General features: G+C 38.9%; 1 protein-coding gene and 1 non-coding gene across 2 annotated transcripts; both read right to left on the bottom strand.

Moving 5' to 3' along the window:
• Positions 1-86,324: 86,324 nt before the first annotated feature.
• LOC137237404 (uncharacterized) lies at positions 86,325-142,929 on the bottom strand. Its single transcript, XM_067760997.1, has 9 exons — positions 142,814-142,929; positions 117,943-118,067; positions 103,766-103,875; positions 103,471-103,551; positions 103,266-103,407; positions 103,054-103,208; positions 94,579-94,701; positions 86,663-86,908; positions 86,325-86,598 (listed from the first exon to the last, which is right to left on the bottom strand). The coding sequence occupies exons 1-9, from the start codon at positions 142,927-142,929 to the stop codon at positions 86,392-86,394; spliced, it is 1,305 nt and encodes a 434-aa protein (XP_067617098.1). The 3' UTR covers positions 86,325-86,391.
• TRNAT-AGU (transfer RNA threonine (anticodon AGU)) lies at positions 87,014-87,087 on the bottom strand. The gene has a single exon. It is a non-coding gene; the product is annotated as a tRNA-Thr (tRNA).
• Positions 142,930-144,179: the final 1,250 nt, after the last annotated feature.

Genomic DNA, 144,179 nt, shown 5'->3' with positions numbered 1-144,179 from the left:
GTCCAACTTCCACTATATTTTTCTAAAAGCGATGGTTAAGGTGTAATATTCCTAAGTGGTTTTGTAAGTTCTCCGAATGGGACTTAAGTACTAAAATGTGTGGGAATACATGAAAAGCATGAAATGTGTCCATTAGAATATATCATAGTAAAGTGGCGGATCCACGTAAACATTTTACGTTAATTGGGAAGCTACTAGAAACTAAAGATTACGATTTCTCGAATTTGTTCGAAAAGAAATTTTTCGTGAGTCTCCGCTTCTTGCAAGATTCTCTAATCTCGACGAGTATCGTAAGGATCGAGAGCTTCTCGAAAATCAATTTATACGTTTCAATGGCAGTATTGTTAGAGCTAACACAAGCGAATGCGACTAAATTGAGAGTCAAGAAATTCGCGAGGAGCCGAGTTCTCGAGTTTCGAACTTTTAATTTTATTTGTCTTTTTTTTTCAAAATCGCTACAAATGTAGGCTGCCGTGGATATAAAGGTTAAACCATGCAATATCCTCTATTGATATATCACGTTCCGAGCTCAATGTAATATCAAAAACATTGGTGGATGGTGGACCAATATATGTATGAAGGGACACATCCCCTGTTGGCTATCTGCATATTGGTTATCAGGATGTAAAAAAAAAGAGATTCGGCTCTCTCATTCGTAACTCCTCCTCCCCACGCATTGTGGTGCGCATTCCGCGCCCTTTGCGCCCTCCTTAGCAGGATGCCAGGATAAATGCATGCTTATTCTTCTGCTCAACGGCCACCACTGCATCCTCGGTAGTGTAATTAGGCAGCTTATATGAATGCAGCTGTTTCCTTACCATGACTGCAGCCCTTCCTTCCGTTCGCGTACGAACCCTCCGCAAGGTTTAAGAGGAGTTCGCTCGACGCGACTGTACTGTGTTGGAGGTTTATGTGTAAGACTCGTGCACCATTGGGCTGTTTGTCCCCCTCCAGCACCTTCGTCGCGACGTCTTCGTCCTCCTCTTGCACTTTTGGTTTAAGGCTTTCGATGCCCTCTTCAGCCTCTTCCAGAACAAGAATTAAATCGTTATAATGTAAAAGATGTGACGCTATAACCTAGCAAAGTCTTTAAGTTGAATCTCCAGCGAATATTATGCGTTGTGGTTTAACACATCTCCATTTTCTTCTTCAAGGTCAAATAAACTGCACAAGGTAGTACGAATCTAATTTAGAAGAAGATAACTTATAACTCCAAGGAATTCGTCCCGATTGCGTGTAGCCGCCTTTGCCGATGTTGACAGCGACCACCTTTACATACCTAAGCCACATAGACCCACATGGCGTTTTCTGAACCAAAAATAATATAGAAAAACAATTTTTGTAAATACAATTACAAATAAGTGGGAATTAAACCAGTTGCACCTTAGCGCCATTTGACATTTAATAGACAGCAAACTGCTACTGCTGGTACACACATACAAACCAATTTGCCAACAGCGCTCGCTACTCACTGGAATTTGTCGATTTAAGTGCAATAGGTGAGACTAGTCTGTAACAGCAATTTTTCGATCATATCGAAGTTGCAAGTTGTTGTGGTAGATCGCAAAAACGATTGAACGGCTGTTTGATCGTACGATTTCTTGATCGCTTGAATGATCGTCACTTAGTGGTTTTTTGTTTTTGCTTTGTTTGTTGACGGAGAATATTGATTGGCCACAGCTGTGCGAATGAAGCTAAGCTACCAACCAAATACCAAGTCATGTAAATAGAAAAGCATATATTAGATGCTTGTGGAAAAATGCATCGCACAACAACAACAGCAACAATATTCAACTAACATTAAATATGTATGCAATCAACTTCGATCGATCGCACAACGATCGCTGCTTAAATGTTGGTGTCAGCATCAATTTATGGCATTTAAAAATAAAATTGCTATTGCAATTGGCAGAGCGGAGATTGGGAATGATTGGACTATTCGTCGCTAGCAATTGACAAGTTGATTGCATTTAATAAGGCGATTGATCACTTAAACGTTGCCGCCCATTTAGCGTGCACGGAAGCAACAATGTATGTTTGTAGTTGTTGTTTTTAAGTACTACTACTTGATTACTGTAAATTGCTGGGAAATTCATATTTCTGAAATTTAACATCAGTATAAACTGCAACAATTTTTAACAATAATTGCCTTAACCATTTAATTTTTTGTAATATGTATTAAATATTGTTACGAATATTAGGAAACTCTTCATTATTTTCCACCTTCTGTTATCACTCAAACCGCTTAACTGTCGAATAAATTACTTAAATATTCAGTATAGCAAAATATTCTATATTTACACTACTATGGAGTAGTACTTGTAGGGTTCTTATTTTTATTTAACTTTGTGTTTAAGTTACTTTGAAATTTGTATTTTAATATGTTCCATCAATATTTTAATTTTCAATTTTGATATTTTAATTTTCAAAAATTTTCAGTTGGATTCAATTTTTACCTTCAAGAAGTTATACTCTTTATATGTGAATATTCTTAATAAAAATATAAATAATAAAAAAGGATACTACAATTGGCAAACCTGCCAGGAGGATTTAACTAAACATCAACCTTTAAACAAAAAAGAATGTGATATTTTAAATATTTATTGTACGCATAAAAATTTACTACCCCAAACAAACATAATTTATTAGTGCGCCTAAAACCAGGCAGAAATTCGAACAAACCAAAGATTAGTGTGACCATCAGTTCAAATTCAGTTCTAAAATTTTTGAATTTACAATATATAATTTTTATCAGTTACACCATATTGTTGAACGACAATTGGCAATAAACATTTAAACTAGAATTACAAAACAAAAGCAATTTCAAAGCAGAAATTATAGAAGAAAGGAATATTTAAAAAAAAAATATTGGTTTTGGCGTAAAACTACATAAATCCGAAAATTTCAACAATAGCAGCTCAAAATTAAACAACAACAAGTACAAACAAATAGCCCAGCAGCACCGACAACAACACATCAATTCAAGAAGAGCTTTCAACAACTCATGTTTTAATTAAAAGTGCATGAATTGCAATAGACCAAATGCAAATTCGTTCAAATCCAGAAATAGATTTCCAAAAGTGACTTACCGGTAACTTAAAAAAAACCGGAAAAGTGCGCTGAGTTTAACACAACACCGTCAGCCGTCAACACAGCTCCATAAAGAGAACGTAAGTTACAACAATAACAACAATAACGATAGATATAACAAGCAACAACAAATCAAAATAAGGAAGAAATAGTGAGCTGTTATTCAGAACTATGTATATAAATTTTGATATATTTTAAATATATATATAACTATATTAGTTAAGGTTTATCTGAAATTAAAATTTAATACATTTTAAATAATTGTAAACTCTTTCTTCTGGAGATTTAAAAGAATATTTTGCATTTAATAACGTTGAGTTTTGAACGTTATTTTAAAAAATTAATTTTTTGATTTTTGAGATTCCATTTCAGTTATGCTTCGCACGCCACCAAACGACAGAAACACGTCTACACCAACACATCGGGTTAACGATTCGCTTATTGATTTAGAAGGTGTTTCTTCGCAAAATGATCTAATAAATCCATATGCGAACGAAAACAATAACGAAATTTTTTCCACTTCAGTGAAACTTCCTCAGTTTTGGACAAGTTGTCCTGAGGCATGGTTCATAGATGCTGAAATGCAGTTCAATACTAAAAAAATTACTCAAGAAACGACCAAATATGAGTATATTATTACTGCATTATCTCAGGATGTCATAATGACGTATTTGGATTTTATTCAAAATCCACCGGAAATAAATAAATATTCTGCATTAAAACAAACTTTGATCGAAAGACATTCCTTAAGTGAGAATGCAAAATTAGAGAAAGTGTTGTCTGATTCTGAAATGGGTGATCGCAAGCCTTCAGAATTTTACCGATCTTTAGTTCTACTTTCTGGTTCTAATTTTAGCCAAGAAATGTTAAAGAAACTTTGGATGCGAAAATTACCCAAAAACTTGAATGTAATTTTAACAAGTTCGAATTTCAATGACATAAATGATCTAACTAAATTAGCTGATAACGTTTGGGAAGTTATCAGTAAAAATGAAATTGCTTTGATAAACAGTTCTCAAAATTCTAAAGGCGAAAATTCTATTATTACTAATTTGGTTAACACAACATCTTTAATTTGTGAAAATTTTCAAAAATTATCTTTGGAATTAAGTGAAATTAAAAAAGAAATTAGTCAGAATTATTCAAGATCACGTTCAACAAGTAGAAATAGTTTTAGAAGTCCTGTTAGATATCGTTCGAAATCTCGTGATAATCCCAACTGGTTATGTAGATATCATTACAAATTCGGAAATAAAGCTAGGAGATGTGAGGAACCATGCGCGTTTGTAAAAAATAGTAATCCAACAAACTAAAATGTTCCGTTGTTGCAGCGACAAATAACGGAATTTCAGAAATATCAACTCGTCGCTTATTTATATTTGACAAAGAAAACAGGTTAAAATTTTTGATTGATAGTGGGGCAGAAATTTCTGTGCTTCCAGCTTCGAAATTCTCGTGTACAAAAAATCATCAGATATTATTTTAACAGCAGCCAATGGTTCAACGATTTTTACATATGGAAAAAAACTTGTAAATGTTAATTTAGGTTTAAGACGGGAATTTCCTTTTGTGTTTTTGATAGCTGATATAGCAAAGCCGATTATAGGTGCAGATTTTTTATGCAAATATGGACTACTTATTGATATTAAAAACAAATGTTTAATAGATCCATTAACAAATTTATCAGTTAACACAATTTCGTACTATTGTAACATCTCTCTTCCAAAAATTTTTTCAGTAGAAAATCAATACACAAAATTGTTGAAAGAATTTCCTTCTCTTATAGAAGAGCCAAACTATTCAAAACCAGTTAAACACGCCACAGTTCATAGACTTGTTACAGAAGGCAATCTTCCTTTTTCAAAGCCCAGACGTCTAGACCCAATCAAATTTAAGGTAGCTAAAGCTGAATTTGATTTTCTTGTAAAAATTGGAATTTGTAGATCATCAAATTCTTCTGTAGCTTCACCACTTCATTTAGTACCAAAAAAGGAAAGTAATGATTGGCGTCCCTGTGGTGATTTTAGACGACTTAATACTGTTACTGTTCCTGACCGCTATCCTTTACCACATATTCAGGATTTTAATATTAATCTAAGAAATAAAAAGATATTTTCAAAATTAGATCTTGTTAGAGCGTATCATCAAATTCCAATGGCAGAAGAAGATATTTATAAAACGGCGATTACTACTCCTTTTGGCATGTTTGAGTTCATTCGAATGCCTTTTGGTTTGAGGAACTCAGCACAAACTTTTCAAAGATTCATCAATGAAGTTGTAAATGAATTAGATTTTGTTTACGCGTACATTGATGATATTTTAGTTGCTAGCGAGAGTGAAGAGCAACATATTAAAGATCTCCGTATACTTTTTGAACGTTTGTGTGAACATGGTTTGAATGTGAAACCAAATAAATGCATTTTTGGTGTTACTAGAATTGATTTTCTAGGACATAGTATTTCTGAATTAGGAATACGCCCATCGGAAAATAGAATAAAAGCTATTCGAGATTTTGAACTACCAAAATCCATTAAACAAACTCAAAAGTTTATTGGTATGGTTAACTATTACCATAGATATATTTCACAATTAGCCGAATTTACTGGAGTTATATATGATTTAATTAATAAAACAAGTAAAAACCGAGACAAAACTCTAGTTTGGGATGATAAATCTATTAAAGAGTTTGAATGCATTAAAGACAAGTTTGCATCTAAGGTCTTGTTAAATCATTTTAGCAAAGATGCAAAATTAACTTTAACTGTAGATGCATCCAATACGGCAGTCGGTGGTGTTCTACAACAAAATTTCAACAATAAGTCTGAACCTCTCGCATTCTATTCGAAGAAACTTTCACCAGCTGAAATGAAATATAGTGCTTTTGATAGAGAGCTATTAGCAATTTATCTTAATATTAAACATTTTCGATATCTATTAGAAGGAAGAGAATTCACTGTGTTTACTGATCACAAGCCCTTAGTTTTTGCTCTAAATTCAAAAACTGAACGTAGTCCACGACAAACCAGACATCTTGAATTTATTGCACAATTTACAAATGATATTCAGCATATTACTGGACAAGCAAATGTAGTAGCCGATACTTTATCTAGGGCATTTGAAATAGAAGCAATTCAAAATTCACAACTTAATTTTAAAATTTTAGAAAAGGAACAGCAACAAGATGATGAGCTAAACAATCTTGTATCTCAACAATCATTTCAAAATTTAAAATTAGTTAAAATTCCTGTTTTAAATTTCAATATATGGTGTGAATCATCCGGAGATTGTCCTAGACCGTTCGTTCCAAATAATTTACGCAAAACAGTATTTGATAAGTTACATGGGATAGTGCATCCGGGTACTAAAGCCACTCGCCGTCTAATTATAAAAAAATATTTTTGGCCAAACATGAATAAAGAAATTAATAGATGGTCCAAGGAATGTATTAGTTGTCAAAAATCTAAAGTTTATCGACATACGAAGTCACCAGTTAGTAAAATTTCAATACCGAACAAAAGATTCGAACATATTCATTTAGATATTGTAGGACCTTTACGTATTTCAAAGGGACATCGCTATATTTTGACTATTATCGATAGATTCACACGTTGGCCAGAAGCATACGGATTAAAGGAAATTTCTGCAGAAACAATTGCAAATAAATTTTTATGTGAATATATATCTCGGTTTGGTGTACCTCTAGAAATAACTACTGATCAGGGTGCTCAATTTACTTCAAAATTGTTTACAGAATTAACAAAGTTATTAGGTAGTCATCAAATTACAACGTCAGCTTATCATCCTCAAGCGAATGGCATGGTAGAGCGATTTCATAGGCAATTGAAATCTTCTTTAATGGCTACAAATGGAACCAGAGATTGGTATGGAGAGCTACCTCTAATACTGTTAGGTTTGCGATCAACATTTAAAGAAGATATTTCGGCTACACCGGCTGAAATGGTTCTTGGACAAAATTTAAGATTACCCGGTGAACTTATTGTTCCAACATCTGAAAATTCATCATCAAATGAAATTTTGGGTAAATTGCGTGAAAAATTTAGAAATGTTCATTCGAGTTTAAATCATGTTAATGTTGGTTTTTATGTTCCGAAAGATTTGCAAACATGTAAATTTGTTTTTGTTCGTTTAATTAATAAGCGTTCTTTACAACAACCGTATGAAGGTCCATACAAGATACTTGAAAAAAACAAGAAGTATTTTAAAATAGAAATTGATAATGAGATCAAAACTATCCCGATTGACAGGCTAAAACCAGGGATTATTGAAACGTTACCTAACAACTCTAACACTCATCACAATAACATTAAAACAAAGAAGAAAGTCACATTTAATTTATTTAATGTTAATTCTCTGGAAGGGGGAGTAATGTAGGGTTCTTATTTTTATTTAACTTTGTGTTTAAGTTACTTTGAAATTTGTATTTTAATATGTTCCATCAATATTTTAATTTTCAATTTTGATATTTTAATTTTCAAAAATTTTCAGTTGGATTCAATTTTTACCTTCAAGAAGTTATACTCTTTATATGTGAATATTCTTAATAAAAATATAAATAATAAAAAAGGATACTACAGTACTTCACAATTATATTACTAGCCTATTTCACAACGTTTTATGACGTGTCTAGACTTCTCGCGAACAGCCGTCTCGAAGAGTTGCTTGTTTATTTCTCGTTTCTATATCTCACATTGGCTATGGGTACATACATGTGCATCTGTAGTAAATGTAAGGTCATATGCGCTTTCTATTGCTTGTGCATGTGTGTGAAATATTCTCATCACTCTTAGCTGCTGTGTGTGAAATATTCTCTACTCTCTTAACTGCTGTTTACATTTGTGTGAAATATTCTCTGCTTGCTTTGCTGGTGTTGTGTAGCATTTATATACTAGCAGCATAGTGATGTGTCTAAACTGCTAATATTCGCCACAATATATATTTATCATTATCATTATCTGGCGCTTATTTACCTTGGAGATTTTGGTAATTGCGTAGTAAGTAGATGACAACCCTACTCTGTTGGAACACGACATTAAAAAGCTTCCATTTAATATCCATATAGGCATTTTCGATTCTTATGGTTACTTTGAAATAGGTGGCAAACTTGTAAAGACATCCTCAGTGAACATGCCTAGGGACGATATCTAAATATTCGATACACTATCTATCTTGTATATTACGGTCTTATAATGAGACGGGCACCTTTAATGACTGGACTTTTCATATTATATAAATAATAGAAAGTATTATTGGTGACATATTCCTTCACAGTATATGCTAGAACAATGCTGTACTCTATATTTTCAGACGATTTCAATTAATTTGATGTTTTATGACCTGATATCGTTAACGTCATACCAGAGCAATAGCTTTCCTCTTTTTGAACAGATGCGTACATTTGATTAAATTATGAATCCATCGTTGTAGAATCCACTAAGATCTTTGATCCAGCTCGCTTTAGATATACTTGTGCGATATAATGTTCCTTTATGTGATGGTATATGAAGTGATATAATATACAATATGTTGCATCGTGATGTGATATGATGCGAAGGTTTTGATGTGATTTTTTATGATCAATAATGATATGGACTGCTGATTAGATATGTATATCTTATCTACATCGGCTGCCGTTTCGAAAACGCACTATTTCACAAAAATTTTCAAAAATGACCTGGCTCATGATTTTTTCAGAAATGCCCTATATAAGAATTCGGTTGAAGCATGCTCTCACCCAACTTTTTTTTAAAAGTAAACATATATTAAAAGTAAACATATATTAAAAACATGCGTTTTTAAATAGTATAGTACTTTTTCTTATCAGAAGTGGATATGATATGGTTGAAATGATGTGATCAAACGGGATGAGATGTGATAAGTGATTAACAAGATACATTAGCAAGATGCGATTATAGGGCAAAATAGGACGATGTGATGTGATTTTATATGGTTAGAAACTATGAATTAGATAGTTTTGCTCTACTGCGGTTGCGTATTTTGTGACACTCCCAAGCTTTCGCCACGGCAGTCAAGATTGAGTGATATTCCAGTTAGCAGTCGATACGATATGATTAACATGAGATGATCGAAGGTGATGAGATGTTATAAGTGATTGACAAGATTGGACTAGTATGTGTGTTATGTCACATGGCCATGAATGATAAGCCAAAAACGAGAGCGGGTGATATTCCACTTAGCAGTCGATATGAAAAGGTTGACATGATATCATCGAAGGTGATGAGACGTGGTATGTTTTTGGCATGAATAGAATGATATGATGTGATTCTAAGTAATCAGAGACTTTGCAGACAATGGGTTCGAAAGGTTTGGACTACTAAGGTGTTGTAAATTTTAAGACAATCCCAGGATAAGTTTTGAAAAGGAGTTTCGATCACGGAGCGTAAAACGTGATATGTGCCATGATCGGGAATGATAAGTCAAAATAGAATGAGAAGATGTGATTTAATGTGGCTGGAGACTATGTAGTTAAAGTTTTGACCTACTGCGGCGTTTTGTATTGGTGCGACTATGGCAGGCGATGTAGAGTGATATTTCCATCAGCAGGCGAGAAGATAAAGTTGACATAAAATAATCAAAAGTGATGATATGTGGATATGGCATGATATGGATTAACATGATGATACAATATGATGTGATCTGATTTTATGAGCTTAGTGACTATGGAGGCCATGAATTTGAGTGTTTGCCCCACTAAGCTGTGGTATATTTCATGACACTCTCAGACTAAGGCTGGAGCTTCTTCCAGCTGAAATAAAGTGCCATTGACCTTGGGGAACCTGCGTTCTCCATGTTGTCGCTTCATCCTTCATACCCATTACTAATTGTATATCCTTATGAAGTCACAACTTGTTAAAATTAAAAATTCAGCAAATACACGGTTCCGTAAGTTGTCTATATATATACGTGTGTACATGTCCTCGCCGGCGGCTTTTGCCAAAGGACTCATTTTTAATGCAGCCATTTGAGTTATTGCGATTACACATAAAAGCATTGAAAATTCTTACAAGCAATTCAATTGCAATTACAATTTTTTGTTTACAACGCACACTCATACAAACAAACACTTGGAAGGTACATTTGGGCGCAACATCATGCAACGATATGATGCACCTTGCAACAATTGCAATTCGAGGGAATTGATAGTGGCATCAAATAGCCAATATAAGCGAACACTTTTTTTGTAGATATTAAATTAGGTATAATAAGTTTAAAAGTTGCTATACAACAACTTGTTCTCCCGATAACAACAACAAAAAAATTGATAGCAAGCATCTGCTGCAATGAATACGTTCGCCAGGCACAACACGACGTTTGAAATATTTCGAATGAGCGCCAAGCCTCACCAGATATTTATGGACATGCCGCGGTATATTCACTAGTATGTTCTTTTGTATGCCAAGGAAAAATATATGTCAAGTGTTTTATACAACCCTAACAAAGTAGATTTTCCGCATTAATATTCGAAATTTATATTTAAACATATGACAAGTAAAAGGGCGCTCTGAAAACCAGACTAAAGCGCTTCAACAATGCAGCTGCGCATCTGAGTCGCACCGTCGCACAGTGTTTCGTTTCCATATAAGGTGCGACCACAAGTAGCTACTGTCATGCGATTTCTTAACGTTCGCATATAATATAGAACGAAGAGTTCAAAAATGTACTTGGAAGTAATCACACCCAATTTTTAATATATATTGTATATTTGGATACACAAAGCATGATTATTCAGTAAATAATACTTTTATACGGACCGAATTTTATATTGGTCGCACAATAATATTGTATAGCACAGAAAAATATTTAGCGCAGTGTTAACACTTTTCGGAGTTAGGTTAGGTGAGGTTGAACTGGATGGTCAATAAAAAACTCACATAAACTGATTGTGTCCATAGTGTTACCAGAATTTGTTTGACGACCAAACGGAAGAACCCCAATGAGGTGCAGGACATATGTACTTTATAGAATAACTCCGTCCTCTTGGAAAATACTAGCAGTTTTCTAGGACCCAATTTAATTGCTGCCTGGAGATCTGGGAACTCTGCCGCCCCTAATAACTGGAGCCTTGACCTGGGGAGAGCAGGACACGAACACAGAACGTGCTCAACCGTTTCGGAGTGATATCAAAACTAATTTTGGAGTCAACGTTGTTGCTCGTTCTGTTACGTTATGCCAGATGTAAACATCAAGCCGCTATGGTGTGATGGTCGAAGCAATATCCAAATTTTTTTTATTATCATTATAATTTAAACTCTAAACGAAGTAAACTTCAATGTCCCATTACGATCGTCAAGAGGCAATGCAGAACTAATTTCGAATTAAATATACCTTTTCGGTGTTTGTGTCATGATTTTAACTCTCATTATAATTCATTTGATATAACGGGTTCACTTTTTACTATAAGGAAAACTGTCCAATCCTATTTTAACTAGTAACAAAATTAAAAAAAAATTTTAAAATAAAACCTTTATATGCTAAAAGCGTTAACTTATTTAGCAATTTGCTATATGTATAATTTTCAACTGTTATGTATATAATACTCAGCAGATGATTTTTATTCTGTAGCTGAGCAGTTTTAGATCTCGACGCTTAACAAACCTCCGCCTATCAACAACTCGGCAATAACAAAATCCGTGCGTCATGCGGATGTGCCCCTCGTGTCGGTTGGGCGGGCTGTGGAGGGTATTAATCCATTGGGTTTATTATTATTAATATTTTCAGAAAAGTTTTTTCAGCAGTTCTTGGGGATGAAATTCACACTATTTTGGATTTTGTATAGAACACAACCACAACGTGCATTTTTTACATCAAATTTTTTTTGTGTGCATTAATTAAAAACCATTATAATGTTAATTCCAGAGTTCGGCATAGATGTTACACTTATAATATGGAATATACCGTAGAAAAATAGACGAAATTGGTTAAGGGCCATTTTTTTAAAGGTCCATAGTCAAATATAGTACTTTACCTGTGAGTTATAATCATTGCATATCAGTGGTTACTTCCAAAATGTCATTGTAATAAGAAATGCTAAAAACTTAAATAAATTTTAAATTGGCATAAACAACCCTTTTTGATACGGCATTTTCACTTTTTTCGGGGGTCATGACTCTATAAAGAATTGGCATATATTTGTTGTATTTTTTTTTTTTTTTATATTAATTGTACTTCTTTTTCCCATCTTTTAATATTGTAATTTATCAACTTATTCTAAAAAAAACGTCAAAATTTTATTTGGTACATAACATATAAACCAATTCCATTTTCATTTTATTACGTAGTTAAAGCAATTATTTTGGATGGGTTAACCAAATTATCTTTTATATAGAATATTATAATTTTTCTTTAATTGCCCATTTTAAAATAACAAACTACCATTTACAACTGACTGTTTTCAAATCGAACTGATGCTATCGCAATTACAACTGACTATTCTCATTTCCTTTTGACTATTCTGCCAACAGTCTATTCTAAATTACAAATGACGCCTTCGCAATTTCATTTGATGCTTTGTCATTGACAATTCTTATATCTCAAATCCATATCGACGTGACATATCGTATTTGTATTTACATCTAATGATTTCTTATATCAAAGTGGCTATTCTCAAATGGAAATGACGTATTCGCGATTTCAATCTCAATTGATTCTTCTCATATCGAAGTGATGTTTTCGCACTTCAAATTGACTGTTCTGATTTCTATTCAACGCTTTCACATTTATAATAGACTTTTTTCCCAAGTGACTTTTCTCAATTACAAATGACGCTTTCGCATTTTCATTTTCCATGCTTTTCCATTTACAATTGGCTATTCTCAAATCTCAGATTCATATCGACTTGACGCTTTCGTATTAAAGTTGACGGGTAGAATGGCTGTCACGAATTGTCAGAGAATAGAAGAAAAGTTGGTTTGTTTGCTCGCGGCAAATAAATTGAATTGCCATAAAATGCCTATTTGTGTTCCCAAGCAACTTCTCTTCTTAAATGTGTCTATAGAAAATTAGACAATATTTATTTATAAAATCTGGTTAATAGAGAATATATGAGCAGCCAGTTAAGCAAACATTTAAAAATATGTAAATAATGCAATATACAATTCTTTTACATAAATTTTTGAAAACACTATTGAGCAAAAGATTTAAGTTATCCAATAGAGATTTAACAAATGATCGAGGATATTTACACAAATTCACAATGATTGAGTCCAAAAAGAAAGTGTAAACAAAAGTTATCTGTTTGGTTACTTTTCATGTATTCTTTTGAGATTTGTTTTACAAAATATTTACAATTATCGATTTAACCGGGAGTTGGATACCTGTTTGTAAAAACGAAAATATCAAATGAAGTAATCTCATAGATTGCTATCCTCCAGGTAAAATATGACTTAACTGCAGATGATGAAAACGGCCTTTTGTGAATACTATTTTTTTAACTTTGGAAAAACTAATATAACTCTTGTTTCTTTTGCTGCAATATTTTGATGCTCTCTTAACTTTAGCATTAACTGTCTCTTCTAACTTCATCGTTATTCCGAGTTTCTCTACTTAATTTTTAATAGTATTTTTTTCCGGACTCGTCACACTGTGCGACGCAACGTGGCACAATTACCAACAATCAAATTATAATGCAAAACTCAGGCACACACTTTCAAAAATATCCTTTGCATAAGCTGACTGCTGTTTTCCTTAAACCAAACCTGCCTTGGACGTGCTCATCGTTAGCTTTGTACAAGGATGGATGAATTCGCTTAGCGTAAGGATAATAATCATAATTACTTTATATCTTATCGTAACGGAATGGAGCACGCTCTACAAAATAAATACAAAATTGCTGTACATAACTGCATTTTTTAATCAAACTGGAAGTTGTTTTGATAATTGGGCGGAAGGGTGTAAGTAGTCGAATCGGCAGGTACCTGCCTGACACTCACACACATTTAATTTGTTTGGTATAATAAATTATAATGCAAATGTCCACAAATATCATTTTCGCGAAATATAATTGTTTTGTTCATTCGTAATTGGATATGAAAATGTTGATAAATGTGCGGTGTATTCGCGAAAATTACTGGTCAGCCTAATGAGGGCAAAGGCTAATTAAACAAAATACGGGGGTCCCTAAGCGTGGAGGATAAGTTTCAAAAAATTAAAAGTTAACACGACTGATATGCACAAGCAATTGGCAATTGGATATATTTATATGTAGTTATATGTTAATACAATACGATGTAAAAGCACACAAAAGATCTTAACAGAGCTAAAGCTAAAATGGCTTTTTGGAGGTACGTCTTAGCTGACTTTAAATAAAAGTTGCCATCGATAAAAAGGTTTTGCGTATTTCCGAATTCGGAGTATTTCCATCCGAAACGAAGATGAGAGTGCTTGATGGGTGATGATAATTGGTCATAGGAGCTTGCTGAACTAACCCCAAGTTTTTATTAAAATAAAAAAATACCACAGTGCCTTCGAAAATTATTTTCACGATAAATATTTTCCGTGATTTGGTTGAAGAAAAAAAAGGAAAAAGGTATCGTTTCACGTAAATACATAGGTAAAGTTAAACAAGCAAGTAAGGATGGGGCTGTCTTCGGCTGTGCCGAACACCCCATAACTTTCATGAAAGCAGCTGTACAATAATCTGATGAATTTTTAAAACTTCATAAAATCTGAACAATCAGCTGCATATTTGACAGATCTTGAAAACAATGTATTCCAGATACGTAAGCACCTGGTGAAGCTTATTAGGGGAATAAGCTTAAGCTTTTAGTTAGGGGAATAAATGACGAAACCCCTCTCATCTCAAAGATCGGTTCTATGGAATATATACTATATATATTACCGATCTTTTCAGATAACAATGCTTGCCATGCACGTAAGAATCTGGTGGAAATTCAAGCATCTGTTAAAATGAGAAAAAATGGCGAAAATCCCGAAAAGTAGTATAAATCTGATCCCCTTGCTTCCGACAAATGTCTAATCGAACACCAAAATATATCAGCTCATCAAATTTTATTGAGATATCTCAAAAATTAAGGGACTAGTTTGAGTTCAAACATACAGACGAACAGACGGACATGGCTAAATCAACTCAGCTCGTCATCCTGATAACTTCGGTATACTTATTGTCTATCTCTTCCCGTCTAAGGACTTATTTTCCTGTAAGGGCTTACGAATTTCGATTTCGGACCGAACTTAATATACCGTTCCAGTTTCATGAAAGACAAAAAATTATGTGATATGTCATTAGATATAAAGCTATCCTCTATAACATAATGTAGAGTTCACAGTAAAGAAAGGGTCGATTGAACATTTGGTGGAGGCTTCACAAAAGGCAATAAAATGGGGGTCATTCTAATACAAAAAATGCGATTAGTCTGGCATAAATTAAATAATAGTGACAAAGGAATATGCGACTATAGCGATATTTGATTTCATTATATGTGTTGAAGTGACCCCTTTTGTTTGGTCATATCCTATGGGGAGACCAATTGTACCAGTTTATGCAGGAACAGGTAGTGTCGTACAGGTTTTTTTTCTACTCTCCTAAATGTCCTTACGTGTACTGCTTTCCGTACCGTAAATTTTCCAGTTTTTATTTTATTTTTTTACCGTCAAATACAATATTTTTAGTTTTTTCAAGGCGAATTCAGTACCAGGTGTTGTCATCCCAACAGCTGATTGCTTCTTCTTGATTATTTGCCATACAACGCCTTGGTACAACATCATGTCAGTTAATTAAGTTAATCGAAATTAATACAAATTTTCTTTTGAATTGACATTCTTCTGCACGGCGAATTGCGTTGAATTCGCTTTGCCACCACCTGTAACATATTCGCTTCGGTTTTTTTCCTATTGATATTGTCGAAATATGAAACAAAACAAACTTTACCATAGTGGAACATAACGTATTTTGGGCTCGGCTTGGGGCTCCGCATTTTTATACTCAGCGTGCTTTGCACACAGAGTATATTAACTTTGATTGGATAATGGTTGGTTTTACAGGTATAAAGGAATAATTGGAAAACACAAACAGCCTGATTATTTAGGAAATAATACACCTAGAATGTTGAAATTTGAAGTGTGGACTGATATTGAGACTTTTGATAAAAATTTGAAAAAAACAATTTTTAAATGGGCGTGGCACCGCCCACCTGTGATAAAATCAATTTTACAAATATTATTAATCATAAATCAAAAATCGTTAAACCTATCGTAACAAAATTCGGCAGGGAGGTTGCCTTTACTATAAGGAATGATTTGAAGAAAAATTAATGAAATCGGTTAAGGACCACGCCCACTTTTATATAAAAGATTTTTAAAAGAGCATTTGAGTAGCGTAGTAATTTACATCGCCAAAGCTTTTAGTGCTCCATGTTTTAAAATCTGTGTTTGGCTTTACTGTCCATTTGCCTCGTTGCTCATTTTCGCAGCATTCTTGCCACAGCCTTAACGTTTCGTCCTTACACTTTTGGCTAACTGCTCCTTTGCGCTCTCGACACGTCTGCATTTTTGATTCCTATACATTCTTCTTCCCAAGGTTAATTGATCGATAAACATAGTTCCAGTGATCACTTGGACACCTGATCTTGTTTCAGTGCAGGGAGCTGACAGAGATTCTCTTCTGAAGTCTTTCCACAGTTCGGAGCCCTACAGTAACATGGATAGGGTCATGTTCATCAGCAGCTTCCTTTTGCTTTCTGTTGCTCCTCCGATGTTTGCCACCAGTCTGCTTAGCAACGATAACTGTTGAGATGCCTTCTGAGTTGCATGTGGTAGTCGGGAGTCTGACTATGCGCCTAAATATTTGGCTACCTTCTTTGATGTTATATTTCCAGAAAAGATTTCAAATTGAAATCCTGGCAGTATGTGGTTTTTTGTTACGAGTATCAATCTGTTTTTCTCCCGCTGGCTGAAGTCCGCGCGAGACTGGCCACTTCTTTGTGGGTATCATGGCCTGGTGGAGCTCTCATAACCGCACTTGTTTTGAATCGTCTACAGGTCTCCCGAAGTTTTTTTTATATGTATGTATATGGAAGCGATGACTGAGATAGTTCCTTATGACGCTCTATAGAATATTGGCTGAACTTTCTTTATATACTGTACATAAGGCCCACTTATGAACACATTGTTACCCATATATGGAATCGCATCCTAGAACCCGGAAAAACTTGCCGGCGAAGAGGTATGAAAGTATGAAATTATATAAAGAAATATGAGCAAAAATATTAATATATACATACATACATTAACGCCCCGATTCTGGTGTGGTAACAACATTCTTCACCGTGGTAACGAAATCATGTGGCAACTTTTACACCCTTTTGGTATTCTACCCGCGAAAGTAGCCGGATAATTTTTTACCCACAAAAGTAGGTGGTTACATCGAAATAACCACACAACAGCTGTTGTTTAGAAAAAGGCAGAACTGAAAAATAAAGAACTGTAAGCGCAAATAAGTAAAGCTATAGATATTTGTTTACATTATGTACTTTCACAGCATAAATTACAATACACCTACGTAGAAACTTATCATGCATAATATGCATATACACCTCGTATCTACAAGTGAGATATTTTCGGTAAAACGAACACGGTTTCCACACCATGTTTTCATTTGTGTTCTGGTGTTGCCTACGGGAATAATTTTATACAAAACATTTCTTCCGAAATCAAATCTCTTTTGCATTTGTTTCCTTCTGTCTTCGAGTTAAAATATTTCTTGTGCCAAGATACTTAGTTTTCAATTACCTTGCGTGGCTTAACACCACAATAGTCCTGGAATTCCTTGAACTCATTGAACTAGGTGAGAAATATTTAAATATCAACGTGCCAACGAGAATTAATGCATAGAAATCTATATGTATATATAAAAAGAAGTGTACATTTTGATTGTCACTCCATAAAAGCCTTCCGCGATTTACAACGAGATTGACTGAATTTTTGTATGTGTGCGTGTCGGGTATTTGACGCTTGCCCCGCGACTATCAAATAAAAAGCCATCAATCAACATTTGCATTGAGAAACCGTAGCGTTCGGACGTTAATATGTTGTCATCGGATGATGACTTTTTGTTCTTGCAACTACAGCAGTTTTATTAAATAATAAAAAAATTAATAAAAATTTTATTAAATAATAATAAAAGCTTTACATTCCATAAAGCTGGTAAACATTGATAATTTTCAATAAATTTTAATATGAATTGCTGTTCTTCCGCGCACTTGTTCATTTTGAATGTCGACACAAATTAAATACAACACTGCGTTTTGTCAATCACACCCCGCGACTATCAAATAAGCTAGCGTCAAATGAAAAAATCAAAAATTTTTGATTTTCATCAACGTGTAGCCGACAACAAATACGTGTGTCACGAAGCCACCCGACTGCACTAACACACACAAAATTCAGTCAATCTGGTTGTAAATCGCGGAAGGCTTTAACTCGAGAACGGATAGAAACATTGTCATGAAATTTTTAGGAAAGATGATGGTTAGTTGATTTTGAAATCCCAAATCGGTTTAGCCATCTATATATATAAAATAGGATGTATGTATGTTTGTATGTTTGTATGAGGCTTATGGACTCCGAAACTACCACGCCGATTTTACTAAAATTTTCAGGATACCTTAGTAGGAACCCGGGGAGTTTTTGTGAAATGTTTTTTTTTTCGGGAAGTGGACCAGGGACCGACTTATTCTAAACTGTCGTATGTATGGCCCGATTTGCCTGAAATTTGGTATGTAGGTAGCGTTATATCTAGAATAAAATGTCAGATATTTTTTCTTCCGGGAAGTGGACCAGGATACATATTGGTGACTAGGGTCTCGAGATATAGGACAAAACGTGGACCGGGGCACCCCTAGAATGTGTTTATACAATATGGATATCAAATAAAAGCTGTTGAGGAGTGCTTTAGTATAGGGTAGTTTTCATACCTATTGGTGACTAGGGTCTCGAGATATAGGCCAAAACGTGGACCCGGGCACCCCTAGAACGTGTTTATACAATATGGATATCAGATGAAAGCTGTTGATGAGTGCTTTAGTACAGGGTAGTTTTAATACCTATTCGTGACTAGGGCACGAGATAGAGGCCAAAACGTGGACCCGGGCACCCCTAGAATGTGTTTATACAATATGGATATCAAATGAAAGCTGTTAATGAGTGCTTTAGTACAGGGTAGTTTTCATACCTATTGGTGACTAGGGTCTTGAGATATAGGCCAAAACATGGACCCGGATACCCCTAGAATGTGTGCGTTTTGGATATCAAATGAAAGCTGTTGCTGAGAGCTTTTAAGTAATTTTCATTGTGATATTCGATTCGCATCAACCTGGCAAAACTGATAAATATGAATGGGAAGCCGAAATAAAGACATGAATTAATAATACCCACATACCTATTTATATACGTCCTATTCGATTTGCCTGAAAGGAGACCGAGAAAGAGATAAAATGAGACGAAGATGGATATAGATGAAGCGAAAAATACCGAGGTAGGAGTGAATACAAAGATTAGGAAAAAGTGTAGAGGGGCGAGGGCAGAGTTAGACGGAAGATGCTTATTAAAATGTATGCAGATATATCAAATTTAGGGCAGAACAACGTCTGCCGGGTCTGCTAGTTCTTTGTATAAGTTTTGAAAGTGCTAGGCTCACGGCAGAGTGCTCGCTATAAGCTAAGCTAGGCGAGAAGCAATTTTTATTTTCATATATTTTACACAGTGTTGTATAACCGATCGAAATATCTAGCCGTTATTAATATTATTATAAAAAAAGAGTTTTTTTTTGATTAGTCGGTTATTTCATCAACAATTAACGACGATGTGTTTGCCAACACTTTTCTTTTTAATGCCAGGCATAAATATATCCTAGGTTAAATGTTATTGTTCTGGTACATTTTATTGACTGAGCAATTTTTTATGGTGAGAGTTCCATTGAAGTAAATTCAAAATTATTTGGGGGCTAACGAAAGTGTGGCGAATTTTTGGGCAATATTGTGAATTTTTGCCTGAGTGAAAAAGAAAGAAAAGTACCAATCTTGGCTACTGCCTAAAAATGATCAAGATTGAAGAAAAGGGACCAGCGGACCAAATGGGGTTTGAAGGGACCATTTTTGGTCCAAACGAACCAAACTGGCAACCGTTAAAGCGAAGAAAACTACCTTTCAAATTTCTCCACAGACACTGGTGAGTTTTTTGGTGATGACAGCGTTACCACTTGGGCCAGAATCGCGGATAAAAGAACTGGTAACGATATTCGGTTTCATAATGTTCTGGGTACTATTTTACTGGTAACGCTCAGAATCGGGGCGTAAGTATTAGTTCCTCCATAATTATATCCAAGAACATATAAATGCATACATCACCATTATCCGTTTAATTTTTATTACAACAGGCAATCAAACTACAGAAAACCATTTGCTGATAATATGCAAAACAGTAAAGCCGGGTGGTGAATTTGATATAAAAATAGCTTCATAGAATATATAAAGTAATGTAATTTCTTTGATTTATTGCCGCAATGAACAAGTAAAAGGTAACAACAACAATGAATAAAGCCGAGAATGGGTGTTAGTGGTTAGCCGCAAGCAGTCGGCCATTATAATTTAAAAAGAAAAAATATATATATAATAATAATTGTATCGACCTCAAACCAAACAACATACCCAATAGGAAGAAGTAATGAAGGCTAAGTTCGGGTGTAACCGAACATTACATACTCAGTTGAGAGCTGTGGCGACAGAGTAAGGGAAAATCACCATGTTGTAAAAATAACCTAGGGTAACCCTGGAATGTGTTTGTATGACATGTGTATTGAATGGAAGGTATTAAGGAGTATTTTAAGAGGAAGTGGGCCATAGTTCTATAGGTGAACGCCATTTAGGGATACCGCCATAAAGGTGGACCAGTGCTGACTCTAGAATTTGTTTGTACGATATGGGTATCAAATGAAAGGTGTTAGTGAGTATTTTAAAAGGGCGTGGGCCTTAGTTCTATAGGTGGACGCCTTTTCGAGATATCGCCATAAACGTGGATCAGGGGTGACTCTAGAATGCGTTTGTACGATATGGGTATCAAATTAAAGGTATAAACGAGGGTTTTAAAAGGGAGTGGTGGTAGTTCTATATGTGAAGGCGTTTTCGAGATATCGACCAAAATGTGGACCAGAACATCATCTGTCGGGTACCGCCAATTTATTTATATATTTAATACCACGAACAGTATTCCTGCAAATATTCCAAGGGCTTTTCACTTCGCCCTGCAGAACTTTTTCATTTTCTTCTACTTAATATGGTAGGTGTCACATCCATTTTACAAAGTTTTTTTCTAAAGTTATATTTTGCGTCAATAAACTAATCCAATTACCATGTTTCATCCCTTTTTTCGTATTTGGTATATGAAATTGGCATTTTTTTTCATTTTTCGTAATTTTTGATATCGAAAAAGTGGGCGTGGTCATAGTCGGATTTCGCCCATTTTTAATACCAAGATAAAGTGAGTTCAGATAAGTACGTGAACTGAGTTTAGTAAAGATATATCGATTTTTGCTCAAGTTATCGTGTTAACGGCCGAACGGAAGGACAGACAGTCGACTGTGTACAAAAACTGGGCGTGGCTTCAACCGATTTCGCCCTTTTTCACAGAAAACAGTCATCGTCCTAGAATGTAAGCCTCTACCAAATTTCACAAAGATTGGTAAATTTTTGTTCGACTTATGGTATTAAAAGTATCCTAGACAAATTAAATGAAAAAGGGCGGAGCCGCGCCCATTTTGAAATTTTCTTTTATTTTGTATTTTGTTGCACCATATCATTACTGGAGTTGAATGTTGACATAATTTACTTTTTTACTGTAAAGATATTAACTTTTCTTTTAAAATTTGACTTTACAAAAAAATTTTTTTAAAAAGTGGGCGTGGTCGTTCTCCGATTTCGCTAATTTTTATTAGGAATACATATAGTAATAGAAGTAACGTTCCTGCCAAATTTCATCATGATAGCTTCAACGACTGCCAAATTACAGCTTGCAAAACTACTAAATTAACTTCCTTTAAAAGTGGGCGGTGCCAGGCCCATTGTCCAAAATTTTACTAATTTTCTGTTCTGTGTCATAAGTTTAACTCACCTACCAAGTTCCATCGCTTTATCCGTCTTTGGTAATGAATTATCGCACTTTTTCCATTTTTCGAAAGTTTCGATATCGAAAAAGTGGGCGTGGTTATAGTCCGATATTGTTCATTTTAAATAGCGATCTGAGATGAGTGCTCAGGAACCTACATACCAAATTTCATCAAGATACCTCAAAATTTACTCAAGTTATCGTGTTAACGGACGGACGGACGGACATGGCTCAATCAAATTTTTTTCGATCCTGATGATTTTGATATATGGAAGTCTATATCTATCTCGATTAGTTTATGCCGTTACGGGGTACCGTTATGCGAACAAAATTAATATACTCTGTGTACTCTGCTCAGCTGTTTATAATAAAATATGTTATGTTTCATGCATCGTGGTACACTTAAGTGAACAGTATATTAAACATTTATTTAACAGTCCCTGCTGCGAAACGCACTAGTTCCGAACAAGTGCAAAACTACTGCAGTAAAAGTCGGCTCTGGTTCTAATTCTCTCCCTTACCAATGCTTTCAAATGACACTTTTAATATTGTGATGTCCTACAATGTAGAAATTACCCCCCTTTGCAGACCTTTTGAACGAGTTCTGAGCTGGTTCAGTTGTAGGTCATTTAAATACATATAGCTCAGCCTTAAGTGCTCTTGGCACAAGTGTGGCGCCCAACTTACCCGCCCTGTATCCGACTAGCATCAGTTCGAAGGTCATCATTACACATCTAGTGCGAAATTATACCTTTGCGCGACTTTCTGCCATTTTTTCTGTAGGGAGTAAAACTCGCTTTTGAAAAAGCTGTCCGAACAATACGGGACAAGTACTTGTCTGCTCACATTGGCAACGACAGGGCAGGAGTGCGTTGATTAGGATGGCAGATAAAACAAGGTTCTGACCTGGTCAGTCGGGTGTACTAATAAGTAAAACCAAAACACGAAAACTAGTACAAGTTGCTTGTATTTTTCGTTTCCCACCAGAAATTGTGTAAGTCCTAAAATATCTTCTATGGTCGCTGAACAGGAGCACGAAAGGAAATAAATTGCAATATTATTACTGCGACTGCCACAACTTAAGTAATTGGATAACTTAAAAACAAAATACTTGAGAACATTGTTCTAAACAGTATCGACCTTGTAGGTTAGGTTAGATTAGGTTAAGAGGGCGTGCGTGAGTGGTACCCGCACTTCCACTCGGAGACATTTGTGTCCATTGTTAGTGCCCTCAGTAAGTACAGGGTGGCGGCAAATTCGTTTAGCCCCCTTACCTCCTAGTGGTCCTCAACGAATCACTTGCTTTCCCTGATGAGCCCAAGAAGAAGCGAGACGTCCACCTTCACAACCTCTGCCAGGATGTCGAAGAAGCTTGAGCCCAGAAATCTGAGCCTTCTTCTTTGAAGCGCCGGACATCGGCAGAGATAGTGGTAGATCGACTCCTCCTCCTCCTCATCCTGAAAGCTTCTGCAGAGGGAGCTTGTTGGTATTCACCACCGTTGGAGCATTGGTGCGATAGCACAATGACCTGTGATGACACCCGTAAGTACCCTCACCACAGATTTGCTCAGTTTGAGAAGGAAGCTAGTGCCTTTCCTATCCAAGCATGGCGATAAGGACCTTGAGACTTCGCAGTCAACCCTATTGGTACATAGCAGGTCCGTTGCCCTGTTCTCATATTCGTTGATTCTCCCTATGAGATAACTCAGCGGAGGTCGGACGGAGCTGTCCACCTCACTTATGTTTAAGTCGGAACCTTTCCTAGCTATCTCATCCGCGAGTTTATTCCCTTCAATGCCGCTGTGCCCAGGGACCCAGCAAAGGGAGACATTGAGATGACTTATAGAAGTCAGAGAGGCTCTACACCTCTGCACGATGTCCGATTTCATCATGTTGGACTCTAATGCCCTTAAGGCGGCTTGGTTGTCAACAAATATTGTTACGTCGGTATTGGAGACCGCACTATCTTGGAGCAGCTCCAGTTCCCTTTCGAGCCGTCGGTGTATATTGTGATGCCACTACCGTTGTCCAGGCCTACTTCCCATTCCTCACTTGAAGGATATCGTATGTGCATAGACCTTGTAAGTGGCATGACAAGCTCACGAGTTTTTTTTTTTTTTGCCATGAAAAGCTTCTTAGCTTTGTCAGATGCTGATCGGAGTCGGCCAAAAGCCGCACAATACCAATTGCAAGAGAAATTCAGATATATTATCCCTAACCAATTTCGGACAGTGAACAACTTTTCGGGCTCAAAGCCCTTTCTCAAATTTTTTTCATAAACATCCTATCTCACGTCGAAATGTATCGAATTAATTTTCAAAAAAAGCGTTTTTGAAACAGCATTTCTTATAGGGCGTTTTTTAATAGAGTTGTGAATAGGAGCGTTTTTCGAACGTTTACTGAAAAGGGATTTTCCGGAACGGTGGCCGAGGTATGGCGATATTCCACTCAGAAGTCGATATACTATATCAAACAATAGGCGGATTCACTTTCTCCTGCACTTAAATAAAAAGAGAATTTAAGGCGCCATAACCTCCGAAGAGATTTTAGACCAGGCTTTTCTTCCAATTTGCGTCGTACTCCTTTAAATTTTCCTACAAATTGGCGGGACAGGACCTACTTGCTTTTTATGCCGACTCCGAACGGCATCTGCAAGGCAGATGAGTTTTCACTGAGAGCTTTTCATGGGAGAAATACACACGGAGTGCTTGCCAAACACTGCCGAGGGGCGACCCCGCTTATAGAAAATTTCTTCTGATTGAAAAAACTTCTTTCTAAAATTTAGGTGTTGCTTTTCCCGGGGGTCTGAGGTTTCAGGAAAATATAAATTGCACATGTTGCATATAATTTTGTGTGTGTATTTTGTAGTTGTGACTTTACAATCCGTGCAATTCATGTATTTCTTACATCGTTCGCAAGACAATGCGAATCCCCGTAACGAAATAAATAACTCTAGATCGCGTCATTAGACATTGTTTCTCCTACTTTGGCTCAAAATCTTGTAACTAAGTACAAACATAACATTAAAAACTATGATAGCAAAAGCGGTTTGGGAAAATTTAAGCAATTATAAAGTATGAAAGTAGAACTACGAATAAAAAATGCAGACAAAAATTGTATACAAAAAAATATATATGTATGTATGTATAAGTGGAAAATATTGTAGTTAGGAAATGAATGTTCTTAGGTTGCGTGCAAATGCGAATAAACAGCGGAAAAAAATTACCCGAATGTATAAAAAATGCGTAAAAGGCGTAAAAAATAAAAATAAATTTTGCGCTTTGAAGCATAAATCTAGGCGCTGTGCAACGGATCAACTACTACAATGTATTTAAACGGGCCAAAGATATGCTGACACTACATGAAATGGACAGGGGAAATTCAAATTTGCATCTCCGGATGTTCACACAGATTCATACATATATGTGAAGAAATATTAGACTGATAAGAAAAAAACTTGATAATATCACCTTTCAGTTAAATAATCAATATCCCATATCAGTAAAAACTTGCTTTTCAGCAGAACAAAAAACGGGTTAAACTATGCTTCAAAGTGCTAATGGCCGCTTTCAGTGAACACAAGTTTTCTTAATACTGCACCGAATTTAGGGAAATTCCACTTATTTGCAACCTTCTACTAACGTTCGTATCGCTTAACTGTTGAATAAATAACTCCAATATTCAATAATGCAAAATGGTCTTTATTAGACTACTATGAAAACACTTCACAATAACAGTTATACTTCACAGCTAATAGCGTGCTTAAATCAAACTGAATGCTGCTTACTCAGCTTTCGCTCCTTTTATAATTTACTACTTAGTTACCAAATACATATATGCATGTGAATTTGTAGTTTATAGTCGCTCGCATAACCATATGCGTGTGTATATGTGAGAACTACTTTGCTGATGATTGCATACTTTTGTGACTATCTCTACGCTGCTTGTATGTACATATGTGTATACATAATGATTGATTTGTTTATGTACATACAAGTGACTGCTTAGTATCGGCTTAGAGATGATAGTATCCCTTATTGTTGCTAATATTCGTCACACTGCCCTCCACCTAATCTCTCGATCTAACCGCTGCTAGCCTCTCCAAATTAACCACCCTTCTATTTCGTGGTTTCCCAATGGTTTTTATGCGGTATATGGTATCACAGATCCTCTTCAAAACTTTGTATGAGCCCTCCCAACTGCACCGAAATTTGGATGGAACACCTTTCCGCCGGTGAGGGTTGTATAACAGTACCAAATCTCCCTCCAAGAAACCTTCCCAATTTTTGCTCTCGTCGTACCTTTCCGCCGGTGAGGGTTGTATAACAGTACCAAATCTCCCTCCAAGAAACCTTCCCAATTTTTGCTCTCGTCGTACCTGTGTTTCATTTTACTACTATTACCCTGGGCCGTTCCCTCGTACTCTGCTCTTTGGCCAATGAACTACTTCGCAGAGCTTGCGCTTGACGGATTGGATTTGCATAATCAGTATCGTTCCGATATTTCATAACTGTAATGTTCCCTGGTTTGAAACCACCCTTGCATTCTTTCTGCCAAATTCTTTCCTTCGTTTTAGTGCGTTCATTTGGGTTTGTCCATGCCAGTGTTTCCCTCGCAGCTATCTTTGATTTTGCTTTGTTTGGCCTATTCGTTCCATAAACCTTTACCTTTGACTTTCGTGGTCTTTGTCGAGTCTTCTCCACCAGTACTATATTACTGCTGAACCCTTTCTCCAAACGGAAGTTAAGTGGCACTTTCTTGTTCTTATAACGCATAATCCTTTCTGCATATCGATCCTGATGTCATGGTCAACTAAGAAGTCCACTCCCAATATGACTTCATCAACGATCTCTGCCCCAACGAATTTGTTTAGAACCGTGATCTTACCAATTAAGACTTCACATATCACTTCTCCCTGGACTTGGTTATACTCGCTAGTGACAGTACGCAACCTTGCTCCAGGTAATGGCTTTACTGAGATGCGCCCGTATCTACAGTCAGTACACGTTTCTTCCAATTTGCGAGATAGATATCACAGGATATTCAATAGCTGGGGTAAGTGTTCGATCTTTATATCTGACTCGCTCTTGCTTATTTCCTCCAGCTTTACGTTTACGACCAGCCAAGTTGGAACTACTAGGACCGGTGCTGCAATGACGTGCAATGTGACCTGGGTTACCGCACTTGAAACACCTCATAACTCCAGCATTTTTCTGTTGTGATCCCCTCAGTGCTTCCAAAATTGTGTCTACCCAATCTGGCCTTTCTATTTCCACACGTCGTGCTTTGAAAGCTGGCTTATACAGAAGCGATGCTGTTTCCTGAATCAGAGCTTTTGATACCGTTTCTGTGAATGTAGGTTTTGGGTTTGCGTACGTCGCTCGCTTCGTTTCAATATCCCGTATTCCATTAATAAAGATCTGGATTTTTACCCTTTCTGTGTATTCCACGGGTGCGTTCGCATTCGCTAAATGTGTCAGCCTTTCAACATCCGCCGCAAACTCTTGCAATGTTTCACTAGGCCTCTGGAAGCGGTTCAGTAACTCCATTTGTTATATCTGTCTTCTGTGTTCGCTTCCGTATCGCCTCTCTAGAGCGCTCATCAATGTTTCGTAATTGTTCCGCTCTCCCTCGGGAATAGTGTGTAGGATTTCAGCAGCAGATCCTTTCAATGCTACGAATAGTGCAGCAACTTTATCTTCACCACTCCAGTTGTTCACTCCTGCGGTCTTCTCATACTGAATCTTAAATACCTGGAAAGGAACAGAACCGTCAAAGGAGGGTGTTTTTACCTTTGGATTACTCGCTGGAACAGCTGGCCGATTTCGTTGCAACTGCTCCATACGGCCTTTCAACGCTTCTATCTCGGCATTAATTTTGTCCTCGAGTTGTAAAATTTTTGCATCCTGCTATTTCAGTTTCGCAAAGAGCTGCGATGATACCTGTTCCGAAATTTGTGCCGACATTCCAGATATACGTGCCTCTTGCGCTTCGAGTTGAGATGCCACATATGTCTTCTGTTCCTCTAATTGCTATAATTGAAAATTTTTTTTTTTTTTTTTAAATAGTAAGTAGAAAATTGTCTACTTGCTATTCCAAATTTTTCCATTATAGAAAAATTTAAAAATAACGATAATTAAAAAAAAAATAAATGTAAGGCGCGATAACCTCCGAAGAGATCTAAGGCCGAGCTTCTCTTCCAATTTGCGTCGTGCTCCTCTTGATTTTTCCCTACAAATTGGCCGGACGGGACCTACATGTTTTATGCCGACTCCGAACGGCATCTGCAAGGCAGATGAGTTTTCACTGAGAGCTTTTCATGGCAGAAATACAATCGGAGCGCTTGCCAGACACTGTCGAGGGGCGACCCCGCTTAGAAAAATTTTCTTCTAATTGAAAAATATTATTTCTAAAATTTTGATGTTGCTTTGCCCGGGAGTTGAACCCAGGGCATACGGTGTGATAGGCGGAGCACGCTACCATCACACCACGGTGGCCGCCAATAACGATAATTATCATTAGAAAAAATTATTGTTCTGGCCTTGAGCTAGAATTGAACCGTGAATCATTTATCAATAGGTCGATAAAAACAAAACCAAGTGCAAGTTAGCGTCAACTGGAGATGGTGAAAATGGCTCTAATAATTTTCAAAGACGTTTTGAAGCATCCTTAATGGGCCGTCCTTCTTAGAGTGTGTATATCTTAGATTCAGCATACCCCTAAAAGCTATAGAGAATGGGGCACTCTTTAGAAACCCAAGGTACACGAACTAGACCAAACTCAGAAACATTGGGAAACAAAGCTGGGACAACCCACCGAAGGTTGCCACCGTAGAGGAATAGGAGAAATCCAAAGCCTCCCCATCAAAAACATTTATTGCTGAGTATAGCCAAGCGTTCCCTCTAAAAAGTTTCAGAGGAAATGCAAAGCCGACATCGTAGAGAAAGGCAGTTGAGTCTTCTCTACAGGCACGTAAAAGAGATATTTAAACTGGCAAAGTTCGCGGAAAGCTACAAGCGCGAAATTCACAGGGTGAAGAGAATCTCATCGAAAATTTTCTGTAATGACATCGAGTGCTCCAGCGACACAGCACGGTCGGAAAAAGTCCTATGTAGAGCATATACAGTCCAGGGACTAATAACGAAAAAATACGGGGATAAGCGTAATCATGAAGAATCTTTTTGAGTTTTATTCGGCACATATTTCCCAACGGCGGTCGCCGCGATGTGATGGTAGCGTTCTCCGCCTATCTCACCGAAGATCCTGGATTCACGCCACGAGCAAAGCAACATCAAAATTTTCGAAACAAGTTTTTTCAATTAGAATCAATTTTATTTAAGCGGAGTCGCGCCCATGAAAAGCTTTCAGTGAAAACATATCTGCCTTGCAGATGCCGTTCGGAGTTGGCATAATACAAGTAGGTTTATGTTATTTTAAATCGCCAGATTGCATATTCCCCACCCATGGTACAAATGTCGAAAAGAGCAGTCGTAGAATGGCTTTAAATAATATTTGATGGGTGGAGTGTAAATATTAATCATGTACCCCAGAATTTGAGAACCGCATGCCATTTTCCCAACAATATACCTCAAAGCTTAACATAATTTCTGCTCGAACCCTCTGAAAGACTGATAGATGTACATATAAGGTGCAACATGAATGAAAAACTGTTATCAAAAACACAACATGAGTACACCGAAGGCAAGTCGATAGACACGTCATTGTATGGGTTTTTATAAACTTAGGAGTCTTCTTAGATATTTCCAGGGCTTCCAGCAATATCTCTTAACGGGCGATCATGGATTGTCTTAATTATATTGAAGTACATTCAGTCTTAATTAGATGGATCGGCAGGCGTGCTAAATTCCAGAAAGATTACTTTGGAATTGGGGATGTATAAGGCCATGAAATCAATGGACAGTGTCACGCCACAGTTCGCTGTATTATTGGCTCGGCTGTGAATGCTGGTTTTTAACCCACTGCTCAAGCGTTTCTACGATGAAACCTTCAGTCTTACGGCGTAAAAAAATTACGATGAGATGTGGGTTGACCGCCAACGCGTAAAAGAGGGGCATTTTCTTGTTTATTGTATGGTCTGTGCCTAAGCAAAGAAGGGGAAACCTGAAAAAAACCTTGTACAAAATATCTAGGAGTCCTTCTAGAGAGTAAGTTGCCTCTTGGAGGCATAATAAGCAACCCCTAAAAAAATCGGTATATTAAGAAAGTTGCAGAGGCAGGAAGTGCGGTTTGGAGGAGGAAACGATGGAGTATGTTAAGTGCTCGTGCCCTGCACTCACCAGGCTAAGACCCCAGCTGTTAGGAGTGACATAGCTAATCGACCTATAGACAGTAGTAAGCATAGCTCCTAGACTGATTATATTATTTGCCAAGAGAACGGAATTCTTTTATAATATAGGTCATGGTTTCTATACGGTTTTAAAGTTTGGTCGTTGAACAATCTTCTGTTAACACAATGAACGTGCTCTGTCTATGTGAGGTCCTCACGGACTAGCCAGCTCAACATATCCTAACATTGTTTGTATATTCACTTTACATTTAAAATTTTGTTTGGGGGTGATCTGAAATTTTCTTAGGCCATGGCATTGAGAACTTCAAACAAATGTTCGCTCGACCTAATGTACGGACCTACTTATATACTGAAGTAGTAGTTAACAGCTCAAGGTATAAGCATGGTTAGAAAAACAAAGAATTTGCAGAAAATGGCGACACTTAATCAGCTCCATGAAATGTAATTTAGATGCAGCAACAACAAAAAGAACGAAATATGTTAATAAATAGTTCAAAATAAAAAGAGATTAGAAAAATGAGAATATATTAAAGAACAAGTGCAACACGGACAAGTGTAACACTGCACCTACTGAATTACATACCTACAAACTATAATTAAGTCATAAATTCAGTTTTTACGATTTTTTCGCAATGTTATGAATTCATGTTAGCATATTATTGGCAAAAAGTGAGCCAGCGCAAACTCAGCAAGCTGCACATTTCCCTTATAAACGCTCATAATTCTTACATATGAACTTGCACAAACGAACATACAAACATAATTGAATTAAGCCACCAAGAATTCTAAGAGCGCAACAAAATGTCTGCTAAGCATTCTTAACTCTTTTTGTATTTCAAACTTTTAAACGCCTAGACGAGTGTTAGCGCTCATAAAAAGCGGAAGTAAAATCGCGAATATGGCAAACGGCTGTTAGTTTTATTGCGCTTGCGTACAACTTAGTACAACTACAACTACAACTTTATTTTGTTATCAACGCATAGCAAATGAATGGACGACATGCTGAGTTACCTAATGTTTTTTAGCCACTTTTGACGCTTGTTCTGTTATTTTGTTAGTATTGTTGTTGTTATTTCAAGTGATGTGCGTGTACGCCAGCCGTTTCAGCTCATTGTTGTCTCGACGCCCCATAAATATCAGACACTAATAAATTAACGCTTAAAACCGAGCTTAGTGACCTTAAGTAAAGAGGGGTTTAAATAAGTAATAGAAACTACAAAAACAATTGGTGATGAAAAGTTGTTTGCTCCCATGGATGATTTGTAAGACGAAAGCAACAAAGCGTCTGTGTGTGTGTAGTTGGTGTTATCATTTAAATACATAAGTGAAACAACCTTTGCAAAATCTGCCAACCTACCGCAGAAGTCTGTATAGATTATGTAAGGACTAACTGGCCGGACCATAAGGACCTCACATAGACGGAATGAATCCAAACTGAAAAACCATATCAAAAAACCAGAACCTATGCTAAAAAATAACTCCGTCCTCTTGAACCGCTTACAAGACGCTGCTAACGCAATTTATAGCTTCTCAAACCCAATTGGTAACCTCACTACCTTTGGTGAATCCTGTTTCTTTAGCAGGCGAGGCCCCGGCGACCCCAAGTTCCTCATGAATCGAGGATGTTTGTTTATCGTTACAACAACAACAATAGGAATGCGCCCTATGCTCAGATACCCAATGTAACAATTCTCCCTATTCCGACTCTTCAGGGATGGCTTACACTCTAACACATTTTTAGACGTTGTGCTTTGCGAGATTATTGTATTAATTGCTGCTCGGTTGTCAATATAAAAGTTCACGCGGCTGCAACTTAAGCTATTTTACCTCAATGTTTATTGTTCACTGGCATATGCTGATGACATTGATATCATCGGCCTAAACACCCGCGCTTTTAGCTCTGCTTACTCCAAACTGGAAAAAGAAGCGGTAGAGATGGGTTTGATGGTGAATGAGGACAAAACGAAGTACCTGCTGTCATCGAGCAAAGAGTCAGCGCATATGCGCCTTGGCAACCACGCTACTGTTGGCCGCCAAAATTTCGAAATAGTAAAAAGACTTCGTTTATTTGGGAACCAGCATCAACACTAGCAACAACATCAGCACTGAAATCCAGCGAAGAATCAATCTTGCCAATAAATGCTACTTTGGACTAGGTAGGCAATTGAAAAGTAAAGTCCTCTCTCGGCGAACGAAAATCATACTCTACAAGTCACTTATCGTACCCGTCCTGCTATATGGGGCAAAAGCATGGACCATGACAACAGCAGACGAAGCGGCTTTGGGAGTGTTTGAGAGAAAAGTTCTTGTTGGACGGCCATAACCGTTTAGACGGTTAAGCGCCAATTAAGTAAGTAAGTAAGTAAGTTTATTGTTCACTGCAACTACTTCCGCCTGAAAAACACTACAGTGATCTGGCAGCTTTTAAGTTATGTTTATTTCCGGTGCTTCGAGGAAGGAAACTATTATTGTTTGGACATACAAACGTCTGAAATTTTTGGATCCTTAATGAAAAAGGTGCCTCTGTTCGGCTGGTTGATGTTCTCGTGAAGACAACAGCTGGCATCGAAGTAAGACTAGAATGGTCATACAAATATGTGCAGTTTCGGTGTCGGAACGAACTTCTAGTCACTATACACCAAAAGAAGAGACCCATTGATATATCATTCACCTGCGCCCATGCATCGACGGATCAGAAGGGAACTGAGGAGGAAAAAAAGTTCTTCGAGCAACTCGGCTCCACAACCTGCTGAGAGTACAAGTAAGCCCGGCTGAAAAAAAACTGTTACCAGTGAACGCGAAAAATATTTGGAACAATTAAGAATGCAGCATTTGAAGCGCAAGAAAGGGCGCTGCTTATTGGGCCACGTTGGCATCGAATACAACTCGAGGAGTGTGCAAACACTACCATGAGCTGAAATTGAAGCTAGACATGTTTTTAGAAAGAAAAAAGTAGAGTCAGAATGGCTGAAGTGAGAAAAGCCTGAGCTGTTAGTCAGCAGGAGTTTTGCAACTTTCACAAAAAAAGAAATTTTCAAGCCCGAGGCAAACTCCTATAAGAACGCGAACAACGACGTGATAGCCAGTATCCAGAGAGTACTTAGAACACCTCTCCGCTTTTAAAAACACACAACGGGGAAGCGCTTAGGGAAGATGATAAACTAGAGGCCACAATCGATGACCATGGAATTAATTCCCCTCACCTCCCTTCCCCTTGGGAATGATCTCTCTGAGCCGTATGAAAGAAGCGTGGTTTCAAGCGGGGTGTCCCGCTAACGTGCGAGTTCTTTAATTTTATATGGAAGAAAAAGAACAAACTGGAGACTTTAGGCGAGTAACAACGTGAGCCTAGAAATCCAGCCGTAAACTACTTTTGGCAATAATTTCTACATTGAGCCGAGCAGGCGATCGCAAAGGTCCAATCAAGGCAACGCAAAATCAAGCTCTTCAAGTTACCAGTTCTGACAGCATCAGTTTAGGCGGCTGTAGCAATATTCGAGAGATAGCTCTAGAAAATGCTTACGAACCCCTACGCGGAGCAATGGCGAATACCGAAGAAAATTAATTTCTGTTCTTGGCACTGAAACCTGCCACGGTGTGACATTTTGACAATAGATTGCTCATTAAAAAAGACTAGTATGACTCGCAAGATTTTCCGTAAAATTTTAAGATTATGTCAGACAATAGACAGTACTTAACTTAAAACTAAAGAGATACAAGTGCCACGGTTGTGACACGATTTTTTGTTACGTACCGTTTTTCCAGTTCTTCAATGTTTAAAAATTGATATTAGTTATTTTAAGACTGCAAACATTAACATGGAAATATGCGGGGACACTTACTGATCAAAATACACACTCACATGTCACAAACCAGTGTGAAATAAAGCGGAACCAACCTAACGATTTGAATCACATTTTTTTACTCAAAAACTCATGGACACCTTTCAAAATCAAATTACAAAGCGAAAACAGAAATGTTATCATTAAAATAACATTTAATATTGCAGACTAAGTCAAGTATTTAATATATTGACAGTTTATTACTCGTGTAATTAAAGATTAAAAAAGTTACCACCTAAAATGTTATGAAAAATGTTGTTGTGGACATGCTACGGTTATGACATTTGTAGGGTATTATGAACTATAAATTCATAAAACTGATGACCAGTCAATAAAATTCAACATGAAACTTTAAAATAAACGTTACTTTAACTCAATTACATCATTTAATTCATAGAAAATTCTTTAATATATTTCAAATTTCGAAAAGACACAAAGCTGCAAGCTCGCGGAGAATTATCCGTATACCACGCAAAAATCGTTGGATCATGTGGTCCACTGGAGTACTTACCATTATACTCAACTGTAATGCAGCAATAGACCAACTCATGTCTCTAGACGAACATATTGTAAGCCGATCATTGCTCGTTTTTAACGATTGTAACGATTGTAACGATTGTGTACATGCATGCATGGAGTACTCGCGATTTTTGCAGGGATATGTACTACCACGAACAGTATTCCTGCCATGATTCCAAGGGCTTTTGATTTCGCCCAGCTGAACTTTTTCATTTTCTTCTACTTAATATGGTAGGTGTTACACCCATTTTACAAGCTTTTTTCTAAAGTTATGTATATTTTGCGCCAAAAAACCAATCCAGTCACCATGTTTCATTCCATTTTTCGTATTTGGTATAGAATTATGGCATTTTTTTCATTTTTCGAAATTTTCGACATCGAAAAAGTGGGCGTGGTCATAGTCAGATTTCGTCCATTTTTTATGCCAAGATAAAGTGAGTTCAGATAAGTACGTGAACTAAGTTTAGTAAAGATATATCGATTTTTGTTCAAGTTATCGTGTTAAGGGCCGAGCGGAAGGACAGACGGTCGACTGTGTATAAAAACTGGGCGTAGCTTCAACCGATTTCACCACAGAAAACAGTTATAGAGTCATAGAGTCTATATCCCTACCAAATTTCACAAGGATTGGTTAATTTTTGTTCGATTTATGGAATTAAAAGTATTCTAGACAAATTAAATGAAAAAGGGCGGAGCCACGCCCATTTTGTAATGTTCTTTTATTTTTGTATTTTGTTGCACCATATCATTACTGGAGTTGAATGTTGACATAATTTCCTTATATACTGTAAAGATATTAAAATTTTTGTTATAATTTGACTTAAACATTTTTTTTTAAAGGTGGGCGTGCTCGTCATCCGATTTTGCTAATTTTTATTTAGCACACATATAGGAACAGGAGTAACGCTTTTGCCAAATTGTATCATGATATCTTCAACGACTGCCAAATTACGGTTTGCAAAACTTTCAAATTACCTTCTATCAAAAATGGGCAGTGCCACGCCCATTGCCCAAAATTTTACTAATTTTCTATTCTGCGTCATAAGGTCAATAAACGTACTAAGCTTTGTCGCTTTATCCGTCTGTAGTAATGAATAATCGCATTTTTTAGGTTTTTCGAAATTTTCGATATCGAAAAAGTGGGCGTTGTTATAAATAGCGATCTGGGATGAGTGCCCAGGAACTTACATACCAAATTTCATCAAGATTCCTCAAAGTTTACTCAAGTTATCGTGTTAACGGACAGACGGACGGACGGACGGGCATGGCTAAATGAATTTCTTTTTTCGCCCAGATCATTTTGATATATAGAAGTCTATAACTATCTCGATTAGTTTATGTCGTTACGGGGTACCGTTATGCGAACAAAATTAATATACTCTGTGAGCTCTGCTCAGCTGAGTATAAAAAATAAAGGCGCCCCTACTACATATATAATTTCGTTTTTAAGGTCCCTTTAGCACTACAAATTGACGTCCACTAATTTTTAAGCAAAATATTTACATTTCTAATTCTTGATAAGTAAATGCCAGCTGAAAGTTACAATCAAATAATTTTCGTTAGTTTCTTGTTCTTGCTGCATATTTTGCATGTTGCCTTTGTAATCTTTTCGACTTTATTTTAAAAACGATGCACTTTATTTCTAGTTTTTTTCTTATTTGCTGCTACCACACTTTTAGTGGAAGATTTGATTGCCCCTTTTTTAGGTCAACTCACGTCCAAAAGAAATCAACAACAACAAAGTCGACACACAAAATGACCCAACATTTGCACATTTCATAGCATTTTAGACGAACTCTCTTTCCCCCCTCATATTTCGGAGCAAATTTTTCGTGTAGTGTTTGCACGAGTGATGGCCTTGCTCAGCCTGTCAATTAGCATAATCGCTTCTTGGCAGAAAAACGCAAGTGCAAAAAGAAAAACAATAGCAAACAATTATAGCCAAATTTGCAAGCAACAAAAAAATAAGAAAAATTTATTAACTACATACAAACATATGCTCAAAAGTTATAATGTTTACTGCAACAAAAAAAAAAAAAAGAAAAAAACAATGCAGAAATATTTGGTTCATAACAACAGAAAGGGGTTAGGGTTCAAAATGTGCATCGGTGTGCCGTCTCTCTCAATGCCCTCAGCAATCGCACAGCCCCTGTTTAGATGCGACCTGGTATTATTGGCCATGTCCTGCTGAAATTAATTAGTATGGAAATTATCAAAATGATTGCTCTGCTTACCTTGGCTACCCATTAAGTGGCTGGGGGCCGTTAAATATATTCAAGTACTTGCAGATGTAGATACGTTCATATGTATGTAGGGATGTATTGTATTTAAATGTAAGTGATGGCAGTTTTCTTTATGAATACATCAAAAATTAGCGAGCTCAGTCATGGCTCGTAATTCAAACACAAAAGGCGTCATTAATTTAAAAAAAAACGCCCAGAGCAGTGAGTTTACACAAAAAATATGAATTTATAAGAACAAGCAAACATACATTCATACGTTGGTGTGTACATATGTGGTTATTTATGTACATAAATATTTTGATCTACAAAACTTATTTCTAAAAGGAAACACAAACTAATATTATTGCGATCAGAAAACTTAATTAGGATGGCCCGTAAACATAGGCGCTGACTAAAATACTGTTTAGTTAAAATCTAGCTTAAATTAAAAATGGCATTTAAAATTTTGGTATGTCATAGACAATTTGAACACAGTTTTCAGGTAAAATAAGCATGGGCAGGGTTCCGCATGAAAAAAATGTGATGTGCCGAAATTTCAGAAGTTTTAAAAGTTCACTATGTTCCTTCTTATAATATTCCTTACTTGACTTCCGTATAAAAAATGCTAATTCTTTACTTACCAGAAATGTTAAAACACCACGAATTTGTTAAAGCAGTACCTGAAGACGCGTTTTGATCCCAGAAATTAAAATCCGGTAGCGAATAATTATCATTCAATACTATTTAAAAGTTATTCGCAAATCATCTGTATTTAATTAGCGGGACTTGCTCATATTGCTTTATACAATTGTTTTGTTATTGATATTAGATAAAAATTGCAAAGTTTACAAACGGCGATGGTTACTAGCAGGCCCGCGAGAGGGGAGGGGGTTGGGGGGGATTCCACCCGGGCCCGGAGTTTCTGAAGGGGCCGCGATTTAGAGGTACTAAGACATTTTTCTTAATTCAGGATAGTCTTTAGTTGTTCAATTGTGCAATTTTTTAGCCGAATTTCAAAAGCAACGAAAATCTGCATTTCGTTTTAATATTATAGTGAAGTGTGAAAAATAAAAATCTTTATATATAAAAAGAAAGGCTAAAGTGTGTGTTAGTTGGTCGCCGGTGTTTGAAGAGATGCGTCGGTCGATTTTGATCACACTTTCACACAAGTTGCGTAAATCTCACGCGGTGGTAACTACATAGATTTGGTTGCGGTCGACGTATAGGGTCTCGAGATATAGGCCAAAACGTGGACCCGGGTACCCCTAGAGTGTGTTTATAGAATATGGATATCAAATGAAAGCTGTTGATGAGTGCTTTAGTAGAGGGTAATTTTAATACCCCTGGGTGACTAGTGTCTCGAGATATAGGCCAAAACGTGGGCCCGTGAATGCGTAGACAGTGTTTATACAATATGGATATCAAATAAAAGCTGTTGATATGTAATTTAATACAGAGTAATATATTGTAACGAATTTACTTGCAAATCCTCTTATTTGCAACCTTCTGCTAAGTTCGAATCACTAAACTAATAAATAACTCCACTCTTCAGTAATGCAAAATGGCCTTTATTTAAGTACTTCACAATAACACTTATATTTCGCTTACTGATAACTTGCTTAACTCAAACTGATTTATAGCTTAAATGAAGCTAACTCTACTATTGCCCGACAGATTGCGTGCTTAATCAAAACTGATTGTAGCGCCTCTACCTTTGGTGCTTTTTATACTATGTGATTTCCTCGTTGCATCTTCTAGGCGCTTCCAGAATTTACTTAGTTACTACCATATAATTATAACTACAGATGCACGCGTATAGCTTCTCATATGCGCGCGTATTTGTGAGGGACACTTCCACAATTACAATTGCATACTTTCGGGAGCATCTCAGATAAGATATCTGCATGTGTTTGTGCATCTTTTCTCCGCTGCGTGTACGTACATATGTGTAAACATAATGATTGATTCGTTTATGCAGATATGTACATAATGATTGATTTATGGATGTACATACAAGGCGCTGCTTAGCATCGGCTTAGAGATGGCAGTACCCCTTAGTGTTGCTAATATTCGTAACAATGCCCTCCACCTAAGTCTGATCGTCCCGATCAGACAAATCTCCCGATCTAAACGCCGCTAGCATCTCCAAATGTACCACTCTTCTACTCCGTGGTTTCCCAATGGTTTGTATGTGGTAGATGGTATCACTGATCTTCGTCACAACTTTGTACGGGCCTTCCCAACTGCACCGAATCTTGGATGGAACACCTTTCCGCCAGTGAGGGTTGTATAGCAGTACCAAATCTCCCTCCAAGAAACCTTCCGAATTAAAGTTGTTATCATGCCAGTGTTTGATCTTACTACTCATTACCCTGGGCCGTTCCCTCACACTCTGTTGTTTGGCCAATGAACTACTTCGTAGAGCTTGCGCTTGACGGATTGGCTTCGCATAACCAGTAGTGCGCTCCGGCTTGAAACTACCCTCGCATTTTTTGCTTCGTTTTTGTGCGTCCATTAGGTTTTGTCAATACCAGTATTTCTCTTGCAGGTACTTTTGATTTTACTTTATTTGGCTCATTCGATCTATCAACCTTTGCCTTTGACTTTCGTGGTCTTTGTCGAGTCTTCTCCACCAGTACTCGATTACTACTGAACCCTTTCTGCAACCTGAAGTTAAGTGGTATATCCTGGTTCTTATAACGCATCACCCTTCTCTGCATATCGATCTTGATGTCATGGTCAACCAAGAAGTCCACTCCCAATATGACTTCATCAACGATCTCCGCCACAACGAATTTGTGTAGAACTGTGACCTTTCCAATCAAGACTTTTCATACCATTTCTCCCTGGACTTGGTTATACTCGCCAGTGACCGTACGCAACCTTGCTCCAGGTAACGTTTTTACTCTCCTGTTGACCTAGTCAGATCGAATTAAGGAATGAGATGCGCCCGTATCTACAGTCAGTACACGTTCTTTGCCATCCACATTCCCTCTGACGGTAAGACTGCTCGATTTTCTACCAATTTGCGACACAGATATCACAGGACATTCAATAGCTGGATCTAGCTCTCGATCTCTAGGTCTTACTCCCTCTTGCTCATCCCCCCAAGCTTTGTTATTAAGACCACCCATGCTGTTGAATCCACTAGGATCAAGATCGCAATGACGTGCAATGTGACCGGGCTTCCCGCATTTGAAGCATTTGATAACTTTTTCACTCCGCTTTTGCGATCCTTTCAGCGCCTCCAACATTGCGTCTACCCACTCTGGCTTATCTACTTCCACACAGCGTGCTTTGAAAACTGGATTACACAGAAGCGACGCTGTTTCCTGAATCAGAGCATGTGGTACCGTTTCTGCGAATGTTGGCTTTGGGTTTGCGTATGTAGCTCGCTTTGTTTCAAAGTCCCGTATGCCATTTTAAAAACTCTGGATTTTTACCCTCTCGGTGTACTCCACGGGTGCGTCCGCATTTGCCAAATGAGCCAACCTTTCAACATCCGAAGCAAACTCTTGCAAAGTCTCATTAGCTTTTTGGTAACGGTTTTGCAATTCTATTTGATACATCTGTTTCCTGTGTTCACTTCCGTAACTTCGTTCTACAGCAGCCATCAATGCGTCATAACTGTTCCGTTCGTACTCTCAGTGCCACGAACAGAGCTGCAACTTTATCTTCAGCGTTCCAGTTGTTCACTGCTGCGGTCTTCTCAAACTGTAGCTTAAAGACCTGAAAAGGAACAGAACCGTCAAAAGATGGTGTTTTTACCTTTGGATTGCTTGCTGAAAGAGCTGGGCGATTTAGTTGTAACTGCTCCATACGACCTTTTAAATCATCTACTTCTGCCTGAAATTGAGCCATTTTTGCATCCTGCGCTTCCAGTTTTGATGATACCTGTTCCAAATTTTCTGCCGACATTTCAGATATACGTGCCTCTTGCGCTTCCAATTGAGATGCCATATATGTCTTTTGGTGTTCCAGTTGAGATGACACTTGCGACGTCATTTCTGATATGCGTGCCTCCTGTGATTCCAGTTGGGATGCCATATATGTCTTCTGCTCTTCTAGTTGGGATGCCATATATGTCTTCTGTTCTTCGAGCTGTGCTGATATATTTGTGGATATTTGTGATGACATTTCTGTTATGCGTGTCTCCTGTGCTTCAATCTTGGATGTTACTGTCGATGTGTGCAGATATTGCAGCCAAAATCGTGTTCAAGTCTGTGCTCGTAACTGTCTGCGATGTTTCATTTTTCTCTTAAATTTTTGTTGTATCCTTGCCATCAAGAGTAAAGACATACTCTTCCACGTTAATTCCTTCTGCTTCCATTGCCTCTCGTAGTCGTGCTTGAAGTTCGATTTTAATGCCGCTTGTATTCAATCCACTGCTCTCCAACTCCTTCTTCGGCTGATGGATCTTCAGTTCACTCCACTTTGCCATGTCCAAGTTGTATTCGAAGTCTTCGGAATTTATTCAACAATTCCTCTTCTGACACCAATTGTAACGAATTTACTTGCAAATCCTCTTATTTGCAACCTTCTGCTAAGTTCGAATCACTAAACTGTTGAATAAATAACTCCACTCTTCAATAATGCAAAATGGCCTTTATTAAAGTACTTCACAATAACACTTATATTTCGCTTACTGATAACTTGCTTAACTCAAACTGATTTATAGCTTAAATGAAACTACTTCTACTATTGCTCGACAGATTGTGTGCTTAATCAAAACTGATTGTAGCGCCTCTACCTTTGGTGCTTTTATACTCTGTGATTTCCTCGTTGCATCTTCTAGACGCTTCCAGAATTTACTTAGTTACTGCCATATAATTATAACTACAGATGCACGTGTATAGCTTCTCATATGCGCGCGTATTTGTGAGCGACACTTCCACAATTACAATTGCATACTTTCGGGAGCATCTCAGATAATATATCTGCATGTTTTTGTGCATCTCTTCTCCGCTGCGTGTACGTACATATGTGTAGACATAATGATTGATTCATTTATGTAGATACATAATGATTGATTTATGGATGTGCATACAAGGCGCTGCTTAGCATCATCGGCTTAGAGATGGCAGTACCCCTTAGTGTTGCTAATATTCGTAACAATATTATACCCCTGGGTGACTAGGGTCTCGATATATAGGCAAAACGTGGACCCGGATACCCCTAGAATATGTGGGTAATATGTATATCAAATCAAAGCTGTTGCTGAGAGCTCTAAAGTAATTTTCATTGTTATATTCTATTTAGTCGCATCAACCTGGCAAAACTGATAAATATGCATGCAAAGCCGAAATAAAGACATGAATTAATAATACCCACATACCTATTTACATACGTCCAATTCGATTTGCCTGAAATTTGGTATATAAATTTGCCTATATTAGTATTTACGATCCTTTTGTCCGGGAATTAGACCAGAGACGGACTGGGACTGGGATTAGGACTAGGACTGGGACTGAAACTCGGAGTGAGACTGGGACTGGAACAAAATACATACCACCCTCTGGGACAGGCAATAAGGGATGAAGAGGAATGAGAAGAACTTGAGAGAAGAGAAAAGAGAGAAGAAGAATGAGAAAGAGATAGAATGAGACGAAGATGGAGATAGATGAAGCGTGATCCTTATGACTAGGCATTTCCTACCTCGTTGTTTATCAGAATCTTGCCAAATGGATATAAAGTGGAACGGGACTGGTTGGTGTGGAGTGCCAGTAGCAATGCTTTTTATTGCCTGCCATGTCGTCTGTTAAGCATCAATACTTTAAATCGACTTAAATATATTGTCCTGGCGGATATTCGAAATAGCATGTGCTGAAGAAGCTATACGATAAACTGCCAGCACACGAAAATACTCAAAATCACACTAAATGTTATATTCAATGTCGATCTTTACAAAAACCAAATTCAAAAGGAGGCTACAATTGACACATTTATCAATGAACAGCTCATCACTGAAACTCAAAAGTGGAAAGAAATTTTATATAGAATTTTTGATACTATTTTATTTTTGGGTGAAAGAGGCATAGCTTTCAGAGGCGAAAGTATATATCTTGGTGAACGAAACAATGGAAATTTGTTGGGCATCTTAGAACTCATAAGATTATGATCCGATACTTAGAGATTATTTGGGGAAAGTTAGGATTTCACAACAGCAGAGCAAACGTTTACAAGTTCACTATCTTTCCCCAGACATTCAGAACGAGTTTATAGAAATTTGTGCAAAGCACGTGAGGGAAACTATATTAGATCAAGGCAAGAAAGCCAAGTATTTTGCTATTATCATGCCTGTTGTTAGTCACGTTGAACAGACTACGTTCATTTTGCGCTACCTCCATTTCAGTTCGAAAGCAACAAATTTTACAATTCAAGAACGGTTTTTGGCTTTCGTGGATTGTAACCAAAAAACTGGTAAGGAAATCGCGGATTTAACATGAAATCCTATTAAAAGATTGTCGTGCACAAGGGTTCGATAACGGCGCCAATATCAAGGGAGCTAACAACGGAGCACAACGTCACATTCTCGACAAAACTCGAATGCTGATTACTCGCCTTGTGCAACCCACAGTCTCAATTTATGTGGTCTTGATGCTGCAGAATGTTGTTCGGCTGCAATTACTTTCTTCGGAGTTGTACAAAATTTTTTTACTATTTTCAGCAGCAGTCCACAACGATGGGACATCCTCAAAAAAATGTACCGAGCTCTCTTCACAGTCTTTCAGACACTATGTGGTCGACTAGAATTGAGGCAATCAGACCATTCGCAAACCATGTTCCAGGATTAACACAAGCACTAAACGCATTACTTAAGCTAAATTTGACTGCACAAGCATACGGAGATATTACCGGCATTCTCAAGTACATTAACAAGTTGGAATGTATCTTGCTGTCCTCAATTTGGTTCAAAATACTGACCACCATTAATAAAAGAAACGTCCTACTCCAAGCTAGAGACGCCACCATGGATGTCGAGGTCCGACATGTGGTTCCCCCCATAAATTCAAAAAAACAAAAATTCGGAAACACATCTTTTCAGAAAACTTTAGTCAGAACCCTTTTTTCAGAAAGCCGAATTCATAAGTCAAAATTCAGAAAGTAATCAGACAGCAAAAAACATTAAATTTTTCGCAAAATTTTATTTTTTTTTTTCGGTCTGATTACTTTCTGAACTTTTAGTTCTGAATTTTTCCTTCTGAAATTTGAATTCTGATATTTGACTTCTGAGTTTTGACCTCTGAATTTTGTCTTTCTGAAAAAAGGGTTCTGACTAATGTTTTCTGAAAAAATGTGTTTCTGAATTTTTGTTTTCTGAATTTATGGGGGGCACCGCGACATCTAGATGCCTTATTAGCTGATTTGATCAGGAACTAATGGAAAACAATTTTAAACGAATGCAAAACAGTTGCTATTCAATTGAACATCTCCCCAAAGTTTCCGGACATTCGAAAGAGAAAACCCAAAAGACGTTTTGAAGATAATGGAAATTAGATGATTACGGATGATCCAGAGTCTGATTTTAAAAACAATACATTCTTGGTGATTGTTGATTCGGTAATCACTGGCACTACGATTTGCAGCTCTGAGAAATTTGAACGAGACGTTTTCCTCTTTGTGGCAATTTGAAGACATGGATGAAGCTACGGGCCGGGCGACTGCAGCAAAATTTGTCGAAAAATACAAGTCGGACGTTTCTCAAAGCTTAGAATACTAAATAATACACTTGAAACACATTTACAAAGCAAATTTTGATAAAGATCTGTCACCATTGGAATTGCTAAATGCCATCTATGTTCAAAATCTGTATACAATTTTCCCCAACATTTGTGTTGCTTTACGCATCTTTTGCACTATACCTGTCACTGTAGCTAGTGAAGAACGTTCCTTCAGCGTCCTTTCAAGAATCAAAAACTTTCATAGATCGCTTTGTGTTGAATCCGTTTTGGCAAGACAGTTAAATTTTGGCATTATTAGCCGTGTTTTTTAACACGCGTATATCCGTTTACGCTTAAACTTTATATTGACTGCTAGTCGACAAACTAATACACCTCTGAAATTGCTGCGCATAAATTGTGTCCTACTAAATTTCAATACGCATTATACTCAGATGTAACTGAAATATGTGTCTTTGTTTCACCCTGTACACTAATTCTATGTATTATATGTGTGTCCACAATTCATCGCAACTGATTCAGCTATATGTTATACCCTATGGCCATCAGAGCGTTGCGTCTCCGCTTTTCGGTACACCCTGTTGCTGTAGCTAGTTGTTTTACCACAGCCGCTAGATGGGTCTCCTAAGCATTATCTAAGCGAAGATAGGCGTTTTTTAACACGCGCAAACGAAACGTATACGCGCGTGTTAAAAAACACGGCTATTATAAAAAATTTTGCAGCGAAAAAAGCAAGAAAAGCCACTCTTTGATATCCGAACCTTCTATATTGAATAATTAAAATATATAATCATCATTAAATTTATCAGAAATGTACTAAAATGTTACCAAATAACTAGAACAGATTATTTGAAACAATATGTGGCTGTTAAAAGAGAATTTTATTTCTACGATACAATAAAACAGTATACATAAATAGTAAATATTCTTTGCTAATTTTATTTTCAGCTCTTAGTCTAAAAATCATTTAGTTGATGTGGCAAAAAATTTTTTTTTGATGTAATCCATCAAAAGTGATTCATGAATGAGACGTTATTAATTCAAATTGTATTAGTGGATTTTTTATAGGGGGCCCGTAAATTGTTTAGTCCCGGGCCCGGATTTTCTCTCTACGGCCCTGATTATTAGGACATGTTTCTGAATTTCACTTCTTCATCAGCTAGCTTCTCGGAAGCTGAGTATTGAACTCGAATCTCCAACATTCATACAAGTGTAAGGCAGATATGCCTTTAACCGCTCAGCCATATGAATGCCTCGCTGCTCGCTTTGCAATTGGTCTCTAAGTGTTGCCTTTGTTGTTGTTGCTTTTTATTCACCATTAAGCTACATATAATTCTATATGCTGTTTAATCCTAATGTTGTGGAATTTTTAGGCGCGCTTAAAAGCTTACCCTGCAAAAATTGTTGGATTACGTGTTCCATTTTCTTCATTTTGGAGTACTCTAACAATACTCCTTTGCAGTGCGTTTGCGGAGCACCATCAGCCGATCATTGCTCGTTTTTTAACGACAGTGATCACGACACGATGACGATCGAACAGAGTTGCCAAAAGTAAAATATTGCATGCAAATAACTAATAATAAAATTTTACTTTGGCAACTCTGATAAAATGCAACAGCGCACTGGTTTTATGTATACATATTATATTAGTTTCTTTATTCACGCAAATGCTAAATAACATAAGAATATTTGTAGTATAAAATATAAAAGTTGTATTGCCCCTCTTCATTTACTTTCATTTTAAATTAAATTCACTTCGATAATTCTTTCCTACACAATTCCACTTTAGTACTTTGGCATATGATCCTCTGTGGGTGCTCCATGGAGTACAACAGTGAAAGTACTTTGGAAAGTACTCTCACGTATGTACTCTATGGAATACTCACAAACAAAGCGAGAGTGGGATCACCTACTCCTCTCTTAGGACATCGCAATGTTAATTGGAGCACATTTTTTGTATGAATACAGATTCGATTTGGAGCAGTCCTATACTACCAAAGGAGTATTCCTTACATTATTTATAGAGTACTCGCATTTTTTGAAGGGTAGTAACAATGGATTTTTACAGCATTACTTTTTTCATTAGCAGTGTTTCCGCTGTTAGCTATTATATCAATAGCCGTGTTTTTTAACACGCGTATATCCGTTTACGCATAAACTTTATATTGACTGCTAAGCGACAAACAATAAAATACACCTCTGAAATTGCTGCGCATAAATTTTGTCCTACTAAATTTCAATACGCATTATACTCAGATGTAACTGAAATATGTGTCTTTGTGTCACCCTTTACACTAATTCTATGTATTCTATGTGTGTCCACAATTCATCGCAACTGATTCAGCTATATGTTATACCCTATGGCCATCAGAGCGTTGCGTCTCCGCTTTTCGGTACAACCTGTTGATATAGCTAGTTGTTTAACCACAGCCGCTAGATGGGTCTCCTAAGCATTATCTAAGCGAGGATAGGCGTTTTTTTACACGCGCAAACGAAACGTATACGCGCGTGTTAAAAAACACGGCTAATGTTATCATCTGTATTTAGTTAGCGAGACTTGCTCATATTGCTTTATACAATTGTTTTGTTATTGATATTAGCCGTGTTTTTTAACACGCGCGTATACGTTTCGTTTACGCGTGTTAAAAAACGCCTATCTTCGCTTAGATAATGCTTAGGAGACCCATCTAGCGGCTGTGGTTAAACAACTAGCTACAGCAACAGGGTGTATCGTAAAGCGGAGACGCAACGCTCTGATGGCCATAGGGTATAACATATGGCTGAATCAGTTGCGATGAAATATGGACACACATAGAATACATAGAATTAGTGCAGAGGGTGAAACAAAGACACATATTTCAGTTACTTCTGAGTATAATGCGTATTGAAATTTAGTAGGACAAAATTTATGCGCAGCAATTTCAGAGGTGTATTTATAGTTTGTCGACTAGCAGTCAATATAAAGTTTAAGCGTAAACGGATATACGCGTGTTAAAAAACACGGCTATTATTTGCAAATGTTTGGCACAAATTTGCTGTTTTCTATGAGCTGTTAATTTAAAATTGAGAGCGCAATCTATTATTTAATGACATAATTGAACCTACATATCGTTAGCTTATTGTGAAAATGTACTAAGTCACTTTTTTGAAAAATTGTACTTTAATGCAGTTTTAAAACTGAATTCAAAATACAACGATCACAAAAAAAAAATTTAATTTTTAATTTTTACGTGCTGTGGGCAATGATGTGTAAATGTGCTAAGTCGTCAGCTGTTAAAAATATTAATCTGAATTACTAGTCATTTCTTTGTGCGCGCATTTTATTTGGTTATTTAATTCATTCAGTCTAAAAGTAAATCCTTTGTTGTTGTTGTTGTATTAACGATAAAGACACTCCCCGAAGGCTTTGCGCCGATGTTGATGGCCCTTTGCCGGATGTAGATCCGCTACGGTCCGGTAACAAAGCACTATTAAGGTACTAGCCCGACCAACTCGGGAACGATTTATATGACCACATTAAACCTTCCAGGCCCAACACCACATTCAACCTTCCCACCCTCCCCACCCCCTAGCCACATGAGGAACTTGGAGTCGCCAGAGCCTCGGCTGTCAATGAAACATGATTCGCAACGGGTAGGTGAGGTTGACAATTGGGTTGGAGAAGATATATATTGCACTGGCAACCCCTTGAGAGGGTTGCGAACACAATCCCTTGAGATTGGATTCACCCAATTGAGACATGCCTTTGGTGTTTGATAAATGCTTTGCGCTGACTTTTACCTACTTCAATTTTTACATGTCGATAACTACATGCTTTCTTACAGACTAGTTAAAAATAGAAAACAATTCAAGGTTAAACTTATATAAGCTGTTTTTAAAATTAATAACACTACTGAATCTATTTGCTATGTAAATGTATAATCCTAGTTATAGGTTCATTCATAGTATAATTAGTTTTATGAGTTATTTCGATAAATACCACAGGCCGACAAAATTCAACCATTATTCATACCCAGAAACCAGAGTATATATTTCTGAAGGTTTATGATGCGCTGAATCCAAATCTGGCCTTGCTCTATCAGCTCTGGTTTTTGAGATATCCTAACCTAAAAGTGCAAAAAACACCGCTTTTGTCCATATTTGAGGTTATTTAGCCGTGCAGATGTTTTCCTTAACCAAAATTAAAGGATGGCATCTTTGAATACAAGCGGCCACCGTGGTGTGATGGTAGCGTGCTCCGCCTATCACACCGTATGCCCTGGGTTCAACTCCCGGGCAAAGCAACATCAAAATTTTAGAAATAAGATTTTTCAATTAGAAGAAAATTTTTCTAAGCGGGGTCGCCCCTCGGCAGTGTCTGGCAAGCGCTCCGATTGTATTTCTGCCATGAAAAGCTCTCAGTGAAAACTCATCTGCCTTGCAGATGCCGTTCGGAGTCGGCATAAAACATGTAGGTCCCGTCGGCCAATTTGTAGGGAAAAATCAACAGGAGCACGACGCAAATTGGAAGAGAGCTCGGCCTTAGATCTCTTCGGAGGTTATCGCGCCTTACATTTATTTTTTATTTATCTTTGAATACAAGTCTTATTCTTTCAAATGGCATTGAGTTTGCTCAAATATCATTTCTTTCGCTGAGATATCGCACTTTGAAATTTTCATGTTTCTAAATTTCCCTACATCTGAAAATCGATTGAGATAACATAGACATGATATAGTCGATTACTAATTTTCTTGAATTGAGTCTTATTTTTTCTAAAATTTTGTCTCACACCATAAGTTTGCTAACTCACCACACCCCTACACTATCTAACCCTCGGGTACCAAGTTACACACAGCCCTAACCCCTAGAAACCACCCGTATCATACCGCAAGCAGGCTAACCCACTTAACCCTGGGGACAGCGTTTACTAGCATATTTTTCCTAAAATAAGTCTTATTTATCTAGATATCTCACACCACAAGTGGGCCAACAAACTTAACTATTAACCCATCACCTTCCGTATCCCCAACCCCTAGAAACCACTCCTACCACACCACAAAATTTCAAAATACGATATCTCAGCGAAAAAAAATGATATTTAAGCAAACTCAACGCCATTTGAAAGAATAAGACTTGTATGCAAAGATGCCATTCTTTAATTTTGGTGAAAGAAAACATCTGCAAGGCTACATAACCTCAAATATGGGCAAAAACGGTGTTTTTTGCACTTTTAGGTTAGGATATCTCAAAAACCAGAGCTGATGGAGCAGATTTCGATTCATCGCATCAAAATCTTTCGAAAATATATAGTCCGGTTCCTGGGTCTGAGATGCTGTCAGCCTGTGTAATCTATTATGCCGAGGATCACGCAGTGGAATATATGGAATGAACATATTAGATAAATCGGAGCAATTCGTGCTAAAGTTTATTACATTATAGGCATGCATGAGTGAGATAAAAGTTCTTCTGCCATGCAAGGCTTGAAGTCCAAGCAATTTGTGCCTGCTTGTATGTGATGGAAGGCCGTATGGCCAGTGAAGCATACGTAAAGCAATATTTGTAAAAAAATTTTGAACTCCCTCAATTTTATAGGAGTTAGATTCATAGAAAGGATTCCATATTATTGAGCAATATTCAACACCACTTCTGACCAAGGATATATAAAGTGCCTTCAACGTCATAGGGTCCTTAAAGTCACTGGTGTTACGTCTACTGGACCCAACCATTGCAACAAACTTTGAAAAAATGAAGTCAGTGTGACTAGAAAAAAAGAGTTTGGAGTCAAAAATTACACCCAAGTGTTTACTCTCTTGACAACGATTAAGAGATTTAGCATTTGGTTTGTAGATAAAGTATGTGGCAGTTGTCTTTTTGGAATAAGACACAACACAGCATTTGTTTGAATATAAATATAAATTATTGTCTGCGCACCATCCGCCAAAAGAGTCCAGATCAGCACCGCTAGAAATAGTTTGACAAATAAATAGTAAAGGAGTATGCGACTAATGCCAGATTTGACCTCTTTGTATACGTTGAACTGTTCCCTTTTGTTTGAGCATGGAAGGAAGAGACTAATTCTACCCATTTGTACGCGAACGGGATCGATAGGACCAATCTCCTTTGTACCCATATGGGAACGAATGAACACAAATCTATTTTCTCATCAAAGTGTTAGTTTTCGTATGGTACGAGGCTAAATACATTTTAAATGCAATATTAAAATTTTCCAAAAATTAACACATCTATGTAAAAAAATTATTAAGTCGCCAACTCATTCCAAGAGAAATGAGTCGACGATAATGGAACACATGGTCCAAGTCATTTAGGTTCGGTATAGGGATCCGGGCGATATTAGAGAATATTTCTAAATACATAGAAGGTTTGCAGATTGCAATCATCGAGAAAGGGTGACCAGAGCTAAGCACCTTTTGAAAACCGATTGAATTTAAAGAATGTAATAAAATTTAAGGAAATTCTAAAATATTTCACGGGTTCCCACGTTTAACAAATCATATCATACATATCTCCAATACATACAATAAATTCACTCCATCATATAAAAACAACAAACAAACAAAAATTTGCAAAAATATTCAGAAATTCAACAACACTTGCCAAGCAGAAGTTATTAACCCAGCAAATGTTGTAGGGACATTGGAATACAAAAAAGTAAAAAACAGCCTGCCCTGCAGAACAGTAGTCAAAGCAACCATGCAGTATATTTCTACTAAAGATCCAACAGACGCAACCAGCAGCCACTACTAGTACGAAAGCCAGTCACATGAAGATGATATCAGCCTATTTGTGGGCTTCGCGAATATGTGTTTTAATTTGAACTGACATAAGACCCGCGAACTCACCAAACATACACAAAGCTGAATACCAGTAAAATCAAAAAGCAAAAAAGAAACAGAATTAAAATAAAATTCATATGGGTCATTCCAGTGAAGCTGATATCACGGGTAAACAATTTAAATATAAAGTTGTATCTTAATTCGGGAAAATAATGAAGCTGATATCTATTTAATATAATAATGGGAGACAGTAGGACACTTTATGTGTAAATGCCCGGCTCTAGCTAGAGTCCGGCTAAGGTTCCTTGGAACCCCGTTTATGGAAGACCTCAGAGGGTTATCTATGATAGCAATCCCTAATATTCTTAATTTTATCATCAGCTCTGGCTGGTTGTAATACATTGACCGTAACATTCCGTAGGTTTTTAGACGAGTTACATGGCATCAAAACAGCTTTATATAGCTACATGGGCGACCAGGGTCGCAGCCATTTCACCTACCATTTACCTACCTACTATCAAAAAAGAACTTCTCTTCTTTTATGTTCATTGCCCAATTAGTCAAAATATTCCACTCGTCAATTTAGAATTTCTTTGTTATTCTTTTCGTTGCGTGGACGGAGGAAATGCCTCATGCACTGGCTTGGGTTTTCAAGCCACACTGCCAAACTCTTCCACGCGTGAATGCCCAAGACAACCATCTGTTCGTTTGTTAGGAAGTCTATGCCTCACGTAGCTGCTGACCGTAACTCTTTTGTCACTTCCTCGTCACATTACTGATGACACTGTTCGAAAATATGTCGCCAAGATTTCGCTCAGTGAAGTGCTCGCAATTCGAAAAAGGTATGGTTTGTAAAGGTTCGTTATCTAAACTTCCGTAGTAAAGACAGCTCGGATTTACTGCCTTTTCGATTCTATGGTGATATTTACGAAAGCTACCATGCGTGAGGCGAAGAACGCCTATTTAGAAAGAAAAGACGTGAGACAAAAGAGCGTGAGTGCGAGGAGCTTCAGATGCTGTTGGAATAATGCCCGAAAATTCTACCAAAATATAGGGTGGATAACCGGACCAGGGTCCTGCAAGAATAAGAATGGCCAGACCACTTCTCCTCTTTCCTAGCTTACGAGGGAGCAGGCGAACCCGGAACCCCAATCGCCGATTACAAAAAACGCGTTCTCTCATTATGACCAAGTGATAATGGTTATATCTCGGTTAAAGAACAATATGACGCCGCGTATCGACGGACTATCCGCCGAGCTGTTCAAATACGGAGATGAAGAGCTAATAAAAAGCATGCACCAACTCCTGTGCAAAATATGGTCGGACGTTCACATACCCGTAGATTGGAATTTAAGTGTGCTCTGCCCAATCCTCAAGAAAGGTGAATCCGAAAGCCGCGCTAATTACTGCGAGATACGCTTGCTTAATATCGCGTATGAAGTCCAATCTAATAAAATAAAATAACTGTAAGGCGCGATAATCTCCGAAGAGATCTAAGGCAGAGCTTCTCTTCCAATTTGCGTCGTGCTCCTTTTGATTTTCCCTACAAATTGGCCGGACGGGACCTACATGTTTTATGCCGACTCCGAACGGCATCTGCAAGGCAGATGAGTTTTCACTGAGAGCTTTTCATGGCAGAAATACACCCGGAGCGCTTGCCAAACACTGCCGAGGGGCGACCCCGCTTAGAAAAATTTTCTTCTAATTGAACAACCTTATTTCTAAAATTTTGATGTTGCTTTGCCCGGGGTGCGAACCCAGAGCATACGGTGTGATAGACGGAGCACGCTACCATCACACCACGGTGGCCGCCAAGTCCAATCTAGCGACTGAAAAGTCAGTGTGACTTCGGAATTGGTAAATCTACTATTCGCCAGGATCCTCGAGAAGACTCACGATAAGAAAACCATCACTCACTAACTTTTTGTCAACTTCAAAGCAGCCTATGGTAACGCGAAAAATACCAAATGAGCAACACCACCAGCTCCGTAAGGAAACCAAACGAGGCTTTAGTAGACTACCTTTAATGCGATTTATTTAATATATGTACATAATTCTGGAGAAGAGAAGAAGAACTAAACGTTGTTGGCTTAATCTAATATAAGTACGTGCAATTCATGGAATTTGCGGATGATAACAAACGAACCGTAAGTTGTGTCTAAGTGGGTTTTTCGGTAATTGAGTGCAACACGATTGCTTACTTTCACCCAAGAAAGAATAGCCGCATTCGCACCTGGGCAGCCAAACACTGCTGGCGTATGAAATTTCGATACTCTCATGTACATCGTCTATCTAGGAGCCAGCATAAACACGGAAAACAATGTCAGCTTAGAAATCAAACGCAGATCAACTCTTGCCAACAAGTGCTACTTTGGACTGAGTAATCAATTGAAGTAAAGTCCTCTGTCGACGAACAAAAATCGCGCTCTACAAGTCGCTCATCATACTAGTCCTGATGTATGGCTCGGAATCATGGACGGTCATGTCCGTGATGACGGCGACGAGTGTCGAAGGAGGTATAATAATATTGTGGTCGTTTCAGCCAGGACAGCTTCAATGGAAACAATTCAGTAGCTTAAGCAATTCATAGCGTGCATCTAAGCTGGACCGAGGTGTGAACTGTTTGTAGTCCTGTTTCATTATATCTGCCCAAATTTCTGCACCATATATATAAGAGAGCTGCATCCGAGCCTGTTGCGATCAGCTTTTTTGTTTTCCATTAATCTTTTCAGATTCGCTGTCGTCAGTGCAGCACCTTCACACACTCCTTGAATTTGCTCCGAAGAGGTGAGCTGACTGTGTAGGCTTACCCTTTAAATATTTCATTGAATTGCATAATTATATTTCTTGGTCCGTAATTTTTATATTAATAATAGTGGGTACCCGCCTCTTCGTGAGGAAGGCGATCTCATAAGTCAGTCATCCATTTACACTTCTAGATTCGGGATATTATAATAACAAGCCGTCGCCTGCAAAAGAAAAGAAAAAGTTGGTTTTTGACATATCCAAGCAAAAAAACTGCCTGAAGTAGTATTCCAGCACCGCCCGTGGGATGTTCCGCATCTTACGCAACTTTGCATATATTTGACCGCAAGTGGTTTCGTACGTGAAAAAATGGTCTCTCAAGTTGATACTCATTATATTTAGCAGATATTGCGTACCATGACTTCGGAATACCCCATATGAATATACATAAATAGAGAAGAAACAACAGCAACAAAGCAACCAGTCTGCCGGGAAACAAAAAATACGAGCATATGATAATCCTGCAATGCTGGTGAATGCCAGAGTAGACAGTTTGTCTATGAAAGTTAAGAGGTAAATTTTTGAAATGGTACGGCATGGTGACTGAGAAAATCACGTACGAAGATTTTATTAAAGCATCTGAATTTCATGTAATTTTTCGTATAGAATTACGTCGCTCGCGAGTCGCGACTATAACTGGTGAGCCTTTAGAAAGAATCTCTCAAACAAGACGTTTCATTAGCAGAGTTTGGGGTTTGATTCAATCTTGTCAAGCACTTTATATTCAATGATTGTACATATAATAAATCACTATAGCTTTCCCCACTCTGAGACGTGTATCGGCTTTATAGAGGATTTCAAAGTTGATTCGAAAACTAAGTAAAAAAACTTAAGAACTTTGTTCACCAATAATACCGATCTTCACAGTGGTAGGGTGTACGAAGAAATGCAAAAGTCGCATAAAGCCAATTAAATTAAGAAATCTGATGTTGAAAGGACAACGACGATTCTTGTTCCTGTTGCAGGTACCGTATTCCCACTAGCATCAACGAGAAGATCAACGAATTGGATGGGGTGAATCAGCAAAACTTTCAACGTCATGTTTTGTTTATGTGATGTTTAGCTCTACGTACGAGGGTGTGTCAATAATTATATAAAGTACGTAACTTATTCTTTGAGCACCAAAATATTATGTTACCACTTATATCTATTTTTAACTATATAATACTAAACATGTAATAAATGTCATTGAAAGTTGAGTTATTCAGGCAGAAGTGATATAAGGCCTACGTCCATAACGTCAGTTGGCCTTGTGTCCTCTTCAAATGGCCACAACGTCAAATTTCAAATGGCTACAATGTCAGCGATCTTGAGATTATGGCCATCCTGTTTTCCTATAATTTGATTCCATTCTAGTAAAATATCGGATAAAAACCTGGCCCAATGAGGCCCTCTCTGAGATAAGAAGTTTTCACTTAACTAAAAGTTTAGAAAAAAACACATTAAAAAATCGCGCGATTTTTTCTTGATTGTCAGTCTGGTAGAAGATGCCAAACGAAATAAGCTATCAACTGAAAGTAAAGAAGGTGCCAACTTATCGGACCTAAGAACATCAGGCGCGCTAAGCAACGTACCTCGGAAAGCACTAAGCGTCAACTTTTATCTGGCATGGATGCATATCTTCTTAAAGAAGCTGTAGGCCTAGCAACAGAACATTCTCAGAATTACGTCATCTGAACACAGTTTACACAATGATGAGAAAACAATCCCAAAAAAGGAGCGAAAAGAAATGCTATTGCCAGAAGCCTGTGCATCCCAACATACAAATGCGTCCGCCTTAGGAGGGTACACATCCGTAAAAATTACGAAGAAATTTGACATGGAAAAACTCAGCCGCTTCATCTGAAAAAGCATTAGTTTAATAGCCAATTCTTGCAGTAGATGTAAGCAGACTACTCAAAAAGTCGTACGTCGGTCTGGCTCAATTTCGATGTGGATATTGTTAACCTCTTACTTATACAAAATCAACTCCGACGTACGTAACATATGAATTGAGTGATTTCTGAGGAAAATCGTGGAATGCCCTTAACACTATTGAAAGAAGTATACAAGAAATCAATTGGTCAGTAACGTCTTCTCTCGACGAAACAAAGTCATGGTCTCTTATTTATTATATCCGTCCAAATATATACTAGAAAGCATGGACGTTGTGCCGACCGACAGCTATAGCCGAAGAATTACGCAGACACAGACATATATAGATAAGCAAATTCAATGGCCAGACCACGATATGCGAATAAACAAAGCTATTGCATTTATATCGTTACGGACCACTGGCAGCAAGGGAAGTAGGAGGCCGGCTCAATTGGGAAGATCAAGTGGAGAGGAGTTATATTCACTTGGTACGTCTAACTGGCTACAGTAATAGCAAAGCAAAAACGTGTTGCTCAGCGCGATCAGAATAACTTAAATGGTTAAGAAGTACCAGCTAATCCAACCTCGTAAGTGTATATGTATGTAGATCGACACTTAGGATGTGCAAACAGTTCACTGTTTTGGTAAAGCAAAAATAATATTGAAAACTGTTAAAGCTGAAAATTTTGTTTCAACGTCCCAGGTTCGCTTCAAGTGGACCAGGGGCCAACATATTCCAAAAAAACTAACTTGTAATGCGAAATGCTTGAAATTTGGTACATGGACACTTCCTTTACTTGCTTCTCATTTGAGAAACTTTTCATTCCGGCAACCGAACCACCTATTCAAAAAAAAAAAAAATTATATTTACTTAACGATTTGCTTGAAATTTGAATCTTGCTGGCTTATTACTTCTTTCCGGAAAGTGGACCAGGATCTGGGCTATTGTTGGCAATTTCATAACTCAATATCGGAGGAACCGATTTTAAAACCTATAGCTGCGTTGGTTTTTCACAGTTTCCTAGGTGGCTTATTAAGTTCATCCCAGAATGTTTTTAAACGGTTTTATTTAGCTTGACTTGACAGGCAGGCCGCACGGCCGCATGTACGACCGTTGTGCACGAATATTGTAATTGAAATTTAAGTAACTTCCCGATAAGCTCCAAGCTTGAAACTTGGAATATAGTTCAGAACCCGATGACAATGCAATAATAAGAAAAAAATCTCCGCTAGGTGGCGCAAGGATCGATATATTCAAAAAAATCGTATTTGTGGTTCGATTTAGCTCATATTTGGAACACATAATACATACATGAATAGAAGGCGACCTATGGTGTCCGATTTGGCTCATATTTTGAACAAATATTACATACAGTCCGGTAGAAGTGACATCAAAATATTTTGGAGTTAGAGGAGCGACAAGCATACGTGGCGCAGAGTCGAGTAAAGTCTTTGCAAGGATTATGTATTGAGGACTTAGATTGTAACAAATTGTCAGGAAGGAGTCCTTGTAATAATGAGTCACTAAATGAACTAAATAGAATGAGAAATAATAGGCAATTAAATAAAGACTAAAAACTTGAAAATAAAATAATTAAAAACAACTAAGGACGGGACTGTCTTCGGCTGTGCCGAAGACTTCATACCTTTCATGAACAATAATCTTATCCCGTTCGTTATCTCCAAATAATCGGATGTATAAGATGAGAAATATATAGTGAACAGATGTACATACCTAAACGATTTTTAAGATAAATATAAAATAAAAAATGGCAAAAAGCCCCCTTATCTGAACGATCGGTTGTATGGAATATATATTATATATAGCTCCGATCGAAATGATATTTTCATGAAATCTTCTATGATATATTAGAAAAAATATCACCAAGTTTAACGTTTTTATATTGGAAATTAAGGGAGAAATTACCAAAAATCTTTCTATCTGAACGATCGGTTGTATGGGATATATACTATATATAGCTCCGATCAAAGTGTTTTTTTCAGAAAACCTTCTATGATATATTAAAATATACATCACCGAGTTTCACGTTTATACTTTTTACGATTATACTTTCTAATTATGAACGATCGGTTGTATGGGATATATGAACCTATATATAGCTCCGATCAAAGTGATTTTTTCAGAATATCTTCTATGATATATTAGAATATATATCACCGAGTTTCACGTTTATACTTTTTAAATTGCGGCAGGAATGACCAAAGTCGTCTTATCTGAACGATCGGTAGTATGGGAGATATATGTTATAGTGGTCCGATCCTACCGGATCCGACAAATGTCTAATATAATACAAAAATACATACTTGTGCCAAATTTCATTGAGATATCTCAAAATTTGAGGGACTAGTTTGCGTTCAAACAGACCGACGGACGGACAGACGGACGGACAGACGGGCATTGCTATATCAACTCAGTTCGTCGCCCTGATCAATTCGGTATACTTAATGGTGAGTCTATCTTCTATATTTCTCAACGTTACAAACATCGGACCAAATATACCATTTCATGTTCATGAAAGGTATAAAAAATGTTTACGGTTTTATTGAAAACAATACTTACATGAAGTATTAATAATACTAAAAGCTAGAAAATAATTAGGTAGGTCCGAGGTACTAGTCATCACACTCCTCATCAATCTAGGGCGTTGATCAGACAATTAAATAAAAGCGTTGGACGCGCCAAATTTCCATTGATAGTCATAAGTAAGACCAACTGAATTACGCAGACACAGACATATATAGATAAGCAAATAAAAGTTCAATGGCCAGACCACGATATGCGAATAAACTTGGGGGGGTGGGGAGGGAGGAAATGGCCTGAAGGTTTAATGTGGCCACATAAATCGTTCCCAAGATGGTCGGGCTAGCACCTTAATGGTGCTGTGGTAGCGGAGCGTACCGGATCTGTATGCGGCAAAGGACCATCACATCGATAACACTCCCCAAAGCCTTCGGGGAGCAACCTTATCACTACAGCAACAACAACAACCAACTGAACTTTAATCAGGTTATGCTACGCCTTACATTTTTAGTAATTTCACGCGCCCAACGCTTTTATTTAATTGTCTGATCAACGCCCTAGATTGATGAGGAGTGTGATGACTAGTACGTCGGACCTACCTAATTATTTTCTAGCTTTTAGTATTATTAATACTTCATGTAAGTATTGTTTTCAATAAAACCGTTTAACTTAAGAATTTTTTTTAAATTATTTTATTTCTCTCTAGGGAGGTAGATTATCGGGCAATATTACGTCTCAACTATCTATCTATGTGGTATATGTTAGAATGAACGCGGTTTTAAAATTGCACCTGCGTTAGTGTCGTAAAGTTAGATATTAAAATCTATCGGTCAGGTAAAGCAGGTATTCAATATGTGGTATTGAGTTTCCATACACATGAGATGGATTCGAAAAATCAATTGGTCTTACGAGTATATTCAAATCTCTGTTGGTTATTTCCTAAACTATAAAACAGCGTCACATATATTTACCACGTGCGGTTCTGCTATTTCCAAAATGACTCAAAGTGGTAAGCAAAAGCTTTCCAATAGCAGTCGAACAAATGACCAGGTGTGCTATTATCCTAACGCAGTCGACGGCCGAACTAGTCGGAAAACTGAAGCTACGCGGTCATCCGTAATGAACTCTTAAATCATAAGGCCGGCAAAAAACAGTTTGGACTGAGCATATAACCATTAAAATTTTTTAACTTATGGGTCGACGTTCATTTTAAAATATCGGTTTGGTTTAACGAGGACTTTTGAAATCAATGTTTCGAACACACAAAAATTTTTATACAGGTTCCTTGTAAAATTGAAATTATGTAAATACGCCGAAGATTATAAGATTTTCATCCATGAGTTACGCAATTATATCCACTTAAACAACTTATGATTTCGTGGGCGGCATCCTTGGCCCAATAGGTACTACCTAACGTTTCAAGGTGTTTCCCTGGTGATTCGCATAGTCTCGTGGGCTGTGTAGCTCGGCAGCATAGTGCGACAAAAACATTCATCAGAAAGTCTTCGGAGCTAGACCTAGAGCTTCTAAGAAAGTGACGTCAAAGAAGATGTGAATTTAAAGTCGCAATTCTATAGGTAATGTGCTGACATGTGCTGGCGCGGTAGCGACTGGTGGTCGGTATTGCTACTGTTCAAATTTCCAAAATGGCAGCGCGTAAAAACAGCCGAAAAAACTGGAGGCGCCATCATAACTTTTAATAGACCATTTATAGCCGCCGCAAGTCGCCTTTGTGCGTGAACAGCAAGGAACCGAAAATGATTTAAAGAAGTCGCATCGATTACGAGTTTCAGGAGGTAGCCCAGAAGATCTGCTTCGGCGAAACTACGCTTTTCACGAGACAAACCGAAAAAAGTGCGACCATTTTAAGTATTTGTATTATTCTCTGCAGACGCAGCAGTACCATCCTTTGCCTTGCCTTGATTTGCTGTCTGATTTCGCTCATATCAACACTAGCACGTACATTGTTCTCACATTACGCTTCAGTGTAGTCACTACACTTGCGCTTACATTCTTTGTTATTCCATACACCATACCAATATCACACACTACTCCTACGCTTAAATTCAACATATATCCCTCAAATAACATACTACTTACAAATACTACCATTACGCTTACACTTAACACCTTTCGCTTATATTCATCAAAAAAGTTGATATCCGGCCCAATCTAATGTATGACTGCCATTGCAATTGGCATTTTTATGTAATAAACATTGGACGACGTTATTTAACATAAATCGCAATGCTACCAAAATACGTAACCAAGGCAAACAGCTGCACACCAACTTGAATAGGATGCTGTCGACTTTACGGCAGGCACCCAAATGGCTAGCAAGACAGCTCATAGTAGTGACTGCATGAAGAGTGAGATTAGGAAAATCCCGAGTGGTGCAAGTGCAAAGTGGTCTGCAACAGTCCGTTGATGAGTTCGTTGTAGGCACTTATGCATTTAGCTATGTTTGTTAGTATGTAAACAAATACTTATTTTCATTCAGTAAAACGTAATCTACTCGAAACAAGCTCACTGAAGGACTGGATGGAGGTATGAAGAGATGGTAGCTGACGACTGTCATTTTGCCTAGTATCCTTGTTTTTTTATGCATATGTATGTATATGCCAGTGTCTAAATTTCTGCTGTGCCGAAAAGACAACAAACGGCCTGAAGTCAATACTGTCGATTTGCTACTTCGTTGGCTTTGTGGTACATCACGACCGAGTTAAAAAAAATACAATGAAACGAAAGTACGTTAATAAAGTTTGCACTATTTCGGGAGGAAGAAATTTCCCAACAACGCACCAAATGAATTGTGCAGGTATGCATAACAGTAAAATATTCACACCACCTTCATTCTTCCACTATTTTGTTTTTTCAACGTTTTTGAGCAAAAAATCCCCCTCCGAAATCTCTTTTTTTCCATCACTCTCATGGATCTTAGTCCTTCACTCTATTCCATCTTTATATTCCTTTCAAACTCATGCCATCAGTGGCCAATTGGTCTGTGGCAACACATCCGAGTTGTTTGTTGATGAGGTGCGCTACTTGCCGTACAAGTTGCAACCGATTTCACACCTACATATGTACATATCTTTACATACATACTAATAAACGTAACAAACGGAATCGCTGATGGCTTGCATCAGTGCTGCATCTCCATCGTGGTGTAGCTGAGAGAAGTCAGTGCACAATGCAAGAAGCTTAACTGCCAAACAGTAGCTGACTCGCTTGATTTTGTTTGTTGTCATTTCGTTAACAACTGTTTGCTTTCCATAGTATATTTCTTCTTTTGTTATTATTTTTTGGTACCTTATTGCTAACTATTGCCTGCTTCTGGCTGCTGGTTTGGGCTGCTGCTGCTGATTTTCACAAAGTGATATCGCATACACAAAATGTTAATGAGCAATTTGAGATGGTGCGAAGCGATTTCATTATTTCTGTATTTTTTCATTTTTTCTTTTGGTTTGTGTTAAAAAAAATATTCAAAGTTTTGCAAGTCTTATTCTTTATTTTTGTTTTTTGAGCTGCTTATATAACTTGGGTCGAAAGCTTCGATTCATCGATCTGCTCAGCTCTTGTGTGTTTTAGTTGCGGTGACTTGTGCCTCCTCTCATTTAGTCAATATTTGTTTGCTACAAAAGACCAAGTGAAGTGAAGTTTTGGCTATATGGGTGCAAACATTGACGCGCTTTTAATGAGAGCTCAAGCAATTTTAATTGGAATTCGGTAAATTAATTATTTCCTGCCACAAAATGTGAACTCTTCTATTGGTAAGGGATGACAAAGGAATTTATTACTTAACGAGTGTATTATTTGGTTTGATATAAGAGTCAATTGTGCCTAAGAGCTAAAGGCAATGTTTATATATTCGTTAAGGCTGCACAACCGATATGTGTCAAAAGCAAGATTTCATTTCAGCCACCCCTACACCGTCAGAAATCTAGCTTCAACGGAGATGCCTTCCGCTCGGTAAAGGAAAATCGCAACAGCTCGGTAGATATTTCCTTCGTAATTATTAAGTGTCCGGCCAACTTTTTTTACTGTATCAACTTTACAATGCTAACTAGTACGAGTTTGTTGAATTCATGACTGTCCCTGCTTCAGAATAGAATATTCGCAAGTTTGTCTCGCTTTATTCGCTTTCTTTTCTACTATATAGTGTATGATAGGTTTTGCGAGACTGGCTGCCAAATCAAATAAACGTTTGTGATGATATGAGTAGTAATTAATGATGCGATTAGGCAGGCCACCACCTTTGTCGAGTTGGATCCCAATATTAGACCTCTTTTACTCTATAGAACTCTTCCACATTTGGATACCAACCACACTTACCTAACCCATTACAGCGACCTTACCCAATAACAGGTTGAAGCAAGCTCTGTGGGCATTCTGCTCTCCGTGGTGTTTAAGTCTGCGATACGAGCAGAGGTTGATATTACCACGTCACACACCACTGATCATCAGGAATCTCTGTCGCTTACTAGTTAAGTACTCCGATTTTTCTGGACATTCACACAACAAATTCAATCAATTTTCACTACATCCACACACACAAAACCATCCGTTTCGCTCAGGTTCCTCCCAGACAGAAACGCATTGAGAGAGCCTCAATCTTATAACAGAAAACCCGGAATCAGATTAAGTGTCAAGTGCCAATTTTCTGCCATATAATAATATTCTCGTACCTAAATCTCCCGCTGGGGATACTGTTCCAGCGGTTTTAACATTTCTCAATTACGCACCCCTCTAAACACCTCGTATTCTCGGTACCATATTACGGCCCCGTATATAGCACAAGCGACCACCGTGGTATGATGGTAGCTTGCTCCTCCTACCACACAGAAGACCCAGGGTTCACGCCCCGTGCAAATCAACATAAAAATTTTAGAAAAAAGTTGTTTCAATCAGAAGAAAATTTTTCAAGCACTCTGAGTGTACTTCTGTCATGAAAAACTCTCAGGGAAAACTCATCTGCTTTGCAGATGCCGTTTAGAGTCGGCATAAAACAAGTAGGTCCCGTCCTGCCAATTTGTAAGAAAAATTAAAAAGAGCACGACGCAAATTCGAAGAGAAGGTCAGCCTAAAATCTCTTTGGAGATTATCGCGCCTTATATTTATTTTATATTTTTTCTATAGCACAAGTTGCGAGGAGATCGCAATACTCTGCAACTAGAAATCAGCCTTTCACCCGTTGTTTGCCCCAAATACTCGACCTGCGTCACTATCGCCCCGACGAAAGAAGCTCTTTTGCGCGAAAAGTAACTCCTTCATAAGGACACTTCCAGCTAGTCAAACCGAACCAGCTTAGATAGTCAAACGCCCCCTAAAGGCAATAAATAAGCCAAAGACATATTTGATGACACATCTATCTTCTACATTATGATCATTCATCTAGACGTTTTCAGTAGTTTGTCCTTTCCTTATATCTGGCGATGCATTAGTCTCACATTTTTTCGTCAACTAAACCTCAACTCCCGCAAGGCAAGATTATGCGTCGTGTTTCCAGACGGCGAAGAAGTCGTGAGGAAGTCCAATGCGTTCTGTCAACTGCCGACATATGCTCGGCGAGCCCCGTTCTAAATACCAAATACCCGAAAAACCCGGTTGAGAAAGCAATATACCCAGAGAGAGGCACAACATCGATCTGGATATCGCAACAGGTTAAATTCTTACTTAACCCCGACATAACCAATGTATGTCCCGCTTGTAACGTGTCCCCACATGATACCAATTCAATTGCAATGTGGAACTAACGCCTTTAACATCCATATCTCTTTGGTCCAACCATGTTGAAACTGCAAGTTTTCTCGATCTCCCGAAGGAAGGTATTGATGATAGCACCCATTGGAACAATATTCTATAAAAGCGTGCAATTACTGGCATATGCTGTTCGAAGAACCTGAAGGTATCTAGTAGGCATTTACCTACTGAACAGCAGGATTTACCGAGTCAATCGGACACCCCACAAAAACCTTCTCAAGAAGAGCCCAGGCCAAACGAGGCAGTGACAGTCCGCCAGCCTGTCCCCCAAAACCCGACAACAAGGCAACCACCTCGTGGGAGCCCCAATTTCAGGAAAGGGAACAAGAAAGGATGAGGGCGAACGGCTGAAGAAGCCGCAATGTCGCGTAGCAATAGGGCAGGGAAGGTGGCTACACGTGACCGCAAAGAACATAAATAATGTCTCCCCTCCCTATCAAAGCCCAAAAGGAAAAACGTCCGAAATACCTTCAAGTGAATTTTCACCACACCAAGGCAGCCTCAGACGTCTTAATTAAAAAATTTGCGGAAGAAAGTCTGGGAATAGCCTTCATCCAGGAGCGCTGAATTCAACACGGTGCCGTAAAAAGCCTGAACAGTCATGATGGTAAGTTAATTTATGCCACCAGTTCTCGCGGCAATGCTTTTAAGCAACAAGCTAATGTTTCTTCCAATTTATGACGGCTGATCTGGTGGCAGTTTGAGCTAAAATTCCAACCCCAAGAGGAGAACAAGTGGCAATTTTGGCCTCTGCCTACTTTCCGAGGGAGGAAGAAAGGGCCCAACAACCGAAACAATAGCCCTCATCAAATACTGTCAGCAGAGTTGCACACCATGGATCCTCTGCTGTGACGCAAATTCCCATCATAAAACATGTTGGACGGCCATAACCGTTTAAACGGTTAAGCGCCCATTAAGTAAGTAAGTAAGCACCCATTGGATGGGGAGATTTTCAAATAACAACCAAAACAAAGGCCAATGCCTCTCAATCTATTGGTCAGTACATTATCTCCATGCTTATCCTGATGCATATGATTCCCAAGAGAACTCTAACAGTCTAGATACTCACTCCCTGGAACCGAAACATCACATATTGGTGGATCCAAATTGGAAGCTGGTGTATTCTTTGGGCAACTTCAGAATAATGGGACCTAGGTGACACGGATACCTTTTAGATTCCCCAGGGACATACAATATTTTTTAAAAAGCCAAACAGATCGAAATGTTATCCGGATTACAAGCTAAAATATATATAGATAGCATTATATGCATCATAGTCAATCCGATATATTTATCTTGCATCGAGTATCGAGATCTCTGAAGCGTATTGTGCCATATTTTGATACCTTATATTGATGATAACTTAGTTGACGATCTCGCAAGGTTCCTAAGGTCCACATAACTAACTAAGTACATACCTTCTGCAAAAGAAAATTGTAACTGTTTTGCAAAATTTGTTCATCTCCGAAATTTGCATTTAACGCGCGGATCGCTCACCCAAATGCCAAGCAATGCATCATAAAACTGTCACCTGCCCAGCGCGCTTTATATCCACCGCCTACAAATATATTTACGGTAGTTACTTAGAAGTACTTAAGCGAACCCTCGCAATAAAAAAGTACCCCGCAAGCATTCAGCAGACGAATTGAATAAATTAAAGTGGCTAATGATTAATTACCATTGCCATTTTACCACTTTTGTGGCAAATAACTTTGGCGCAATAACCGAATACTCGTATTCGAGTGGCGATAAAGCAGAGTAGCACCGTGTAGAGAGGGGCTGTAAAACCAGACCATTAGCAGACGGCCGAGTCAGCAAAGGGAGTTGATTAAAACATAAAAATGCATATAAAAATAGCTAATGAAACTGGATCATATTTGTTTAACTTTGCAACAACAACAACAACAGCCATGATAGCAGCCAAAACAAATGAAAATGAAAGCACAAGAAACTCATAAAATTAAATTCGCAAAAAATAATGAGATTAAATTGGAATAAATACAAAAGAAAAGTTATGCGCCAAAAAAACTTGACAACATAAACCCATTAAATTTTCGACGCAGTTTTATCTTATTCTTATGCATACATAGAAAGATACGTAGAAGCAGAGCTTTTCAAATGGTCTAACTTCTTTCTATGCTTCCTTAGAGGGTTGTAGCCAGGCTTCGAGTATTATTGGGAAAGTCTACATAGAAGGAAAGGTATGTTAATAGATAATATGGCTCCCACTTAGACGCATCTGGACCCGAAGGGTGTGTAATTTGTGATAGCACTTCATAGACCATGTGACTCCGCTCTTGATTAAGTTTGAATATTCTCGGAAAATCCTTCAAAGCCAGTCACTCTTATTACTGAAAATATCTTTCTATGAGGCAATGATTTTACCAACGGAAAATTTGCGCAATTTAGGACAAAGCGACGGCGTGTTTTTACGATTGGCTACGCAATGTTGTGCGAATGAAAGATGTTCCGTCTCAGAAAGTGTTCTTACCGGCACCCGCCTATGTATATGGTGATAAGGCAAGAGGGAAGTCGTCATTTGATGTTTGAAATTTGGCGCTAGATTTCAAGACGAAGAAGCGACTGGCGCACTTTGTTGTGTGTCCATATTTCAGGAGGTCGTCTGTATGAATATCTTCTTGCCGGAAAGTTCACGTTCATTTATAGAATATAACCCAACCATAATGCCGTCGTCGTCATTCATCTTTAATTTGCGCTTAACCACTTAAACGATTTTGTCCGGTTTCGTAGCAAGTACGCTGGCTGTCCTTGTTTTCTTGACAATTGACGCCAATTGGGAGATTTAAGAAAGATCAAGTGCTCTCTAGCTGGATCTCACAACTCAGTGGAGGTCTCACTGAAAACCCCTATCAAAAAGTAGGACCTATGTTATAAAATAACATCGTTGTCTTGGCAAACACTAGATTATTTCTAGAACATATGCTGCTTGCTGCTTCTAGATCGAATAGATGTGCCACTCCTAATATCTGAAATGTTAGCTTGGCGAGAGCAGGCCACGAGCATAGAACATGCTCGACCCTTCCCTCACCCCACATTATAGATATATATACTGTTTCCTACCTCGATTCTTTCCAGGGGCTGCTTACATTCAAACACTTTTAAAGACGTTGTGCTTTGCGAGATTACTTCCTTAATTGCTGCTTTTCTAAAAGTTGGCGTGACTGCAGTTTAAGCTTTTTTGGCAGTGCTTCTCCTCCTCTGTCCTCGGCTACTACTTCCGCCTAAAAAAACTGTGTATTTCACTGATCAGCACAGTACTCGCAGATCCTACCCCTTCCATTACTTTGGAATCATCGGTATACACGTGTTTCGCCTTGTCTGCTATGTAAGCGCCCTTGCGCTAACCTCCCACGTCTATTGTGGCTCTAAGAGCTCCAACGAAGCGCATTCACGGAATTAGGTTGTCTTTTCGTCCAGTAATTGACTATTGTATACTACTATGGTCAAAAGTTTGCGCTCAGGCTTACCCGAGGCATTGGATCCCGTTGCAATTGTTAGCGTCATTTTCTTCACTACCAGGACTACTGGTGGAATATGCAGTATTACATACAGTGCGGCCGTCGGGGTTGCTTTCAGAGATCTTGTTGCATTGACATGGAAATTTTTTAGACTCGAGGAACTCCTTCTCAATCCTGACGGAGATACCGGTGTCAATCAGCAACATTTTGTATAGCCTTATCGGTCAGCGTTGCATTCAATCTTTACCACAGCCATTGACCGCGATTTTCCTCAGCGGGTTAGGGGCCTTAGGATATACTCACGGCAGGTATGCCTGTCGTAAGAGGCGACTAAACTACCAAATTGATTCTCCAACCCAATTGTCAACCTCACCTGCCCATGGCGAATCCTGTTCCTTTAGCAGGCGAGGCTCTGGCGATCCCAAGTTCTTTTTGGATCTAGTGGGTTGGAGGGCGGCATGGCCTAGAAGGTTCCATGTGGTCATACTAAATCGTTCCCGAGACGGTCGGGCTAGTACCTTAATGGTGCTTGTTACGGGAACGTACCGGGTCTATAACCGGCAAAAGACCATCAACTTCGATAACACTCCCTACAACTTTCGTGGAGTGTCCTTATCGCTACAACAACAATCACGATTCAAAATGAAATAGAAATAACAGTACACTGAGCTGGCTGCTTTTCAAACCTACTTGTATCTGTGCCTTTTTTTAACGACAAAGTACTTTCAAGAGGCATGGAAAGTGTTGCCGAGGGAATGGTACATTATCGGATATGAATTATGTTCGAGTACAATCACTTTCAATAGGCGCGTAAATAAAATATATATCTGTGGTCACAAGCAATAATCGCCTTAGTCCTATCCTTTTTCTCAAATGGCGGACGAGGCGATACATGTGTACACAGATGGTTCCAAAATAGTGGAAGGAGTAGGGTCTGCGCTATACTGTGCTGATCAGGAAATAAACAGATCCTGCAAACTGCCAGATTACTGTAGCGTTTTCCCAGCGGAAATATTAGCCGTAACCAAAGCAGTAGAAACACTGGAAGAGAATAGCTTAAACTGCAACCATGTTAACTTTTAGCGGGAAAGGCGTGGGCTCAAGCGTGGGGTTGTAAAGTGTCGAAGATTACGTGTAGGTCTTACAACCTTAGACTATCAAAGTTGCTTCTATCATTAAAAAGAGAAGACTTTAGACTTCTGGCGTTACATACCTTTAAATTAAGCTTGGTCAGTGATAGCAGATGTAGGAAGTGTGGGTTGGAGGAGGAAACGAAACGATCGACCTGTGCTTGCCAGGCTAAGACTCCAGAGTGATACAGCTGTCGATCTAGAAGCAGCAAGTGGCTTAAGTCCTAGAAAGCTTCTAGTATTTGCCAAGAGGACGGAGTTATTTTATAACATATGTCCTGGTTTTTGATAGGGTTTTTCAGTTTGGTCGTTAAAACAAACTTCTTGTAACACTACGGGCTCATTCAGTCTATGTGAGGTCCTCATGGACCGGCCAGTTCAACCTAACCTAACCTATCCCTTTACATAGGACTTAGGCGATTATTGGTTATGAATTATGATTGAATATGTATAAATAAATAGCTAATTGAAGTTTAACAGTGTCACGTATAGTGAATGAAAGGCAGGAATTTGATAGTGATATCCATGGAAACCTGGGCCATCCGCTCCACCACCTAAGTCCGCCGTTGAATAATACAACGGACCTAAGCATCTCTTGCTTACCCTAACACTTAGGTACATGCATATACATACATATAATATACCAATAGGCATTTAATATAATCTGAATTTTTGATGCTCTTCTCGCATTCTTTATTAAGTAACTGAAACCACTAATAATTATTATGCAAAGGACATTGAACGATAAGATCAGAGGATCAATTGCACATGACGCAAAAGAGCACCTACTCGTAATTTTTCGCGAACTCGTTTAGAGACCACACTCAAACACACTTCCAAGTGTGTGCGCATAGTTAGCATTTTGTTCATTAACGTCTTTTACAATTTCGCGATCCTCCTCAGCTGGTAATAAATTTCCAAGAAATTGCACTTTAATTAAACGACAACAATTAGTGCAGGAAACGTGACATTCATCCGTCAAAAAGGTACGAAGCACAGGAAAATGTCAAATATAATTAACCCATGTAAATATGTTTGTCTAGTTTATGTGCTTATATTATTAATGTACAAAGTAAATACTTAGCAGAATGCAATCGTGTAACATCTATTGAAATACGCCAAAAAAGAAGAAGCATGATCGACACCTTATGTGAGCCCTAAGAAGGAAAACTGCTTAAAAGTTTGTTTGCGAAGAAATATGAAGATATAACTGGCACCTGCACAATAAATACGAAAAATTATATGGATAAAGGAGCACACTGGCACTAGACGGAGTAAAAGCGGGGACTTAACCACTAGCACCCTTACGAAAGAACGATCGATTACAGAGACGAAACATCTTGAGCTGCTCGAAAAGTTTAGCCCGTTTTCGGTGTGATCCGAAATGGAGTCCGCTAAGTGTCTCAATAGTCGCCAGGTATTTTAGAAGTTTAAAACGAGTAGCAGAGCAAGGTGAACTGGTGGGTTAGCTGGTGTGGCCAGTTTCAACTACCTCTATTTAGTTCTTATGCGGAGTTTTGAAACCAACACTCATGTATTAGCAAGGAAAAATTTTACAAAGTTAATAATGAATATTTTTAAGTCAGGGTAGAACTCCTATTCCTGTTTATCCATCCCGTTGAGTTAAAATATTTGCGAGTCCCTTCTGGTGCTCCACTTTTCTGGGAACTCGAAGTATTAAACGTAATACCACACCACCTGCCACTTGTTTACATAATTAATAAAAGAAGCTCAATAAATGCCGATTCGCGTTCCGGTCAAACCCTGTTGAAAAAAGGGTCCTGGGGCTGCCTTTAAATGACCCATATATTTACTGTTGTTGTTGTTGCAGCGATGAATAAACTCTCCGAAGCGTTTGGAGAGTGTCATCGATGTTGATAGTCTTGTTGCGGCTATAGATCCGATACGCTCCGGAACTAACACTTTAAAATACATAAAGTCCAGGATTCGTAGAATTAATGCAAATAAACACTTCTCTAGTTTAAAATCGAAACCGTTTCAAATTTAGGCACAAACTTTTAACCGTGTAGAAAAAGTTTTTCTTAAGCATTTTTCTTGCTTTTCATGGGACTTTAACCTAGGACCTACGCTCGGTGTGGTATATGAGCACGCTTCCTCCGCACCACGCCGGCAGCATCGTTTTTATATTTTGGATATGGGTTAAACCGTGTAATAATAATAATAATAAGCATCGGTATCCGGGCAGGTGTAGTCCGCTACTTTCGCACCTACATACTTATAAGTAAATATATCATGGTTATTTGGTCGTGGTACCAGTACGCTCATAAATATTCAAAAATAAGTATTCGTGTAAATACAACTTATGTCCTGCCATATTTACGCACATCATTAGCGAATTTCACGAAATAAGAATAAATTAGCAAACTGGGCATATAATTAGCCCATAAATGCGCAGAAGAGCCTCGAACATAAAGAGGCTCCTTTTTGCATTGTAAACCAGAAATAATTACTACTTTTTGCAATTTACCATACAAACACATGCCTATATGAAAGTCCTGTCGAGTTTTTTTTCTACAAATAATTTTACACTGTTGGTTCTTCTAAGCTCTCTCGTGAATTTCTCTATTTCATTCACATAATATTATCCACTAAATAATTAGTGCAGATAACTACTTTCAGTTCTGTAGGATATTTCCTCAAACTCTGGGTACAACAAATTCTCTGTCTCCATGCATATTTTGAGGACGTAGTAGTGCTCCTAAACAGTGACTCGAGGTACATAAAGCACCTTACAAATCCCCTGTCGGTATATTCGGGGTTTGATATTTCAACTACTTGCTGTCGTCCAAGAAAGAATCGCCGCATTCGCGTCTTGGTAGCCACGTTACTGTCGACGGATAAAAATTCGAGACTGTGAAGGATTTCATCTATTATGGAACCAGCATTAACAGCAATAACAAAATGTTAGCTTAAAAGCCAAATGGAGAATAACTCTTGTCAACAAGGGCTACTTTGGACTGAGTAGGCAATTGAAAAGTAAAAGCGTTCTATCATTCCAACTTATCAATATAGCCCTATTATACTATTTTGCAGAATCGAAGGATGGAAGCGGTTTATTTTTTTGGAACTGCATCATCCTGATAATGGTCGCCAAGGTCTCGCCTACTAAATATGCGTATGATACATTCATATTTGTAACAGGTTTCTCCTCGCACAGGTGAGGTTGACGATTGGGTTGGGGAAGCTATGAATTGCGCTTATCAGCCCTGTAAATCCCTGCTTCGCCTTGCTCTCATAGAGAGAGTTACGGATCCATGCTTAGCGCTCGCTCTAACGGTTGATAGGGTCGACTACAGCTACCAGTCGTTGGATAATACTTAATGCTAACGTATACTGTGAGAGGAAATCTCCCCATTCCCTCCATACCTGAAAAGGTTATCTAGCGGTCTTGTATTAAATATGGGCCCACCACGGCAGAATCCCTTGCTATAAAGATGGCACATTTCTGCTTGAGATTTAAATATATAACAATTTTGTGGTTTAACGCGGCAGCAGACCAAAGGCCTGGGTTCAAGCCCCAAGAAAAGCAGCATCAAAATCTTTAGAAAAAAAGAAAGCTTGCAAATATTGCAGTAACATGTAATGTTGTTGTTGTTGTAGAGATAAGGACATTCCCTGAAGGCCTTTGGGAGTGTTATCGATGTAGATCCGGTACCTTACGGTAACAAGCACCATAAAGCCCGACCATCTCGGGAACGATTTGGTATGACCACATGCAACCTGCTAAGCCTTCCCGCCCTCCCACTACCTAGATTAATCTGAGGTAGCCAAAGCCCCAGCTGTTAATGAAATGCAGCCATAGTTCTGAAAGTCCCATTTGTCTTGTTTTTTTTTCAATTCCATAAATTACTGGTGTTGTTAGGACTTAACCTCATATAGCTCCTTACCAATTTTCATTATTCCATTTGTATAGGAGGTGCCACGCCCCTTCACACTCACCCCTTATTATCTTAGTGGTGTTAGAGATTGATCCAATTTAACTCTTTATCGGATTTCAATGTTCTTGCATGAATACTTCCAGAGTTATGCTGTATCAAACATTCCATTCGTATGTTAGGTGCGCCACCTTTTTTATATTGAAGTTGTGTTTAGCCTATGACCATCTTTGGAAGGTTTCTAGTGCGTGATTCAAACTTAGTTGTAATCGGCCGATCCGTTTATATATATACCCGATTTATACCTACATACAAACATTCATAATTTTAACTTTATATATATATATATATATATATATAGATACAAGATGTGGATAGACTGGAGTTAACGAAAAAATTTAACGGCGGAAGATTACTAAACATCCAAAAGGAATAACAGCCAAACAACTGTGTAGTCAAACTTTAGCTGTTATAATAACCTAAGTTTGTTCGGCAGCCATAGTTCTGAAAAATCCCATTTTAAGAAGGTGAAAAGGGGGCGTGCTTTTTCCCCAATTCCACATTTTACTGGAGGTGTTAGGACTTGACCTCTTATAGCTCCTTACCAATTTTCACTATCCTACCATTCCTACATCCAGAGATATGCAGTAAGTTAAATTCCATTTATATGGGAGATGCCACGCCCCCTGCTCCCCCACCCCACATTTTCTTGGTGATGTTAGGGATTGACCTCATATAACTCCTTACTGAATTCCAGTGTTCTAGCATGAATACCTTCAGAGTTATGTAGTACCAAATATTTATTTTGCATGGAAGGGGCCACGCCCCTTTTCTATATCGGTATTATTTTTAGCCTATGACCATCCTTGGAAGGTTTCTAGTGGGTTGTGCAAATTTGGTTGTGATCGGTCGATCCGTTTAGGACGCAACTCGATCTATACCTATATACATACATAATTTGAATTTTATATATCTAATCTAATCTAATCTAATCTAATCTAATCTAATATCTAATATATATTATAAATGGGAAAGTTTGGATGTTAAGATGTTTGGATGTTTGGATGTTTGGATGTTTAGATGTTTGGATGTTTGGATGTTTGGATGTTTGGATGTTTGGATGTTTGTCCAGACGTTTGCCTTTGTGACTCAATAACGCAAGAACGGCTGGACCGATTTGGATGAAATTTTGCACACATATAGCCAATAGTCTAGAAGGATCTACTAGCTATATATTTTTCAAAAGGGGCGTGGTCCCCGCTCCCTAGGAACAGTTATAATTTAATTATTATATTTTTTCGTCTTTGCGACTGAATCACGCCAGAATGGCTACACGGATTTTGATGAAATTTGGGACACAGACAGTAGTCTACTAGCGAAATTTTTTTCGAACATGGAAAGAGGGGTGGGGGTCCCACGACCCTTCGAGAAATTATTTTTCATAATTTTTACACATTATAACTTTACGTATACTGGCCTTCACCAATATCACAGACTCAAGGGGTCAAATAAGTCGAGGGCTTACAAAGTAAGCAGTGACACCCTCCGCCCGCCCCCCTTTATCTCCCCCTCTGGTGTAAAATCCATAAATTGTTATAACTCAATCTAAATTTTCTCCTAAATCAATAGTTTTTGGTATCTGGTACATACAGAACGAGATCTAGACAATTTTGGAGGAACGATCAGTGGTCCTCTCCTCTACTCCCGCCATCCGCCCTCCATCAATTGTTTTTATTAGCACGCTTTTATTAGCTTTACCTGTATGTTTCTATCTAACTTTTTATTCGCTCCAATGCGCCTGCTGCCTTATTAACATGGTTTTATAATTACCTTCACCTTATTTGTAATCCCGTAAGGGTCATATCGAGACCTTTACGGGATCATTTCTGGATGGTTTTCGGGATCGGTCCGGGATTACGCCGGGGTAATTTCGGGACTTTTTCGGGACTATTTCGGGATCATTTTGGGACCCTTCCGGGATCATTTCTGTATAGTTTACGGGATCCGTCCGGGATCCCGTCGGGGTTATTTTGGAACATTTTCGGGACTATTCCGGAATCATTTCGGGACTATTTCGCGATCATTTGGGGACCCTTTCGGCATCATTTCTGGATGGTTTTCGGGATCCGTGCGGGATCTCGTCGGGGTCATATGGGGACTTTTTCGGAATCATTTGAGGGCTCTTCCGGCATCATTTCTGGATGGTTTTCGGGATTTGTCCGGGATATCGTCGGGGTCATTTGGGGACTTTTTCGGGATCATTTGGGGCTCTTCCGGCATCATTTCTGGATGGTTTTCGGGATCCGTCCGGGATCTCGTCGGGGTCATTTGGGGACTTTTTCGGGATCATTTTGGGGCTCATCCGGCATCATTTCTGGATGGTTTTCGGGATCCGTCCGGGATCCTGTCGGGGTCATTTCGGGACTTTTTCGCGACTAATACGGGATCATTTGGGAACCCTTTCGGCATCATTTCTGGATAGTTTTCGGGATCCGTCCGGGATCCCGTCGGGGTCATTTCGGGACTTTTTCGCGACTAATACGGGATCATTTGGGAACCCTTTCGGCATCATTTCTGGATGGTTTTCGGGATCCGTCCGGGGTCCCATTAGGGTAATTTCGGAACTATTAGGGGATCATTTGGGAACCTTTCCGGCATCATTTCTGGATAATTTTCGGGATCCGTCCGGGATGCCGACGAGGTCATTTCGGGACTATTTCGGGATCATTTGGGATACCTACCGGCATCATTTCTGGATGGTTTTTGGGATTCGTCCGGGATCCCGTCGTGGTCCTTTCGGGACTTTTTTTCGACTAATACGGGATCATTTGCGGACCCTTTCGGCATCATTTCTGGATAGTTGTCGGGATCCCGTCACGGCCATTTCGGGACTATTAGGGGATCATTTGAGGACCTTTCCGGCATCATTTCTGTATTGTTTTCGGAATCCTTTCGGGATCCCGTCGGGGTTATTTCGGGACCTTTTCGGGGCTAATACGGGATCATTTGGGGATCCTCTAGGGGTCGTTTCGTGACTTTTTCTGTTTTATTTCGGGATCATTTGGGGACCCTTCCGGCATAATTTCTTGATGGTTTGCCGGATCCATCAGGGTCATTTCGGGACCATTTTGGGATCATTTGGGGACCCTTCCGAGATCATTTCTGGATCCGTCCGGGATGCCGTAGGAGCCATTTCGGGATTTTTTGTTACTTTTCCGGGATAGTTTTTGGACCCTTCCGGGGTCATTTCTGGATCTGTGCGGGATCCCATCTGGGTCATTTCCGGACTATTTCGGGATCATTTTGGGATCCTTCCGGAATCATTTCTGTATGGTTTTCGCGATCCGTCGTTGATTCCCTCGGAGCCATTTCGGAACCTTTTCTGGAGTATGTCGGGGTCATTTGGGGACTTTTTCGGGATCATTTGGGGCTCTTCCGGCATCATTTCTGGATGGTTTTCGGGATCCGTGCGGGATCTCGTCGGGGTCATTTGGGGACTTTTTCGGGATCATTTGGGGGCTCTTCCGGCATCATTTCTGGATGGTTTTCGGGATCCGTCCGGGATATCGTCGGGGTCATTTGGGGACTTTTTCGGGATCATTTGGGGGCTCTTCCGGCATCATTTCTGGATGGTTTTCGGGATCCATCCGGGATCCAATCAGGGTAATTTCGGGACTATTAGGGGATCATTTGTGGACCTTTCCGGCATCATTTCTGGATAATTTTCGGTATCCGTCCGGGATGCCGACGAGGTCATTTCGGGATTATTTCGGGATCATTTGGGATACCTACCGGCATCATTTCTGGATGGTTTTTGGGATTCGTTCGGGATCCCGTCGGGGTCATTTCGGGACTTTTTCTCGACTAATACGGGATCATTTGCGGACCCTTTCGGCATAGTTTCTGGATAGTTGTCGGAATCCGTTCGGGATCCCGTCACGGTCATTTCGGAACTATTAGGGGATCATTTGAGGACCTTTCCGGCATCATTTCTGGATATTTTTTGGAATCCTTTCGGGATCCCGTCAGGGTCATTTCGGGGCTTTTTCGGGATCATTTAAGGATGGCTTTCAGGATTCGTCCGGGAACCCGTCAGGGTAATTTCTGGACTTTTCCGAGACTATTTCGGGATCATTTTGGGACCTTTCCAAGATCATTTCTGGATGGATTTCGGGATTTGTCCGGGATGCCCTCAGGGTCATTTTGGGACTATTAGGTGAGCATTTGAGGACCGTTCCGGCATCACTTCTGGATGGTTTTCGGTATCCGTTCAGATTCCCGTCGGAATAATTGCGGAACTTTTTCGGGATCATTGGGGTCCCTTCCAAAATCATTTCTGGATGGTTTTTGGGATTCGTCCGGCATCCCGTCGGGGTCATTTCGGGACTTTTTCTCGACTAATACGGGATCATTTGCGGGCCCTTTCGGTATCATTTCTGGATAGTTGTCGGGATCCGTTCGGGATCCCGTCAGGGTCTTTTCGGAACTATTGGGAGATCATTTGAGGACCTTTCCGGCATCATTTCTGGTTAGTTTTCGGGATCCTTTCCGGGTCCCATGGTTTTTATCATTTTGGGACCCTTTCGGCATAATTTCTTGATGGTTTGCCGGATCCATCAGGGTCATTTCGGGACCATTTTGGGATCATTTGGGGACCCTTCCGAGATCATTTCTGGATCCGTCCGGGATGCCGTAGGAGCCATTTCGGGATTTTTTGTTACTTTTCCGGGATAGTTTTTGCACCCTTCCGGGATCATTTCTGGATCTGTGCGAGATCCCATCTGGGTCAATTCCGGACTATTTCGGGATCATTTTGGAATCCTTCCGGAATCATTTCTGTATGGTTTTCGCGATCCATCGTGGATCCCCTCGGAGCCATTTCGGAACTTTTTCTGGAGTTAGTCGGGATAATTTAGGGACCCTTCCTGGATATTTTCTGGATGGTTTCTGAGATCCGTCCGGGAGCCGGTCAGGGTAATTTCGGAACTTTTTCCGGACTATTTCGGGATCAATTTGGTACCCTTCAGGCATCATTTCTGTGTGGTTATCTGGATAAGTCTAGAATCGTGTCGTTGTCATTTCGGGTTTTTTTGGGACTACTTCGGGAACTTTTGGAAACACTTCCGGGCGTTTCTGGATGGTTTTCGGGATCCGTCCGCGATAGCGTCGGGGTCATTTCGTGGCTTTTTCTGGATAATTTCGTTATCATTTTGGGATCCTATCAGGTTATCAGCTCATAAAGTTCTTTTTTTTACTCAATTACAAAAATAAAATGCATTAGACAGAAAAAAAATTTTAAACAGATAACTTTATAAGCAGGCTAACGTGAATAGCCCACATATTTCATTTTCTCCTTGCGGACGGGGCCGCGGGTAAAGGCTAGTATATTATAAATGGGAAAGTTTGGATGTTAAGATGTTTGGATGTTTGGATGTTTGTCCAGACGTTTGTCTTTGTGACTCAATCACGCAAGAACGGCTCCACGGATTTGGATGAAATTTGGCACACATATAGCCAATAGTCTATAAGGATCTACTAGCGATATATTTTTCAAAAGGAGGGAGGCCCCTGCCCCCTACGAACAGTTATAATTTAATTATACTCAGTTGAGCAGAGCTCACAGAGTATATTAACTTTGATTGGAAAACGGTTGGTTGTACAGGTATAAAGGAATCGAGATAGATATAGACTTCCATATATCAAAATCATCAGTATCGAAAAAAAATTTGATTGATCCATGTCCGTCCGTCCGTCCCTGTGTCCGTTAACACGATAACTTGAGTAAATTTTGAGGTATCTTGCTGAAATTTGGTATGTAGGTTCCTGAGCACTCATCTCAGATCGCTATTTAAAATGAACAATATCGGACTATAACCACGCCCACTTTTTCGATATCGAAAATTTCGAAAAACCGAAAAAATGCGATAATTCATTGCCAAAGGCGGTTAAAGCGATGAAACTTGGTAGATGGGTTGACGTTATGACGCAGAATAGAAAATTAGTAAGATTATGGACAATGGGCCTTGCACCGCCCACTTTTACAAGAAGGCAATTTAAAAGTTTTGCAAGCTGTAATTTGGCAGTCGTTGAAGATATCATAATGAAATTTGGCAGGAACGTTACTACTATTATTATATATATTTAACAAAAAATTTAATATCTTTACTGTATATAAGTAAATTAAGTCAAAATTCAACTCCAGTAATGATATGATGCAACCAAATACAAAAATAAAAGAAAATTTCAAAATGGGCGTGGCTCCGCCCATTTTAATTTAGTTTGTCTAGAATACTTTTAATGCCATAAGTCGACCAAAAATTTACCAATCCTTCTCAAATTTGGTAGGGGCATAGATTCTATTACGGTAACTGTTCTCTGTGAAAATGGGCGAAATCGGTGGAAGCCACGCCCAGTTTTTATACACAGTCCACCGTCTGTCCTTCCGCTCGGCCGTTAACATAATAACTTGAGCAAAAACCGATATATCTTTACTAAACTTAGCCCACGTACTTATCTGAACTCACTTTATCTTGGTATAAAAAATGGCCGAAATCCGACCATAACCACGCCCACTTTATCGATATCGAAAAATGAAAAAAATGCCATAATTCTATACCAAATACGAAAAAGGGATGAAAAATGGTAACTGGATTGGCTTATTGACGCAAAATATAACTTTGGAAAAAACTTTGTAAAATGGGTGTGACACCTACCATATTAAGTAGAAGAAAATTAAAAGGTTCTACAAGGCGAAATCAACAGCCCTTGGAATCTTTGCAGGAATACTGTTAGTGGTATTGCATATATAAATAAATTAGCAGTACCCGACAGATGATTTTCTGGATCACCTGGTCCACATTTTGGTCGATATCGCGATAACGCCTTCACATATACATCTAAGGGCCACTCGCTTTTAAAACCCTCATTAATACCTTTAATTTGATATACATATCGTACAAACACATTCTAGAGTCACCCCTGGCCCACCCTAATGGCGATATCTCGAAAGGGCGTCCACCTATAGACCTAATGCCCACTCCCTCTTAAAATGCTCAGTAACACCTTTCGTTTGATACCCATATCGTACAAACATTCTAGAGTCACCCCTGGCCCACCCTAATGGCGGTATCTCGAAAAGGCGTCCACCTATAGACCTAATGTCCACTCCCTCTTAAAATGCTCAGTAACACCTTTCGTTTGATACCCATATCGTACAAACATTCTAGAGTCACCCCTGGCCCACCCTAATGGCGATATCTCGAAAAGGCGTCCACCTATAGACCTAATGCCCACTCCCTCTTAAAATGCTCAGTAACACCTTTCGTTTGATACCCATATCGTACAAACATTCTAGAGTCACCCCTGGCCCACCCTAATGGCGATATCTCGAAAAGGCGTCCACCTATAGACCTAATGCCCACTCCCTCTTAAAATGCTCAGTAACACCTTTCGTTTGATACCCATATCGTACAAACATTCTAGAGTCACCCTTGGTCCACCTTTATGGCGATATCTCGAAAAGGCGTCCACCTATAGAACTAAGGATTACTCCCTTTTAAAATACTCATAACCACCTTTCATTTGATACCCATATCGTACAAACACATTCTAGAGTCACCCCTGGCCCACCCTAATGGCGATATCTCGAAAAGGCGTCCACCTATAGACCTAATGCCCACTCCCTCTTAAAATGCTCAGTAACACCTTTCGTTTGATACCCATATCGTACAAATATTCTAGAGTCACCCCTGGCCCACCTTAATGGCGATATCTCGGAAAGGCGTCCACCTATAGACCTAATGCCCACTCCCTCTTAAAATGCTCAGTAACACCTTTCGTTTGATACCCATATCGTACAAACACATTCTAGAGTCATCCCTGGCCTACCCTAATGACGATATCTCGAAAAGGCGTCCACCTATAGACCTCATGCCCACTCCCTCTTAAAATGCTCAGTAACACCTTTCGTTTGATACCCATATCGTACAAACATTCTAGAGTCACCCTTGGTTCACCTTTATGGCGATATCTCGAAAAGGCATCCACCTATAAAACTAAGGATTACTCCCTTTTAAAATACTCATTACCATTTTTCATTTGATACCCATATCATACAAACACATTCTAGAGTCACTCCTGGCCCACCCTAATGGCGACATTTCGAAAAGGCATCCACCTATAGACCAAATGCCCACTCCCTCTTAAAATGCTCAGTAACACTTTTCGTTTGATACCCATATCGTACAAACATTCTAGAGTCACCCCTGGCCCACCCTAATGGCGATATCTCGAAAAGGCGTCCACCTATAGACCTAATGCCCACTCCCTCTTAAAATGCTCAGTAACACCTTTCATTTGATTCCCATATCGTACAAACACATTCTAGAGACACCCCTGGTCCACCTTTATGGCGATATCTCGAAACGGCGTCCACCTATGGAACTAAGGATCACTCCTTTTCAAAATACGCAGTAACACCTTTCATTTGATTCCCATATCGTACAAACACATTCTAGAGACACCCCTGGTCCACCTTTATGGCGATATCTCGAAACGGCGTCCACCTATGGAACTAAGGATCACTCCTTTTCAAAATACTCATTAACAGCTTTCATTTGATACCCATATCGTACAAACACATTCTAGAGTCACCCCTGGTCCACCTTAATGGCGATATCTCGAAAAGGCGTCCACCGATAGATCTAAGGCCCACTCCTTCTTAAAATGCACAGTAACACCTTTCATTTGATACCCATATCGTACAAACAAATTCTAGAGTCAGCCCTGGTCCACCTTTATGGCGGTATCCCTAAATGGCGTCCATCCATAGAACTATGGCCTACTCTCTCTTAAAATACTCTTTAATACCTTCCATTTGATACACATGTCATACAACCACATTCCAGGGTTACCCTAGGTCCATTTTCCTACATGGTGATTTTCCTTATTTTGTCTCGAGCTATGGAGAGTATGTAATGTTCGGTTACACCCGAACTTAGCCTTCCTTACTTGTTATTATATTTTTTAATCTTTGCGACTGAATCACGCCAGAACGGCTACACGCATTTTGATGAAATTTGGGACACAGACATTAGTCTACTAGCGAAATTTTTTTCGAACATGGAAAGAGGGGTGGGGTCCCACGACCCCTTCGAGCAATTACTTTTTAATAATTTTTACACATAATAGACACAGACTCAATGGGTCAAATAAGTCGAGGGCTTACAAAGTGAGCAGTGACAACCTCCGCTCGCCCCCCTCCCTTTCTACCCCTCTGGTGTAAAATCTATAAATCGTTATAACTCAATATAAATTTTCTCCTAAATCAATAGTTTTTGGTATCTGGCACATACAGATCGATATCTAAAAAATTTTGGAAAAACGAGCAGCGGTACTTCTCCTCCCGCCATCCGCCCTCCGTCAACTGTTTTTATTAGCACGCTTTTATTAGCTTTACCTCTATGTTTCTTTGTAACTCTTCATTCGCTCCAACGCGCCTGCTGCCTTTTTAAAAATGGTTCTACAATTAGCTTCGCCTTATTTGTAATCCCGTTGGGGTCATATCGAGACCCTTCCGGGATCATTTTTGGATGGTTTTCGGGATGCGTCCGGGATCCCGCCAGGGCCATTTCTGTACTATTTCAGGATAACTTTGGGACTCTTCCGAAATCATTTCTGTATAGTTTTCGGGATCCGTCCGGGATCCCGTCGGGGTTATTTTGGGATATTTTCGGGACTATTCCGGGATCATTTCGGGACTTTTTCGCGAACATTTAGGGACCTTTCCGGCAACATTTCTGGATGGGTTTCGGGATCCGTTCGGCATCCAGTCGGGGTATTTTCGGGATCATTTGCGTACCTTTGAGAGATAAATTCTTGATGGTTTCCGGGATCATTACGGGACTTTTTCGGGGTCATTTTGGGTCCCTTCCGCCATTATTTCTGGATGGTTTTCGTGATCCGTCCGGGATCCCATCGGGGTCATTTCGCGACTTTTTCGGGATCATTTGGGGTCCCTTCCGGTATCATTTCTGGATGGTTTTCGGGATCCGTTCGGGATCATTTCGGGACTATTAGGGGATCATTTGAAAATCTTTCCGGCATCATTTCTGCATAGTTTCCGGGATCCGTCGGGGATCTCGACAGGGCCATTTCGGGATCATTTCTGCATAGTTTGCGGGGTTCATCCGAGATACCGTCGGGGTCATTTCGGGACTTTTTCACGACTAATACGGGATCATTTGGGGTCCCTTCCGGCATCATTTCTGGATGGATTTCGGGATCCGTCCGGGATTTTCGGGACTTTTTCGGGATCATTTTGGGTACCTACAGGCATCCTTTCTGGATGGTTTTCGGGATCCGTCCGGGATTTCGTCGGGGTCATTTTGGGACTTTTTCGGGATCATTTGGGGTCCCTTCCGGCATCATTTCTGGATGGTTTTCAGGATCTTTCGGGATCCCGTGAGGGTAATTTCCGGACTATTAGGGGATCATTTGAGGACCTTTCCGGCATCCTATCTGGATGGTTTTCGGTATCCGTCCGGGATCCTGCCGGGGTCATTTCGGGACTTTTTCGGGATCATTTGGGGTACCTACCGGCATCATTTCTGGATGGTTTTCGGTATCCGTCCGGGATCCCTTTGGGGTCATTTCGGGACTTTTTCGGGATTTTTTGGGGTCCCTTCCGTCATCATTTCTGGATGGTTTTAGGGATCCGTCCGGGATCCCGGCAGGGTAATTTCATGACAATTAGGGGATCATTTGAAGACCTTTCCGGCATCATTTCTGCATAGTTTCCGGGATCCGTCGGGGATCTCGACGGGGTCATTTCGGGACTTTTGCTCGACTAATACGGGATAATTTGGGGACCCTTTCGGCATCATTTCTGGATTGTTTTAGGGATTCGTCCGGGATTCCGTCGAGGTCATTTCGCGACTTTTTCGGGATCATTTTGGATACCTTCCGGCATCATTTCTAAATGGTTTTCGGGATCCCGTCGGGGTCATTTCCGCACTTTTTCGGGATAATTTGGGGTATTTTTCGGCATCATTTCTATATGGTTTTCGGGATGCGTCCGGGATCCCGTCGGGGTCATTTCAGGGCTTTTCCTCGACTAATTCGGGATCATTTGGAGACCCTTTCGGCATCATTTCTGGATGGTTTCGGGATCCGTTCGGGATCTCAGTAGGGAATTTTGGGACTATTAGGGGTTAATTTGGGGACCTTTCCGGCATCGTTTCTGGATGGTTTTCGCGATTCTTTCGGGATCCCGTAGGGGTCATTTCGGGACTATTTCGGGATCATTTTGGGGTACCTTCCGCCATCATCTCTAGATAGTTTTCGGGATCCCGTCGGGGTCACTTCGGGACTTTTTCTCGACTGATACGGGTACAAATGGGGCCCTTTCGGCATCATTTCTGGATAGTCTGCGGGATCCATCCGGCATCGCGTCAGGGTCATTTCGGGACTATTAGGGGATCATTTGAGGACCTTTCCGGCATCATTTCTGGATAGTTTTCGGGATCCGTCCGGGATCCCGTCGGGATCATTTCGGGGCTATTTCGGGATCATTTGGGATATTTTCCGACATCATTTCAGTATGGTTTTCGGGATAATTTGGGGTATTTTTCGGCATCATTTCTATATGGTTTTCGGGATGCGTCCGGGATCCCGTCGGGGTCATTTCAGGGCTTTTCCTTGACTAATTCGGGATCATTTGGAGACCCTTTCGGCATCATTTCTGGATGGTTTCGGAATCCGTTCGGGATCTCAGTAGGGTAATTTTGGGACTATTAGGGGTTAATTTGGGGACCTTTCCGGCATCGTTTCTGGATGGTTTTCGCGATTCGTTCGGGATCCCGTAGGGGTCATTTCGGGACTATTTCGGGATCATTTTGGGGTACCTTCCGCCATCATCTCTAGATAGTTTTCGGGATCCCGTCGGGGTCACTTCGGGACCTTTTCTCGACTGATACGGGCTCAAATGGGGCCCTTTCGGCATCATTTCTGGATAGTCTGCGGGATCCATCCGGAATCCCGTCAGGGTCATTTCGGGACTATTAGGGGATCATTTGAGGACCTTTCCGGCATCATTTCTGGATAGTTTTCGGGATCCGTCCGGGATCCCGTCGGGATCATTTCGAGACTTTTTCGGGGCTATTTCGGGATCATTTGGGATATTTTCCGACATCATTTCAGTATGGTTTTCGGGATCTTTCCGGGATCCCGTCGGGGCCATTTCGGGATCATTTGGTGTCACTTCCGGCATAATTTCTGGATGGTTTTCGGGATCCGTCAGGAATCCCGTCGGGGCCATTCCTTTACTTTTTCGGGACTAATACGGGATGATTTGGGGAGCCTTTTGGTATAATTTCTGGATGGTTTTCGGGATCTGTACGGGAACCCATAAGGGTAATTTCGGGACTTTTTCGGGACTATTTCTGAATCATTTTGGGACCCCTCCTGATTAATTTCTGGATGATTTTCGGGATCTGTCCTGGAAATTTAGTATCATCTTGGGACCCTTCCGGGATCATTTTAGGTCTCTTCGCAACCGGTAGTTCAGCATTATTCGTAATTAAAATTCGGCATGTCTTATCTTCAATCTAACACAGCTTTTTCGTTCTATTTTTGAGTTTTTTAAATGAATCGTGTAACGAACTGTTATAACTATAATTACACTTTTTGTAATATTTTAACCAACTAAATAGCCAAAAAAGCAACTCTATTTTCATCTAAAAAATTCTCTTTAGTTTTAGCTAATTGTAGTTTCACTCCTTTGTTCTATGAATAGTAATTCTTTCACCCCTTTCATATCAGTTAATTTAATTTAAAAACAAAATGTATTTTTTTAATTCGAAAAAACTGTATTGTACTATTCATGAAAGCGTGCCTTTCAGCTTATGTTCTCATTTAGTTCACTTTTTTTACTAAATTACAAAAATAAAATACATTAGACGAAAATAATTTTTAAACAGATAACTTGATAAGCAGGCTAACGTGAATAGCACATATATTTTATTTTCTCCTTGCGGACGGGGCCGCGGGTAAAGGCTAGTATATAGATATGGTCATTATTCCATTTTATTACATATTTTGAGCTCATTTTGCACTCAGAGCGCTCCGAGAATGTTTGAGGGGTTATCATATCTATCAAATACTTACATATACAAAATTTCATCAAAATCGGACTAGCCTTTTCATAGAAGTGGATTGAACATTCAAATTATTAATCATATTATTTATCAAATAAATGTTATAGAAAAAACAAAAATTGATAAAAGTTATTTGCAGTAGTTCAAAATCAACCTTTAATCAGAATATTCGCTTTTCCTTCCATTTAGCGTTGTGATAACAAACTGGATGGCGTTATTAAAGGCTCATCCGCAATATCCGAAGGTTCCGGCGAACGTAAAACACACGTAGTATTATTGTTACCTTTGAATTGACGGCGTGATATCCATGTCACAATCAGAAAGATCACAAAACAGATTAGAATATATATGGCAATCGTAGCGATAACCTGCAAAAAGATGATAGCACCAACCTTTTCATAAAAAGTGTCAAATTATTCTAAGGAATGAAGCATTTTGCGTCAATGTGTAACTTACTACAACTAAACCCTCCAGCACCCCCTTTAACCAATATGGCAAATAATCATTGTCGTCTTTTTTATTGGTGTTTGGACTAGGCTCGCTAGCCAAGCCAGTCGGTTCAACAAATCTTGATTGCATATAACGATTGAATTCTTCATCAAATGCTTCAGCAGCACGTTTGGTGTTCTCGTGTTGCTCTTTATACCTTTCATATAGCGATTTTCCAATACCACATGATTTTGCTTTGAGTCTATCTTTTTTCTGTTAATAGAATAAATATTTATAAAACAAGAAATGAATGTATTTACAAATAAATAAAATTTGTAAAGAATTAAAAAAATAAAATAAACATACACAATTCGTGTTAGGCCCCGGCGAGATTCGAACTCACGATCTCCTGTTTACTAGACAGGCGCTTTAACCAACTAAGCCACGGCGCCCACATGTACTTTGTGGCAAAAGCTGTCTAAGTATAAAACGTCAGTTGTTACCTATACAACAGCTATTTTTTTGCAAACCAGAAATTACCCGGATTCACCCGAACTACTATCATTTGTACCGAAAGCAACACAACAAAACTGTTTTGCGCAAGTTCTTGCTAACAAAAACATGACAGTTTTTAATAACAGGCTGACCCATGTATTCTTTTTTCATTTTAAATACAAATTTCGTATATGGTGTATTTACTTATTCATTCTTGAATCGGAGTATAAATAATAGATTAATCGACAGTTTATCTGAAACAGATTGAATAAGTAAACTTATGACCGCGTCACAAAATTCTCATGTTCATGAGTTTTGATGCAAGATGTTCCGTTTGTATATATAACAAAACTTCAGACTTGCCGGTTAGCCGGAAACTTATTTCGGTTTGACCATTTACATAAAAAAAATTTACGAATCACTGTAATAAACATTCTTAGTATATAATAAAAATACTTGCTAACATATTTTGTCTCCTATTCATTTGTAAAAATGTAGTTTTCAATTGTGAAAAATGTTAGAAAAGCATGGCGGAACGATACAAGATAGCAGCATGGTGACATACCTACAAACATAAATAAAAATTCCATGTACTTTGTTTTTGTAAATTCGATGGACAAATGTCAAAATCGTACTGCGTCGGAAGTTGATCTATCAAATCAAATAAAAAAAAGGTTATAATTAGCTGTCCCATGCTGCCACCTTGTATCGTTCCGCCATGAAAAGTAAAAGCGGGAAAAATAATTACATTTGGAAAGTCAAAAGGGACTCTTAGCCAAAACAAATGTGAAATTATTCCTGCTATGCTTTGCTGGCAACAAAAGTTGAGAATTGGCTACATTTGCATGATGGCGCTGGTAATGTGCTATTTGTCCATGCAAATACATGCAATCTACTGATCTGTCAGTGCACGATACTGCATCAAAAATCGTATGTGACGGGTCTTTCAAAAGTAACTTGCGGAATAAGCTATTTGACAGTTCGGTAATAAATTTACCCACGAGAACATTGAAACTTCATCGGTAATTTGAGGCTGGCATCGGAAAATCTTTTTAAGCTACCCCATGAGGTAGTATGAAATAATAAGTAAATAAATATAGGCTTTATCCGGAACGATTTTATGTACACCCTAACAGAAAAAAGCCTTCCGAAGATTCAGAATGAATAAACAAATACGCCCAAAATGTACTTCTCTATTTGAATGCGTTTGGAAAGTAAGCGCGGTATCCAGATCACAAGAAGACGCTCACAAAGTTTTGTAAATTTCCTCTTGTAAGCAAAACTGAAAAAAATTTTATTTGAAAAAATGTATTTTCCTTCTTTATTATTAACTTTCTGTATTAAATTTGTTTCCGAGATGAGTGCTGCAAACATAAATTTATGCCAGGAAGTATTTTTGAGAATTTCTGGACCCTTGAATAAATGCTCAAGAAATGCCGAGGCAATCGTTGTACGTTTCAATTGACATATGCAGACCTCATTTTGAAAGAAATTTTTTAATTATTGATAAGGGAAAATACATATTTTGAAATAAAACAACTGCAACTTTGGCTTACAAAGGGGAAAATATAAAAAAAAAAATGTTGGCCGTTTTCTCTCGATGTGGATTAAGCACTTTAGGAAGGAAAAGTGATGGTATATCTGAAACAGTACGAACTAGTTCAGAGATATCTTGAATAAAGGGACATTTTTTCCATATTGGTTTTTAATATGTTCACGTTGGGCCATAAACAGAAAAGAGCCTAAATTGTTTAAGCTGTTCTACAGTTTTGCTCTGAAGTGATATTTGTGATTGCCAGGGAAAACTGTACACGGGTGTAATGCTTCAACCAAACTAGATGGAGCTGCGAGTGGCCTACTTTCCACTTTTGATAATTAGGCAATTCACAATGTCTCCTATTCGACGTATCTTTTATTCGAAATCTTGGAAACAATGTGATGTTTTCATGCACTCGTTAAGGTAAGCCAATATTTAACGAGCGCCATGTCAACGCGACGTAAAAACCATGTAAAATCGTCCGTAAATTTAAGAAATTAGAAGCATGAAAAACAATCAACAGAAAGGTAAGTGGGAAACAGTAATGACTAGCGTTGCCAAATGTCCCGTATTGGCCGGGACATCCCGTATTTTTCACAAATTTTAAAGTGTCCCGCCGGGAAATGTTATGTCCCGGCATTTTCACAATATCAAAATTAATCACTTATAATCTGCTACGAAACATGGCCATATTTGCGGCTTCAATTGTATTCAGGTCATTAGCATATTGCATGCAACTCTGGGTCCCTATTCGTTAACTGTGAGTTTTAAAGTGTACACAACAACCCTACAAGACGGAGGTAAAGCTGGAGTCATTGGTGCCGTATGTCGTATCGCTGTATCCGTATCCCTAACGTAATCAGCTGTTTATCGTTACGACGGTAAACCAAAACCCAATTGGTTGGCTACGATACGGTTACGACTTTAGCGGCACCAATAATCGATTGCATTGATTCTCATAAGGTTGGTCGAATCAGCTGTTATAAGGTTACCGATACGGTTACCGATAAAGCACCAATGTCTCCAGCTTAACCAGTTCACCCACACATTCAAAGCTTTTTTCGCTCTCCACTAACACATCGACGTTTAAAGCTGTCATCGAAATGACAGTTCATTAATTATTCCGGAAAACATTGAAACGCAAAAAAAATATATGTAAATTGTTTACAACGAAAAATATCTTGTGCTTTTAGTTGTGACATGTGACGGAAATTAAAAATTTTGTTGCAGAGAACACCTTTTTGCGTTGGCGACCTTCGCCCAAAATAACATTAAGTTAATTTGAGTTGTGACATGTGACGGAAATTAAGAATATTGCTGCAGAGATCATCTTTTTGCGTTGGCGGCCTTCGCCCAAAATAATATTAAGGGTAAAGTTTTACAAGACGGTACACCACCTAATTTAAAAATATCAAATAATAATAAAAACGGAGCTCGAGGCGCGCCTTTTGATTCCACGTTTGATAATTTTTGATAAAAATTGGGTGGTGCACCGTCTTTTAAATCGTTACCATATTAAGTTGTATAGAATCGACGGGATGGCCTACAAGGTTTTATGTCAACTAAATCGCTCCCGATATGGTCGGGCTAGTACCTTAATGGTTCCCGGAACGTACCCGATCTGCATCCGGCAAAGGACCAACAAAGTCGATAACGGGGAGTGTCCTTATCGCTACAACAACAACAACATTATTTACTTTCTGATTTTCATTCATACGTATGTGCATTTTTAAATAATAAAAAAAAAGGTCCTGATTCTAGTTATCTGAAATTTCTCTTGTGCCTTTGGAAAAGAGCTATGTGTGGAGCCCTATTTATGGAACACTTTTCGGCTTATATTAAAAACTTTTAATCTATTCTTACTGATATGAGTTTCTTTTTTATTCTAGGTAATTTGATTTTGACGATGTGAGGATAGAAATATCCCAAATATTCCAGCTGTGGCTGTAAGAACATACATTTGCTCAAATTAGAAGAAAACTGCACGGTTGAGCACATCCAGTATCTACGTTTATACAAGGAGGAACACCACACTACTTTCACGGGGATGTAGCCACCGATCACTTTGTTGTAAGAGCTTATTTTAAATATGTTATTCATAAACACTGATTCTAATATTTTGTTTTGGTTTTTACTTTAGAGTCAACCTGTTATATAAGCGATGTCAGCTATGCCTGTAACTTAAGCGCCTTCAGATGTAATAGTTACCGCGGACGCGGTCACAGGAGTAGTTCACTACGTGGGGATTACACTAATCAAGGACTTTCAATATCGGAAGGTTTTCCAGCACTATAACACACCAACAATATGTGCAATCACCCGAATAAATTGTACAACAAACGTTAACACCACATCATCAGCCAGCAACAACAACAATATGCGCAAACATCAACACCAACATGTGTCGCCTACTTTGCAACACGGTGAAGATGGCCAAGGCCATTCTGATTCTAATACTGATAAAGGCGAACCATTGGCAAATTTAAAAACTCAAACAGACCACGAAAAATTTTGATGTTGGTATTAATTCTAGTACGGATAGTAAAGAATTTAAACCTAGGAAAAAAGCTAAACTTGATAAAAACTTAACCGAAGATGACAATGTTTCTAATTCTATTACTAAGGAAGACGAACCTTTGATAAATATGAAGCTTAAAACAGAGTTATCAAAAAATTACGATGATGATAATGATGTTGATGCAAAGTCCAATGTTGAAAATGATGAAAATTATGAAACAGAATCTGAAAATAGTATGAGTGTGGATTATAACCTGAAGCAAAACTGTCATATCCGGTACGACCAGAATTAGATGTTAAGAAAAGAGCCTACATAAAGAGGCTCAGTATATTTATGGAAAATTTATCATGAGACAATGCCCAATGTATGTATTTCAATTAAATTCAGCACATTGTTGGAAAAAGCATCTAAACTTTATGCATCGTGTAGAGAAACCAGAACATTTACAATTTAAATATAACGAACGTGGTGCAAAATGTAAATTTTGTGATATTCAAGCAGCTACACCAAGCTTCAACAAATTATTGGACCATGAGATTTCTCATATGCCTAATAGTCATTATTTAAAATATAAATTATGCGATTGGAAGACGAAAATACATTCAAGTATGAATTTTCATTTACGTGTACAACACGCTGAAACAATTGATGTAACAACGAAAAGTTTAGAATTGAATGTTTGTCCATATTGTAATCACAATAGTATTTACGCAAACACTTAATACATCTTTTCTATGTTTAGAATGTGGTGAATAATTTAGAACAAATACAAGTTTACGTGTACACCACAAGATTTGAACGGCAATATCTTGAGGGTATGGTTACACCTATGTGGCATCTACAAGCTATTTATAATGACTAGTATGGAATGAATCCGGATATGGAAGAAAACGGAGGTGACGAAATGAATCACCATGCTTCTTTGGATTCTGGTGATACTCCTGACATGCTTCCTAATTTCCCTACGTCTGATGTTACTATACCTACCAAACTAATATGACTGCAAACTGATGAGCAACACTAGCAGCGCAGGAAAAATAAGAACTTCAAAACAAGGTTTCGGAAAGGGCACGACTATGAATAGACGTTAATGTATTTATATAGTTTATAAATATAAAAATTCACATATGTAAAGTTCGCTAGAGTAATAAGGCAATAATTTAAATTGTAAAAAAACATTGTATATATGAATAATTTATAATTAAATATTATCTGAACATAAAGGACGCGTTTCATTCATAGAAAAAGCGATTTGACAGAAGGTAACCGATACGGGTAACCGATAGGCCAGTTACCCGTGTTGTTGTTGTTGCATATGTTTTGGTTAGCGATAACGAAAACATAACTGATGAAGTAACTTAAAAATGTAAATAACATCGAGCGAGAAGGAATGTCGAAAACACAATAGGTAAGAGCGAGAAAGCGAGTCACACGTACACTATTTTGAGAGAGCGCATGCGTTACCTTTTTCACGACAGCAATGTAAAAGTCATTAAGACGATAATTGGTGAACAAGTTATTGATGACGATTAAGTAATCGATTAGGGAACGGGTACCTGTCTTGTAGGGAAATTGTGTAAACTGTGAATTGTGATTCTGTAAAGCAAAACTGTGAACAAAAAAAATCACTGATAAAAATTTCGTGAGTTTTCTTGGCAGCCAGTGTGACATTCAAAACTCATACGTACGTTGCAGAATGGCTTTTTTGTTTTCATGGCGTTTGATGAATATTTTCTCACTGACATAAGACTTTTACATTCAGCGCCCATTCAGCAAAACAATGTACACAATAATTTACAGAATCGCATGAAAATTTAAAGTGTAAATTGTATGTGCAAATGAGCTTTCAATGAGGGTACATTTTTCAGTTTTGTACAGTTAGGGAATTGACCCCCTGTAAAGAAGAGAAATTCATACCTACTGTGGGTCTGAATATTGTCAATGTTTGACATTTCACACACCTAAATATTCATTTCGCATGGGGGAGTATTGTGTTTTAAAATAACGTTAGTAAAATGCCCTACAAGAAACGCTGATAGTTTTACTAAACACTCACACTTGTAATTGACAATGCTGATCCTGCGATGACGTAAACATTGATACTCAAATTTATGTATGTTCCTTTGTTCGCTCACGCATGTCCGCATGTTCCCAACGACAGCCTATAATCATGAAACAGGACTGAAACTGGGAAGGCTTCGGACACCTGGTACAGAACAAAAGAACATACAGCAGATACCATAATGCATGTGAGACAGATACAAAATTCTCAACGGAATTTTATGTATGCGAGAACAGATTATCCGATTTAATCATGTTGTCACTACTGACTGTCATATGACAATCAAATGATTATCACGGTTGGTTTGTTATTTTTTAAATTCCGCCATTTTCAACCGACGAAAAGCATATAAAAAATAAGTTTAAAAAATGAAAAAGAGAGCATTTCAAAGCTCCATGCTAAAAGAAAAAAAATCGAAAATAATATTAAAAAATACCAAAAGTTGGCGGAATGTATGGGGCGCACTCAAAAAATTGATACGCGAAAAATAATAGTGGTTCGTGGTGATTCATTTTTAAATGTGTTTCCGCATGAGAAAAGCGCTCTTCTGTTGTTTTGTTATTTTCTGAATTTAAATTGAACATTTTGAACTCGAATTCTTATAAAACTATTTATTTTAAACAAATAAGAAACACGTATGCTTTTATCACGTACAAAATTAAAAACGTAATGAAATAAAGTAAATAAAAAGCAAAAAGCATTGTTTCATTTTTGGCGGAATATAACAATGGGCATTTATGATAGTATAACAGTCAAACCTGATATCTACAGTAAACTATCATTTATGACACTTTTTGATAGTTAGAGTGTCAGCACTGATCCAGGAAAGGGAATGAGAGTGAGCAGTACGACTATATACTTAATCAGTAGGCCATGTTGGTGTATAAGAAGGAGACAAAAACTCACACGTACACAGTTGTTTACATCACATTTGCGCAAGCCCCCTTAAGTTTGTGATAGAAAGTTTGTATGAGGCGCTGATCGTTAGGTTGACATTGCTGACAATCAGATGATAGTCAGTGTTCTTGTAGGGTGAATCCATAGAATATTGAATTCGTGTTAAACACAGTAAACGTATTAATTATTAGCCTGTTTCATACAAATATTTGTTATAAATAAATGAGTTTAAATGAGCAAACCATACAAATATATAGGTGTTTCTTATTTTTTAAATGTCCCGGGAAATTTTTAAAAATCCCGGGAATTTGGCCGAAATTTGAAAATAAAATAAAATAAAAATCTGGTAACCCTAGTAATGACACCTTCCAATTCTGTTCGTCGTTGGTTATTCTCTACAGCTTCAATGTTTCCCTGCTGTTAGTTTTGCTTACCTTTTGCTCCTCGTCCTCATGTTTATATTCATCAATGAATTCCCCATTCTTTATCTTTCTCAAGTCTTCTTTGGTAAAAAAGTGATCCATATCCACACATACATTGTCAATAAAATCGTAGTGCTTAGAAAATGAATAGGCATTCATGTTAATTATACTAGAATTGCGAAATATCTTACAAAAAATGCAAAGTAACTTAGGGGATTTCCGATAAAATTATTAGAAGGCAAAACATTTACTCGTCTTTTCGGTCATCAGTGCATGCCTACCGTGAGAATATTCTAAGCCCCTGAACCCGCTGGGTTAAAGGTAATAGTGTCCTTGTCGTTGATTAATCGTGAGGCGCAGGGACTTTCTGGTTGACCATATTAAGCCCACACCGGTACCCAGTTTACTTGGCGTCACCAGCAGATATATTGCAGGTTCTCCCAACTTACCGGCTTACGTCCTACAGGTAAGGGATCATAGATCGTGGTGTTTACGTTTTTCGACTGTGACATCAAAGGCACCTTTTTTCCACCTTGGAATTAAACCGGAAAGTTTGAGATCATGTAGAAAGCAGCGCCTATTATCTTTTCTAGTTTGTTTTACAAAAATCGACGCAGTCCCTTTCCAACTCAACCATTGTATTGTTGTCTGAAATGGGATTTTAATAAAAGCGTTCAGCGAGCGTGATTCTTTGAAGGAATTCATCGACTCTGGTTTACTCTGCAATGTTCTATATGTCCGGATCTCATCATAGGGCTTACAGATATCTTATCTATTAAGACTCAGCTGCCTGAATCAGTGTCGGCTGAGTTGTGTTGGTCGGGACAAATTTAGCAGGAACTGCTTGTTCAGGGTCTCATCACCATATATGTAATACTTCTATATTACTACAAAAGGCTAGGTACATTCCCAAACATCAGAGTGCCGATATATTGCTGTTTAAATGTTTTTTTTTTGTATTCAATAATCGAATGTACCTAAATTAAAATTTTTTCTTATCACACTTATGCTGCTACAATCACAAAAATTATATAGGCTGTCTTGTTTTGATTTCGAATTCAAAACACATTGCGATCATTTTCTATTAGCAATATAGGAGTATTACATATATGCTCATCACGCTGTTTAATATAGAGAATTTCCGTCGCGCTATGTAAAATGGTGTTCAAACTTCATAAGAAGGAATTCTGTAAGTTTTAAATTCGGAGTTTTGGCACGCCTGCATACTTTGTAGATTGGGAATACATATTGGCCAATATCGGCATATTATCGGCCGGATAACTGCTTTATTACCGGGCCTTTAAGCACCCTATCTTGCTACCAGTCCACAGTGTGTCGAATTTTCCTGAAGAATTAGGATTGGGTGCCAATAATAACATGCAATAGCAATTACTGAACTAAATTAATAATAGCAATAAAAACAGTTTTTTGCAATCGAAACAAAAAAAAATAAATAAAAAATGTGAAAACAGAGAGTTAAAATTTTTTTTAAACGTCATTGGCTCTCAATGGTTTTACCTTGTAATAGTTTTATCATGATTCACCACCACAAATCACACTCACAAGATTGCGCATTGCGCATGTAAACAAAAGATCAGTTGTTTTTTACGGGCAATTTTTACGTAATTTTCCTTTGGCTCTTGTTTTTCTCTTTCTTTCATTCGCTCAAGCAGTCAAGTGTGACGTAGTTGCGCAGAACGAAGCAATTATGAACTCGTGAATGCTCAATCTTCTAAGTGTGATTTGTGGTGAACCATGATGGAATTATAGAAGGTGGCGGATTGCGCATGTAAACATTAGTTCAGCTGTTTTTTATGGGCAATTTTTACGTCATTTTCCTTTAGCTCTGGTTTTTTTCTCTCTTTCTTTCATTCGCTCAAGCAGTCAAGTGTGACGTAGATGCGCAGAACGAAGCAATTTTGAACTCGTGAATGCACAATCTTCTGTGGGTGATTTGTGGTGGTGAACCACAAAAAAGAGCGAGAAAAAAAGAGCTAAAGGAAAATGACGTAAAAATTGCTCAGAATAAACAGCTGATCTTTTGTTTACATGCGCAATCTTCTGTGTGTGATTTGTGATATTTCACAAATCACCACACATATTGCACATTCACGAGTTGAAAATTGCTTCGTTCTGCACATCTCCGTCATAGTTGACTCTTGAGCGAATAAAAAAAGAGCGAGAAAAACAGAGCTAAAGAAAAATAGTAAACTCATACGTCATAAAAACAGCTGATCTAATGTTTACATGTGCAATGCGTAATCTTCTTGTGTGATTTGTGATCATGGTTGTATCTTAATTCGCTGTTTACACACACATATTTTTGTTGCTGAAACTCGTAACTTGCTGAAGAGGGGGTTGTCTTTCTTCTGTTGCCAAATTATGGTTTTTGTAAAAAATTTTGTTTATTGAAGAACTTTTTGTTGCCTTTGTACACAAATTTTTATAATTTTAATTCATATTTTTAATATTGCACACACACTTTCTAACATTTTAATTAATAAAATAAATTTTGAGAAAAAAATTAAATAAATGTCAAGTTGTTGATTAGAAAGAGATGCCGGTTGTAAAAGAGAAGGTGCCGATAATCAGCAACAAAGCCATTCACCCCTATTCTGCATTTCGATTACGTTCCCGTTCTACGCTCCGCTTAAATCGAAGTTGGGTATTCTGCATTTCGACGGAATCGTAACGAGAAGAGGAAGAGCAAATCATTTTTCGAAATCAGCTGTTTGTACGGAATGTGTGAACATTGGAACAAAATAAATTAAAGAAAATTTGTAAAAAACACTGAAAAACGTTTATATTTTATTATCCAAGCCATTTTGTACAAAAAAAAAGAATAGAATATATTGCCGCCGTGTTATTCATTCATTTATTTAATGCACATATAAGATTAATAATATAATGTTCGATTTTAGACGTTTTCTTCCAAAGCGAATGGCTGAAGTACTACGCTATTGAACCATGGCTGTTTATTATTCTTAACTTTAATTTTTCTAAGTGGAACATATTTATCGAACAAGTAATTAACTAAGAACGAAAAATATTCAACTTTATCATTAATATCTGCAGAAAACCAACAGTCGTTCCAAGGAAGTGCAGATGCTTCAGTGGCTAAGCCTCTGATATTTATTTTCTTGAAGTCTCGAAAATTTATGTAGTTTTCTGAAACATTAAATTCTGAGTGCATAACTAAATTATAGCTTAGAAAAATTAAGTCGTGGTCGCTAATACCACTCAGGGAAATTTGGTCAAAATGTAAGACATTACTCATATCAGAAACGCAAAAGAGGTCTAGTAAACTTGGTCTACAATGGGGACCAAAACGAGTAGGAAGCTGGTTTACAACTTTAAGCACTAGGCCTGACATATCTTCAAGCAAGTTTTCGGAACGATCATTTTCAACAAGCAAATCTATATTTAAATCTCCACACAGTAGTATATGTTCGTAAGTGGCACTATATTTATGTATACATTGAAAGAGGTTATTTAAGTCATACGACTTATTTGGATTATACACGCATACAACAAGGCAACGCTCGTAATTATTGTAAAATTCCACCATCAAAAACTCTACAGAATTATCTAATTTATTTATTATTTTACACTGCAACGTCCTCTTGTGGTATATCGCAATACCTCCACCTCGCTTACCTTGCTGTCTGTCATTTCTAATCACACAATAGTCAAGAAACTGGTTATCATTATCATTCATGTCATTTTTAAACCAAGTTTCAGTGACACACAGAACATCAACACTCACAGAGCTAAATATGTGGTGCAAATAATCAAGCTTACATTGATTCAGACTTCTAGAGTTGAAATGGCAAAGCTGAAATCCAGGGTGACAATCACACAAAAGCTTCAGTACTATTTTAGTGTTGAGTTCGTTAGAGCCGGCAAATGAACTATTTGAGTTCATAAACATATCTATGCACTTCAAATTGCCAACATAATATAATACATGCTAGAGCAAGAGCATTAAAAAATAAGTATGGCAGCGAAAGAAAAAGAAAAAATGAAAAGTATACATTAAAAAACCTTAGAAAATAATAGTAAATGGTTACACATCTTAGACTAACGTTAAATTCTAAACCAATAAAACAATATATATATTTCATTTTCATTATAAACTTCTTAGTTTCAGGTGCTTAAAAGTGAATCCACTTCCACTATGGTGGTCACCAGTTTAGGCTCTTCATTGGGCTTCAGTCGTACAAGCACTTTTCCACGTATTGAAAACACTGATGCCAAGTGCTTCTTTCTCTTCATTTCCGTCGCATACGACATTACTTCTCTTAATCTCTTTGGTAAACTCTCATGTAAATATATAGATCCGTAGCCAGGTACATCAATATCAAACAGCGCAAGCGATCTCTTATTTTGTTTGCAAAATGCAGCAATAGAGGTAAAAAATTGGTTTCTCTCACGCGCAGAGTGTAGTTTTACAACAATAGGAATGTTGCTGTTTATATTATTTTGCATTCTGTTTTGCTTTTTCCGTAACCTAAAGGCATCGCGTAATGGTGGTGGGCTTGGGTTGTATTTTTTTGAGTGAATTGCTTTCATAATTGTAAGTGTGTTTTTGTCGTTCTTTTGGCCAATTCCCTGCCGTGGCCACCAAGTTTTGTTAAAACGGATTCCTGCACGAATATAGTTGACATTTTATGGATGCTAATTTCATTGCAGTGGCCTAAAATACTTTATGAATATTTATTTATTCTTTCCGCAAGGATTGTTTACGTTTTCGCTTCAACTTCCTCTACTCCGGCAGCTTGCTTTGGCATATAACTGGACCCAACGAACAGACACAAATTATAGCTGTCTATTATAATGGAATCAATAGCCGCGGCATTATTTGTGGAGTTGGAAAGCAACGCATACGAAAATGGCCAGGCGAGAATGAAAAGGCAAATATTGCGAGATGTGTATAATCCATTTGAGATAAGTGACGATTGTAAGAAATTTAATTTAAAAGTGGTAAAGTTTAATGACTTATTTTCTTATTTAGGTCAAAAAAAATTTCGACTTAATAAGGATGCTTTCAAGTATGTGTTAGATACTTTTGCGGGGCAAATAAGTCCAAGGACTTCGACATCGACATGTTGTTTTTGACCTGGAAACATAAAAAATAATCATCATCAAGCCTTTTACGTTTCTTAACAAGTTTTACTTACATTTTTGTTAAAATTCTGATATAAATTAATAAAAAAATAAAAAGAAAATATTTTTCCGCCAACAAATTTGCAACTTAGAAAAACGGAACTACGATCGAAATGCAGAATACACAAAATCGAAAGATTCGAAGTTGGATCGAAAAAGATTGGAACACAGAATACCAAAATTGCCAAATCGAAAAATTTCCAATTCAAGTCGAAATGCAGAATTGGGCTGACTGTAAAGGTTATGTATACAATGAACAAAATTTTATGTGTAGACTGCGACTCATTATAAACTTTACCAAGTAGCGCAACTAACAGCTGATCGCTAAAAATGTGCACACACACACAAACATCACTAATGGCCATATTACGGAAATCTTAGGGAAATTGAAGTTAAATTTTTAACAGACATAAAATGTTATAATTTTGAAATATATAGCATCTAGGAGACCTTAATAGCAGTAATTAAAAGAAAATGTTTGCTTATACTGTTTTCACACAGGTAGGTAGGTAGGTTGAACTGGCCGGTCCATGAGGACCTCACATAGACTGATTGAGTCCGTAGTGTTACCAGAAGTTTGTTTTAACGACCAAACTGAAAAACCCTATCAAAAACCAGGACCTATGTTATAAAATAACTCCGTCCTCTTAGCAAATACTAGAAGCTTCCTAGGACTTAAGCCACTTGCTGCTTCTAGATCTGACAGCTGTATCACTCCTAATAGCTGGAGTCTTAGCCTGGCAAGTGCAGGGCACGAGCACAGAACGTGCTCGATCGTTTCCTCCTCCAACCCGCACTTCCTACATCTGCTATCACTGACCAAGCCTAGTTTAAAGGCATGTGACGCCAGAAGGCAGTGTCCAGTCAGAATACCCGTCATGAGTCTACAGTCCTCTCTTTTTAATGATAGGAGCAACTGTGTTAGTCTAAGGTTGTAAGACCTACACATAATCTTCGACACTTTACAGCCCCGCGCTTGAACCCACGCCTTTCCCGCTTGGTCGATCATGTGCACCTCTCGCCTTCGCTTAATCTCGCCCAATCTAATTGGGACATCTACGGAGCAACCTTCAAGGGATGCGCCCTTTTTAGCTAGTTCATCCGCTTTTTCATTCCCATCTATTCCCATATGCCCTGGGACCCAATATAGATGAATGCTTCTCCCTGTCCCGATTCTCTCCAGAGACTGCTTATACTCTAACACGCATTTAGATGCTGTGCTATGCGAGATTATTGCCTTAATTGCTGCTCGACTGTCAATATAAAAGTTAACACGGTTGCAGCTTTGTTTTCACACAGAAACTTAATGAAATCGTAAATTTTTTGCTTTCACACAGAAGTAACTGCTCGATTAGTATGAAGGATGAGACAGACAATCATGGCGGAACGATACAAGGTGGGAGCATGGTGACATACCTGCAAACAAAAAAATTCCATGTACTTGTAAATTCGATGGACAAATGTCAAAATCGTACTGTGCCGGTAGTTGATGCATCAAATGAAATAAAAAAGGTTATAATCAGCTGTTCGATGCGGCCACCTTGTATCGTTCCGCCATGCAGACAATGACATTTGCTTTGAAAACTAAGAAGCGGAAACGGAAGCGGAACGCTGCCAACAGAGTTGCATTGTGCTTTTGACTTCATTAGGCATTCGATTAGCTACTAATGAAATAATAATAGATTCGAATTTTGTAGGGAAGATTGCGCTCAATAAGCGTCTTAATGTAGAAAACTGCCTTTATTATTCAATAAGCCGTCTGTGTGAAAACAGTATTATACTCAAGTATTTAATTATTTTTTCTAAATTTATCTTTAATATTGATGCAATGATTTATCCAATGCAACTCTAGTCTTCCTAATGTTCTTCATTCCACCCCATTCGAGTGCCTATTTTCACGGCCTGCGAGTGCCTTCCACTCTATTCGCAACATAACCTCGAATTAAGCTGCCAAACTATATAGTAAACAATGCTGCGACTAGAGCAAAAATATAGAAAAAATACAAGAAAATAGGGTAGTATCATAAAGGAAAAATGTGAATACGAATTGAATAAGAAAGAATAGGACTAAAATTTTAAATGAGTAAATAAAGGTTAGGATCGGTTGAACTGGCCGGTCTATGAGCACCTCACATAGACTGAATGAGTCCTAGTGTAACCAGAAGTTCGTTTTTCACAACGAAACTGAAAAACCCGATCAAAAACCAGGACCTATGTTTTAAAATAACTCCGTCCTCTTGGCAAATACTAGAAGCTTCCTAGGACTTAAGCCACTTGCTGCTTATAGATCTGACAGCTGTATCACTCCTAATAGCTAGAGTCTTAGCCTGACAAATAAAAGTGCAAATAGACTTTTTGTATTTTTGTTGGTTCACATATAATTTTACCTATCTTATAGCTTCCATCCAATATTTAAGACATTTGAGTCGATATATATCAAAAGTGCATAGATCCACAGGTGAATTTTTTCAGAGATTTGCATTATGGACTTGTCGACCAGAAGCAATACTTTAAAACCAAAAACACAGAGATTATCGAGCGGTTAATTAAATAACTAGATTTCCCATATACATTTTTCCCTTCGATAATTGGTAATTATGAACAAATTTTAGAGATGCCGATTTTTTCGTAGAAAAAATACCGCCTCTATAATGTAATCTCTAATTTACGTTGAAAGATAAACGTAAAAATTTGGCAGATAATCTTGTTCCTAGGAATCGAGCATATGTATCTAAATGCCATGGCAGAACGATACAAGGTGCAGCATGGTAACATACCTACAAAATAAATAAAAATCCCATGTACTTTGTTTTTGTAAATTCGATGGACAAATGTCAAAATCGTACTGAGCCGGAAGTTGATGTATCAAATCAAATAAAAAAAGTTTATAATCAGCTGTTCCATGCTGCCACCTTGTATCGTTCCGCCTTGGTAAATGCGAAGATTATCTATTGATTGTTTTATATTTTGTGCTTCCATTTAGAGGCCCTATATATGGTTCTGGGACTAGGAAATAAAATCGTTATCTCTACAATTTGTTCATAATTGCCGATTATCGAGGGGACAAATTTTTATGGAAATCTATTTTATTACCGATTTGGAGTTAAGTAAGAAAACTGAAAAAAACTGACTTATATTAGCAGATATCTTTACAACTTTGCGGCAGCTATGTGTATCAAATAGGATTTCTTACTCGAACTTCCCAAAATTAGCTTATCATGAACTTAGACGACTTTTATATGTAACGACCTATTTATTCTAGTATTGGACCAATTAAAAAAAAAAATAAGACAACGATTAAAAGAAATTCTAAGTTCATACCATATTTTTCTTATCACACCGTGGCACCTCATCACAGTGCTCTGTAGTTTTATTATAGTAACCGCGTTGTCCAAAGTAACGTTCCTGACAATTGACGGGTGTGCAATTCTTAAGGTATTCTTTATCCCAATTCATGCAGTCTTTATAATCCGGCCCTTGAGTATAAATTAAATATTTAATATAATAATTAAAATTTGAAACATTTTTCTAACTTGATCTGAGTGTGCGACCTTCCGGATCTAGCGTTGTGAAACGCGTATCGAAATTTATGGAATGTCTCTGATGTTTCTCAATACCCTGTGCATTTACGGATGTCACAGTAATTGGGCATGATCCAACCCGATTATATAGCGACTTTTAGCGTTTGTTAAATTATAATATATTTCAACCACAAATTATATATAATATATTTCTTACCACAGTAGGCCAAATCAAAGATACGACTTCTGCAGTACCGGTTTCGACGTACCCAAAATTACCTCCTACTACGCGACCAGCCTGTATGTGTGTACATATGTATAAATCACATGTTTTTAGTGTATCAACCAGGCATGCTTAACCAGCGAACCGATATCATTTCGTTACGATAATCAAAGTTAATAAACGAAACGAAATGACTTTGTTTCGTTTATTAACGTTAATTATCGTAACGAAATGATATCGGTTCGTTGGTTAAGCATGCCTGGTATCAGCATTTCAAATAGTTATTTACCTTTTCCATAATCGTATTTTCTGTTAAATTTACACAGCAAAATCCATTTGAGCTTACCCGAAACTCTAGGGTCTCCTTTTCCTTATGCGGAGTATTGATTACGGTTAAATCTGTGAAAAATGTATATCGATTAGTGGTTATTATAGAAAAACAAAGAGATTTACAGCCTCATTCTGTTTGGCGAACGATACGCTCAACGAACGATTCCTGCTTGGACGATATCGTGTGCTCATGGTATTCTGAATCTTACGTTGCCGTTTATCGTGTAGCTTTACGTCGTTCGTCAACTACACGATATCATTTTAAACCAAAACGATAGGTGAATACCTGTTGTTTGTTTTTGACACTTTGTTTTCGTATTGGTAGCAACTTTTCGTGATACAGAATACCAATCGACGAGCACTTTCGTTACGTGACAGTCAGCTGTTATCGTTTTGTCTATCGTATTGCAATTCATAATACGAACACACGAACGATGATCGTTTTGGAGACGATATCGCCAAACAGAATGAGGCTGTTAGTGGCAGGGCAGCCATACCATAGCCAACCATAACCTAAAAATATTTGAGTTGGTGAATTTAATAACTTTTTGTAGATATTCATTGTTTTGGATACGTTATGACTAAGAAACTTATTTTTTTTGGAAAATGTAATTTTTTGCGTGTTGTTATGGTTACGCATTTACAGTGGAAGCAGTAAGGAAGGCGGTCGGCATGATGTGTTGGTGCACAGTGGCTAGTCATTGTCGGCTGGGGCGGGTCCTTGCCAACCTTACTGTTCCTGCGCCATAAACAGAAAAAAGTTCCTATCATGCCTATCAAAACGAGCAGCTGTCGAATTCAAAACAAACTGACAGAAGCGCAGAGACCGACTCAAAACGCTTATAATTCAAACTAAAACAACATCCGGCTGAACCGGATGTCACGGACAGACCGTTAACATTCAAAAAATTCAAAAATCTAAAATTCAAAAAAAACTGGCGCAAAAAAAAAATTACCGAACCGGACATGGCCGGTTACCAACGTTGAAAATCAAACTAAAAAAAAACGGCTGAAAAATAAAAATACAAATAAAAGGGCCGAATATATAGAGGGGCGACGCCCGGTGCTTTGTCCCACCCTCAAATAACCATGGCCACCGACGCACCTAAAATTTCGGTGGCCCCTTACCTGTATGCCCTAAGTACCTTCTAAAAGAATGAAGATGCCAACATTCCCATTTTAATTACAATTCATTTATTTATACATCTTTAAATCCAAGGCATTACCTAATATAATATACTAATTCGAACATAAGTATGTCGTTTTAATAAGGTCACTGAGCTCATTTTATTTTCTATCCTTATGTTGACGTATTTAAGTGGGTTACAATAAATTCCATTTAATTTCGCTAATACGTAAGAGAATGCAAGAAAATTGTCTTTAATTAAATAAGTCAACTGAAACTACGCTCCAGTAGAGTTATGCGGCAATTACCCACCGACGTGTGTCGTACGTACGGGCGTTTGTCGTATGAAGCACGTTTGACCGAACTCTCAAGCCCGTAGGAATCAATGTATGCGTCCGTGTACATGTACATAACATATTTGTGTGTGTATTGTTTACAACAAAGCACTGTTGCCATTGGCCAGTTTGCATGCATGCTTATGGAAACATCAACTTTTTCCAATTTAATTTTTGATATTGTAAAAGGCCGGAATACATATTAAATAAGTATAAATAGATTACATATTTATAATCAGCACTTTTACATAATTATTTCGAATTATTTTCACAATTTTTCAAACTTTAATTAGGTGTTTTTGCATAAAATTGCAAACGGTCAAAAATTAGCGCACAAAAGTTTACTAGGCAACTTTGTCTAGTGAGAGAGCGATCAGCTGACACGTTCTTACGGAAAAAATCCGAATTGTTTTGATTTCTACGTTCCGGGCTACGTACGTACGGGCGTTGCACGTCGGTGAGTTTTCGTTTACATTGTACACTCATAAGATAGGTCGTGTCAGCTGACATGTTTTTGGTACGTACGTTCGTGAGTAACTGCCGCATTAGACTGCAGAGTCCCAAATGCGACAACGCTCGCCCGTGTGCATCAACGTTGTATGTACGCACTATTTATATATATATATATATATATATATATATAGACAAGGAAGGAAAATAAAAGGAACCCAACCCCTTGGAATGCGAAGCTTCTTAACTAAATGGTTAGGTACAACTTACAAATTTTAGTGGTCTAACCTAATCTTAGAATACTACCTGGAACTTCTATGATTGCACTTAGATTGCATACCAATGTTTTATGTTCTGAATGTAAAACATACTTTATCTTTTTGCAAGTTCAATTGTATTAAATTCATTTTCATTTGTCTTATCTCGAGTCTATGGAAATTTGATTGCCACACCAATAGATATGGTCGGGCAAAACTCTCGTAACAATTTAATAAGCTTATATAGCTTTAGTCTTCGTTGACACATACTAACTTGTGCCGTGTGATCATATAGAGAAAGCAATTTATGAACTTTCAGGTGACGTTTCAGTCGCAACAGTATAGTGGAGCAGTAAAAAAAATATTTAAAAAAAAAAAATTATAGAAAGAGTTTATTTGTTCATGATCACAAAGACATAAATCCTCTATTTCTTGTTGCGACTAGATTCTAATTTCTCGCGGAAAGGCATATGTCGCTATTGTGTAATGCATTACCCATTCGCATGGCTTTCGCATGTATGTATATAAAAAAATATGGTTCCGAGTGACACATTCAAAAATGTAAAGTACTATATATACTAGTGACACTATTCTGTAACTTGACTTGAATAAAATTATTTGCAGAACTCAAACTTTTATAATTTTGGTTTCCTATTTCTTGACTGTATTGACCTTTCACAAGCTTTACCGAACAATGTTTCTTATTCGCAAGATTACAGAACGGGTTTTACATTGCACTTATCCGACGGGTCAACAGAGTTAAGAGCACCAAAGTGTCCGAATTCATATACCGTATGTTCGAATCGAGTTACAGAAAGGGGTCTTTAGGTTCATTAAGCGTGCTTGGAATGAATTACAAAAATTTGAAACGATAATCTGTAAGTGACGAATTTTATCACTTCATATAAATACATAATATAATTTCACCGAGTTGGAACGGACTCACCCAGTTCCAAACGTTGTTGTTGTAGTTGGTGTTGGTACTGTTGGTGGTTGTTGCGCTCTGGCCCGAGGTGATCGAGTGAACCGGTGGCAATGAAACTTCGTGTTGACTTTTATGACCCGGATGACTTGGTGCTAATTTCGGCTTTCGTTGTATTATGCTGCAGCGTACTGCTGGCCCTGGAAGCGGAGGTGGTGTTGGATGTTTTTCCAAAAGTGGTGGTGTACTTCGTAAACGTAGGGAAGGGGGTTTATCTTCGGGCCCCAGGGGTTCTCATCCCAATTAGTCTAGTGCCTTCTGAATCCGAATCGGAATCACTAGTACTTTCCTCACTAGGTGTGGCTGTGAGACGCCGACCTACTTCAACTGGATATTCTATACGTTGGGTTTGTGCCAACACAACACGCCCGTTGTAATGTTTATTACCACCCAAAATAGACGAGACGAAAAGAGGTTTGTCGGAATGGACTGTGTCGGTACTTTGCGCTACGGACTCTTCCTAGTTTTTGGACATTCACTTGAATACAGGTAGTAGATAACGTAGTACCTCCTGTTGCTTTGGCGTCGCGCTGAATTTCTGCACCGATACTATCACCACGGTATTTTTGCTGCCTTGTAATTCGCTGGTGATTATTGCCGCCACCTTTTTCTTCGCGTTACACTCCTTAATTAAACGCGCCCTTCGCACAATCACTGCATCTGAGTTTCGCCACTCATATCTTTATGAATAGTATATGGATTCTAATGTATTTGTAACGTCTAGATAATTCTTAATGCTTAAATAGTTTAATGTTTATGCTTAATTTTCGCACTGAAAGTTTCACTCGGCTCGTGAAAAAAATTGATTGCTTGGTTTTTCTTGCTTAGCCTTTTTTTTCTTTTTTTCGCGTCTGTATCGGGCGGAAACTCATGGCAGAAGAAAAATTTTTTTCCTCGTGATGGCCGGTCTGTCTGTTCCCTTCTTTTCGATATTTTTCTTTTTATCGCCACTTTCACCACATCGCTAGGTGTGTTCGCGTGAACACGCTCCCAAGGGGATCATGGCCGTAGACCGCAGCAGCAGACCGTAACAAACCTGCTTCGCTTAGAAGGCCCGACGATGGAGCGAACAGGAAACCGGATCCGCTGTGGGAAGCCACTGCCAGGGGCCTCCAATGCCAATCAACGTGGGGCACGACTCACCCCTGAGATAAGAGTCTCAAAGTCCTACTACGAAGCTAGCCGGGCAACATAGGTCCATCAAAAAAAAGTTAAGTCAAATTTGGGAATTAATTCTGTTTCCTAGTTTAAAAGGGCTTTGCGGCAATTAGACATTTGTTATGGAGAACTCGTCAAAACTCCGAAAGGTTTTAGTGGTTATCGCCCCCACAAAAGGCAAGACAAAAAAAGTATAGACATTTTGATATGGAGAACTCGTCCAAACTCCGAAAGGCTAGTCCGACCTAAGCGTGGACTGCCAGGGTGTTCACGGTCCTCGGTAAGTACGCGCGTGAACATCCTATGAGGTCAGTGCTCGGGGAGAATACTGGGCGAGATGTCCCCGACCGCCAAAACGCCCAGAAAAAAAGGTCCAATTGGTGGGTATAAAAAAAAAACCAAATTGTAAATTGGCAAGGAAACGTTTTCTGGTTCATTGCGGGCGAATGTCCGAAGCGTGAAAGCGACCTATCAGTTTCCCGTTTAGGTCTTCAAGATCATACAGTGCATTGCCTATTTTTCGAAGCACGCGACACTTCAGGTATTTGGGTAGGAATTTGGCGTTAATGCCCTGTTTGAAATTACTTAAGGCAAAGTTTCTCCGAAAAACTTCCTGACCTTCCTTATAGTTGACCTGTCTAGAGCGCTTGTTATAGGTGGTTACTCCCCTATCCTTGGCCTGATCTAAATTTCTACGGATCTGCTCACGAATATTAGTCAACTTGTCAGCTCGGCTTATTACCGTAACCTGGTCTTCTCGAAGGCTGCCGAGTTTCCCTAAAATGTTGTACGTTGAGGCATGCTGGACCATATTTTGGCCATATAATGCAAAGTATGGAGAACACTGAATCGCCGTATGAAAATCACTTCTCAAAACTGATAAAATCTCGGGTATATGCCTATCCCAATCGGTATGGTCAGGTTTATCTTTCAGGAAAACCCTAATCTTAGAAACAATTTCTCTATTGACGCGTTCGGATGCGTTCGCTTGGGGAGAATATAGCCCCGTCCTCACGTGCGTCACCCCGTAGTTTGCAAAAAATTGGTTCATTTCCTTCGAGATAAACTGTTTACCATTGTCACTGTGAATAAACTCAGGGACCCCTACAGCCGGAAAAATTTCTGAAGCGAGGTAATTTATAACGTTTACAGTGGTGGCTCTCTGCATGGGCTTTAGCCAAACGTATTTTGAAAAATGGTCTAGTACTATGAAAAGAAATTGATTTCGCCGCTTAGATCTCGGATACGGCCCTAGAAAGTCGCAATACAACCGCTGAAATGGCCTTTCGGATTCAAAGGTACTCCCTATAGGTGGTCTCGACTGCTGATTGGTGGGTTTTACCGTTTTGCAGGTGTCACAACGCTGGACGTAGTCCCTGACGTCCTTAGCCTGCTGCGGCCAGAAGTACTTCTGCCTAACACGTTCTAAGGTTTTCTGCCATCCGCCATGGTAACTCCGGTTAGCGTCATGTGCTAATCTCACTGCTTCCTCCGTCAACCCTTTTGGCAACCATAAACGCCACAGCGAGTCTTCTTCCCCTTCCATCCCCTTACGAAACTTAACTCTTTTGAAAATTACACCGTCCACCACTCGTAAATCCGGAAGTGATTCCTCGTTTTCGGTGACGGTCCGAATTAAGTCTAAATATTCGTTGCTGCAAAATTCGGGAGAGACTAAATCTATTTCTCCGGGCGTGGTAGTGAAAGTTAACTCGTCAACATCAAAACGCGACAGCGCGTCTGTTACTACATTCAGGGTGCCCTTACGATGTTCCATTCTAAAATCGTATCTTTGCAGTAAGAGTGACCATCTCGCCAACCTCCCGCTCAAGTCTTTTTGTGTCATCAACCACTTGAGACTGGAGTGGTCCGTAACAATCCGAAAAGGTAATCCTTCGACATAGGGTCGGAAACGCTTCACGCTAATTATGGCTGCAAGACATTCCAGCTCGGTTACTGTATAATTGCGTTGAGCATTATTCAGCTTTTTCGACACGAATGCGATTGGATGCTCAGCGCCCTCATCATCGACCTGGAACAACACTCCGCCAACACCTATTTTGGAAGCGTCGCATTGTATTACGAATTATTTGGAAAAGTCTGGTTGGGCCAAGACAGGCGCCGAACTCAAGGCTACTTTTAGTTTTTCGAATGCCTCTATAGCTTCAGGAGTAAGCTTGAACGCGCCTGCTGACTTGCGGAGACAGTCGGTCAAGGGACCTGCCAAGTCAGCAAAATTGGTAATAAACGCTCGGTACCAATTCGCCATGCCCACAAACCTACGCACTTGCCGAGGGGATTTAGGGAAGTTTTGCATTGCTTCTATTTTTCCCGGATCCACTTTCAGACACCCGCTGCCTATCAGGTACCCTAAATAGCGTATTTCCTTCTGACAAAATTTACTTTTTTCCACATTTATTGTCAGACCTGCGTCTCTCAAACAGTTAGCTACTTCCGCTAGCAATTTTAGATGATCCTCAAAATTAGTGCTACATACCATCAGATCGTCCAGGTAGACAAAGACGTTCTCTCGCAGACGCGAGGGGATCGCCTTGTCCATCAGCCTACTCATAGTCTGCGGTCCATTGCACAGACCAAATGGCATCACCTTGAAGTGGTACAGAGGCCTCCCCGGAACTGCGAATGCTGTTTTTTCCTTAGAGGACTCTGTCAATTTGATCTGGAAGAACGCGTCTTTCAGATCAATGCCACTAATAAAATGCGTGTCCTTGAGTCTGCTCAATAAGCCGTTGATATGAGGCAGGGGGTACGAATCTTTCTTAGTCACCGCGTTGACCTTCCTCGAATCTATGCACAGTCTAACTTTACCTGGTTTCCGGACCAGTACTACAGGACTACACCACGGGGAGTTGGATTCTTCTATAACTCCTAATTCGAGTAACCTGTCTAGTTCTCTAAAAGCTTCGGCTTGCCTCGGTGGCGAAAGAGGGAAGTGTTTGCTTTTTATAGGTACAGCATCACCGGTGTCGATGTGATGCTCCACTAATTTCGTTTGCCCTAGGCCTAAATTTTCGTACGAAGGAAACGTCTCGATGACCTTTTGCAATTCTAATTGTTGCGTTGGCGACAATTCGTGCAGGTTAAGTTCTTCTTCCTTCTCAAGCCTAGTCTCTAAACACTCTACGTTTGGGAATATTTCGGGAGCTAACGCAAATGCTCTCCAAAAATCTACCCCGAAGTATGCTTCTTGGAGCAATGAGGGAACAAGGTAAAAACGAATAATCTTTGTGATATTTTTAAAAGTGACCGGTAGAGATACTGAGCCTAAAATTTTTTGGTTGTTGCCGCCTGCGGTATATACGAACGCATGTAAGGGCTGATATTCGAAGCCGTTATCCTTTAGGAATTCTAATCCATTTTTCCCTAAGATGGAGACGTTGGCTCCCGAGTCCAACAACCCTACAAGAAAACTATTTCTAATTTTAGCCTTTACTAAAGGCCTTTCGTCCTCTGTAAGCGTTAACGTGGTGGCTTGCAGCAGTCTACGCTCCTGTACTCTCCTGTGGTATCTCTTCCTACACTTCAAAATATTTTCTGATACCGGATATTGTTCAAAAATGGTATGTCTTATGTGTTCGTACCTATGTTCCCTTTCTTCTAGGTTTGGTGAAAGTTGCGTCTGGCAAGCGACATCCCTATGCTGGCGTCGCAGAATTCTAATCGGCTCGCTCATCGCGGATGAAGACGTTTGACTCTCGGCTTCAGAACTGTCTGTACTGTCAGGGTAAGTTATTATTACTTTTGAGGGCTCTTCTGCCAGGGTACTACTGCACCTCGGAAGCTCACCACCTCCATGCAGAGATTCGCCCTCTGGTTCAGCGCACGGGACGACGCCTCGAGCACTGGCTGATGTGGGAGCTATGAAGCCGAACGAGGTTCCCCCGCCTTCTCGCTCGGGTACTGGTTTCCCTGCCTGCGATGGTCCCTAGGGCATTTAGGGGTGAATACACCCTTATACCCACATTTAAAACAAAAAGGACTTTTTATGGGTTCCTCACAATATATATAGGAGTGCCCCATTCCCTGGCAATTCCAGCATTGGATTCCCGAGTAGTCCGGTCTTCTGCTGCGTCTATATTCCAGCGCCTCTATCTGCGGATCTATCTCGCCGTCCTCACCTTCCATCTTCATGTCCGGGGTTGTCACGCGTGCCTCGCTTACATGCCGTCCTGGGTAATTGGCTCCCAGCAGCTTGCTCTCTTTCAGCACTTGTTCACCTCTGCGTGCTACATCGCGTAGATCATGGAGGGTCCTTACGTCCGCATTAAAAAGCATTAGCTAAAAGTTACTGTTGACGTTCCTTTTTATTATGTCAATCAGTAGAAGCTCTGACATCGGCTCCCTTAAGCGCGCGTTCAAGGAGATTATGTCCGCGTGAAACACGTCATAACACTCACTTGCCTTTTGCTTCCGCATGGAGATCTCCATCATGATCTCGTGGTCCGTTTTCAAAGTGCCAAACTCTCTTTTTAACGAGTAACACAAAAAGGCATATGTCGCATTTGGGTTTTGTTTAGTGAACAGCCAGTACCATTCTTCGGCTCGTCCCGAAAGGAATAAGTGGAAACTGGCCATTATTTGTTCGTGCGCTCACACAAGGTGTTTAATTTGAAGAGGAAATCGGCTACACTCCCAGTGCCGTCGAATGCGATTTTCCACTCCTGCGGTTTTACGGCTATGCTGCTTGGAGTCGGGTACATTGGTGGTACTACCGATGGCAATGGGTTACGGTCCATCCTACTCGCGTTCCTGTGTTGCTGGTTTGCTTGCTGCGTGGATTCGAGAGCGGCGTTGAGCTGGGCCATGTTGGCTCTAATTGAGCCCATCTCTCTCCGCATTTCCTCCTGCGAAGCCTGAAACAGTTGTTGTAGCACGTCCACCCACGAGCCTCCACGAGTGGTTTCGTCCTGCATTCCTAAGGTCCGATCGCTTGTAGCGTCCCCGAAATTTCCCGTCTCCTGGTTTGGTGGTAAAGCACCAGCTCCTTCGGGTGCGTAGATCGCCGCATTGGGCCTTAGCCCCGAGATATCGTGCACGTTCACATGACTGGTGCTTATAGGTCCGTCCAGTTTCTCGCGAGGGTCATTCAGGTCCGAGCCCATGTTTATTAACGCGGGGTCTCCATATTGTCCGCCCACTGGGGTGTGCACCACCAAGGGACGCCTGGCCTGAGAGAAAGCCCCTCTATTTTTATTACCCCGTTTCTGGTTTCCCCGGTAATTCCCTGCACTCCCAAACGGGGTATTCCGGCCCGGTTCGAACGACTGGTCGCGCGACATATTAAAAAAAAGGTCACTGATAGGTCAAAAAAAAACTTTTGCCACGTAAGGCAGTTAGGAATTCAAAAAAAGGTTTATATATATGAATTTTATATTTAAAAAAAATGAAACTTCCAAAAGCTGGAAAAGGAAGCGATTGAATACTTTAGATATAGGTCGTGAATCAATGGGAATGCTGACATCCCCCCTTCCGAAGGCACTCGGGATACAGGCTAACAAAAAAACATAAATCCATTCATACTTGCCCCTAGTGCTCCCAACCGCAATGCGAGGGGGTCTTAAGGCCCCCCTCCGATACTGGTTGGGGCCACTAGGGTCACTCCAGGCACACACGGGTTGGTCTCAACACGCCCAGCCGCAACGCAGGGGCAGTCTCCAGGGGCTTGCCCCTGGGACTGGTTGGGGGTGTTGAGGCCTCCCGTCCATCCTTGCTGGACACCCCTCCTGCCTCCGCCGCAATGGGTGGAGCGGTTTCGGAACCGCTCCCCCAGTCTGGTGGGACAGGAGGGAGTGCCACTCTGAATCCCAGCTCAACCCGTCACAGTCCAGGTAGTATTCTAAACTACCACCTGGGGCGTGGGATGAGCTGGGGTTCTTTTTCCACATACATACACGCACTCACACTAACAACACAAAATTCGGCAAATAAACTAAAAAAAAACTACTTTACAAAAAAAAATTTAAACCCAATTAGCGGAAAAAATTATTCCATAGCCGACTAACGGACAACATTCCGGGAAAATAAAAACCCCAACTACAAAAAAAAATAAAGTGCGTGCAGCACTGCCTCACTGGGTGAAAAAACAAAAAAATCCGGATGACACGACGTGTAGTCCGTGGCTCCATCAGCCACTGCCCCCGATGACCAGCCCGGACAACCTGATCCGTCCAACCATCCCACCGCAACGTAGGTGGCAGCTTCTGTGGCTGCTCACTCGGACTGGTGGGATGGTCAACCTCACAGGTTGACCCGACTGACCCTCGCGGCCAGCGCCTCAGGTGCCACGTTGGGCGCCATCTGTTATGGCGCCCTCAGCAACTGTCATCGATGATCATTCTGGACAACTTGATCCGTCCAACCATCCCACCGCAACGCAGGTGGCTGCTCCTGCGGCTGCACACCTCGGACTGATGGGATGGTCAACTTCACAAGTTGACCAAAATGACCAGCGCGACAGCGCCTCGGGCACCAAATCCCGTTGGGCGCCATCTGTTATGGTTACGCATTTACAGTGGAAGCAGTAAGGAAGGCGGTCGGCATGATGTGTTGGTGCACAGTGGCTAGTCATTGTCGGCTGGGGCGGGTCCTTGCCAACCTTACTGTTCCTGCGCCATAAACAGAAAAAAGTTCCTATCATGCCTATCAAAACGAGCAGCTGTCGAATTCAAAACAAACTGACAGAAGCGCAGAGACCGACTCAAAACGCTTATAATTCAAACTAAAACAACATCCGGCTGAACCGGATGTCACGGACAGACCGTTAACATTCAAAAAATTCAAAAATCTAAAATTCAAAAAAAACTGGCGCAAAAAAAAATTTATCGAACCGGACATGGCCGGTTACCAACGTTGAAAATCAAACTAAAAAAAAACGGCTGAAAAATAAAAATACAAATAAAAGGGCCGAATATATAGAGGGGCGCCGCGGGTGGTGTTGCGACGCCAGGTGCTTTGTCCCACCCTCAAATAACCATGGCCACCGACGCACCTAAAATTTCGGTGGCCCCTTACCTGTATGCCCTAAGTACCTTCTAAAAGAATGAAGATGCCAACATTCCCATTTTAATTACAATTCATTTATTTATACATCTTTAAATCCAAGGCATTACCTAATATAATATACTAATTCGATCATAAGTATGTCGTTTTAATAAGGTCACTGAGCTCATTTTATTTTCTATCCTTATGTTGACGTATTTAAGTGGGTTACAATAAATTCCATTTAATTTCGCTAATACGTAAGAGAATGCAAGAAAATTGTCTTTAATTAAATAAGTCAACTGAAACTACGCTCCAGTAGAGTTAGACTGCAGAGTCCCAAATGCGACAACGCTCGCCCGTGTGCATCAACGTTATATGTACGCACTATTTATATATATATATATATATATATAGACAAGGAAGGAAAATAAAAGGAACCCAACCCCTTGGAATGCGAAGCTTCTTAACTAAATGGTTAGGTACAACTTACAAATTTTAGTGGTCTAACCTAATCTTAGAATACTACCTGGAACTTCTATGATTGCACTTAGATTGCATACCAATGTTTTATGTTCTGAATGTAAAACATACTTTATCTTTTTGCAAGTTCAATTGTATTAAATTCATTTTCATTTGTCTTATATCGAGTCTATGGAAATTTGATTGCCACACCAATAGATATGGTCGGGCAAAACTCTCGTAACAATTTAATAAGCTTTTATAGCTTTAGTCTTCGTTGACACATACTAACTTGTGCCGTGTGATCATATAGAGAAAGCAATTTATGAACTTTCAGGTGACGTTTCAGTCGCAACAGTATAGTGGAGCAGTAAAAAAAATATTTCAAAAAAAAAAATTATAGAAAGAGTTTATTTGTTCATGATCACAAAGACATAAATCCTCTATTTCTTGTTGCGACTAGATTCTAATTTCTCGCGGAAAGGCATATGTCGCTAATGTGTAATGCATTACCCATTCGCATGGCTTTCGCATGTATGTATATAAAAAAATATGGTTCCGAGTGACACATTCAAAAATGTAAAGTACTATATATACTAGTGACACTATTCTGTAACTTGACTTGAATAAAATTATTTGCAGAACTCAAACTTTTATAATTTTGGTTTCCTATTTCTTGACTGTATTGACCTTCCACAAGCTTTACCGAACAATGTTTCTTATTCGCAAGATTACAGAACGGGTTTTACATTGCACTTATCCGACGGGTCAACAGAGTTAAGAGCACCAAAGTGTCCGAATTCATATACCGTATGTTCGAATCGAGTTACAGAAAGGGGTCTTTAGGTTCATTAAGCGTGCTTGGAATGAATTACAAAAATTTGAAACGATAATCTGTAAGTGACGAATTTTATCACTTCATATAAATACATAATATAATTTCACCGAGTTGGAACGGACTCACCCAGTTCCAAAAGTTGTTGTTGTAGTTGGTGTTGGTACTGTTGGTTGTTGTTGCGCTCTGGCCCGAGGTGATCGAGTGAACCGGGTGGCAATGAAACTTCGTGTTGACTTTTATGACCCGGATGACTTGGTGCTAATTTCGGCTTTCGTTGTATTATGCTGCAGCGTACTGCTGGCCCTGGAAGGGGAGGTGGTGTTGGATGTTTTTCCAAAAGTGGTGGTGTACTTCGTAAACGTAGGGAAGGGGGTTTATCTTCGGGCCCCAGGGGTTCTCATCCCAATTAGTCTAGTGCCTTCTGAATCCGAATCGGAATCACTAGTACTTTCCTCACTAGGTGTGGCTGTGAGACGCCGACCTACTTCAACTGGATATTCTATACGTTGGGTTTGTGCCAACACAACACGCCCGTTGTAATGTTTATTACCACCCAAAATAGACGAGACGAAAAGAGGTTTGTCGGAATGGACTGTGTCGGTACTTTGCGCTACGGACTCTTCCTAGTTTTTGGACATTCACTTGAATACAGGTAGTAGATAACGTAGTACCTCCTGTTGCTTTGGCGTCGCGCTGAATTTCTGCACCGATACTATCACCACGGTATTTTTGCTGCCTTGTAATTCGCTGGTGATTATTGCCGCCACCTTTTTCTTCGCGTTACACTCCTTAATTAAACGCGCCCTTCGCACAATCAATGCATCTGAGTTTCGCCACTCATATGTTTATGAATAGTATATGGATTCTAATGTATTTGTAACGTCTAGATAATTCTTAATGCTTAAATAGTTTAATGTTTATGCTTAATTTTCGCACTGAAAGTTTCACTCGGCTCGTGAAAAAAATTGATTGCTTGGTTTTTCTTGCTTAGCCTTTTTTTCTTTTTTTCGCGTCTGTATCGGGCGGAAACTCATGGCAGAAGAAAAATTTTTTCCTCGTGATGGCCGGTCTGTCTGTTCCCTTCTTTTCGATATTTTTCTTTTTATCGCCACTTTCACCACATCGCTAGGTGTGTTCGCGTGAACACGCTCCCAAGGGGATCATGGCCGTAGACCGCAGCAGCAGACCGTAACAGTGTTCTTCATTTTTATGAAATTTTCACGACTTTTAGGCAAGTGCCTTAGCACATTGGAGATGGTTATGGATATGGGTATGGTTACGACTATAGTGTTAGGGTTAAGGAAGTTTAATTAGCCCTTAAATTGAACTGACGATGAAGACTTTGCATTCTTCGAAATAGATCTATATATATATAGCTGCTCACTATGGAAAGTGGTCTGAAAATTTCTTTCTTATACGAGTTTTACCCAAAAGACAAAGCTTTTAAATTATAAAAAAATTAAAAAAACAATAACTAATAAATTAATAATATTAGAAAAATATTTAAAATTTAACAATCTTAAACTTACCAAATATAAGACCTATATCTTTTGGTCTTGGAATACGAACGATGACTTTTCTTACAACGATTCTAGCTAACGCTCTATTTCCAATAAAGCACAACAGGATGTATATGTAAAAATAATTCATTCTGCTGTAATTGTAAATTTTTACAAAGTTAATATCATGTTTGCATCTTGAGCTTTCACTGTTGATATTTATTAAATCTCATATTTGGACCTACACTGCCTCCACTTGAGATTTATTTGGCGCTTTATTTATTCATATTGGAACAATAATAAAGTGGGACATTGTGAAGCAGTTTGCATTTTTATAAGGTTTTTCAACTAGAAACAAATTAAAATTTTGAGAATACAATTTCACATGCTTTGCAAATCAAAAACAATCGGAACATGCTGTTTTGTCTATTTAATTTATTTTACTCACGCTTTACAATCAATATCTTAATTTGAAAAACTTCCAAAAAAGTCATACACGACAAATTTGAAATACGCTTCTACCTCAAAATATCAAAAAATTACAAAACTTAGCCATAATATTTTAACGATTGTACAAATGCTTGAAGATTTGACCTATAGCATATCTCCACCCCTAGAACTTTAACAGTTAATGCCCGGTTTTTAGTGCGAGTTTAAACTCAAGTTAAAGTTGACTAGAGTTTAACCTCGCCACTTTGTTCGATAATATAAAATTTTGCTGCTCATCTCAGCTTAAGCGGTCCAAGTGACAGTATTTAACTCTGAAAACCGGGCCTAAGATGCATTAAATCTCTAATTTTAACCGGCACCGTTTCCACCATATTTATTTATTTTTTTTTTTTATAAAGTGGGACGACATCCACCGATTCAATTTTTGTAAAGTTTTTCAGCCCAAAAAAAAAACTACGTTTTTGAATTAAACACATAGGCGCATATTCAAAATTAAACAGGTTTTACATTTAGTTACAGCTTTTTGACAAAATTTTCTATGAACTATCTGTCAAAAAAGCTGCCACTAAATTTAAAGCCTATTTTATTTTGTCTATGAATATGCGCCATACATTTTCACATGTTTTACAAAGCTAAAACATATCTGAATATAATATTTTGGTACATTTTTTATTTTACTCACGATTGGCAATAAAAATCTAACTTAAAAATCTTCAAAAGGCATATGTCATCAATGAATTTAAATCTGCTCCTACCCTATGATATTTTTCAATCAAAAAATTACATAACATATGAATTGAAGTTCCCATACCTGAATTTCAGTGAGGATTTAATTTTGTATCATAAAACTTGCAAGATTTGAAGTTAAATCCTTTCAGATGCCGAAATCTGGAACAAATCTCAAGTGAAAATATGCTATTAGTGGAGATATAGTATAACACCAATATAGTATACAACTTAGACATTTTTGAGAAAACGCAATTGCAAATTTTTTAATAATATGTCTGTGAAAAAAAAAATAAGTGCAGAGCACGTCAGGTCAGAGCAAAGTAGGGCAAGCAGGTATAAATAACCCAGAGCAAGTCTCTCATGAAACACTTTCATGATTGCAAAATTAGTTTGGCTAAGATATGCACTAAATAATGAAAGCAGTTCCTTCAATAAAGTCTTAACTTTTAAAATTTTCCTTTTGACATCGTACATCTTTTTCTTTGCTCTAACAAAAAAAAAAAATCTGGGCCTGTTTAATTTTTAAACTCCCAATAGCACTTAACTGGTAAGTCGGATTAGTTACATTTTTGGGCTAGGGATGATACGTACTCATTAGATGCATAACTTGTTATCATTTTTATAAATAGTGTAACGAATTTACTTGCAAATCCTCTTATTTACAATCCTCTGCTAAGTTCGAATCACTAAACTGTTGAATAAATAACTCCAATATTGAATAATGGAAAAATGGCCTTTATTAAAGTACTTCACAATGACACTTATACTTTGCTACTCGCTGGCTTAATAACCAAACTGATTGATAATTCAAATTGAACTCTACTATTGGCCGCCAGATCGCGTGCTTAATCAATAACTGATTGATTGCTCAACTCAAACTGAATTACAGCGCCTCTTCATCTGTTGCCTTTTATACCCTTTGGTTTCCTCGTTCGCATTTTTCCAGAATGTACTAGCATTGTCCATGAGCTCTCAAACTTCTCAGCTATAACTAAAATTGCACAATTTTATACATGCTTCCAGAATCTACTAGTCCATTAGCTCTCAAACTTCTCAGATATATACATGTGTTTGCGCATTGACTCTCCGCTGCTCGAATTCGTACATGGTACATATGTGTAGACGCAATTATTTATTCGTTTATGTAGATACATAAAGATTGAATTATTGATGTGAATGTTTGTAGTTTACAGTCTCTCGCGCGCATATAGGCGTATAAGTAAATGCATCTGTGTGTGACATCTCTCTGGGCTGCCTTATATATGTGTATACTTGATTTGATTATTAACGTAAATACTGATTGGCATGGCCTTAGCATCGCCTTAGTGATGGGATAATTTAGTGATGCTAATATCCGTGACACTGCCCTCCACCTAAGTCTGATCGTCCCCATCAGACAAATCTCTCGATCTAAACGTTGCCAGCCTTTCCAAATGGACCACTTTCATTTTGGTTCGTGGTTTACCGATGGTTTGTATGCGGTACACTACATCGTTGATCCGTTTTACAACTTTGTATGGGCCTTCCCAATTACACTGCAATTTCGGGGACAAACCTTTTTTACGTTGTGGGTTGTATAACAGCACCAAATCTCCTTCCTGAAAACCTTCTGAATTAATTGCTTTATTATATCTGGCTTTCATCTTGTCACTCATAATCTTTGTTCGTTGCCTTATGAGATCATGTATTTCTCTTAGCTCTTCTTCCAAATCACTAGTGAATTTCCTGACATTTCTCTCCGCATTGGCATCTATCCCAAACTTCAAATCAGCTGGCAGTCTAAGGTCATTGCCAAAAATTACTTTTGCAGGGGTTTGGCCCGTTGTCTCATGCACTGCTGATCGGTAAGCCATCAAGAATAATGGTATGCGGGTATCCCATTCTTTATGGTACTTGTCTACTACTTTCCTTAAGTGCTCCTCCAATGTTCTATTGAATCGTTCTACCATACCATCGGATTGAGGATGCAATGCATTTGTCCGTGTTTTTCGAATGCCCAATGACTTACACATTTCCTGGAACACAGCTGATTCGAAATTCCTGCCTTGGTCAGAATGTAACTCCATTGGTACACCATACCTTGCAACCCATTCGTTTTTAACCACTTCTGCTACTGTTTCTGCTTCTTGGTTTGGGATTGGGTATACCTCTGGCCATTTACTGAAATAATCCATAACCACCAGTACGTATATGTTTCCGCGGTTGCTAGTAGGAAATGGACCTGCGACATCCATGGCGATCCTTTCAAATGGCGCACCTGAGTTATATTGCTTCATCTGGCCATGACTTCGTGTTCTGGGCCCTTTCGCTCTGCTGCAAACCTCGCAGTTCGCAATCCACTCAGTGACCGACTGACGGCAACCAACCCAATAGAATCTCTGTTTAATCTTCTCGAGCGTCTTCGTGATTCCAAGATGACCTCCGCTTGGACCATTATGCAGCTCGCTGAGCACGTCAGGAATCCTCTTTCTGGGAACAACTATCAGTTTATTCTTGTATTTACCATCCTCACTCTCCCATACTCGATGAAGGCAACCGGATATCAATTCTAAACTGTTCCACTGTGCCCAATATGACTTCGCAATGGGACTCTCTGCTGACATCTCTTCTCTGTTTGGTCTTTCATTTCGTTCGAGCCCTTGCATAACACGTGACAGATCTGCATCTTCTAGCTGGCACTTTCTTAGCTGTTCCTTGTCCCATTCATCTGTACATGTTATATTCATTAGCCTGACATCTATAATGTCTTCTTTAGCCTCGGCTTTTGAACAGTGCTTGCATTCCAAACTACATGGTCTTCGTGACATTGCATCAGCATTTCCATGGGTACTACCTTTTCGATGCTCAATGGAAAAGTCGTAGCTTTGTAGTCGCTCGATCCACCGTGCCAATTAACCTTCCGGATTACGGAACTGCAGAAGCCATTTCAACGCTGCGTGATCTGTCCTGACACGGAATCGCTGGCCGTAGAGGTATTTGTGAAAATGTTTAATGCACTCTACCAATGCCAACAGCTCTCTCCGCGTAACACAGTAGTTCCTCTCTGGTTTTCCAATCGAACGGCTGTAATATGCAACTACCTTCTCCTGTCCATCGACCAGTTGTGATAAAACGCCTCCTATAGCATATCCACTCGCATCTGTATCTAGAATAAATGTTGCTCCTGGAATCGGATATGCTAACATTGGGGCAGTGCACAAACGCTCCTTCTTTTTCCATTCAAAAGCTTTATTTTTTCTTGTAAGCTCATGGAGGCTATGGGCTACGCTGGAAAAATTTGGTACAAATCGGCGGTAATATGTGCACAGCCCAAGAATACTTCTCAATTCATGTAGGTTCTGTGTTCTTGGCCAATCCTTTACAGCCTTTATTTTTTCGTTCGCAGTGCAGATGCCCTCTGTCGTTACCTTGTGACCCAAATAATTGACTTCCTTTTTAAACAGCGCACACTTTTTGGGACTTAACTTCAGACCAGCGCCACCTATTCTCTGGAAAACTTCCTCCAAGTTCTTAAGATGTTCATCAAAGTTCTTGCCCAATACGATGATGTCGTCCAGGTACACCAAGCATGTTTTCCAATGTAGTCCTTTCAGTACCTGGTCCATGAGTCTCTCAAAAGTGGCTGGTGCATTACAAAGTCCAAAAGGCATCACTGTAAATTGCCAAAGACCATCACCGACACTGAAGGCTGTTTTCTCTTTATCTTCCTCCTTCACCTCCACTTGCCAGTAGCCGCTTTTCAAGTCCAGCGTGGAAAACCATTTCGTACCAGATAGCGAGTCCAGAGTGTCGTCAATTCTTGGCAATGGGTAGCTATCATTTTTCGTTACGTCATTCAACTTCCGGTAGTCCACGCAAAACCTCATTTTTCCATCCTTCTTTTTTACAAGTACTACCGGTGAGCTCCACGGAGTTGCTGATGGTTCGATGACGCCGCTGTCGCTCATTTCTTGAATGATTTGACTCACAAATTCCCGCTTCGCCAGTGGAACACTACGTGGAGCTTGACGGATCGGCCTCGCATCTCCAGTATCAATTTGGTGTTTCACAACGTTGGTGCGGCCTGGTTTAGAATCATCCTGGTCAAATATGTTCGCGTACTTAGGAGCAGTTGTTTTGCCTTACTCTGATAGGCTTCCTCTAGCCCATGCGTCCATGCCGTGATATCATTTGAAAGATTAGTTTTACTAGATGAAACGTATTCCTGGAGCTGTTCACAGTTAATAACTACTTCGGCCTCTTGGCATCTTCCCAAAATAGCTCCTTTGGTCAATTTGAATGGTGACTTGAACTCATTGAGTACTCTTACCGGAATACGTCCATCTTGTTTTGTCATAGCCAGGGTTTTTCCTACAAGTATGTTCAGTGCTGATTTATTTGCTGCTTCGACAACCCACAATTTGTTTGTCCCACAATCTCCATCTACCTTTGCCCAGATGACTGCTTCTGATTTTGGTGGTATTTGCTGACTCTCTTCCACCCGCACTCGTTTACTGCTGTAGCCTCTCTCGTAGCCGAAATTAAGTGGCACATCCATGTTCTTATATCGCATCGTCTTGCTTTGCATATCGATCTTGATGCCTTGGTTGATTAAGAAGTCCACTCCAATTATGATTTCATCAACAATACCTGCCACTATAAAATTGTGAAGTACCGTGACGTTCCCAATTGCTACTTCACATTCTACTTCTCCAATTACCTGGGTGTCCTCTCCCGTGGCTGTACGTAATCTTGCTCCAAGCAATGGTCTTATCTTCTTGTTGACTAAATCTGATCGAATGATGGAATGGGATGCACCCGTATCTACAGTTAGTAAACGTTCCTTTCCATCCACATGTCCTCCGACAGTAAGATTGCTTGACCTTCTTCCAATTTGCGAGATAGAGATTATGGGGCATTCCATTGAGGGAGCCAGCTGTCGCCCCTTGCGGCTGACTCGCTTTAGTTTAACGATTGAGTGGATTTGGAGATTTGCTCGTCTCCTTCAGCTCTGCGTTTACGGCCACCCACATTGTTGGAACTATTGGAGTTGCTACTGCAATGACGTGCAATGTCACCTGGGTTACCGCACTTGAAACATTTCATAACTCCGGTATTTTTCTCTTGTGATCCCTTCAGAGCTTCCAAAATTGTATCTACCCACTCCGGCCTTTCTACTTCCACACGATGAGCTTTGTATGCTGGTTTACTGAGTCAATGCATGGGATACCGTTTCAGAAAATGTTTGCTTTGGGTTCGCGTATGTGGCTCGCTTCGTTTCGACGTCCCGTATGCCATTTATAAAGCTCTGAATCTTCACTCTTTCCGTGTATTCCACGGGTGCATCCGCATTTGCAAGATGAGCCAATCTTTCAATGTCCGAAGCAAACTCCTGCAAAGTCTCGTTAGTTTTTGGTAGCGGTTTTGCAATTCTATTTGAAATATCTGTTTCCTGTGTTCGCTTCCGTATCGCCGTTCTACAGCAGCCATCAATGCGTCATAACTGTTCCGTTCGTACTCTGGAATAGTCTGTAAGATTTCGGCAGCTGGTCCTTTCAATGCTACGAAGAGTGCGGCAACTTTATCTTCCACATTCCAGTTGTTCACTGCTGCGGTCTTCTCAAACTGTAGCTTAAAGCCCTGGAAAGGAACAGAACCGTCAAAGGATGGTATTTTTACCTTTGGATTACTCGCTGAAACTGCTGGACGATTTAAGTGTAATTGCTGAATCCGATCTTTCAAAGCATCCATCTCAGCTTCCATTTTATCTTGTCGTTCACTAAAACCCTCCAACTGCGATGATATGCGATCCTCTTGCGCTTTCAACTGCTGAGCCAACTGAGATATCATATATGTCTTCTGTTCTTCCAGTTGCGATGCCATATATGTCTTCTGTTCTTCCAGTTGAGTTTCCATCTTGGATGTTATACGGGTTTCCTGCGATTCCAGTTGTGAAGAAATTTGTGTCGACATTTCTGAAATACGTGTTTCTTGTGCTTCAATTTTCGATGTTACTGTCGACGTTTGTGCAGATATTGCAGCCAATATCACGTTCAAGTCTGTGCTGGTAACCGTTTGCGATGTTTCGTTTTTCTCTTCAATTTTTGTTGTCTCCTCGCCATCAAGATGAAAGACATACTCTTCCACATCAATTCCTTCTGCTTCCATTGCCTCTCGTAGCCGTGCCTGAAGTTCAAGTTTAACGCCGCTTGTATTCAATCCACGGGTCTCCAACTCCTTCTTTAGTTGCTGGATCTTCAATTCACTGAACTTTGCCATGTCCTTGTTGTCCTTTGGAATTTATTCAACAATTCCTCTTCTGACACCAATTGTAACGAATTTACTTGCAAATCCTCTTATTTGCAATCCTCTGCTAAGTTCGAATCACTAAACTGTTGAATAAATAACTCCAATATTGAATAATGGAAAAATGGCCTTTATTAAAGTACTTCACAATGACACTTATACTTTGCTACTCGCTGGCTTAATAACCAAACTGATTGATAATGCAAATTGAACTCTACTATTTGCCGCCAGATCGCGTGCTTAATCAATAACTGATTGATTGCTCAACTCAAACTGAATTACAGTGCCTCTTCATCTGTTGCCTTTTATACCCTTTGGTTTCCTCGTTTGCATTTTTCCAGAATGTACTAGCATTGTCCATGAGCTCTCAAACTTCTCAGCTATAACTAAAATTGCACAATTTTATACATGCTTCCAGAATCTACTAGTCCATTAGCTCTCAAACTTCTCAGATGTATGCATGTGTTTGCGCATTGACTCTCCGCTGCTCGTATTCGTACATGGTACATATGTGTAGACGCAATTATTTATTCGTTTATGTAGATACATAAAGATTGAATTATTGATGTGAATGTTTGTAGTTTACAGTCTCTCGCGCGCATATAGGCGTATAAGTAAATGCATCTGTGTGTGACATCTCTCTGGGCTGCCTTATATATGTGTATACTTGATTTGATTATTAACGTAACTACTGCTTGGCATGGCCTTAGCATCGCCTTAGTGATGGGATAATTTAGTGATGCTAATATCCGTGACAATAGTTTGACAATTTCGTGTTTATCAATTAGTGAAAATGGGTTTTCATCCGTGATCGTATAACACAATAGGCGCCCTGGTGCAAAAATCTGTGATTTAATTGCCCTAGTTTCTGAGCAGACTCGTTAACCAAAAAGTAGAGTAACTCAGAGCAAGAAAGTTTTTCGTTAAACACAATTATAAGAAATATTGGGTTGGATTTTATATAAGGTGCCACGATTTTCAAACTTTTGTTGTTTTGTAGGGGTAGAGGGGGTCCTAAAAATCACAAAATTATCATCCGCAGCTCTAGGAAACTCCTAGTTTATGAAATATAAGCTTTTTAATTTCCAAATTTAGTAAAATTTCAACTTAAGTCCTGCACTTAAAAGTCGATAGCGGTATCAAAAGACGCGTATTTGCGTCAAGATTCAGAATCCGAAAGCAGAAACTATATTTTGTATCTCGTTTAAAAGTTATTCGCGGAAAACACGTCGGTACGATTGTCGCTTTTTCGTTGTTGCTATTAAACAAACGAAAACAAATGAAGGTGGTGAATAGTGTTGCCAGCTCCGCAACATTATCGTTTTATCTTGGTAGAACATTATAAGGTGGTGGCACGTCGACATAAATGCAAACAAACATACACTATCAATGTATTTTGTTTTTGTAAAACACTTAATAATTTGTAGTCTAATATTATTTGGGGTGCCGCGCAGAAGGGTGTACTACGCAAAAGGACATCACCGTGGCAGTAGCCACGGTTATACCACACATCCGGACTTGGCATGGCGTAGCCCAGGGTTATTTGTTATAAGAGCGGCCGAAGGCCGCATATGCAGAAAGGTGTTCTACGCAGAATTACCGTTGGAATCAGCATAAAAATCTCTATAAAGTCCAATTTTTTATGTTTTTTTTTTTTGACAAATGTATGTATTCTGCAATTGTTCCAATTAAATACATTAATTTCAAATTATTCAGAGAATTACAAAACAAAATACATTGATAGTGTATGTTTGTTTGCATTTATGTCGACGTGCCACCACATTATAATGTTCTACCAAGATAAAACGATAATGTTGCGGAGCTGGCAACACTATTCACCACCTTCATTTGTTTTCGTTTGTTTAATAGCAACAACGAAAAAAGTGACAATCGTACCGACGTGTTTTCCGCGAATAACTTTTAAACGAGATAAGAAATATAGTTTCTGCTTTCGGATTCTGAATCTTGACGCAAATACGCGTCTTTTAATATCGCTATCGACATGTGCGACCCGAATTTTAAGTGCAGGACTTAAGTTGAAATTTTACTAAATTTGGAAATTAAAAAGCTTATATTTCATAAACTAAGAGTTTCCTAGAGCTGCGGATGATAATTTTGTGATTTTTAGGACCCCCTCTACCCCTACAAATCAACAAAAGTTTGAAAATCGTGGCACCTTATTCAAAATATTCCCCGAAATATTTCAACCTAGAACAATCTAGAGCAGCTTAATAAAAGAAACTAATATGGCGTATTGTGTACGTCTATTTTTTGTGGCTACTGTAAACTACAGGATCCTCTGCAAAGCAGCCCTGTTATCTGTTATTTATTTGGTTGTAGAGCTGGATTCGATTCGATTTTTTGAAAAATCGACTAAATCGAGTCGAAAAAAGTCGATTGCTGCTTAATTGTTTACACGGTTTCACCGTTCGCCAGCGTCTTCCTCTCTCGTTAACTGGCGCTAACTCGCAAAACAAGGGGTACCACCTGGTTCTCCACGCTTCCCAAGGCAGTCGGTTCTATGTACCGGAGAGACTCGGGATTTTTCCCGACCAAGGACTGTCATTTCAGTGTAACCCTATTTAATTTGTTGCGTCCCTCCCACAAATTGTCATCCTCCCAGCAGCTCCTTGCAGCGGGACTGCTCCATATTCTCTTGCTCCGGGAAGGTATCGAACCCAATTCGGGTCCGTCTCCTGACCCCGGTCCTGAGAAATGGTTTTGCTGCATCTGCGGGAAAAGAATCTTTTTAGGACGGTCATACTCTTGTCAGTGTGTCTCGTGTAAGGGATGGTTGCATCGGACAGGTTGTTCTGGGCTAGATCCCAAAGCCACACGTCCACGTAACTTCTATAAATATTTTGTGGCTTCTTGCTGTTCACGCCCTAGGACGTCCCGTAGTCTGCGCCTTAGCGCCCCCCCCCCCCCCACACTACCTTCTAGCAGCCCCGCTGCTCAGCAAACCACAACAAGTACCCGCTGCTGCTCGAGCCCCACGGCGCCACCAACTCATACGGCTGCTCCCACTAATACCTACAATCTCCGTAGTAGAGTTGGGAGCAATGCCGAGCATCAGCCCCTGCCCCCGTCTTCTCCCCCCTCTTTTCCGGCAGAAATTGTGTAGGTCAGGGAAACAGACTCTTAGTCCCTACCTCCCTTTGCACCGTTTGCCAGCACAGAATATATATGTTTGCGACATCCGCCCAATGCAGCTCCTGCCATGGACGGTGCCACTTTCCTAGATGTTCTGGTCTCCGCGACGGCAACCCCCCGACGTGTTTCATTGCGCCATGTTGCAGGCCGCATACCCAAATACACCGGGTACCCCAATGCTTACCCAAGGACGTCCAGTCCCAGGGCCACAACAGCAGTTGCGTCTTAGCCTTCCACAACCCAGGCGTAGTCACCCGTCACTTACTCCCAGAGTGACGATGTCTCCCCCTATGCACTTCAGAATTCTGCAGTTAAACTGTAATCGATTAACTGGGAAGATTACGGAGTTAGTCGATTTCATGAAGCGGCACAACATCCGCATTGCTGCGATTCAAGAGACTAAACTCACAGCAAGATCTGCTCTGCAGACCTGTTCTGGGTATAATGTCCACAGAAAAGATCGCGAGAGCGGAAATGGAGGTGGCCTCGCGTTTATCATACACAACTCTGTGCAATATCATACATTTGATCCCGATATCGGCCGCAGGGACAGTGTCTTAGAACGTCAAGGCTTATCTGTCCGGTCTGGCGATGCAAACCTAGAAATCATCAACATCTACATCCCTCCTGCCACCTGTTGCCTCAGTGGATACCGCCCTAATATCAGCGCCTTACTCACTGGCAACAATCGCATTATCTTAGGCGATTTCAATGCACAGTAGGGTTGAGATGTTGGCGGATCAAATAGAAGAAACGACGTTCTGCACAATAAATGGAGACGCTCCCACACGTATGGTAGGAAGTAGTCACAGTTCGCCGGATATTTCAATCGTAAACTGCGTCAACTGGCAGCCGATGGTAACATTGGCATCCGCCTATCCCCCCAGCGGGTTAGGGGATCAGAATATACCCGCGGTAGGTATGCCTGTCTTAAGAGGCGACTAAAATACCAAATTGAAGGGGCTGTGTAGCGCAACCCTTCAGGTTGCCAGCGCAATATATAGCTTCTCCAAACCCAATTTTCAACCTCACCTATCCACGGCGAATCCTGTTTCACTAACAGACGAGGCTCTGGCGACCCCAAGCTCCTCATTGAACTTGGGGTGGGGAGGGAGGGAATGTCATGAAGGTTTAATGTGCTTTTTCAAGTTAATTTATAGCAGTAGTACCTCGAGTACCAAGGAGCATGAACAATTTTTGTTTAGGATTTTCCATTTTGAACGCAGAAATTTCTTCAGTAAAATCTACCTTCTTTGCAATGCTATCTTAGAAATCAAACAGATATAAACTCTTGTCATTAACGCTCTATAAATCTCTCATCGTACCTCTCCTAATTTATGCTGATGCCAACCGCTACGTCATGTTGTGGGAATGCACGAAGACGCAGAGCACAGATAGTATACCTATCAGCACCCGTATTTGGAAGCAGACGAAGGGGGAGTTATGTTAAAACAGGGATGCTGGCGTGATTTGTTATGCAACGCCAAAACCGTCTAGGCGGTTGAGCGCTAGTCATGGTGTATGGTTCTAAACAAAGTCCAAACTATTTTATTTTGACCATGGTTCAACTGTAAAGCAACAAATTATGTCTGTTCAAATTGTCAACATCTGCGTGTTGGTGTTGGTGCGAATGGAATGAAATGAAAACATAAAACATAGCAGTTTTTGTGTGTGGTAAGAAAATGTTGTCAATGTGTTGGTTTCATTTTGAGTTTGCCATCTCCTTTTGACAATCCCATCGACAATGCAATGATAAAAATAAAATCAGCTGATGAGATGAGCCAACCATATAATTGAACCATGATTTTGACTATGAATATGAGCCAGTGAAGTTAAATTTTATAAAAAATTACAATAAATATACAGTAATGAAAAAATAATAGGGACAAATATCAAATCCATTATATCAACAGTACTTCAATGTGTTTCTTGGCATGGCACCCTATAACAACAACAGTTAAATGTTATTCTTTTGCAATAAATGGTATTCCGCCAGTTTGTCTTATTTGCGAAAAACTGAACCATTCCAGGTTTAGCCTGGAAAAATAAATAGGGACAACAAATTTGTATTAATATTGTAACGATTTTACTTGCAATTCCCCTTATTTGCAATCTTCTGCTGAGTTCGAATCACTAAACTGTTGAATAAGTAACTCCAATAATATTTAATAATGCAAAAGGCCTTTATTAAAGTACTTCACAATAACACTCAAACTGTGCAACAAATAGCTTGCTTAATAACCAAACTGATTGATAGCTCAAATGAAACTCTAGTATTCAAAATAATATCTACTGCTCTTGTTCGCTAGATAGCGTCTTAATCGAAATCTCAAATCAAACTGAATTCCAGCGCCTCTACAATTGCCGCCTTTTATACTCTTTGATTTCAACCTTCGCATCTTCTAGGCGCTTCCAGAATCTACTAGTCCAGCAGCTCTCAAACTTCTCAGCTGTAACTACAATTGCACAATTTTATAGTTTTTCTCATTGCATACTTATAGGAGTATCTCAGATATATGCATGTGTTTGTGCATTGACTCTCCGCTGCTCGTATACGTACATGGTATATATGTGTAGACGCAATTATTGTTTCGTTTATGTAGATACATAATGATTGATCTATGGATGTGAATTCACGTCACTGCTTAGCATCGGCTTAGAGACAGCAGCACCCCTAAGTTTTGCTAATATTCGGAACACTGCCCTCCACCAAAGTCTGATCGTCCCGATCAACAAATCTCTCGATCTAAACGCTGCTAGAATCGCCAAATGTACCACTCTTCTATTTCGTGATTTCCAAATTGCTTGTATGCGGTAGACGACATAACTGATCGTCTTCACAACTCTGTACGGGCCTTCCCAACTGTACCGATATTTGGATGGAACACCTTTCCGCCGGTGAGGGTTGTATAGCAGCACCAAATCTCCCTCCAAGAAACCTTCCGAATTAAAGTTGTTATCATGCCAGTGTTTGATCTTACTACTCATTACCCTGGATCGTTCCCTCGCACTCTGTTGCTTGGCCAATGAACTACTTCGTAGAGCTTGCGCTTGACGGATTGGCTTCGCATAATCAGTATCGTTCCCACATTTCACAACAGTAGTGCGCTCCGGCTTGAAACTATCCTCGCATTCTTTCTCGGAAATTCGTTGCTTCGTTTTCCTGCGTCTTTTAGGTTTTGTCAATGCCAGTGTTTCTCTCGCAGGTAGTTTTGGCTTTGCTTTATTTGGCCCATTCGACCTATTAATCTTTGCGTTTGACTTCCGTGGTTTTGTCGAGTCTTCTCCACCAGTACTCGATTAATACTGAATCCTTTCCGCAAACTGAAGTTAAGTGGTATATCCTGGTTCTCATAACGCATTACCCTTCTCTGCATATCGATCTTGATGTCATGGTCAACCAAGAAGTCTACTCCCAATATGACTTCTTCAACGATCTTCGCCACAACGAATTTGTGTAAAACCATGACCTTTCCAATCAAGACTTCACATATCACTTCTCCCTGAACTTGGTTATACTCGCCGGTGACCATACGCAACCTTGCTCCAGGTAACGGTTTTATTCTCCTGTTGACCAAGTTAGATCGGATCAAGGAATGAGATGCGCCCGTATCTACAGTCAGTACACGTTCTTTACCATCCACATTCCCTCTGACGGTAAGACTGCTCAATTTTCTACCAATTTGCAACACAGATATCACAGGGCATTCAATAGCTGGATCTAGCTCTCGATCTCTACCTCTTACTCGCTCTTGCTCATCTCCTCCAGCTTTGCGTTTACGGCCACCCACATTGTTGGAACTATTAGGACCAAGATCGCAATGACGTGCAATGTGACCGGACTTCCCGCATTTGAAGCATTTGATAACTTTTTCACTCTGCTTTTGCGATCCTTTCAGCGCCTCCAATATTGCGTCTACCCACTCTGGCCTTTCTACTTCCACACGGCGTGCTTTGAAAACTGGCTTACACAAAAGTGAGGCTGTTTCCTGAGTCAGTGCATGCGATACCGTTTCAGCAAATGTTAGTTTTGGATTTGCATATGTAGCCCGCTTCGTTTCCACATCTCGAATGCTATTTATGAAGCTCTGGATTTTTACCCTTTCAGTGTATTCCACGGGTGCGTCCGCATTTGCAAGATGAGCCAATCTTTCAATATCTGAAGCAAACTCCTGCAATGTCTCATTTACTTTTTGGTAGCGGTTTTGCAACTCAATTTGGAATATCTGTTTTCTATGCTCGCTTCCATAACGTCTCTAGACAGCGGCCATCAATGCTTCATAGCTGTTCCGTTCGTACTTTGGAATAGTCTGTAAGATTTCGGCAGCTGGTCCTTTCAATGCTACGAAGAGTGCAGCAACTTTATCTTCAGCATTCCAGTTGTTCACTGTTGCGGTCTTCTCAAACTATAGCTTAAAAACCTGGAAAGGAACAGACCCGTCAAAGGATGGTGTTTTTACCTTTGGATTGCTTGCTGAAACAGCTGACCGATTTTGTTGTAACTGCTCCATACGACCTTTTAAATCATCTACTTCTGCCTGAAATTGAGCCATTTTTGCATCCTGCGCTTCCAGTTTTGAGGATACCTGTTCCAAAATTTCTGCCGACATTTCAGATATACGTGCCTCTTGCGCTTCCAATTGAGATGCCATATATGTCTTTTGGTCTTCCAGTTGAGATGACAATTGCGACGTCATTTCTGAAATACGTGCCTCCTGTGATTCCAGTTGGGATGCCATATTTGTCTTCTGCTCTTCCAGTTGGGATGCCATATAAGTCTTCTGTTCTTCGAGCTGTGTAGAAATGTGTGTTTCCTGTGCTTCAATCTTCGATGTTATGCGTGTCTCCTGCGATTCCAGTTGAGATGACATTTGTGACGACATTTCTGAAATGCGTGCCTCCTGTGCTTCCATCTTGGATGTTAAACGTGTCTCCTACGATTCCAGCTAAGATGCCACTGTCGATGTTTGAGCAGTTATTGCAGCCAATATCATGTTCAAGTCTGTGCTCGTAACTGTCTGCGATGTTTCGTTTTTCTCTTCAATTTTTGTTGTTGTCTCGTCCCCATCAGAATAAAAGACAAACTCGTCCACATCAATTCGTTGCGATTCCATTACCTCTCGTAGCCGTGCTTGAAGTTCGATCTTATTGCCGGTTGTATTTAATCCACGGTTCTCCAACTCCTTTTTCAGTTGCTGGATCTTCAATTCACTGAACTTTGCCATGTCCAAGCTGTATTCCAAATCTTCGGAATTTATTCAACAATTCCTCTTCTGACACCAATTGTAACGATTTTACTTGCAATTCCCCTTATTTGCAATCTTCTGCTGAGTTCGAATCACTAAACTGTTGAATAAATAACTCCAATATTTAATAATGCAAAATGGCCTTTATTAAAGTACTTCACAATAACACTAAAACTGTGTAACGAATAGCTTGCTTAATAACCAAACTGATTGATAGCTCAAATGAAACTCTACTATTCAGAATAATACTGCTCTTGCTCGCTAGATAGCGTCTTAATCGAAATCTCAAATCAAACTGAATTCCAGCGCCTCTACAATTGCCGCCTTTTATACTCTTTGATTTCAACCTTCGCATCTTCTAAGCGCTTCCAGAATCTACTAGTCCAGCAGCTCTCAAACTTCTCAGCTGTAACTACAATTGCACAATTTTATAGTTTTTCTCATTGCATACTTATAGGAGTATCTCAGATATATGCATGTGTTTGTGCATTGACTCTCCGCTGCTCGTATACGTACATGGTACATATGTGTAGACACAATTACTGTTTCGTATATGTAGATACATAATGATTGATCTATGGATGTGAATTCACGTCACTGCTTAGCATCGGCTTAGAGACAGCAGCACCCCTTAGTTTTGCTAATATTCGTAACAATATTTTTGCACTTTAAATGGTAAAAAGCTCGTTTTTGAAGCTTCTTATTCATCCCTTGTCAAATTTGGTTTTGAGACAAACCGGTTTCAGCGTTGTGCCATCATCAGTGTCGATTTTCGTTCTGATCTGTTGTTGTCGTTTGTCCTGTATTTATAGTTTGTAGGTACATGAGCATGTATTGTCAAAATTGATGCTTGTGTATATTTAGTTATGTGTATGTGTTGTGTGTTCATTCAGAACTGAGGGTGGTTTGCTAATCGATTTGTGTGGCTGACTGGGGTAGGTAAAAATCCGTAATTTTAGTCGTTTCACCTTCTTTGTGGGTTTGTTGTTTTGGTGCGTTAATTGATTTGTGTTTATTTGTTGTTGTGTGTTTGTCTGTTGTACCTGTGTTTTAAATATTTGGACAGTTTGTAACATGGTGCCGATTTAAGATTAATGATGCCCATCATTAATTTTAAATCGGCACCATGTTACAAACTGTCCAAAAATGATATTGAAAGATACCCTGGAGCTAAGGAACGAATATGCAATAGCTAACACAACAGAAGTAATAGAGAGACTTGAGACCGTAGAGCTAACAAAGAACAGCAAATTGGTATCTTTTGACATAAAAGGTTTATACCCATCAATACTACTATCGGAGACTTTGGACATAGTTAGCTCTGCAATAGTTCATAATACAAAAAAACAAAGTGAGAAGTATGCAAATCACAAATACGCTAAGAACCACTTTACGTCAAAACTATTTTCAATTCAACAATAAAATATACAGACAAACAAACGGTCTTGGAATGGGAAGCCCCACATCAGCGATTCTTATGGAATTGTGCATGCAAAATCTGGAAGAAAAGTACATACAGGAGCTGAAGTCCAAATAAGGCGTGTCATTTTATGCTAGATACGTGGATGACATAATATGCGTTTTAACTACTAATAACGAAGAGCTTGTACTGGAGTACCTCAACAAGCAGCACGGAAATATACAATTTACAATGGAAACCGAAAAAGACGGAGGAATCAACTATCTAGACCTCACGATAAATATTGATAAAGAAGCCAAAAGATTTAACTATGACATATATAGAAAGCCAACGGCCACCGACACAATAATACATAATACCTCAAATCACCCCCAACAGCATAAAAATGCAGCATTAAGGCACTTGGTACATAGACTTGAAAGAACACCTCTTGCACAAGAGGCATATAAGAGAGAACTTGAGGTCATATATAATATCGCTGCAAACAACGGATATAAAAAAGTAGTAGATAAGCTCAGAAGGACAAATGGAGAACAAAAAAAAAAAATAATGAACAGGAAAATAATAGCTGGGCGACTATGACATATACTGGAAAAGCAACATATAAATTGGCAAAGTTCTTTAAAAAATACAACATTAACACAGCATGGCGAACAATCTAGGGCGAAAACTAAGAACTAACACTAACTCAGAGGATCCGTTTAGCAGCCATGGCGTATACAAGCTTACCTGCGGATGCCAGCATAGTTACATAGGACAAACAGGACGGCAAATAAGAACGATGTTCAGAGAACATATTAGAGATTACGACAAAAAAATACGGAATCCAAACATTATACCCGAGTCTAACTTCGCGAATCACATGGTCGAGAATGAATGATCCCCAGCAAACATCAATAAAACAGTTAGGGTTCTTCACATGCAAGCAAAAGGCCGACGTCTCAACGTACTCGAAAACATGGAAATCTACAAACAGAAAAATTCGATGGTAGAATAATAAACGAACAGATAAACACAATTTCTGACACAATATTCGAGCTTTTAAAACTTGTTTACAAGAAACAAAGTAATCACACAGGTACAACAGCAAACACACAACAACAAATAAACACAAAACAATTAACACACCAAAACAACAAACCCACAAAGAAGGTCAAACGACTAAAATTACGGATTTTTTCCTACCCCAGTCAGCCACACAAATCGATTAGTAAACCACCCTCGGTTCTGAATGAACACACAGCACATACACATAACTAAATATACACAAGCATCAATTTTGACAATACATGCTCATGTACCTACAAACTATAAATACAGGACAAACGACAACAACAGATCAGAACAAAAATCGACACTGATGATGGCACAACGCTGAAACCGGTTTGTCTCAAAACCAAATTTGGCAAGAGATGAATAAGAAGCTTCAAAAATATTAATAAAAATTTGTTGTCCCTATTTATTCTCCAGGCTAAACCTGGAATGGTTCCATTTTTCGCAAATAAGACAAACTGGCGGAATACCATTTATTGCAAAAGAATAACATTTAACTGTTGTTGTTATAGGGTGCCATGCCAGGAAACACATTGAAGTACTGCTTATATAATGGATTTGATATTTGTCCCTATTATTTTTTCAACACTGTATATTTATTGTAATTTTTTATAAAATTTAACTTCACTGGCTCATATTCATAGTCAAAATCATGGTTCAATTATATGGTTGGCTCATCTCATCAGCTGATTTTATTTTTATCATTGCATGGTCGATGGGATTGTCAAAAGGAGATGGCAAACTCAAAATGAAACCAACACATTGACAACATTTTCTTACCACACACAAAAACTGCTATGTTTCATGTTTTCATTTCAATCCATTCGCAACAACACCAACACGCAGATGTTGACAATTTTAACAGACATAATTTGTTGATTTACAGATGAGCCAACCATATAGTTGAACCGTGGTCAAAATAAAATAGTTTGGACTTTGTTTAGAACCATACACCAAGACTATGCGCCATTGTGTTAGTTACTTCGATTAGCGCTCAACCGCCTAGACGGAATTTGGCGTTGCATAACAAATCACGCCAGCATCCCTGTTTTAACATAACTCCCCCTTCGTCTGCTTCCAAATACGGGTGCCGATAGGTATACTATCTGTGTTCTGCGTCTTTGTGCATTCCCACAACATGACGTAGCGGTTGGCATCAGCATACATTAGGAGAGGTACGATGAGAGATTTATAGAGCGTTAATGACAAGAGTTTATCTCTGTTTGATTTCTAAGCTAGCATTAGCTCCAGAGTATCTTTCAATATCGTTTTTGGACAGTTTGTAACATGGTGCCGATTTAAAATTAATGATGCCCATCATTAATTTTAAATCGGCACCATGTTACAAACTGTCCAAATATTTAAAACACAGGTACAACAGACAAACACACAACAACAAACAAACACAAAGCAATTAACACACCAAAACAAAAAACCCACAAAGAAGGTCCAACGACTAAAATTACGGATTTTTACCTACCCCAGTCAGCCACACAAATCGATTAGTAAACCACCCTCGGTTCTGAATGAACACACAGCACATACACATAACTAAATATACACAAGCATATAAATACAGGACAAACGACAACAACGCCGTAACCGGTTTGTCTCAAAACCAAATTTGACAAGGGATAACGGAAAATTGTTCCAATATAAATCATTTATTCAACCTGTCGGAAAATCAACAAAACAAGATAAGTCAGTTATTGATTGTCAGGCTTTTAACTTGAACGCGAACGGACTACTAACAATTTACAAGCGACGCCTACTGAAAATATATAAAGCAAAGGCGAGCATTTGGTTCAACAAACAATGCCTGGAATTGAATGTTACTCCAAATATCGCTAAAATAACAATAAAGGCAAATACCAAATCTAGCAGGAAAACAGTTAGAAAAACGGAAAAGGATTTTTTAAAATATGAGTTGGAAAGCTTATACTCGAAGAAGGATGAGATAAATGCCGAGCTATTATCTATCCATTTACGGTTGGCAGAACAACTACCTACGACTGAATTAATGGAATGTTTCGACCGCATTAGCACAGAGGTCGATCAGGAACTACAAAAAAAATACAGGTCGCTGAACCGAAAATTGGACAAGCTGGCAGGACTACGGGAGGGTAACCAAAACCAAAAAACTCACCAGTTTCATGACAAGTTCGTTAACCTCACAACAGTGGTAATTACCAAGGAAGAGGCACAACTCCTCGAAAAGGGCCTGAAGCACAATATCATGGACCAAAATACAGTAAGAACAAGTAAGGAAGGCTAAGTTCGGGTGTAACCGAACATTACATACTCAGTTGAGAGCTGTGGAGACAAAGTAAGGGAAAATCACCATGTTGTAAAAAGAACCTAGGGTAACCCTGGAATGTGTTTGTATGACATGTGTATCAAATGGAAGGTATTAAAGAGTATTTTAAGAGGAAGTGGACCATAGTTCTATAGATGACTCTAGAATTTGTTTGTACGATATGGGTATCAAATGAAATGTGTTAATGATAATTTTAAAAGGGAGTGGGCCTAAGTTCTATAGGTGGATAGGTGGATATCGCCATAAAGGTGGACCAAGGGTGACTCTAGAATTTATTTTGTACGATATGGATATCAAATGAAAGGTGGTAATGACTATTTTAAAAGGGAATGGGCCTTAGTTCTATAGATGGACGCCGTTTCGAGATATCGCCATAAAGATCGACCAGGGGTGACTCTAGAATTTGTTTGTACGATATGGGTATCAAATGAAAGGTGGTAATGACTATTTTAAAAGGGAATGGGCCTTAGTTCTATAGATGGACGCCGTTTCGAGATATCGCCATAAAGATGGACCAGGGGTGACTCTAGAATTTGTTTGTACGATATGGGTATCAAACGAAAGGTGTTAATAAGTGTTTTAAAAGGGAGTGGGCCTTAGTTCTATAGGTGGACGTCTTTTCGGAATATCGTTATAAAAGTGGACCAGGGGTGACTCTAGAATGCGTTTGTACGATATGGGTATCAAATGAAAGGTGTTAATGAGTATTTTAAAAGGGCGTGGGTCTTAGTTCTATAGGTGGAAGCCTTTTCGAGATATCGCCATAAACGTGGACCAGGGGTGACTCTAGAATTTGTTTGTACGATATGGGTATCAAATGAAAGATGTTAAGAAGTATTTTAAAAGAGCGTAGGCCTTAGTTATATAGGTGGATGCCTTTTCGAGATATCGCCATAAACGTGGACCAGGGGTGACTCTAGAATTTGTTTGTACGATATGGGTATCAAATGAAAGGTGTTAATGAGTATCTTAAAAGGACGTGAGCCTTAGTTCTATAGGTGGACGCCTTTTCGAAATATCGCCATAAAGGTGGACCAGGGGCGACTCTAGAATTTGTTTGTACGATATGGGTATCAAATGAAAGGTGTTAAGTGTTAGGTGTTAGTTCTATAGGTGAACACCTTTTCGAAACATCGCCATAAAGGTGGACCAGGGGTGACTCTAGAATTTGTTTGTACTATATGGGTATCAAATGAAAGGTGTTAATGATTATTTTAAAAGGGAGTGGGCCTTAGTTCTATAGGTGGACGCCTTTTCGGAATATCGTTATAGAAGTGGACCAGGGTTGACTGTAGAATGCGTTTGTACAATATGGGTATCAAACGAAAGGTGTTAATAAGTGTTTTAAAAGGGAGTGGGCCTTAGTTCTATAGGTGGACGCCTTTTCGGAATATCGTTATAAAAGTGGACCAGGGGCGACTCTAGAATTTGTTTGTACGATATGGGTATCAAATGAAAGGTGTTAATGAGTACTTTAAAAGGGCGTGGGCCTTAGTTCTATAGGTGGACGCCTTTTCGAAATATCGCCATAAAGGTGGACCAGGGGCGACTCTAGAATTTGTTTGTACGATATGGGTATCAAATGAAAGGTGTTAATGAGTATTTTAAAAAGGAATGGGCCTTAGTTCTATGTGTGGACGCCTTTTCGAGATATCGCCATAAACGTGGACCAGGGGTGACTCTAGAATTTGTTTGTACGATATGGGTATCAAATGAAAGGTGTTAATGAGTATTTTAAAAGGGCGTAGGTCTTAGTTCTATAGGTGGATGCCTTTTCGAGATATCGCCATAAACGTGGACCAGGGGTGACTCTAGAATTTGTTTGTACGATATGGGTATCAAATGAAAGGTGTTAATGAGTATTTTAAAAGGGCGTAGGCCTTAGTTCTATAGGTGGATGCCTTTTCGAGATATTGCCATAAAGGTGGACCAGGGGTGACTCTAGAATTTGTTTGTACGATATGGGTATCAAATGAAAGGTGTTAATGAGTATTTTAAAAAGGAGTGGGCCTTAGTTCTATGTGTGGACGCCTTTTCGAGATATCGCCATAAACGGGGACCAGGGGTGACTCTAGAATTTGTTTGTACGATATGGGTATCAAATGAAAGGTGTTAATGAGTATCTTAAAAGGGCGTGGACCTTAGTTCTATAGGTGGACGCCTTTTTGAAATATCGCCATAAAGGTGGACCAGGGGTGACTCTAGAATTTGTTTGTACGATATGGGTATCAAATGAAAGGTGTTAATGAGTATTTTAAAAGGGCGTGGACCTTAGTTCTATAGGTGGACGCCTTTTCGAAATATCGCCATAAAAGTGGGCCAGGGGTGACTCTAGAATTTTTTCGTACGATATGGGTATCAAATGAAAGGTGTTAATGAGTATTTTAAAAAGGAGTGGGCCTTAGTTCTATATGTGGACGCCTTTTCGAGATATCGCCATAAACGTGGACCAGGGGTGACTCTATAATGCGTTTGTACGATATGGGTATCAAATTAAGGGTATTAATGAGGGTTTTAAAAGGGAGTGGCCCTTAGTTGTATATGTGAAGGCGTTTTCGAGATATCTATCAAAATGTGGACCAGTGTGATCCAGAACATCCTCTGTCGGGTACCGCTAATTTATTTATATATGTAATACCACGTACAGTATTCCTTCCAAGATTCCAAGGGCTTTTGATTTCGCCCTGCAAAACTTTTTCATTTTATTCTACTTAATATGGTAGGTTTCACACCCATTTTACCAAGTTTTTTCTAAAGTTATATTTTGCGTCAATAGACCAATACAATTACCATGTTTCGTTCCTTTTTTCGTACTTGGTATATAATTATGGCATTTTTTTCATTTTTCGTAGTTTTCGATATCGAAAAAGTGGGCGTGGGATTTCGGCCATTTTTTATACCAATTCAAAGTGAGTTCGGATAAGTACATGAACTGAGTTTAGTAAAGATATATCGATTTTTGCTCAAGTTATCGTGTTAACGGCCGAGCGGAAGGACAGACGGTCGACTGTGTATAAAAACTGGGCGTGGCTTCAACCGATTTCGCCATTTTTCACAGAAAACAGTTATCGTCCTAGGAGCTAAGCCTCTACCAAATTTCACAATGATTGGTTAATTTTTGTTCGACTTATGGCATTAAAAGCATCCTAGACAAATTAAATGAAAAAGGGCGGAGCCACGCCCATTTTGAAATTTTCTTTTATTTTTGTATTTTGTTGCACCATATCATTACTGGAGTTGAATTTTGGCATAATTTACTTATATGCTGTAAAGATATTAACTTTTCTTTTAAAATATGAATTTAAAAAAATTTTTTTTTAAAAAGTGGGCGTGGTCGTTCTCCGATTTTACTAATTTTTATTAAGCAGACATAAAGTAATAAGAGTAACGTTCCTGCCAAACTTCATCATGATATCTTCAACGAATGCCAAATTACAGCTTGCAAAACTTCTAAATTACCTTCATTTAAAAGTGGGCGGTGCCACGCCCATTGTCCAAAATTTTACTAGTTTTCTATTCTGCGTCATAAGCTCAACTCACCTACCAAGTTTCATCGCTTAATGCGTATTTGGTAATGAATTATCGCACTTTTTCGGTTTTTCGAAATTTCCGATATCGAAAAAGTGAGCGTGGTTATTGTCCGATATCGTTCATTTTAAATAGCGATCTGAGATGAGTGCCCAAGAACCTACATACCAAATTTCATCAAGATACCTCAAAATTTACTCAAGCTATCGTGTTAACGGACAGACGGACGGACGGACGGACATGGCTCAATCGAATTTTTGTTCGATACTGATGATTTTGATATATGGAAGTCTATATCTATCTCGATTCCTTTATACCTGTTCAACCAACCGTTATGCAATCAAAGTTAATATACTCTGTGAGCTCTGCTCAACTGAGTATAAAAACGGAGCAAGCGATTGTAGATGTGGAGATCGCAATATCATTGATACCACAGGAGAACAGGAGCCGGCAAGACACATGTGCAGGGAAATCATAAAAAAGGAGGTGAAAGCACAGGAAGAACAAAAATCTAATACAGAGGAGAAGACAATAAAGAATCTACGGCATAAACTAAGGAAAAACAATATTGTCACAACGAAATTTCAAAACTCTATTTACTCGCTCCACTTGCCCATTTGCTTGTGGAGAGGCGGTAGCTACTTTAGTATGTAATATGTTTCGCTTTAATAAAAAGTTTTCAAAATCCATCGACGTAAAACATGTACCTCTGTCGCTTACAATGCGCTTGGACGACTATAATAACTAAAATATTTATCCAAAGCAGCAGTAACTTCTTTAGTACTTGTTGAATTTGTCGGATCAAGTTTAACGAATTTTGTAAAAGCATCAATCATGACTAACAAGTGTTTCCGTTTAGATTGAATTGAAGGGAGGGGACCAAAATGATCAATATGAATTGTGTCAAATGGTTCAGGTTTTTTAGGTATATTAAACAAATTTCGTTCATTTACTCGAACGGGCTCTGCATAAATAATACACTTGAGACAGTTTTGTATACATTTTTCAAATTTTAGTTTCATTTTCGGAAACCAATAATGTAAACATAACGTCATCAAGGTTTTTGAACAGATTGATGCCTTATTTTTTCATGTATCAGTCTTATAATATTGTTCTCCATTTCTTTTGGCACATAAAGTGCTACTTTTCCTTCTCCTTTCTCTATAAATTAAAATATTTGAAAATTTAAAGTCTATTACTTCCTCTTTTTCCATGCATTCTATTAAAGCTCTTTGTCACGTTCTTGGGCTAGCTGTATTTGAAATTCAGCTTCACTAATATCCATGCTGGCAACTTGACATCGGCTTAACGCATCAACATGTCCCATGGATGCACCAATTCTATGTTGAATAGTATAATTAAAACTTTCAAGTTCTAATGCCCATCTTGCAATACGAGCATTCACCTGTTTCTTTCCTAAAGTCAATGCAAGTGAATTGCAATCTGTAACAATTTTAAATGGAATACCTTCAAGATATACTCTAAATCTTTTCAACGCATAAATTACTGCTAGAGTTTCAAGTTCGAAACTATGGTATCGGCACTTGTAGCAGTTTTTGAAAAATAAGAAACTGGATGAAATTTACCATCATCTTGACGCTGCAATAAAACTGCTCCGAACCCCAATGAACTTGTAGCACAATGTAGTTCGGTTTCTTTTAAAGGATTATAAATAGTTAGCACTGGACTTTCAGTCAATTTAGTTTTAAGTTCCTGAAATGCACTAACACACTGTTCGTGAAAATCAAAGCTTACATTTTGTTTAAGCAGTTGTTGTAATGGTTTCACAATCCGAGAAAATGTTGGTACAAAGCGTCGAAAAAAGGAAAAAAGTCCTATGCAAGAGTGTAACTCTTTTTGGTTTCTTGGTACAGGATAATCTTTTATTGCCTTCAAATGAGTATCTGTAAGTGAAATGCCTTTAGAAGTTACTAAATATCCTAAATATTCAATTTCGCGATAGCCAAATTTACATTTGTTAAGATTTAACTTTAGGCCTTTTTCTGAAATACGTTTTAAAACTAAATCTAATAATTCTTTATATTCCTCAAAATTTCGTGAAGCTATTATTATATCATCCATACAT

This window comes from Eurosta solidaginis, chromosome 1, assembly GCF_040869045.1.
Source record: "Eurosta solidaginis isolate ZX-2024a chromosome 1, ASM4086904v1, whole genome shotgun sequence".
NCBI lineage: Eukaryota > Metazoa > Arthropoda > Insecta > Diptera > Tephritidae > Eurosta > Eurosta solidaginis.
Note: the sequence above shows the minus strand (reverse complement) of the source record. Positions and strands in the feature narration are given on the sequence as shown.

What these genes read in the sequence shown, in the direction of transcription:
- LOC137237404 (XM_067760997.1), bottom strand. Translation starts at nt 142,929, where the DNA reads ATGATTGATGCTTTTACAAAATTCGTTAAACTTGATCCGACAAATTCA. An exon ending in TATAGTCGTCCAAGCGCATT is followed by an intron (nt 118,068 to 142,813) that starts GTAAGCGACAGA and finishes TTACAATTACAG; the next exon opens with CAGAATGAATTATTTTTACA. An exon ending in AGGTCGCACACTCAGATCAA is followed by an intron (nt 103,209 to 103,265) that starts GTTAGAAAAATG and finishes TTTATACTCAAG; the next exon opens with GGCCGGATTATAAAGACTGC.